At 28.1% G+C, this 134496-nt stretch overlaps 1 protein-coding gene and 2 long non-coding RNA genes across 3 annotated transcripts; 2 read left to right on the top strand and 1 right to left on the bottom strand.

The window, feature by feature from the left end:
* Positions 1-18499: 18499 nt before the first annotated feature.
* On the top strand, positions 18500-21061 carry LOC136078081 (uncharacterized). The gene is made up of 4 exons (XR_010637504.1): positions 18500-19472; positions 20127-20285; positions 20584-20646; positions 20732-21061. It is a non-coding gene; the product is annotated as an uncharacterized LOC136078081 (long non-coding RNA).
* A 25535-nt stretch (positions 21062-46596) lies between these two features.
* Positions 46597-110668, bottom strand: LOC136078080 (cathepsin O-like). Its single transcript, XM_065792917.1, has 11 exons — positions 110337-110668; positions 100197-100308; positions 97732-97849; positions 94997-95033; positions 87950-87963; positions 87387-87537; positions 87128-87201; positions 76526-76570; positions 75799-75893; positions 49758-49928; positions 46597-46887 (listed from the first exon to the last, which is right to left on the bottom strand). The coding sequence occupies exons 1-11, from the start codon at positions 110583-110585 to the stop codon at positions 46853-46855; spliced, it is 1101 nt and encodes a 366-aa protein (XP_065648989.1). The 5' UTR covers positions 110586-110668; the 3' UTR covers positions 46597-46852.
* On the top strand, positions 52738-55044 carry LOC136078079 (uncharacterized). The gene is made up of 2 exons (XR_010637503.1): positions 52738-54327; positions 54464-55044. It is a non-coding gene; the product is annotated as an uncharacterized LOC136078079 (long non-coding RNA).
* Positions 110669-134496: the final 23828 nt, after the last annotated feature.

The following is a 134496-nucleotide window of genomic DNA, read 5'->3' as shown; positions in this document are numbered from 1 at the left end:
ATTTTTGAAATGCGTTTACATAAGTCATTTAAAATGTCCAGATAAAATTAAAAATTTTGTTCATTATTTATCTTAGAATTGAACAATATATGTATAATAATATATATAATATAAAAATTCTTGTACAAACTATTTAAGTTTGGTGAGTCAAAACTACGTAGAGTTTTGACTGTAACAGCCGTTAAATATAAAATTTCGAAAATAAAATAAAAAAAAGTCCTTTAATAGAGTTTGGTATCAAAAGTTAAAAACTTTGTCTATTCTATTTTTGAACGTGTTTTTGTTTGCAGAATCGATTGCACCCTGTGACAGTTAATTCCAATCGTCGACCACTCTGTTAAATAATAATACCTGCATAGCTTCTTAGCATATTGTCGATGAAGTCTTTTATTATGACGATACCTGGACATGCTGTTATAAAAACTCAAAAGCTCTTCAAATCTAATATATTCAGTTGAATTTAATATTTTTAAAATTTCTTTTAAGTCGCCTCTTCTTTTCCTTTCTTGTAAATTTGATAAACCAAATATTTTTCTCCTATCTTCATAACAGAGACCTTTCAGTGATTCAATCCTTGTCGATCTACGCTGTACGTTTTCGAGTCTCTTAATATCTTTAGTACAAAATGGGCTTCATACAGATGCTGTATATTCAAGCTGTGGCCTAATAGTTGACTTGTATAACAACTTTAATATGGAAACATCAAGATATTTAAATCTGGGTTTTAAAAAACCCAGTGTTCGAATTGTCGTATTTGCTACACATTTTAACTTCTGTTTTTTGCAAAATGTGTTCACCTAATTTGTAACTAAAAGGATTCAAATTAACAATGTACATTGTTTTACACTTTTCTCCTTTGAATTTAATAGACCACATATTTGACCAGTCTAACTTATTTAAGTCTTCTTGATAAGCATTGTTGTTACTTTCATTATTAACTACTGACATTATTTTTTGTATCATCTGCAAATAATTCTAATTTATTTAGTACGGTTTATTTTTAACTCATTTATAAATATGATAAACAGGAGTGGACCAAGGACAAAACTTTGGGGAACTCAACTTGTGATTTTCTGACAATCTGAAACAAACTCATCCAGAACTACTTGTTGTTTTCTATTGCTGAGAAATGGTTTACACCATTGTAGGATATAGGACTGAAAACCATAACCATAAAGCTTTCAGCATAATTTCAATAAAGAAACTGAATCAAAGGCTTTTGCAAATTCTAAAAATATTATATCAATACTATTACCAGTTTCAATTTTGCTTGTTATAAAATCTAAAGTCTCTAATAAACTGGAGCAACAATTCTTACCATTAACAAATCCATGCTGTTCACTTGTTAATTAACTTATTTAAAGCCAAATGGTTCATAACATTGTGAATAATTTTCTCCATAACCTGGTATACTATTGATGTTATTAATATTGATCGATAATTATAAGGATCTAACTTATTTCTTTTCTTGAATAGTGGAGTTATGTTTGCAGTTAGCCATTCGTTTGGTATAATAAACACTATAAAATGACATTTTAAAGATCAGTGATAAAGGATGAGAAAGTTATTTTGAACATTCTTTGAAAACACGAGGATGAACTTTGTCAACACCGATTTTTTTATTAACATTAAGGTTTACTAACTGATTTTTAACATCAGTTTCATTAAAACTTGGATCGATACAATAAAAATTACATTTTGAAGGAAAAGTTACATGGTCTAATACCTCATTTTTTTAAAATACTGAAACAAAATTCTCATTTAAACAATTAAACAATATCTACTTTATTTGTTATAATTGAAACATCAAAGGTTTTGAGTGCTTTAATTGAATCTTTTATAACTATTTTACTATTTAAATATGCATAAACACTTTTAGGGTTGTTCTTTGAGTTTTAGCCAGATTTAATTCAAAAGCTCTTTTATCTTTATTTACCTTTTTTTTACATTTTTGTTCAATGTTTTATAGTTATTTAGCTTGTCAGTTTGTTTAAATCTTGAATAACTGCATTTGTACCATAACCTTTTCTTTAACGTAACCATTTTTTCGAAGTTCTTTAGTCATTAATAGAGCATATTTTTTACTTGTATCGTAACTAATAATTGGAATAAATTTACAATATCCAGTATGATATATATTTAGCCATTTTTTATAAGCTTGACTAACATTTAAATCTTTAAACTCATTTTCCCAATCAAAACTTATAAAATATTTTGAAAGTTCTTCATAATTTCCTTTAACATATAATAATTTTGTTTTTAATTTTGGTTTTTGATCAATATTGTTGTTTTTATAAAAATATTTGAAATTCAATATATGGTGTCCATGTTCAATTCCACATAGGTAGGGCTGTAAATCCTGGCTCGTGTTCGTGAACGGCTCAGTGATCGACTCGACAAGTTCATGTTCGGCTCGAATGGTAAACGAGCCGGGCTTGAACAAAAAATCAGGCTCGTTTATTAAACGAGCCGAGCTTGAACATCATAGGCTCGTTCATATAGGGGGTCGTCCATACAGTACGTACGCTCATAGGGGGAGGGGGCGGGTCTGCAAAATGCGTACGAAAGCGTATGGGAGGGGGGGGGGGAAGGGTTCAATTTAAAAGTACGTACTTCGATTTTCTAATTTATCACAATTAACCAGCTAATCAATAGAAAAGTTACATTCTGACTAAAGATTCTAGTTTGCCAACATAAAAAGATGTATGGTATATCGAATAGAGGGTATAGTTTTCCTCTATGCACACACATGTATGGGCGCCCTCAGAATTTTTTGATGTTCCAGATAGGACACTTTCACAGATCGTGCAAACTCCTAACTTAAGTTTGTTTATACCTATGCCAAATGAGGAGGCCTTGCAAAATATCGGGATGGCGGAGGCCTGTGAATAAAAAGCCTTAAAATGCTTACCCTCCCGACCCCCAAAATAAGAGGGATGTAAATTTTGCATGGTCATAACTTTTTCGTAATTTACAATATTTTTCTACAAAAATTAAAATCTGTCGATAAATTTAAGTTTAGTTTTAAATGTTAAAGTTAAAAATTTTGCTACATATTTCCCTCACGTTTGGGCAGGGAAGGGGGGAGGCAAACGCTTTAAGGCTTATTGTTCCCAGGCCTCCGCCATCCAAATTTTTTGCAAGGCCACCTCATTTGGCATATTAACAAACTTAAGTTTGCACGATGTGTGAAAGTCTTCTATCTGGAACATCGAAAAATTCTGAGGGGGCCCATGCACACATGCCACCCCTTATATACTGGCCCTGAGTAAGACCTGAGGGCCGTAATTGATGCGACGGAGTCTACCCCAACAAAAACGTGTCAATGGCGTCTCAAAATCTTCCAAATTTGACCGCTAGGTTTTGCTAAAATAAAAAGCTTCTTTAATTAGCAAAAGGGCACAAAATTTGCTGTTGCCCTCTCCCACTGGGTTTTACCCTTTGTTTTCAATATTACTGATCTCACCTTAGACTCGTTTTTTACTTACTAAAGAGGGGTGCCTGAAAAAAACGTCCACCTTAAGTATAGTTTATTTACATTTGATTCGTTATTAAAACAAAAAAAAGTTTTACATGGATTTCACCAGGAATCGAACCTGGATCTCCGACGACTATTGCCGCCGCATTAACCTCTGTAATTTGAACTATTAGAGTGCAGTGTTTAATAGGAATTTTTATGTTTCTGAGAGTTTACATTATGTTTGAACTTTGAACATTAAGTTTGAACATTGAACTATTAGTTTTAACTTTTATTTTGAACTATTAGATTTGTGGGATCTTATTTCATTATGTTGTTTATTTGCATGTTTAATAGACTGTAGGATTGTTTATGTTGTTTTTTGATTTGGACTTGCATTATTTACAAACGAGCCTTTAACGAACAATTATTTTTTACTAAACGAGCTTTAAACTAACAGGTTACAATAATTATTTCGAGTTTTAAACCAGTCGAGCTCAAGCAACATGTAAAACGAGCCGACCCCAAACAATACTAATCCTTAACGAGCCGAGCTCGAACAAAGAATCTCATGTTCGAAACGAGCTCGAACCGAGCCTGAACACTCTTAATATGTAAACGAGTCAAGCCGAGACTTGGCAAGCTTGGCTCATTCGGCTCGATTTACAGACCTACACCTAGGGAGGTAAGTGATTCAAAAAAAAAAAACTCGATTTTTATTTTCTTTGAGGACCAAGTCTAATAAATTTGTGTCAAACTCAAAGCTAACTTGAAGTTGGTAACAAGACATTTTGATATATGAAGCAATTGCTTAAAAATTCTATAAATTCTAAGACAATCAAATCTGAATCATTTTCAAGTTTACATGAACCATCATTGATCCATTTTATAGAATTAGAATTCCCGTGTATTTACTATTTTTCTAAACTTTATAAGCATGTCGAAGAGATTTGGTTATTTTCTGGTAACTTGATATATCACCAGCACCTGTTCTATATATACATCCACATAAGATATTTTTCAGACCAATCTCAACTGAACACCATACTTGTTTGATGGCATAATTTGATTTGATATTTTTAACATTATTTCTGATTCCAAATTGAAAGGGATTATTTAACTGACCTTTCGAATTTCCTTTTAAGATCAAGCTCTTTGTATTTTTGAAGTGATGGATTCTTTTTATTTTGTCAGAATTAGTTTTTATTTTAGAAAAAATATTTTTTAGAATATTTTCAATAATTTTTTTCTATTTCCAGCATTCGAATCAGTTGAATTTTGTATACCAAAAACAAAAATATTTTTATCTCTTTTACTTACATTTTTACTTAAATCTATAATACCTTGTGTTACCTTTATTTCTTCTGTTGATTTATCGTATTTTTTATTATTAAATAATTTACTCCAATCTAAAATGCTGTTTTTTTCTTCTTCTGATACTTTAACTCGTTCTGTTATTAATTCTTCTGTTTTTAATTCTATTATTCTGTTAATAAAACATTTTATCAATTTTCGGCTAGTTATACCTTTACGATGTTGTGATTCTATATAACTGATAGAAATTTACAATGTTTATAAAATATATAATGTTAAGAGAAAAAAAATAACAATCTCACAATTTTATAGAATACAAAAAAATATAACTACAGGCTATCATTAATATTAAAAGAACGCGGGAAACTTGCAGAAGACCAGATGGTCTTGTCATCAAGAAACCGCTTGTAACTAGTAATATTTTTTGTATTTTCGTTTTTCATGTTTCCAGTTTCACAAAATATAATAGTAGTTCATTTTATATTGGATTCACATACAATAAAAATAAATGCTAGATTTTGTACACGTAAATATATGATTAGGCATAAATAAAAATATTTTTGATTTATATATTTTTTATATTGATATTTGTTATTGAAGCTTTTTGGGATTTTCGTTTCAACGTTAATTTTGGTTCTAGTTTCAGTATTAGTTTAGTGTAAGTTCATATAATTATTTCTATTTAAAACGAATTTTTTTAGTAAGATTTTCAAACAATTTAGGTTATCTAATTTTGTAATTATGGCATTTCTGGATATCAGTTTGTTATAGAGATAGGGACCGCGATATGAAATTGTGAAACGCGATAGTTTTGTTTTTCTAAACGGTATATTAAAAGTTCCCTTCTCGAGTGTCATATATATTTCTATTGCTTTTAAGGAAATCGTTTGAGAAATGTGATGGGACAAGCCCGAGTTTATAATTCAGCATAAACAATAAGTTTTGATAAATGTTTATTCTATAAACATTTAGTGCATTAAGAAGTTTTAACAAAGGTTCAGCATGAGTGAATTTATCTTTTTTATAGACAATTCTAACGGCATGTTTTTGACGTCGATAAAGTGATTTCAAATTGGATTTATTGTTACTTGCCCATGCTATATAACCATACGTATAACAGGTCTGTATAAATGAGAAATAAAGATGTTTTAGATTTTCATGGAATAACATTGATCTAGCTTTGTAAAGCACGCCAATGTTTTTGGTTATTTTAGTATTTAAATAGTCAATGTGTGCTTTCCATGAAATATTTTCGTCAATAAGTAAACCCAGAAATTTAGTTGTTAAGGTTCTTTCAATATTTTTGTTTTCTATTTTTAGCAATTGTAATATATTTAGTTTTTTTTTCTTTTTTGATTGGGATGGAATAAGATGTAATTGGTTTTTTTCTCTGTTTAAAGATAATTTATTAGATTTTAGCCAGATATCAAGTTTTTCAAGTTCAATATTCGTTGTTTCTAAGAGTTTTTTAATAGACTGAGATGAATAAAATAAATTAGTATCATCTGCAAACATTATGACATCAAGTTTATTTAAGACTTTCGGAAGATCATTATTGTATATTAAAAACAATAAGGGAACTAGAATCGAACCTTGGGGAACGCCACATTTAAACTTAAGCATTTTTGAACAGAAGTTTTCATCAGTATTAACACATTGCTGTCTGTTCAGCAAAAAGTTTTTAAACCAGAGTAATGCAACATTTTTTTGCGCCATATTTTTCCAATTTTTTGAGCAGAATAGCATGATCAACAGTATTGAATGCTTTCGATAGATCTATAATGACTCCTAGAACAAGTTCTTTATTAACAAAAGAGTAATTGATGCTAAATACAAGATCTACGATTGGATGTTCGGTTGCATGTTGCTTTTGAAAGCCGAACTGTTTTGTATTTAAGATGTTGTTGTTTGTTATATATTTGTATAGTTTATTATAAATTATTCGTTCGAGGAGTTTTGAGAATACAGGAAGAATTGAGATTGGTCTATAATTGTTTAGTAAGTATGATTCTCCAGTTTTATATATTGGTACAATTTTTTCAACTTTTAATTTCTCTAGAACGGTTCCTATTGTAGTTGCTGGTTTAAATATTTTGAAGAGGGGTTTCTTTATTATCGGAAAGATACTCATTACTACATTGCTACAAATTTCATCAATTCTTGGTGCTTTGTTGATTTTTAAAGAGTTTTTTTACATTTTCGAGTTCTTCATAGCTTGATATGTTAAAAGTTAGTTCGCTATTTAGGTTAGTAAAATAATTTTCAAAGGAGTTATTTGAGGTTTGAATTTTAGACGCCATGTTAGGGTCAGTATTTGCAAAGAAATTGTTAAATAGTTCGGCAAAAGAGTTCTTATCGTTGTGTTCTGTTTTATTTATGATAATTCTATTTGATAAAGCTGTTTGTTTTTATATATTTTTTTCCGATTATTTCTTTAATGATGTTCCACCCAGTAGGCACGCAACGTTTTATTCACGTTTCAATCACGTGTATTTTAGGTGACTTCGTCCAGGTTACTATTTTACGTGAAAGTTACGTGCCAAAATATCGCGTCTTTCGGAACTTTTTTTAAGAAATGTTATTATTAAGAAATGTGAAATAATATTTTTTATTATATTAATTATTTTTTTATAGTATAGCTTTTGTATTTAATATAGTAGTTATAATTATTTACTGTTATGATAATATAATTAATTTTTATTGTAGTATTATCATAATTACAAAAAAAATAAAATTGGTCTATATAATATCTTATAACGCAATGCATTTAAAACAGAACAAAAAAGTACAATATATTTTAAGTTGTAATATCAAATTAAGTTAACTAAATTAGTACCAAACGTCCCTATTTGCCACACAAATAAGATTAAACTCAAATACAAGGTATGCTTTTTTTCTACTTTATGATATAATATTTTAGACTGGCGAATTTTTCCATTTTGCTTACTTAATTTAGTACAAAATAAGTTATGACAAATTTAATATCAAAAAATATAATTTGTCCATAAAGCTTATTTAATTATTAAATAAGCTACATGGACAAATTATAAGTTCTAGCATAACTTATTCTTGATTCTTGAGCAATAACAATGTCCCCAGAACTTCTGCATACATTATTGCTCAAGAGTCGTTTAGATAAAAACCAAAACTAAATTTTCTTTCTTCACTTGGTTTTTATCAACAAGGTTAAAGAATTTATCCAAGATAATGTCAAGAAATAAATGTGTTACGTTGTTAATAATTGATATATGTATATTTTATTATTAAATACTTTATTTTTTTGTAATATTAGGTACGCGTAAATCCGGATTTTACGGTAAGCAATATATAATAGAAGTCAAAAGTACGCCTCGATTTCAAATTATAAACGGTTGCCGTAATTATAGTTTGTGTACTTTTGACTTCTAAAACAGATTTTTTTTTTTCATAGAATTACTTCAGTATTAACAAGTTGTCATACAAGTTGTATGACAACTTGTTAACAAAACATAATGGATGCATTTTGATGGATGACGAAACATATGTTAAAATGAATTTTAAACTAATTCCTGGGCAGCGCTACTATGCTTCTAAAATAAGAGGAAATGTGAGTGATAAATACAAGTATGTAATGACTGATAAATTTTCAAAAAAATTGATGATTTGGTAGGCACTTTGCTCTTGCGGCAAAAAATCGCCAATTCATGTTTGTTTGGGCACAATGAAATCTTCGGAATACGGGAAATGTTGTCTTTCTCGTATAAAACGACTAATTAAAGCTCATAGAATTACTTCAGTATTGTTTTGGCCTGATTTAGCCACAATACATTACTCAAAAGATGCTCAAAAGTTTTACGATGATAATGGAGTGATGTTGGTTCCGAAAAAGATTAATCCTCCAAACTGCCCCGAATTACGTCCTATTGAAAAATATTGGGCCATCATAAAAAAGAAATTGAAATTAAGTGGAAAAACAGTAAAATCAGCTACAGATTTGAAGAAAAAATGGGATTACGCTGCTAAAACTTACAAAAATCACTCTGTCCAGAAACTTATGGGAGGCATCAAAAAGAAAGTCAGAATTTTCTGTAAAACTTAATTTTTTTTTGTTTTTTCCCTATTAATATGTAATTTTTACAGTCTTAATTTTTCAGAAATATATTGATTTAAATACATTTAAGCTTTCTTACATCCTTTTTTGATCAAGAAAGGTGGGCAGATTTTTCCGATAGCATGTCTTATATCAACAGTACAATCAAACGTGTAGTGTGAGTTAAATCTCTGACATGTACAACTATTAAAGTACAGCTATCAAAAGAGCAAACTATGCGATAGCCAAAAATACACTATCAAAAGTGCAAATCATGTAATAAAAGTCAAAAGTACATACAGCTATTAAAAATACAAATCATATAATAGAAACCAAAAGTACAGCTATTAAAAATACAAATCATATAATAAAAGTCAAAAGTACAGCTATTAAAAATACAAATCATATAATAGAAGTCAAAAGTACAGCTATTAAAAATACAAATCATATAATAGAAGTCAAAAGTACAGCTATTAAAAATACAAATATATAATAGAAGTCAAAAGTACAGCTATTAAAAATACAAATCATATAATAGAAGTCAAAAGTACAGCTATTAAAAATACAAATCATATAATAGAAGTCAAAAGTACAGGTAATAAAAATACAAATCATATAATAGAAGTCAAAAGTACAGCTATTAAAAATACAAATATATAATAGAAGTCAAAAGTACAGCTATTAAAAATACAAATCATATAATAGAAGTCAAAAGTACAGCTATTAAAAATACAAATCATATAATAGAAGTCAAAAGTACAGCTATTAAAAATACAAATCATATAATAGAAGTCAAAAGTACAGCTATTAAAAATACAAATCATATAATAGAAGTCAAAAGTACAGCTATTAAAAATACAAATCATATAATAGAAGTCAAAAGTACAGCTATTAAAAATACAAATCATATAATAAAGTCAAAAGTACAGCTATTAAAAATACAAATCATATAATAGAAGTCAAAAGTACAGCTATTAAAAATACAAAAAGTATAATAAAAGCCAAAAGTTCAACCATCAAAAGTACAAATCATATAATAGAAGCCATAAGTACAGTCATCAAAAGTACAAATCGTGTAATAGAAGTCAAAAGTACAGCTATTAAAAATACAAATCATAATAGAAGTCAAGTACAGCTATTAAAGTAAATTGCTTAACTTTACGTGAATAAAAATATGAACAAAACTGGTGAAGTTTTTATTAGTAAAGCTGACCAACTACTGAGTAAAAAGAGCAATTGCTCATTTTTATTCACCCAGCCTAATATGAAAAGCTGTAACGTGACGAATAGCATTAACTAGTTTTTTAATGTTTCCAAAAAACAAAAGTATTACCTTGTGTCGAATTTAAGTTCTTTTCCTAAACTGTTGGCTTATGATTAATAAAGTAAATTTGAAATCATCAAAATTTACTAAATTAAAATCATGTTTCCACAGTAAGGAAACTTTAACAAATTAGTCGAATGGCAGAACTAAATAAATAAACAAATAAATAAACAAAAAAACACAAACAATAAAAACAATAAAAATCTCTAAATCTTTAAAGGTTTTTAACCAAAGTTTTTAACTATAATAGTAATAAATATTTAAACATAAATAGTGATTTTTTTGTTTTGTTTTAAACGCGACTGAAGATTAAGGCTATAGATAATGATAACAATTAACAGAACATTCAAAAGATTGAGGGCACTTAGGAACAGACACAGTATAAGGACGAGACTTAATTAAATGACGAGGAACACAAGAATAAATTTTAGTAGATGGTAGAAAATTAGTAGAAATTAGAGGGCCAAGGATAGAACCATGAGTCAACCCTGACGTTACAGTAAAGGAAGAAGTCAAAGGTACAACATGAGTTTTATATCACTATTGAAATATTTAGCTGAATATATAGAATGTATGAAATAATTGAATAAATGAAATATAGCAATAAACTAGAACTTTAGAATATAACAATAAATAAGAACTTTTCTTGAAATCAATGTTTCAAAAAACGCACAAAGGAGCACTTTAATTAAAAAAGGGGTACTGTTAACATTAACATTAAGTTCAGTATTATTATATAGAGATATTCGTTAACAAATGGTAATGCATAAAATAATAACTGGACCCTAGTTGAATCATCAAATAGATAAATATTAATACTGAATCAATCCATGAAATGTAAAATTGAAATAAGCTTCTCACCACTCAAAAATAATCTTTGCAAATAGTACACCAAAATAACCATACCACAACTAAACAACGTACACCAAAATAACCATACCAGAACGATAATACAACGTATAGTTGGCTTATAAAATCTTTAAAGCATTGTTGATAAAAAATAATAGTCACATTACTAATTTCCATGAAGTATTTAAGTCATCTAAAAACTAAAAAAAAATCCTCTAAAATAAACTAATATTCAAAAATAATACTTTCACAGCTAAGAAGTCACTGTAATTAACCAACTTAAAAAGTTCTTGGATGCAATATGAATAAAAATATATTAAATATTTATAATAAAAGTAATTTAAGGTCATAAAAGTAATTTTAGAAAATTGTTAGTGTTCTTAAAAGGTTTGTAGTTTGATTTTAAAAATAAACCTGATCATATCAAACTATACCCATATATGTGGTGATTTGCTTATAATAATAAATTATAAAAAATCTGTTTGACGATTTACAAAAAAAAATATAAATCTGAAGAACGAAATAAATAATTATAAAATAAACTTCTAAAATACATACCTATAAAATTAACATGTCAAAATATTTTAACTGATGCAAATAGAAAATGTATTATTTATGCATATAACATACACAAATGAAAAACTTAAAGCTGATTATCTACAGGGTTAATAAAGTAAAGCAAATTTATTGCTAATAAGTATTTAATAAATTACCAATACTTAGAAATACTCTTATTGTTAACTGAAATTAAAAACATCTTACCTTTCGAAACAATTAGTTAAAAACTAAATGTTACAAAATTCTCAAACATAACAAACTAAAACATCTCAAAATTTTAGTCAAAATGCAGGATGGGGAAGGATTATTATTAAAAGTAAAATATACCCCACTTTATATTAGTTTGACATGTAAAACCATATGAAAAAACGCTACGATTTTTTAAATTATCATTGTTAAGATATTTACTACAATACTTAATTAAGTATTTATCAAACTGCTTGTCCACAGCAATAACAATACCATGGTGTTCTACGATTCTTTTTAGAAAAAACAAAATCTGGAATGTTTTCACACATTCTGTGGAACCACTGTGAACAGCAATTACACTGCGCCATTTGTTTCTCTTTCAGGTGATTTTCCGCAGGATTCCATGGCATTCTACAACTGCGAAAACGTTCTATACAGATACCCTTTTGAATGCATCTTTTGCTGTCTGCTAACAATTGAGGGAAAGAAGAAACTTTGTTAACCTGAATGCATTGCAACATATGTGCTCTCATCTCTGGTATAGAGAATGTTATAATGTCAGGGTTTGTTCTTGTGCTAACAATATGATAAATAAAAGAAATAGCAAAGACACCACAATCTGCTCCACTTGACTGCTGTTGAACTGGTAACACACGAATAGTTAACTTGTTATGCGTGCATTTCAAAATGACACATATCTGTCGCTTTGTATGATGTGCAACTTTACCATGAACTGGTAAAGACTGTCCATCAAGAAAACCTCATCAGGTTTACATCTATATGTTGAAATAGCAACCCAGTGACTATGACCATCGTGCAAAACCTGAACAAACGGTATATTATTTTAAGTATTGAAAGCAAGATTTTGTCCAAGAATAGTGTCTTGCAGACCATTGATATCTTTGAATTGGATTTTCATCATGTTTTGAAACATATTTATAACATTATCAGATAGCCATCTATTGTTTGATATATCTGACAAGTCATTTTGACAGAGACTTATTTTACTGTTTTTTATTTGTATTTTCATCAGAACCTGTATATTCATCATTACTGCAAACAATGTGCTTATCTTTAAACTCTAATAAGTTTTCATAGTCTAATAAATTATCATTTATTACTTCAGTTTCTACATGTTTTTTTTCTGGTTTAAATGTTACTTAGATTTTAGAAGCAGCCAATAGTTTTTCTTTTTTTTCTCCAACTTGTTAAACTTTTATTTTTTCTTTTTGGTGCTGGTAGCTTATGATACTTACCACAGCTTTTCTGCAAATGTGACGTTTTTTTATTATTTGGCAGAAGTGGCAAGCAACTTCCTTTAGGTACAGCATTTTTCACATTTTCAATGATGTTACTCAACTCCTTATATATCTTTTTCCATGCATATTTTCATCTTGTTTAATTAGAAAACTCAGACTTTGTAATTCACTCAAAAGGCTTCTTATTGATTTACAAGTAATTGATTGCTTTCCTGTATTTCTTCCTTTTTGAGCATATGCTTTCACTAACACTTCACTATTTTCATTTCTGTCAGTACTGGATTCTTTATGCTCATTGTTGGAAATGTCACTTGCATAAGTAGTTGCATTAAGTTTATCATTAGGTCCTTTGGTCTTTGCTTTATCAAATTCAAAACCAATATCTAAATTTAGATATGGAGACACTCTATATAAAGGAGAGATTTATTCCCAGTTCCAACCCGGACATTTTTTAAAAACAAAAAAAAAATGCTTGCAAGGATAACATGACCTTTTCCAATCAATGCAAATGCAGCTAGGCATTTTGCTTTCATCAACAAAATTTATTGCATAACTTCGCTCAGTGTTGTAATATTGCAGTGTTGTAAGAAAACTTTCCACACCCTTCAACTTGAATTCCTGTAAAGTAATACTCTCAGCTAGTGATTTCTTAACAAGACAATGTTTCACCATAGGTCGAGGGCGATCTATCATCCAACAATCAATAGCATCAGCATAACACATGTATTTAGAACTCATTAACTGATTGCTTTTAATATAGCTATAAAAAATTACTTTTGTTATGGAATATTTAGAAATTTATAAAAAAATAAATATTACTAAAATGTTAACATACCTCTCATACTTATCACAGAGAAAATCCTCAATTACAACAGTTAACATCCTAGTAAGATAACTATACCGGTGATTTGAAAGATATGATGATATGCTGTCACCCAACGCTGATTATAAAAAGAATTTTAAAAAAATGGGGTTTTCTTAACTGCAGTTACATGATCAGTCTTATAGAAGTAAAATAGTTTAAAAAAATGAAGTTATTTTTAGAAAAGTGGCAATGCATAACAGATGTTACGATATGTTGCAACTAAACAACACAAGTTCATTCCCATATTTGGCTAAAAACCTTTTCTGCCATGCATTTTGATTGTTAATAGTTGAATTACGAGGGAAAAATCTTTTATTTGAGATTTCTGGGAGAACGGAACCAGTTTTATTGAAATTGGGTCAATGCTCTGTGAAATACCAGAATCCTTATAGATGGACATTTGTAGATATAAATGTATTATCATTTAATTCAAAAAGAGACTTACACATAAGTAGAAGGTGTAATGTAAATGTGAAAAACAAAATCAAAAAATAAAAAGTTACAAATACCTTGGCAATTATGTGACCGTTGTGTGACAAAATATCTGGTAAAACAATACAAAACTTTCTTATTTGATTGATTTCCTAATTTGCTAATAATAATGCATACCGAAGTTCCTTTGATTTTACTTTCCTATTTCTGACAGTATATAAATATAAATATATATATATAAATATATATATATATATATATATATATATATATATATATATATATATATATATATATATATATATATATATATATATATGTATATGTATATATATATATATATATATATATATATATATATATATATATATATATATATATATATATATATATATATATATATCCAATTTTGCACTTCTTTAATCGCATTTGACTTTACATTTGATAAGAGCCAAAATATATATGGAATTTTTTGTTTTTGTTTACAATAAACATTCATACACATAAAAATATCCTACCTTATATTCTTGAAATTCTAAGTTTTCTGTAATACTAATTTGTGCTGGACAATCAAACTTCTTGCAATCTTGTATGTGAGTGTATTTTCTTTTGTAGTCATGATCAATGTTCTACTTTATTAATAATTATTTGGCAACATATTATAAACAAATAATATTGGTAAAAAAATCATAAAATATTGTTAATGGTAAATGCAATGGAATCGGTTGACCAATATACTTTGTGGTTTTTTTCCTTTAGATCTTAAGAAACAAACAATATGCTTTTAATACTTTTACATACTAGTTGATTTTACAATTATTTCTTAATATGGTAGTGTCACAGTTATTGGCATGACTCAATTATTGGCACTTTTCTTTTTTTTTTAAATTATATAGCTATTTCTAGTTAAAAAGTAAAAAATTATCACTGTATAAACAGAGTAACCTATCGTCTACTGTTTGAGCAAAATAATTTTTCTGGTTGTCAATTTTTTTATAAAATTTTTTAAGTAAGAAAAAAACGCAATAATTAGCCGAAAACGTTAACTTCGATACGGTTTTTGTTTCTGAAGAAGATGAGAACATTATTTTGATTCCATAATTTATTAATTATAATCAGAAGTCCAAAATGGCACCAAAGGTAATATGAAATGTTGTTTAAAAGTTAACACAGTAATCTTATTTTACAATAAAAATTTCCTGAGTTATTCTTTTTTTAAATTTGGGTGCCAATAATTGTGACAATAACTCAAACATTGGCATGGTAATATTTTTAATTGGATATGTTTATAACTTTTAAAATAAGCTTTTTTTCTAGCTTTTGTTTTCAATATTAATTATATTTAAGTTATTACTAAACAATACAAAAATCAAAGAATTCTATTTACAACAGACAAGTTAAGATAAAGCAGTATGACAGTAGAAGCATGGAGCGAGCGATTTACTTAAACAATTGGAGATGTCTATCAAATCAGCTGCAAAAAAATGTAATGTTCCTCGCAGTAATCTACAAACAAAACTATCTGGTTTAAGCAGTCATACCGATATCTAAAAAGGCACCCTAACTTGAAGTCTTAAACATCAGAGCATCACTCTTTAGGTTGGTCCAGTGTCACCAGGGGAAACTTTCCTTTATTATTTAAAAGAGTTATTTAAATGTTGGTATAGGAATAATACTAAAAGTTCCATTTCCAATAAACCTATAAATTAACGAAAGAAACGTCTAGTGTATGCTCTATCTACACAAGTGTATGGACAAACACTAATAAATAAAGTCAATATATCAATAGAAGATGAAAATTGGATTTGTAATTTTGGCAAGGCAAATTATGATGAAGAAATAAGATCAAAGTTGCGGGTGAACTGTGATACATGGGATTGTGCTGTGCACCTAAACTGTATATCTGAGGAGCACAAAAGGCTGACAAACATAAAAAAATTTATTAAAAGAAAGAACTTTCCTTTTGCGTGCCAAAAATATACTTAAATAAATAACTTTATTTCTGTAAATTCTCTTTAATTTTGCGGTTTTAATTGATAAAACACTTTTATTATATATATGTATTTAACATACGGTATACTTATAAGTTCTTGTACAAACAAAAACAAAAATTTAAAACGAAAAAAAATAATCGATGTTTAGGTTCTCTAGATCTGGATTCAAATTGATGCCAATAACTGAGTCGCGCGTGCCAATAATTGAGTAAAAGTGCCAATAACTTGGTACAACGAATCAACTTAATTATAATGAGAATATATACTAAATTTTTTGCAAATATTGTGCCAAATTTGAAAAAGTTTCATTCACTGGTACGATTTTTGTACAGAAATTAGTATCAAAAAAGCTGATTTGATAGACATCTCCCATTGTTTAAGTAAATCGCTCGCTCCATGCTTCTACTGTCATACTGCTTTATCTTAACTTGTCTGTTGTAAATAGAATTCTTTGATTTTTGTATTGTTTAGTAATAACTTAAATATAATTAATATTGAAAACAAAAGCTAGAAAAAAAGCTTATTTTAAAAGTTATAAACATATCCAATTAAAAATATTACCATGCCAATGTTTGAGTTATTGTCACAATTATTGGCACCCAAATTTAAAAAAAGAATAACTCAGGAAATTTTTATTGTAAAATAAGATTACTGTGTTAACTTTTAAACAACATTTCATATTACCTTTGGTGCCATTTTGGACTTCTGATTATAATTAATAAATTATGGAATCAAAATAATGTTCTCATCTTCTTCAGAAACAAAAACCGTATCGAAGTTAACGTTTTCGGCTAATTATTGCGTTTTTTTCTTACTTAAAAAATTTTATAAAAAAATTGACAACCAGAAAAATTATTTTGCTCAAACAGTAGACGATAGGTTACTCTGTTTATACAGTGATAATTTTTTACTTTTTAACTAGAAATAGCTATATAATTTAAAAAAAAAAGAAAAGTGCCAATAATTGAGTCATGCCAATAACTGTGACACTACCATATTAAGAAATAATTGTAAAATCAACTAGTATGTAAAAGTATTAAAAGCATATTGTTTGTTTCTTAAGATCTAAAGGAAAAAAACCACAAAGTATATTGGTCAACCGATTCCATTGCATTTACCATTAACAATATTTTATGATTTTTTTACCAATATTATTTGTTTATAATATGTTGCCAAATAATTATTAATAAAGTAGAACATTGATCATGACTACAAAAGAAAATACACTCACATACAAGATTGCAAGAAGTTTGATTGTCCAGCACAAATTAGTATTACAGAAAACTTAGAATTTCAAGAATATAAGGTAGGATATTTTTATGTGTATGAATGTTTATTGTAAACAAAAACAAAAAATTCCATATATATTTTGGCTCTTATCAAATGTAAAGTCAAATGCGATTAAAGAAGTGCAAAATTGGATATATATATATATATATATATATATATATATATATATATATATATATATATATATATATACATATATATATATATATATATATATATATATATATATATATATATATATATATATATTTATATATATATATTTATATTTATATACTGTCAGAAATAGGAAAGTAAAATCAAAGGAACTTCGGTATGCATTATTATTAGCAAATTAGGAAATCAATCAAATAAGAAAGTTTTGTATTGTTTTACCAGATATTTTGTCACACAACGGTCACATAATTGCCAAGGTATTTGTAACTTTTTATTTTTTGATTTTGTTTTTCACATTTACATTACACCTTCTACTTATGTGTAAGTCTCTTTTTGAATTAAATGATAATACATTTATATCTACAAATGTCCATCTATAAGGATTCTGGTATTTCACAGAGCATTGACCCAATTTCAATAAAACTGGTTCCGTTCTCCCAGAAATCTCAAATAAAAGATTTTTCCCTCGTAATTCAACTATTAACAATCAAAATGCATGGCAGAAAAGGTTTTTAGCCAAATATGGGAATGAACTTGTGTTGTTTAGTTGCATATATATATATATATATGAACATATATACATATATACATATATATATACATATATATATATATATATATAATATATATATACATATATATTATATATATATATATATATTTTATATATATATATATATATATATATATATATATATATATATATATATATATATATATATATATATATATATATATATATGAACATATGTAATATACCAGTATTTCCGAAGCCTTTGGCAGAGAAAGATGTACTAAACCGAACTGTATACTCAAGTTCATGGTCTTTAATAAAACTGTGTGCTTCTTCTAAACTTAATACAGTTTTAAAAAGCAGCATAATCAAAAAATGCGAATTACTAAAGATAATATACAATAAATAATACAATTACACTTTTCTTATACTATAATTACAATATTAAAATAGTTACAATATTGCTGTAATATTTATGTTATTATCGTACCATCATTATTTGAATTGTAGAATTTTGTTTCATAAGCTGTGTTATTATCTATTTATACTTGTATATATTATAAATTACAGTGTGACTATTAATATGGGGAACTATGGAACCAATTTAACATCCACTTTATAAGTTTATAAACAGAGTTATAAAAGAAATTTATAAACTCCTATAAGTTATAGGAGTTTATAAACTTCTTTTACATACACCTTAAAGTATATATTATTCCTCTATTTGTTTTTATGTTGTTTTAGTCATCATTCATACAAAAATTAAGAAAAGTTTTTAAAAAATTGAGAAACAACTTGGCTGAGTGCAAAATTAAGGGGAAAAGTATTCTGAATTTTTTCAGGACATTTTCCCGAAACAATTTTCCGGATTTTTTAAATATAATGATTATATGAAATATATAGTTTATATATTTATTATTGTAATTACTTTTTATTTTACTTTTATAATAATTTAATTATTTTGCATTGTAGTTTTATAATAATTAATAAAAAAAGTATCAGGGCGTAAGATATCTCATAACGTCGCAATGCATTTTTGACAAAAATAAAATAGTTTATCTAAACATATTATATTATCTTATATCTAAGTTTTATCAGTTTAGGTTTAATAAATATATTACAAAGCTTAGTTCAAATTTGTGTAACGTTATGGCAGATAATTCTCATATTGCAACACGCAAAAGATCAAACCCTTCTACAAGGTATACTTTTTTTTCTACCCTATCGTATATTATTTTAGACTGTCAAAATTGTCGATGTAATTAATTTTATAATAAATAAGTTATTATAACTTATTTAATATCAAATTTATTAAGCTACATGACAAATGATAAGTTCTGCATAAAATATTATTGACTAAAAAGACCCAATGGTATTGTTATGTTATTGGTTAGTAATATCATTCTGTAGTAAGACCCAATAATCTTTTAACTTTTAAAGTTTGAGAAATTTCACTTTTCCCTCTCTTCGTCTTCTTTTGTGATTGCACCCTGTAGCAAGAATTTAATTTAGTTCATATCTTGTTGGAGAGTGCAACTTGATTCTAAGTTGAATTTTCAGCACTCTGTATTTATTGGTGACCTAATTTGACAATACTTTATTATACATATTTTTAGTTTTATACTTAATATATTATATATAATTAGGGGTAGATGGAGCTCCTTAGCCGTGGTGAGTGTTTCCACAGCAAAAGGAGCCTCAAGGTGAAAATCTTACCATGGGTAAGGAAAATCATGATATAAAATCCCCACTATAATGTTGTGTGGTTATGTGGTAACTATTACATTTTTATAAATTGTTTTAATTTTTTTGTGTGCATTCTAAAATGACATTTAATGCTGTTCAAAACTTTGTAGATTACTCATTTAAAGCAACTTTGTGGGCTGTCACCTTTGCATCTAGTGAGTTAATGTATGAACAAGTTAATGCAGAAACAGATGCAAATATAAGAAGATGGAAAACAAAGAAAACAAATTATCACGTTATCACATAATACACAGATGTTATCACATAAGGTGAGAACAGGTCTTTTTCTAATCATGCCCATCAGTTATTACCATTATATATAGATATAGATATATTTATAGATAGATATTAGATATAGATATATATAGATAAATAATATTTTTATAAACTTGTATTTTTTATTTTGTAATTCTATTTTTTTAATCATCTGTCTTCTTTTTTGTTTATCTTTTTTTATTAAATTCTCATTTTTTAGCAATCAGAGTATAAAATTAGAAGGCAAATGACTTTTTTTATTTTTTTACACTGTACGTAGTAATGTTTTCTTAAAATTATTTAATGATTTAGATAAAAGAAAACAAATAACAACACTAGAAAGTCTTGTTGCCAAAAAAGTTGGCAACTCAACAAGTAAGATTTGTTTTAAAAGTTTTTGATTTAAGATAATTATTAAATAATCATATTATTATTTAAGATTTTATTCGTTTCTTTTCAGCTAAATCTGATTCATTTGATAAAGTTTGATGCGTGCTCTTATAGGAGAAAATATCGACTAATTCGTTAGATTATGTTTAAAGCGTGCTTTTATGGGAGAATATATCGACTGATTCGTTAGACTAAGTTTGAAGTGTGCTCTTTGTGGATTGAAGCGTGCTCTTCGTAAGTTGCAGATCTTCGACTTTGTACTTATTACTTATTGGATATAAGGAGGATATTTTAACAAAAGTGCAGCTTTTATTACAAATTAAAAATGTTTATGTCAAGATCTAATATACTGACTAATAAAACCATGTAATTTAATACGTATTAAATATTTCCTCGACGATGAGTTTTTTTTCTTTACACGAATCCAAACACTTCGTTTTTATAAAGCATAATTATTACTTAAATATTACGTGCCAAAATTAACGTAAAAAGCACGTCTTTTGGACAGTTCATGGGGACCAAAAAGTCACCTAAATATCACGTGCCAAAAGTAACGTGAAAAACACGTCCATAAATCACGTGAATTGGTCATTTCATGGGGACCAAAAAGTCACCTGATTGTCACGTGCCAAAATAACGTGAAATTCACGTTTTTGTCACGTCGCTGTGCCTACTGGGCATGTTCTTTTGGTATATTCATTTGTTTTTTGAAGTAATTTAGAATAATAAAATTTTTTAGAATGTTTTCTGATTTTTTCGAAAAGATTTTTATATTGTTTATAGGTTATCTTCATTTTTGTTTTTCGAATATTTAACATATAGTTTTTGTTTTGTTTTTGAAGATTTTTTGATTCCGCTGGTGATCCGTGGACAGCTCAAATATTTCACTTTTATTTCTTTTTCTTTGATTGGAAAATGATTATTATAGTGTTTTAGAAAAATATCTGTGAAAGTATTATATGTAATGTATTGTAAGTATTATAAAAAAAGTAAATATGTAATTATATGGGTTTATTAGTAATTGGTAAAATACAATGTTGAAACACGTTATCAAAAAATAATTTAGTAATCGGATACTCTTTGTATTTTAAACAATGTTTAAGTACCCGATACAGAACAATTTTTTTTGCTCTTTATTGATTTTGAGAAAAATTTCTTCTAGATAATTAGAACGTTTTTTAATATCACCTTCAGGTGGTCTATAACAGGTAGAGACTAAAATATCTTTAAACTTGGAGTTGATGATCTCTATTGTAAAGACCTCACTATCGGAATTAGAACTGGAATGATCTTTTATTACTTGATCATTCCAAACATAAGTTGCGATTCCTCCTCGTTTTTTGTATGCTTTCCTTTCAGAAGATAATGATTCATAATTGGGAATTTGAAAGTTGGAGTTATTTTGGATTGATTCATCAGAATACCAAGTTTCTGTTAGGCAAATCATACTGAATAATTGCAATCAATTAGGAAATGTTTAAGTTTGTCAAAACTTTTATTTATGCTTCTTATATTTATGTGAATTACCGTAAAATTTTTATATGCTTCAAGTTCAATTTTAAAAGTTTCTGTTTAAAAATATCGAGAATTAAAATTATTCGTTTGAAAAATTTGCGCATCAGCGTCGTTGTGTATATTATTCGCAGTTTCAAAGACATTAAAGCGCATCATTTCAAGATCTATTGTTTTATTTTTTATTGCCTTTAGTTTAGAATTTAGAACGCGTTTACTAAGTAAAACAAAAAGATGTAGCGCTATTTTTTAATAATATTTTTAATTATTTTATCGTATTTTAAAATGGCATTCTTCCTTCGCTTTTTAGTTTTTTAACTTCTTCCCATAGCATTCTTCGATGATATATTGTTTCTTGAGCGAAGTCTTCATTTATGTATAGGCCAGTTCCTTTAAGATACTTTACAGCATTGAGAATTTTGTTTTTGACTTGGAAGTTTAAAAGTTTTAAGACTAATGTTCTTGGTTTGTTGTCTTTGAATTGTCCAATACCATGAGCTCGTTCAACTACCACTTCGCTTTGTATTTTCAGTTTTGTTTTTGAAAATTTTTTTAACAGCTTTTTCGCAGTCTTCCCAACTTTCGCCTGGTGTTTCTTGTAGTCCATCTATTCTTAAGTTGTTTCTTCTCGATCGATTTTCTATATCTATGGATTTTTTTATAATGAATTGATTTCTGTCATAGTATTTCTTTATTTGTGATATTTTTTCCGAGATGTTATTTTCTTGAAAATTTATAGAAAAATATAGAAAAAGATTTAGGTGACATTAATGTCACCTAAATCTTTTTCTATATTTGATATTTTACATTTGTTGTTATTAATGTTTCTCTAGCTATTTTACATTTGTTGTTATTAATGTTTCTCTAGCATGTCTAATCTATCTGTAATAATTTTAAGATTTGCACTGATTATTGAGGTAAATGATTTTTCCTGGTCTTTTAACAAACGTTCCGTTTCTTTGAGAAGACTTTTTTAAGTTCCTCAAGCTTACTTGAAATAATTTTTTCGATGTTTTTCATCGTAATATCCATTTTTTTTTGTAAAAATTTCTCGATATTAAATAACACGTCTTTCTTCCGCAAGAGCGCAAAAAAATATTTATCTACCATCGTCACAATTAATTATTTAAAATATCAAATCTTATAATTTTTCAAAGTTTTTTTAGTAATTTTAAAATTAAAATATAATTTGTGCAATGGGCGATAACTTGTAAAAAACTTATTTCAACAGCAATTTAAGATTGCTGATATTGCTAAATGTGCTAAAACTTCCATAAAATTTGTCTAAAATATTGCTGATAAAATTAAATTGAATTTACCAATGAAAAATCGACCAGGTCAAAAACGTCATAAATGCACTAATTCTACAGAAGACCGCTATATAGTGACACTTGCTAAAAAAATCGTAAACGATCCAATATTTCTCTATATTAAATCAAATTCTAATGTTTTTTATCTAAAATTAGTATTATGTGATATGATTTTGACCATCTTATTTTTCTGTATTATTCCTAAATGAACTTTAAAACATTAGAGGTGTCACTCTAATGACTAATTTTTAACTATGCGAGTGACACCAAACCTAATTTTGTAAAATTATATATGTATATATATATATATATATATATATATATATATATATATATATATATATATATATATATATATATATATGTATATATATATATATATATATATATATATATATATATATATATATATATATATATATATATATATATATATATATATATATATATATATATATATATATATATATATATATATATATATTACGTCCGCGTTATGCTATTACGTCCGCGTTATGAAAAGTTTTTGAACGCATTGTCACCAAATTCATCGTTACTCAAACTAAGCACATCTGGGTCTCAAACAAACGGTTTGGTTTCCTTTCCGTAGTACAATGGACGCTATTATTCAAGTTATAGAGGATTGGAGTCATGCTGAAGATAATATTAAATCAATTTTTTGCAATATTCTTTGATTTTGCAAAAGTATTTGATCTTGTCGATCATGACAAGTTGCTACTAAAGTTGGTGAATATTCTACCTAACTGGCTCACATCTTGGATCGCAGTTTACTTATCTAATCGTTGCCAAAGAGTAAAAACAAGTAATCTCACCACTGACTGGAAATATATACAAGTACTTCAGGGTAGTGTTCTCGGGCATATCTTGGTCATCCTATTTATTTCCGATATAAATACCTACTTCCCATCTGAAACCATTCTCGAAAAGTATGCTGACGACATCCTGACCAACATTATCTATGATAAAGTTCCTGCCAATTTACCTCAATCCATTGCTGGTGTCGCACATTGGTCTGTCCCAGTGAAAAAGCGCACATGGGATACGCGTGGATTTTTTCCATATGTAACCCATGTGGGGATTATTATTTTGTCCCATGTGGGTTTCATATGGTAAATCCCACATGGATTCTATATGGTAAATCCCATATGGGATACGCGTGGGTTTTTACCATATGTAACCCATATGGGGATTATTATTTTGTCCCATGTGGGTTTCATATGGTAAATCCCACATGGGTTTTATGTGGTAAATCCTACATGGGATATAGGTGGAAAATACTACATGTTATAGATCTTAAATGCCACATATTTTAATCCAAATCGTATAAAAGTAGTCAATACTAGACAAATGAAAGTCCGAATGCTTCTATGATTTTTAAAAATCTTTTAATTTAAAAATAACTTAAATAGTAATTTAAAATTAATCATCGAAGCTTTCAGAGAGGCTTAACTTAATCTGGTATTTGCTACTTTATCCCATTTGGTATTCAAAATGTGCAGCATTTTTGATCTTTTACATGTGATGTTTTCCACCTATAACCTATGTGGGATTTACCTTAAACTATTATGACGAAATTTTATAAAATTAAAAAACGTGTTGCAAAATGAATTTATTTTAAAATAAATGCTATTAATCAATACATCCAAAATGAATATTAAAAATATTTTTTCTTTTGCGATTTACACGCCGTTTTTTGTCGATTGAATTAATTAAATCGCTTCGGCTTGCATAATACCAAGGTTTTTAGTATCTTCTAACTTTCTTCAAACATTTTCTAAAAAAAAAAATACAAATACAAATATATATAAATATATATATATATATATTTATATACATAGAGAGAGAGAGAGAGAGAGAGAGAGAGAGAGAGAGAGAGAGAGAGAGAGAGAGAGAGAGAGAGAGAGAGAGAGAGAGAGAGAAAGAGTATATATGTAATATTAAATAGTATTGATAATATTTAATATTACATAAATATTCAAATTTCATTAAGAATATTTATGTAATATTAAATAGTATCAATAACAAGCAGAACCATAACAAAGTATATATATATATTAGAAAGATAACTGTATCTTTAATTTTTTTTTCTAAAAATGGTAACAATAAAAATCACCAACATGCGCTATTGCATTGCTAGTATCTAGCGTAAGCTGTTTTTCACGCTTACCTGTAGGTTTCATAAAATTTGACAGTTCAACAATATCTCGTAGCAGTTGTAACTGTTGATCACCAACTGAGTGGATTTCTCCGCATAATTCATTTCTAAACCGAATGCCAGCACCAGGTGCTTTGACATTAACAACATTTGAAAAAAAATTATTTTTTCAATAAATACAGCAGTACCTTCAATTGCTATATTTTCAATCTCTGGATGCGTTCTTAATGCAGCTACTGTTTCTTCACAAAAAACAGACAAACAAAACTTTACAGATTTTCTCTCTATTGGTTTTGGATAAACTGATTTAGCTGTAAGTTTAGAGAGTTTAAAAAGACTATTATACTCAGTTTTATATAAAGTTTCTAAATCACTCCACTTAGCCAAAGCCAGTTCTTTATTGTTCAAAAATTGAAGTTCTTTTTTGTCAACCAATTGTTTTGTATAGATTTTAAGAGATGCACATAATCATACAATAAATATATACCTGATGTTGTTAACCATGGTTTACTATCAACTGTTTTAAACATTCCAAAAAATCTTTGATTTACACGGTTACCATCAATAATTATTACCAGTGTCTTACTATTTTCAATATTATTTATCATATTAACAATTTGTTGACATTGAGCAAACTGAAATTCAGAGGAAAGATTTGCAACAGGTTGAGCTCTACATATAAATTCTGGACCTCCAAAAAGACATTTAATCATAAATGGTAAAATTGTTTTAGCTAACTTTTCAGGGTAGTTTACTGCTTGACCAAACAAAGCACCTCTTTGGTAAAGTAATGAAGCTTTGACATAGACCTTATCAATTAGTAGTATGAAAGTTATTTTCAATGGATTTAAATTCATAAAAATACTATTTATGAAACTTAGGTCCTCCATTGAGCTTATTTTTGAAGTCAATCGTGTTAAAGTCCTTATACAAACAATCATCTAAACTTCGTCGCATAGCAAAATACTCATATGCTCTACATATAATATCTGAAGTATATAAAACTTCACCAACACTAACTTTTCTCATAGCATTAAGGTGTTCGAATAGAATATTTGACTAAAGCAAACTTTCTTTATTTTTTAAAAATCTAACTGCTTCAAATAAAGCTGATTTTGTTTTTATTAACTTTAATTTGTTTACAGCTAAAGATGAAATATTACAAGTTGTGCCATTATGGTTAGCTACAAATGAATAATCATTGAAAATTACTAAAATAAATAATGGAACACCAAGTTTGTACATTTTTGATTGTATGTGTAAACTTTTTTTATTAAGCTGAAAAACAATAACATTGTTATTACCACTTAATAAAGATTGAATATCGTCAAATATAAGTTCATCCTCTTTTAGAAAATCAATTAACTTATCTGGTAAAATTCTTCGAAAACCGCTTGAAGTTACAGTTTTTCTAACTTTACTTGCTGGTGTGGCTAAACAACTAGGCAGAATATTTTTAATAACAGATGGTGGGTTTAAAGGTCGTTGCTTCCCATATTTGCTTTCAAAAGTTGCTTCATTTGGCCAATGCAGTTGACATACTGCTGTATAGTCTGTAACAATAAAACCAGTTCTTGGGATAGCTTCACTACATCTTTTTCTCTCTAGATTCTTCGGGAATTTATAAATTGATATTTTTGTTGTGGTTGAGTATTGATAATTTTGTTGTAGTTGTAATTAATATTGTAGTTGTAGTTGTATAAATTGCATAAGAGATACACAGCATTTTAAAGGCATTTTAATTATTAAAAAAACTTATCGTTAGTTTGACAATATTATTACCTTACAATGTTAACGCCTTGAACCTAACAACGTAATCGTCTTGAAGTTGCGCTATCTACTTTATAAACCAATCAAATTTTAAAGATTTATTAAAAAAGTGTGAACACAAACTTTCGTCTAATGTTAAAAGATGAAAATGTAAACACAGTATTAGGAATTGGCCTTCAGTTTAACAACTTTGTTGTGCAATGTCAAGGCCTGTTATTATAGACCGCGGTCACACATAATATAATATTCTGAAACTAATAAACAAACATCTAAATTTCTATAAGTAAATTTATTCTTTGATGATTGCCTTTATATCCTATCTTATTTTCATATCATAATCTATTATGGTATTCTTTATATAACATGTCACAACAATATTATTAAATTTGTGATATTCAAATATCATATGAACATTCTCTAACATGTTCATATGATATTTGAATATAGTTCTTGAGTATATTATCTGCAAATAGGGAGGTTTCTGTCTAAATACTATATATATATATATATATATATATATATATATATATATATATATATATATATATATATATATATATATATATATATATATATATATATATATATATATATATATATATATATATATATATATATATATATATATATATATATATATATATATATATATATATATATACATATACATATATATAGTATTTAGGCTATGGGATCATCCATAAATGATGCCAGTAGATAGAAGGGCAGTGTGAGTTTAACAATAATTGACAATGGGGAGGGGATGTTAAAACCAAAATAATGTCAATTAAAAAATTGAATTAAAAAAAAAAGTAAAGTATTTTATTTAAAAAAAAAGTAAAACAATTTATGCCAGCTATGAGCAGGTTTTAGAGGTATTTACACCAATAGTGTGGTCTAAAAACTTTTTGCTTTTGTTGCTTAAAACTGTAGAGGATCATAGGAAAAACAATTTAAATTCAGAAATTAGCTTACTTATTTGAAAGAACAATTTATGTTTGTTTTTTTTACTTTTAGTACTGTTGAGAATAAATGTTTAATTGAACCAGAAAAAAATTGATGGTATATGCATTTTTTATATTATATTAACAATTCAGATACACCATCATAATATGATAACAAAAACTGACATCATTTTCAATGGGAGATGGCAAAAAATTGACTGAGTTTGATAAAGGGTGAGGGTGTTCAATAAACCGGGTCATCGTCTGACATCATTATGCATAGATGACCCTATGATTTAGGTAAAATAAGTAATTAATTTGCCATTTTTCTCTTTATAAAGTGTAAGAAAAAAGCATTGTTATGCTGAGAACCTACCTATTAAGCAAGCTTTGACCACCTATTTTATAAATTTGAGAGACAGAAGTGGAAGTGCGAATCGCAAAAGAACTAATAACAATGCTCTAAATTGATTTTAACTTTGTAGACTAACATTAATATAGTATTTAGAAATAATAAATGAAGTTTACTTGATTTTTATAATTTGTATTTATTTCCATTAATTATCAGTTATCAGTCTCTATTTTATAAAATGAATTAAAAAACAATTTATTTATAGTATAATAATAATACATAAATACTAGTTTCCTAATGCTATTATCATCACAATGTTAATGTTATTCGTTTAATGGTGAAATTTTGTATCGATTTTATTGTTTTAATATTATATATATATATATATATATATATATATATATATATATATATATATATATATATATATATATATATATATATATATATATATATATATATATATATATATATATATATATATATATATATATATATATATATATATATATATATATATATATATATATATATATATATATATATATATATATATATTTTCTTTTTACTTTATTTACAACACCATTTGATATACAACAAACCCTTACAAAGCTTACAATAATTCAGTTAAAATTCAATCTGAGTTATTGAAACGTAATAAATTTAACATCAATAGAAAAGTAAAGCTGTCATCATTTAAAATGTAAAGGTTGTTGTCAAAATATGTTGAAAGTAAAATTAAGTTACTAATAAAATCACGTTCAACAATGATTAATATTCTTACTGTAGTAAGAATTAGTACTAACTGATAAATTTGAACAAATAAATATAAAATTAACAAAAACAATGAACAAATAAGAACTTTAACTTGAACTTGAACTAAATCTTGAATTTGAATTAATTGGTACTAATTTGTTAAAGCATAACCTTAAAAAATAAGTTTTTATAACAATTTATATGTATAACTAGTTATACATATAGTTAACTATCAGGAGTTATATGTATAACTCTATGCATTTTAAAGCATATTATTTTATTTAAACATTACTTTAGATCAAATTACTTTGAAAACTGGACCCAGAGACTTTATTCCCAATTACACTGTGGTACTCCAGATTAAAAATTGAAAAGTTTCTGTAAATATCCTGTTTTTGTTCCTCAATGTACTTCGTAAGTCCCTTAAGTCTTAAGGACCTTATTATATCTAAAGTTAAAAGTTTTGGAGCATAAAAAAAGTTACAGAAACCCATCTCCATCCTATTTTTTTCTTTTTTTAATAAAGATAATTGGGAATTCTTTGACTTTCAAACCTGCATTTCTTTGTGCATTTCTTTATGCATGCAAGATTGGTTTTTGACAACATTGCAACTTGCATCAGTTAATTGTTTGCAAATAATTTACTCAAGATCTATATTCAAATAACTATTATATCATCCTAATAATACGTCTATTTGCACAAAACTTAATCTTATTTCTATAAAGAAACATAAACATTATTCGTGGTACTTACATACTTGCTTGCCATTCTCTATGTAATATAAAATATTTTCACACAATATAAACGTAACGCAATGCTATGTCGATTTAAAAATTTTTTTTAGTTTTTTTAAAAAAAGTTTTTTCTTTAGTTTCCGGCTTTTAAATTAATTCCCATGCAAATCCCACAGGAAACCCACGTGGGATTTCCCATGTGTGTAAATACCATATGGTTCCCACATGTAACCCATATGGGATTACCCACATGGGTTTAAGGTGACACATTTCCATACGGATATCACATGGGAAAATCCGTCCCACGTAAATCCCATCAATCCCACACGGAACCCACGCGTAACCCATGTGGGACGCGGTTTTATTTTTCACTGGGGTGGCCAATAGAATGAAACTCATGAGCTCAAAATGTTAAGTCATTAGAATCATATCTCGGTGCTCCAACACTCATGTTCTACTATCTCTCATACTCAATAAAACTGAACTTAAAAAATACAGCTATAAATACCTTGAAATCCTGCTCAATGAGAATCTTGATTGGAATGAACAATGGATAAAGTGCACAACACTATAAAATCAGCGACATTTCTACTCAAGCGCCTTAAACAAATCGGACACACTCAACCCAACTTTCTACAAGTCTACAGATCTTACGCTATTAGTCACATGATATATAGTGCCCCAGTTTTTACCTCTTGCAGTTTTACAGCAAAAAAAATAGATACAACATTTCCACAAAATGCCTTACACATCATCGGAGTTGATGCAACCAACTTGAGGCGTCTCAATATTTGTTTTAACATTGAATAATTACTTGACAAGACTTGTCAAGTAATTATTCAATGTTAAAACATCCCTAAAAAGATCCTTGCAGACACAAACCATCTGATAACCACTAAATTACCTCGCACCAATAGCAGAAACCCCAACAGATTCCCATTCACTCTAAATTACGCAATCACTACTACCTATCAGCAATCATTTATTCAAAAATACCTACGTATTCTTCCTGATGGTTTCAGTGACCTCTACCTCCCACGAATCGTTGGCAGCTCCGCGACTTTTTCAACACATAAATGATCAGTTCTTTTTCTTGTGTTCTTAGCTAACTTTTACTCATTATTTAACAATAGATAAAATTGTACAACTCATTATTTGTAATGCTGATCTATTTTAAATAAAGATTTATATATATATATATATATATATATATATATATATATATATATATATATATATATATATATATATATATATATATATATATATATATATATATATATATATATATATATATATATATATATATATATATATATATATATATATATATATATATATACATATATAGGGGAACCTGTTGTACCTTTGACCACGTTGTACCTTTGGTCACTCTACTCTGTTGGCTTACTATTATTATTTTAAAAAAAACGGGAAGTGTCATTTGAAATAGTAGTCCATGACAACTCTTCTTATCGTAAAACATTATACTTGGGATAGATGGTATTGATCCACAAGCAATTATAAGTTTTGACTCTTAAAAAGTAAATATTTGTGTTAATCTTATTCTGATTTTAAAACTGTGATAAATTGTTGTTTGATTCATCTACGACATTGTAAACATTACCCAACATCTTTTTTTTGTTATGGAAAATTTTGGATGATTATGTCTGACCGTAAATGGGGATTAAGACAATAACTGTTAAAGAAACCCATCTCGTGTACCTTTGACCAGTCAAGGACGTTGTACCTTTGACCAATAAAAACTGCTTCCTCGGTAATTTGCGGGCTTTAAGAGGGCAAGATTATAAAATTTATAATCTACCTTATTAGGCGTCGTCTGTGCTTTATTGCTTTTTAATGCAAAATTGTTTCTAGTATTATGATGATGAAATAATTCCATTGAATTTTAATGCAATTCACTATTTATTCTTGAACCACTACTACACTTAGAATAATCAATTTTGTTAATTTAGTTAGTTGGACAGCTGAAGCAATATTATTGTCAAGTTCATTTTATTACCTAGTTTCTGCTCAGCTATAGGGAATTAAATGTATCGAAATAGTTAATTAATTTTGTTAATATATTTTAGTTTTAAAATGCCGAGGAGCAAGATTGGTGTTTTTCGCAAAAAGATTTCCGAAATGGATATGCTAAATGCAGTGAATTTTGTGCTTTAACAAAAAATGAGTTTAAGTGAAGCTGCAAGACATTGCAACATTAAAAAGTCAACTTTAATATATCAGTTGAAGCAATTTAAAAAATCTGGTAGTTGCGAATATTTATATTCACATACCAAACCAAAAAAAGTATTCTCAACTGAAGAAGAATTAATTTTGGTAAACTACTTGGCAGATGCTGCAAATATGCATTATGGACTTACATTAAAGCAGATAAGATCCTTTGCATATGAGTATGCTTTAGCAAATCATAAAAAAATTGAAACTTCATGGATGAAAAATAAATGTGCAGGTGAACAATGGCTGCGAGATTTTCGCAAAAGATATAATAACAAGCTATCTCTACGTAAACCACAACCTACAAGTCTTGGTAGATCTTCTGCATTCAATAGAGAAACTGTAAGAATTGTATATAAAAATTACAAAAATGTTTTAGAACGTTATCATTTTGACCCATCAAATATTTGGAACTGTGATGAAACAGGAATTACCACAGTCCACGTACCACCAAAAATTCTAGCTCCAAAAGGTAAAAAACAAATAGGGAGCATAACTAGTGCTGAACGAGGCAACAATGCAACAATTATTGCAACCATTAATGCTACTGGAAATAGCATCCCACCATTACTTGTATTTCCACGTGCTAAATTCAAAGACTACATGTTAAATAATTGTCCTCCTGGAAGTGTAGGAGCAGCTAATAAGTCTGGATGGTCAAATGAAGTCATTTTTGTGCAATTTCTTGAACATTTTATTAGTAATGTGCGACCGTCAATTAAAAAACCTGTTCTTTTATTAATGGATAATCATGAGAGTCATGTAAACATTTCTGTTATTGAGTTAGCAAAAAAATCAGGCATAGTTTTAATGACATTTCATCCTCACACAACCCATAAAATGCAACCTCTTGATCGTGGTGTTTTTGGACCATTTAAAACTTTTTATAACAATGCCATGAATAACTGGATGATATCACCAGGCAATGCTGGTAAACCAGTCACAATTTATGATATATCTTACCTTGTTGGTCAAGCTTATCCTCATGCTTTTGTACCAAATAATATTATAAACAGTTTTAAATGTACTGGATTTTATCCATTTAATGAAAATATTTTTACTGATATTGACTTTTTAGCTGCAAATGTTACTGATAGGCCAATAGTGAATACTGAAGCTTGCCTTTCTAATGAGATTATTGATGTTAAAACTGCTCCATCCAGTGTACCATCAACGTCATCTATTGTTTTAGGGGAAATCCCTACTGTGAGTTTACCATCAAGATCAATTGTTTCACCTGAGATAATACGACCTCATCCTAAAGCCAAATTAAGAAAAACAAATACTTCAAAAAGACGTAATAGAAAATCATGTATTTTAACTGATACCCCTGAAAGTAAAGTTATTCTAGATTCAAAATCTAATAACCAACAATTTAAAAAGACCTCTTCAAGCAAAAGAAAAAAAATGGCAAAGCAGATTATTTTTAGTCAGTCTGACATATGTTTAAATGATGAAAGCTCTAATGAAATTGATTTTGGAGTAAATATACTTGATAATGAACGTGAAATTGTTTCTGGAGATTTTTTAATTGTCAAGTTGGCTGGAAAGAAATGCTCTAGATTTTATGTAGCAGAAGTTTTAGAAGTTGTTGGTATAGTTTACAAAATTAAGTATCTTAAGAAATCAGGAGACTTTTGTAACAAGTTTTTAAGAGAAGATGACAATCTTTATGATTTGGAACTTAAGGATATTGTTATGAAACTTCCACCACCAAGTATTGGTCATGGTTCATCTAAGCGTCAGTATCTAATGTTTGATGTTGATCTGACTATTTGCAATAGTTAATATATTTTACTCTTTTATCATTGTATTTTTTGTTGTCATCGTTAAGATATTTTTTATAAAAAGCATTATGATCATATGTAAATGAATATAGACCGCCAGCTAACATAAGTTTTCTTATCTAAAATAATAAAAATAACTGTATATATTAGAAAATATGTTTTGTACAATTAAATCGCGTTTAAAGTTTTGGACCTTAATCCTAATTATTTCATGTAAGTAGCATCTAACTAAAGAAAATATGTGACTTTATCTAAATAGTTATAATAACTGATTTTATTGAAAAAAATTAGTAATACTGAGTATCGTAACTTTAATACACAAGTCTTTGCAAGATTGTAAGGATTGATTTTTCTAGTTTTTTTTTAGACAATTAGGATTGATTACAAAATAATTAAATTTTTTTTATTGATATAAGATGGACCAAAAGTTTCTATATAATATATAACAATTAACAATAACAAAGAGAATATTATAAAGTTTGAATGGTTTGGATTTACTCAATAGGCTACGCAAAAAACGCCTTAAAGCAAAAAGTGGTCAAAGGTACAACAGGTTCCCCTATATATATATATATATATATATATATATATATATATATATATATATATATATATATATATATATATATATATATATATATATATATATATATATATATATATATATATATATATATACATATCAGCGATGTCCTATTTCATTATCTAGAGGAATTCTAAAGAAATTTCGAAAACTTTAAAACTAAAAATGTAAAGTTGAAAACTTGGTAAAATTGTGAAGTTCCACTGAATTGACAACAGCTGAAAAGTTTTTTAAAATGTTACATTTTCTACGCCATTCACATTAATTAGCAAATGGAGTTGTGATGGGAGCTCCGCTCATTTCACTTATAAACAGTAATTATAAACTCTGATTCTACTTATGTGTTTCTGACAGCCAAAATATTATTTAGCAAAATCCGCGGTCATTATCTACACTTTAATGCCGACCTATTAAGTTTATTTTTTCAAAAGAGACAAATGTGTTTACTACAGCAGAAACTAAGTTTTAAAAAGCTAAATCCAACAAATTTAAGATTTAGCGAACTGCAAATAACTGTTAAACATGAACTCTCAATGGGACGACTAAATAAGCGTGAATTTCATAAGTGCAAATTGGCATAAGTGCGAAGCAGTTAAAAAAACTGGTATAAATGCGAACTCTTTGCACATGCTAATTTGCGCTTATTCAGCCTCCCGCTCTCAATGATAGATGGAGAAGTGTGCAATCTCTTAACTAGCATTCGTTCTCAACAAAAAAAAGTTACATATGTTGTGGATTCCTAAAATGGTGAAATAAAAAACTTGTCATAAAAAAAATATTCGTTTTTATGAGTGCATATTACACATTAGCTATTGTTTAGATATAAAAAAGTGAAAAGTTAGAAGTGATGTAGACAAATCAAGTGTCCAACAACGTTCAGACGGTAAAACCAAATAATCACCTGTAATACCACCACATAGGTTGGCAACAAAATTATGCGTGGTAATAAAGATTAATTCGCATAGTTTTGTCGGATAGTGAATATAACAGTTATCCAACCAACGATGATTGTTTATAATATAATATTTTATTTAACCTCATCAGTATTATATTAAGTATAATACGAAATTTATTTACTATACGCAAAATTTTTGTTGCATAACCTATGAGGTATTAAAATGAGGTATAAACCTATGAGGTATGAACCTATGAGGTATAAACCTATGAGGTATGAACCTATGAATTATTTATTTTTATTACGTATCTCTTTAATAGTAAAGTTTCCTAAAGTTTTAAAATAATAAAAAAATGCATAACTAATCAATAAAACACCATAATAATATTTATATCATTCTTAGCAATCAAATCGCAGAACAAAATATTTTTGTGCACCTAACTTGTTGTAGACAATTCATTATGCATAGTAGAAAAAAAAATTGATGAAAAATAAATAAATTTAACAAGCACGAAGATAAAACAAACAAGTGACAATTAATACTAAATTAATAATAAAAAAAGTTATTGAATGATAAAATCATTCTGTATGAAAACAAGTAAGAGTTATTTTCAAATACTTTTCTTTATAGTTATTTTTAGCATTGATCTCTTAAATATAGTCTTTTTTTGATTTTAACAAAGGCATTATTTCTCAATTTTCTCAATTGTGCTCGTTTAAAACGATCTCTTTTTCCATCTTAACCACAAACTCAGCTGTGGTTGGTATAAAAAAAACTCATTTAAAATTATTAACATTGGAAAATAGTTACCTATTGAACCACACCATCCTTTTTTAGATTAATGTGAAACCAGCAAAAAAATCTATAATGTTTTCGATTGAGAAGTTCTTCCACAAAATAAAGCATTTCACCTTACCACTCAGACATACGCACCTTACCACTCAGACATATGCAGCATCACTGCCAATTAGAAAGAGATTAAGGTCTTTACCTCTTTCCATTAACCAGTTAAATAAATCAATAGAGCATTGCGTGGTTGGTTTAAATATTTCTGATTTAGGCTCTGGCGTAAGTCAATAGAGCATTGCGTGGTTGGTTTAAATATTTCTGATTTAGGCTCTGGCGTAAGATAAGAAAGGTGCCCGCGAAACAAAAGACGTAATCACAACGCAGTCGCGACGTCAAGAATTAGTCGTATTTACGTTACAGTGACACGTAACGTTATTATCACGTTTTTATAACGTTAATTAAATTTATTAAAAAAAGTAAAGATTTTTGTACGAATTTTGCAGATTTGTTCCAAAATTACCATATGCGTGGTTAATTACAGTAACTAACAACATGTCGTATATAAGTTTTTGGCCTCTATATTCAACTAATTAATACTATTTGTGTAATTTATTAATAAACAAAAATTCTGTAAGAACTAAATAACCAATTAAAGTTATATATATATATATATATATATATATATATATATATATATATATATATATATATATATATATATATATATATATATATATATATACATACAGTATTGGACAAAACATTTGCAACCAACATCGAACAATGCTAAAAAGTGTTCCTAATTTTACATGTCTTAAAAACGAAACGAACTATACTACCACAGCAAACAGTTCAGGAGTCTGGAGTCAGAGCATGCTATGACATGAGCAATCAGCTGACAGGTGACAGCACACAGGCAGAATTTCGTTGACAAGTGCAATTTTGCAGCGGAAAAAACAAGTGCAACTTTTTTGGTTTGTTTCATTTTCTTAAGTCTGGTCCGTGTCAACGTCACAGAAGTTTTTTAATAATTAAAGGAAGTATCCAGCAGTTTCCAGAAGCATGCAGAAGCTTCCAGAAGTTTCCAGAAGAAGCATCTGGAAGCATCCAGTAGCATGCAGAAATATCCAGAAACATTCAGAAGTATCCAGACGCATCCAGAAGCTTCCAGAAGCATCGAAAAGAAGCATCTAGAATCTTCCAGAACAGGTTCACACAGGTTCATTTTACTATATTAGAGACATGTAAATCGACATGTAACTCAGTCAGTATATGGAAGTCAATCAGTCAGTATTATCAAAACAGTTTATCGAAGTGAGTTTTATCAAAGTGTTTTATCGAAGAACATCAATACAAGAAGTGAAATACAACAAGTGTTTCATTACATCAATACAGTCCACATCTAACCAAGACGTTGTGTTCCACAGAGCATTATTGTATCATCACAAGGTAAATGAAACACGGTAAGCCTTGAGAAGCGTGATTATTTATTTTTATTATTTTTATGACTTCAAGTGCAAAAATGACTCCCGACAGTCTTGGATTGGAACTAAGAAAGATAATTATTGGCGATTACGTAAGTGGAATGTCACAAAAAAGTATTTGTGATAAATATCGCGTGAAAAAATGGACCGTATCAAGACTATGTTCCAAATATCGTTCTACGGGGAAGTTGGCAGCAGATAACAAAGGTGGAAGACCGCGTTCCACCACTTCTAGAGAGGACTCTATGATCGTCAGATCCGTCAAGAAGGATCCCTGGATATCATCAGTCGAGATACAAAAGCAATTAGAGCTGTCTGTATCGGACCGAACAATCAGACAACGTGCTGTTGAAGCCGAATTGTTTTCTCGACGCCCTGCAAAGAAACCGCTGATTTCAATAAAAAACCAGAAGAAAAGACTCCTGTTTGCTACATCTCATATTGACTGGAATTTGCAGAAATGGCGAACTGTCCTGTTCAGTGATGAATCGAAGTTCAACATCATTGGGAGCGATGGCATTTGCCGTGTACGTCGAACGGCCGGAAAACACCTCGATTTGCGTTACTGCCATAAGACCGTGAAGCTTGGTGGAGGCAATCTAATGGTCTGGGGGTGTTTTTCTGCTAACGGTCTAGATCCAATACATCGAAACGATGGAATAATGGACCGTTTCATGTATAAAAATATCCTGAAAAATATCCTGTTACCTCATGCTGAATGGAATATGTCAATAAAATGGGTTTTTCAACAAGACAACGATCCGAAACACACTGCAAAACGAGTCAAGCAATAGTTTCAAGACAACCACCTATCGGTGATGGATTAGCCGCCTCAATCTCCGGATCTCAACCCTATCGAGAACCTGTGGGAGATCGTCAACCGCAGAATTAATCGTGAAGGTGTTCGTAATAAGGATCAACTGTTTGAACAAATCCAAAAGGCCTAGGCAGCGATATATATATATATATATATATATATATATATATATATATATATATATATATATATATATATATATATATATATATATATATATATATATATATATATATATATATATATATATATATATATATATATATATTTATATACAGTAGGCAAAAAAATAAATGACACAAGCATTTTTTTTAAGTTTTTTTTTTTAATTTATCCGTTTTCTCATGTTTTTTCATATTACACTACTTACATCGTTAATACTCGATATTTTAATTCAGAATTTATGGGACGCTCCACTGCTGAGGATGTTTTAAATACATTTCTCAGTGGTGTATCCGAAATTGACAAAGCAAAGATTTTACAAGTGTCTTCCAATGGTCCCAATGTCAACTTGTTATTTCTCAAAAATTTCAGTGAACAAAGGCAAGAGGAAGAACTAAATCCTCTTATTGATATAGGAACATGTGGTCTTCACACCGTTCACGGAAGCTTGAAAGCTGGTGCAAAAGCAAGTGGCTGGAAAATAAATGATGCTTTGAAATCGATGTGGCAATTCTTACACGATTCGCCCACACGGCTAGAAACTTATGAAAATATTGCTGAAACACTAGAATATCCACTTCAATTTTGTGGACACAGGTGGTATGAAAATGAAAACTGTGCACAAAAAGCTTAATCTCTTCTTGATGGTTACAAAAAATTTGTAACATACATTAATAGTCTAAAAAAAAGCAAGCTACCTGATGTCAATAATAAAAGTTGTCAGAGACTAAAAGTTATGATACATGATCGAATTTTACCAGTAAAATAGAAATTCTTTGAAATGGTATCTGAGAAATTAAATGCCTTTCTAAATGGTTTTCAAAAAGATAAACCCATGGTATCAATAATGAGTGCTATTCTTGGTGATATTATCAAAGACTTATTGAGCTGATTTATTCTCAAAGATGTCTTAAAGAAATGTGATGGATTTTATCAGCTGCTTCAACTTGATATAAACAATAGAAATGTTCGAAAACCTCCAGCAGACATTGATATTGGATTTGCTTCTCGTTTAAAACTTGACCAAGCCAATCTAGCTTCTACCGATTACAGAGTAGTTGCATTTAAAAGTGAAGCTGGGGAGTTTTTAGCAGTTTTGTTGGCACATCTTTTCGACAAGTCCCCATTAAAGTTTTCCATTGTACGCTCTGCAATATCTGTAAATCCAATCCAAATGGCTAATGATAGCAAACGAAGTAACTGTGTCAAAAGTTTTTCTGTTCTTTTACAAAAACTAGTAAATTGCAATCGTCTGTCAACAAAGTCTGCAGAGCTTGCGAAAGAACAATACAAAAAACTATTTGAAATTGTTGACATCAACAAAAGCGCATTTCAAAATTTTGACCTTAAAAATGATAGACTTGACCAATTTTATTCAGACTTCATTTGGAAAAATACAGCTTATGAAGAAGTTTGGAAGGTTTTTAAATTGATCTTTGTGCTCTTGCATGGTCAGTCATCAATAGAACGTGGTTTTAGTGTAAATAAGCAACTTTTATTTCAAAACTTGAAGGATAAATCCCTTGTTGCTTTACGTATCATTGAAGACCACCTTTCATCTTCGGGAGAAACTCCTGAAAGCATCAAAATTACCAAAGAAATGCAGCAACATGCTAGAAAAGCAAGCAGCTCATACCATGAAGACTTGAGAAAGCAAAAATTAAAAAAAGTGACAATGTGGCGTTAAAGCGAAAGATTTGTTGATGATGAGTTAAAACGACGACTTCTTCAAAGTCAAATTGAGTTGTAATCTAACGAGTCGGACAAACTTGCCATTGACACAGAAAAGAAAAGTTTACGTTTTTAAAAAAGTCAAATAAACAAAAAAAGTTGTGTAAAGCGAAGAGGAAGGAAATTGAGGAGTTATATTTGATTAAAAAAAAGCTAAATAAAAACAAGACAGTATTTTCCATCTGGCATTATTCTTTGATAATATTTTATTATTATATCAAAAATGCCAATTACTATATATTTCATTTTTAGAATTTGAAAAAAGTCTTAATAATATTTCAATATTTCAATGTATATATATATATATATATATATATATATATATATATATATATATATATATATATATATATATATATATATATATATATATATATATATATATATTTGTAAAAATTTTAATAAAAATCACAATATTTTTTATTCTTGACATGTTTCGTAGTCTTACTACATTTTCAAAAGATTTAGAATTAAAACTCTGGTAAATAAATTTAAAAACTGAAGACAATACAGAGAAAAATTAATGGACAAATAAACTTGTTACAAACCAATTTAAAATTATATTACAAATTATGACAAAATAAACTTCCTAATATTAAAATATTAATAATAAGAATAATATAGTAAGTTATATAGATAAATTTATAATATAATGAGATGTTTGTTTATTTAAAGAAGGATTTTCCCATTTAATATGAAGTGCTTCTTTTATTTTTAATTTGTTAATGGTAGAGGCAGTATCTAAAATCTGAAAGCAATCATAATTAGTTAGTGTTTTACAATTAATGGTTGAATTTAAATGTTTAAAAATATGCGATTGCTTGTCACTCGTAAGGTGCTAGAGACTGGAATTACCGAAAAACGATTCCTTCGGTAAAATTCGGTTCCTAATTTGATAAGGAACCGATAACTTCGGTTCTTTTCGATTCCTTATTTTAGGCAAGATTCGAAATTTCGATTCCTTATTTTAAGAAAGAATCGAAATTACGGTAAATTTCGATTCCGATTCTGATAAAGAACCGATAACTTCGGTTCTTTTCGATTCCTAATTTTAAGCAATAATCGAAATTACCGTAAATTATGGTTCCAATTTCGGTTCTTAGCGGAAAATATCGCAAAAAATCGAAAATGCTACAAAGAATCGAAATTGTTACTAAGAATTGAAAAACTTGAATTTTTTTAATTTTTATTTTCAAAAATACAGTTGAAATACAGTTGATAAATACAGTTATTCTAAATCACTATCGGTGAGATCAGTGACACTGTCCTTGCTGCCCTTGCGACTACTACTAGCACTGCTATAAGCTACGCTAGTAGAACTATCAGTTCCATAGCTTCAGTATTAAATAAATCTTTAGATGCATCATATATAGGGTTTTTTTTCATTGGTGATTTTTTCATTGGTGATTCAAGTACAAGTTTCCTTTTTTTAGCTCTTTGTAGTAGACTTTGAGACTGTGATTCATTTGGTTTCAAAAAACTTTTCATTTTTGTCTGTTTGGTTGATTGGGTTGGTGTAGATGGAGATGGTTGAGGTTGAGTCTGAGAAGGTGATGGTAGAGGATGATCTTGAGAGGTGGATGGTAGAGGTTGATCTTGAGAGGTGGATGGTAGAGGTTGAGACTGATAGCCAATAATTCCGCGCAGCCCTTATAAAGTAAATTAGTTTAGTATCCGGACTTTGCTACATTTGTCGTTATTTTTATTCATGGTTATCGTTTATTTTAGACTACAATATTATAGAGAATTCCAAAATTAAGTTAGTTCTTAGGTTTCCTTTGACATTATTTTTCTCCCTTTCTTTATAGCAAATGTTTCTACAACTTCACCGATATTTATTTCATTCAAAATTTCACGCTCAATTGACATCAGTGATAGATTAATTAATCTATTATGTGTCATTGTTGATCTCAGTTCATTTTTAATTCTACTCAGTTTAGAAAAACTTCTTTCTCCTGTACAATTAGACACCATCAGACTCAAATAAATACGAAATGTAATTTCGGCATTAAGAAATGTTTCCTTCAGTCCATGGTCTATTAGGGCCGGATTTTTCAAAAGAAATGGCCTTTATAAACTAAATTGGAAATTCAAAAAAAAAAAAAAAAACGTTTAGAAGGGGGCAATAATACCTAACATGCAACCTATAAAGACCTATTTAGTTTCAGGTAAAGATATTGCATGTGGAATAATAACTTTTTGCATTGATAAGTTTGTCGAGAATGGGGATAATAGCGTTTCTTCTGAATTTGGTCTGATCCGAGTCCCCAGAGCATTCATCCTTGACTAATCCTTCGTTGAACTAAACTTTCCTTTTCTTCTTTCTGCTACTATCTTCTTTTTAAATCTTGATTTTAATCAACATCATGCCTTGCTCCTCAAATAGACTGAATTCTGTGCGGAGTGATTCTATAAAATCTTTCAAGGAATGCTATAGAAATGCAGGTGTATTTACATCCAGTGTTGAACTCTGCAGAAATTTGCTAGTTTTGTTTATTCTCTGAAGAATTGTATCCCAAAGCGCAGTTAAAATTCCAGCTTCTACCATATTAAACCGATTTAAAAAACTAACAGCTTCCTGCCTAGTAACAGCTTTCTCTTCATTATCTTTTGAAATTGCACTATGAGCAGAGCAAAAGTCCTTGTAGCTTTTTGAAAGTGCTCGTGTTGCATTAGCATGACTGGACCAACATGTATGAGAAAGTCGCTTTGGTACCGATACGTGTTTACTCAAATCGACAAGAAGAATATGCCAGCGATGTGTTGATGCACTCAAAAACGTGTATACATTTTGAACAAGATCAAAATATTTCACAGCAGCTGGACAACAATCAACAGCACTGCTTCCTACTAAATTTAATGAATGTGCAAAACACGGTATAAATATAGCGAGTGGATTCACCGTTTGAATATTTGCTCGAACTCGATTATATCGACCAGACATATTTGAGGCATTGTCATAGGTCTGATCACGACAGTTTTCGATATCTATACCATTATCATCTAAACAAGACAGCAGTACTTTTGCTAATTCTTGACAATTATGGGTTTGTAAAATAATAAATGTTAAGAAAATTTCTATAGGCACAGTTTTATTTACATACCGAACTGTAAAAGACAATTAGTCAACAGGTGTTGAGTCAATTGAAACATTGTAATATTTCGCTTCCTTCATTTCATTAACTATAAAAGTTAACACTGCTTGACTCTTCTCATGCATATCAATGGCGCGTTTGGCATTATTCCTATCATTGAACCTATGACATAAATCTATTTGAGTAGATGAGAACAGCTTACAAAAAAACAGTATATCTTTCCATTTGTTGGGGAATAACAAAGCCAGCACGGTTGGATTTTTCGTTAGTTAGAGGATATATCCGTGTGAATAATGCAGATCAACAATTACGAATCCAATTTGGATTATCATATACCCGTTTTGACTTTTCAAAATTATCAGTTATGTTTTGACTTTTAGCACTTCCGTTCCTGATGAAGTACTTTTGCATATCTTTAGAAACACTTTTCCGCGACCCTATATCGGTTTGATATGTATCCTGATGTTCTTCGTCGGTTTGATTATAAATTTGCTTGACAGCAACCATAGCATTAGTATGTAACAAAGTATCTATGTTGTTGTTTGCTTCTAAATAAGACTGCATTTCTACTAATGGAATCCATTATTCTTGACTTGAAAGTGAAAAAAGTATCAAGTTTGGTGGTCTTCTTTAATATATTTTCTTCTCTTTTACTTTTTTCTGAAGTTTTTTTTCGCTTTGCAGCACTGCTTTTATAAGTCCGACAGAAACCAGACATTATTTAGCCACCTAAAACGTGCAATAAAAAGAAATACTAACTGAAACCAAATACCGTCAAACCTAATTTTATCAATGTTACACAAATGACGTTTCAAACAAGTTTTTCGTGTAAAACAAAACTCATTGTATGATAGTAATGTTTTACTTCATAAAACTTTTGTAATTAACTAATTAAAATACTTACACACTTCTTTTGAATGAATTGAATCTTAAGAGAAAATGCTAACGACAGATTATTTTTGAGCGAAAAATTATTTTTTCTTTTGCATGATTTCCTTGAGAAGTGATAACCTTGTAAGGTAATAAACTCGTATAATTAGACAATTAGGCTTTTGTTTTTGAAGGTTGCAGAGAAATTGTATAAAGAAAATAATGTGTTCAGAAATTTTTTTCTTCTAAAAAATTAAATTTTGGGGCCCCTTAAATTGTGGAGCCTGAGGTCATGGCCTCATTTGTTTCAATGATAATCCGCTAGTGACTAACCGTATCAACATTCAGACTATTGTTCATTTCTGTTGGAACACCCATAATTTAGCAGTAAATGTGCAGCAGTTACCAATAACTTTAAATTTGCTTTCGAAGCTTCTTCTCGTTGTCAGTCGATTCTCGCGTAAGGTTTTGAGCCTAAGTTTGGCAGTTTCTTTAACATCTAGTCCAAAATCTTGCATAAATGAAATACTGTCATGTTATTCTCGCTGTTTTTTTATCCAAATAAGCTTTTTTTGAGAAATTCTTAAATTTAAGTCATACTTGCAAAAGCAATGAGCACGATCATCACAAGATTCTTTGCAAAGGGCATCACATTCACTGCAGTAAATAATTCTTCATTTGAAAAAAGCAATGTCTAAAAGTTTATCAAGTTTAGGTTCCCAGTGTTCTTTATTGGCCTTTTGTGCTTTGTACCGAGCTATCTTAGTATCAAGAATGCAGACTAACCTCTACCGAGTCATAGTTCTATAGCTTTAAAATTAAAAATAAATTATAGGCTGTTTAAACTCGTTGTTAGAAATAAACTTCTGCAATTTCATAAGTAATACTATAAAAAGTTTCTTACTAGGAGGATTTTTTACAATTTATCAAAAATTCAGTTTGGAGGAACTTTCTTGAACCTTTAAAAATTGGAAAATCAATTAACACTTGCTCAACTTAGTGTTAATGGATTTTCTGTTTTTTTTTTTTTTTTTTTTAATACCATCTAACAATGCCGTTTTACTTTTTTGAATAGATTATGAATCTGAAAGATAAAAATGCAGGAATAATAGCAACTAATTTGAAATTAAATCTATAATATTTATTATCATATTTATAAGGTATATTTGAGAGTTAAGTTATACTCATACACAAAATAGTATTATAAAAAACTATAAAAATTGTATCATACTAACGCATTGGGTTAAACAATATTATAGTAGTTATGTACATTTGTCACATAAAGAGTCAACATTTAGGGAAAAAAACAAAAAAAACTTTTATAAAAGTACATTTCCCTTGAGTTGTTTTTTCATCAAAAAATTTATACCATTTAATTCAGGCTTACATAGAAAAAGTGACATACTGAGTAAAAAAAGTAAAGTAAAAAAACTTAGTATGATTCCCCCACAATTTACCTTCCGTTAAACAAACCATTACAAAGGTCCCACAATTTACCTTTCATTGAACGAATCAATACAAAGGTCCCCACAACTTACTTTCTGTTGAACGAAAAAAAAAAAAAAAAAAAAAACGAGGATTTTTTTGATTCAATTATTTACTTACTGATAAAAAATATTGTATTCACATTCAAATATATCAAACTAAATTTAATATAATAATAACTTTGAAAAGTTAATACATTTAGTGTTATTTTATACAACTTTAATAAAGACAGGATCTATTTATTTAATAATGATTTTACTGATATAGGGCTATGCCTTGAAAAAAAATGAATAGTAAAAAATTTCTCAAAAAAACAACAACAAAAAAACCCGCAAAGTTGGCAATTATTGTATATCTTAAAAATAATTGATTTAAAGAATTTTCAAACAAATTTTTGAAGTTTACAATATTATTGGAAATATATTTTATTTATATTAAATTGATAAGATTACGCCACAAAAATTAGTTTTTACTTTTTTTTTGTTTTTTACGTCATTTAATTTTTTTTTTTACAATTTCTTTAATTTAATATATATATATATATATATATATATATATATATATATATATATATATATATATATATATATATATATATATATATATATATAACTTTTAAAACTTATAATACTGTAAGTGAAAAAGATCAAGCAACAATAAACGAAGGCTGCTTTGCAACACCTATATAAGGGAGAAACATCAAGCAACTATAAACGAAGGCTGCTCTGCAACACCTATATAAATAAGAACATAAAACATTTTATTAAATTATAATGTTAAACAAGCTGAGTGAGATCGCATCATCATAAGTAAATCAAAATTAAAATTAGGATTAAATTGATTAATTAAGTTTACTAAAATTTATTGTTAACCATTTTTAAATTGCAAATTAAATTTTAAATAATAACTTCCAAACCGCCAAAAGAAAATTCTATTATTACATACATATTAATGATCACTACATTTGATGTATCAAAGGAAAATAAGTATTACTTATTTAAATTAATTCAAAATATTTTTAATTAATTCTATTTAGAATATTAATTCTAATCAGAAATATTTAAACTCATTTTTAAAAATTATATTAGAGGTATAATACTTTTACAAACTCAATGAGCATGTCATAATCTGATGAGCTTTGTAAATAAATAAGAGAATTTAGTTTCATTATGTTTCTAGAAAAAAACTCACGCACTGACCCACTAGAAAGCCAAGCCAAAAGCTGTTAACCACATTACAAACACGCCTAGAAATTCTTTACTGGTAATTTGAAGTATAATGTTTTCCGCTTTGTCTTAAAATAATAAGTTATGTTCAAATATGTAATCGAGATATCACACAAATAAAACTATATTTATAAAATTAACAAAACATCAAAATGTTAAAAAAGGTTTGCATTTGCTTTAATCTTTATATGTTAATAAATAATCAAATAAAAAGTTAACAAAGACTTTTGATATCCTCTAAAACTTTTACTGCTCGTTCAGTACAAATGTTGGATCTTTCTGTCTAAAGGAATTAGTATGTAAGCAAGAACTTTTCTAAGGTTAATTTTAAAAATTTGGTAAACTTTTAAAATTAACCTTAGAAAAGTTCTTTTTATTCCAAAAGTATTTTACTACGTTAATCAGATGCTTTAAAAATTGCATGTCTTCTCTCCATTTCAGTTTATCCCCATAAATCATATTCATTCAAAAGTTCTCAAAGTCCTTCAAAAATTGCCTCTGACTTTCCATTCTTCAATACCATTGACTTTAGCCTAACCTCTTTTTTATTGTTCTTTATCACGACTACTTGATGTTTTACCCCAGCATTCTTTTTTCCACCAAAATGCAAACAATAATTTTCGACCTTCAGTTCTTTCCTCAATTTATCTCGTTACTTTTTACTTTCCCTGATGACTGCCATATAGATTGCTGGTTGAGTTGGCGCAGGAAGATACACACAAGCCATCTGAAGTTGTTGAAACACTGTGCCAGCTTTTCGTGTATTTAGCTTTGCTTGACAAACCAATTTAACAGCCTCGACTTTCCTCTGTTTAATTTTTAGTTTATAAATATTTATTGAAGGTTCATAATCACTGCCACTGTCACTTACTGAATCATTTCTATTTTCGTGTTCTTTTCTGTATTCATTCAGAATTGAAGTTAATGGCATTGATAAAACGTTTCCAATTTTAATTTTCTTTGAAGGATGTATTTTTTTAGGATCATCAGGCTTCATTGTAGTATACCCCACTCTACCAATCTCTAATTGCTTTAAATAAAGATTTTTATCTTCAGAATGCAACCAAAGTTCATCCTCTTTCGTTATATCTAATAAACCATCAAAACTATAAGTACATGGTTTTTTGATTTCAATTTGTCTCTTTTTAATCAATTTTTCTATTATTTTTGGCATTAATCTTTTGTCTATTGTTGGAAAATTCAAATTGGCCCATATTTCTAAACATCCATGTAAAATTTTCTTTATTCGTTCTTTAACATTTTTACAATCTGATGCCAAGCTGGTGTATTGTTAATTATTTGCCAATTTGTTGGCATTTTACATACTGTTTCAAATGATTTTTGAAATTTACTCTTACGTAATCTTTTATTCTTTTCGAAGTTAATCAAATTCTTTTTTGTCTCTTGATATTTTGGTTGCAATAGAATTTTTGTTTGACATATTGAATGGTTGTGTAATAAATGAGCTTGTAATGCCTTATACAATTTATTATTTGATTGGATTAAATTACGAACGCTAAATTTCACTAATAAGCAAAACAAAAATCTTTTCCGTCGAAGAGCATTAAGTTAAATTAAAAATCAAAATAGCGCGTTAAGTTTTATGAAAATCGCCGCGTAAAAGAGCTTAAAATCTCCTACTTCTGTTAAATAGATTTAGCGTTGTGTAATTTAGGAACCAAAATTCATTTGGTGCGTGAGTTTTTTAAAAAGATGTGCCTTAAAATTATTGTCATTTTTTTCAAAATATAAAAGCTCATAACTAGGTGACATGCTCATTTAAAAATCCTGAAATTCTTTTTTATTTTATACCCCTAATATACTTTTTATATCTATTCAGAAAATTCATTAAAAATCTGTTATATCTATTTATCTGTTATATGTATAGGGATCGTCCATAAATTACGCAACGCAAAACTTATTAAAAAAATAGAAAGGATAATAAAAAATAGAAAAAAATAAATAAAGTAGGAGATCATTTGCTCTCTTGTGTAGCGATTTTTACGGGCTATTTATATACTTGATTTAATTAAGGACTCTGAAAGGGAAAACAGTTGATCTTTTTTGTTTTGTCTAATAGTTAAATTTAGCTTTGCGTAATTTATGGACGATCACATATACAATAATTTGTGTATACATTTCTCTTTTTTTGAAACCAATTGAAAAATTCTGAAACAGCTTAATACATTTTATTGCTGATAAAATTTAGCACTTATCAAGCTTTTCGAAAATCTTCTCTTTCATTGATGGGCTCTCGTTTATGCTCTTAATAATTTAAACCCAATAACTAACTGTTTAATAGTTACTAAAGCAATTCATAACAATGTGAATAACTTCAATGTGATTTAAAGGTCATTCATTCAAAAGATTCGACTTACCACAGATATTACCGCCATATTTTATTCGAAGATAACCATCTTCACCAAATAACGGACCCCATTGATTGCGAACAACAAAATAAGGTACTAAACCATCATCCAAGTTGTACCCAATCAATTGTACTGCATGATTAATGTCTTTATTGGTACAATGATGTTGTATAATACCTCCTGAAAAAAAGCGATTCGCTAAACCTATCCTTATATTAAATAACATTTACAAAAAAATTTCATAAAATAATTTACCATAGGACATCTAATAAATCATCTTTTATAAATTATAAAACTGCAAGTATTGCACATCAAGGAAAAAGCAACATTACTATTTAAAATTTAAATTAAGTTGAATTTTAGTTAGTTAAGTTGTTTAAATTGAGTTATTTTAAAATTAAATTGTTTAAGTTACTTGAATGATATTTAGTAAACAACTCTACAGGTAGTGAGTGACGCGGGCCCTGATCCCAGCTAAATATGGGGCTTTTTACAAGCCCCATTAAGATTATAAGATTTAGCATGGGTTGGTAAAATTTAATATTAATTATATATAATAAGTTTATGCATATACATTTACTTTTTCATAAATACTGTCATGTTTTCTTTTCAAAACTCACTCCCAACAAGGAAGATTAGTTTTAAGAAGAAAGCATGACAGTAATTATTTGGCATTAATGCCTGTAATTATTTGCCATTAATGCCAATAATTATTTGCAATTAATGACAGTAATAATTGCAAGCAACACAGTTTAGAGTTACTAAAAAACAAAAAATAGTTTTAAAGAACAAGGCAGGAGTTGACAAAACACTTGAAAAGTTGAAGGTTGTACGGATAGATATATAAATTACTGGGTACAGCATAGGCAGAAAAAAATGAAGCTGGGCAAATTTTACCATGATGATATAGAGTGAGGCAAAAATAAAATAAACAAATTTAGTTAAAAAAAGCGTATATATTACTCAGATATTTACATTTATTATTTTAATTTTAAGTTATATTTTGCATTTCTTATTTTATAAAGTCATTTTGGAGGCATTTAAATTCATAAATAATTCTTAAACATTAAGTTTTAGTTAAACCGAATAAACTAACCCAAGACTCTACATAAAAAGATTCTTGGTGCAGAATTTTTTATTTCTCGTGGCTCTTTTGGGATTGCTATTTTAGGCGTAAACTTATTTTAAGCGTAAACTTATTTTATGCGTAGACTTATTTGTCAATTATGCTCAGAACTATTAGTCAATTTTGTTATTTATTTAAGTGTTGCAATCAAGTAACACTAGATAAAATTATTAAAAACAATCTAAGATTAAATAAATTTTTAATCAAATTTGTGTCTACCCGACACTTGAAAATAAACTGAAAAAATTGTCTAATTATTAAAGACTTGAACACGATAAACTGTTACAGTTTAAGTCAATATACTAATACAAAGTAATTAGTATATAGGTGTGATCGTATCAGGTTCACTATTTTTAGACAAGTCTTAGGTCTCCAATTTGGGTATTGAAAAAATTTGAAATATATATATACGTATATATATATATATATATATATATATATATATATATATATATATATATATATATATATATATATATATATATATATATCAGGCCTTGTTATGAGATTTCGCTGCGTAACGAAAACGCGTAAGCATTTCTAAGTAACTCTAATGCATTTCTAAGTAACTCAGCAAATATATTTTGCATCGTTAGAAGTTATATTGCTTCACTCGCGTCTTTTCAAGTACCCCATTGTAATTAAAGTTATTTTATAAACGCGTTAAAAATCATACAATTTGTTTTTTTCTCACTATAACAAAAGTTACAAATAAAATCTAAGTTGTTATTTAAAAAATCATTTTTATTATTTTTTTCAAATATGAACTAAATTTTATTTTGAAAAAAATATTTTTTTCATGAAACGTAAAATAATGTTTGTCTATTTTCATATGATTTTACAGTTGGTTTTTGGTTATTTTTTTAACTGTTAATAATTTTTTTCTTATTTAATTTGTGAACTCATTTCTTGTTTTTAAACAAGAGTTTTTTGTTGTTGTTTACCGATAACATATTCGTGATCGTAATTTATTTTCATAAATTAAACGTCATTAAAACTTTACGTTATTGAATTATCAATAAACAAATTATTTTATTAATATAAAATTTACATCAAAATACATCGTGCATTTTTTAAACTATTATGACTAAAAATAAACTTTATATTCAAAAGGAATTTATATATTTAATTCCTTAAGATAAAACTTAAAACACTTTATTTTTTTTAACTAATTTTTAACAACAACAAAAAAAAATTATGAAACAAACTGTTTCTTTAACAAAAAATCTATTAGTTTACAATTGCGGTTAAATGCTTTTACTTACGACTTTATTTCTTCTGAATAAACGTCATGTTAACGACATGTTAACGACAATCAAAAAATAATTTAAATATTCTAAAAGTTTATTGCGTATCGCAAAACTGCTGAACGCGTAGCACGGCTGTTTCACTCAATATAAAAACGAGCGTGACGTCATGAGTTTATCAAAAAAAAAAAGTATTTCTGCATAAAAAGTATAAAAATTCACAAACTTTAAATTAATAGTAACTTTTTTATATAAATGCTTTCATCTTGCAATTAAAAAAATATAAAAGATCTATCTTTCCTTGTTAAATAAATATTTACATTAATTGGTATAAAAATAAATATTGCCAAAATATTTTTAATAATTTAGAACCACTTTTCTAATTTTCGCATATATTCCGGAAAACATGAGTTGGGCCAACTAAGATTTCATAACACAGCTTTGTGCTTGATATTTGAAATTTGGAACACTTAACCCTAAATTCTAGAGAATTTTTTACAAAAAGACTGTTTTTAAAGCATTTATATTTTTTAATTGATCGTTTTTAAATGCAAAACGTAACTTTTTTGATGGATGACGTAATTTAATGAAATTTCAACCTTTTATACAAATGAAAATAAAAAAATTATTTTACGTGCCTTCAGCTATGTTATGAAATATGTTTTCAAAAATGTCATGTTTTACAACTAATCTTGTTAGTTTTAGGCGTACATTTGTGTTGACGTTTTTTTGCGATGAAGTAACCTTGATGCGTTACGTCCCAAACTATTTATTAACGAATATTCTCCAAACAACTGTTTCGGCGAGTCAATTTTTGAAGTATAAAAGTAAACAAAGTTACGCGGAATTTTTCTCTTTGGATTATCAAACTAATATCAGATAAGTTGTTAAATCCACTTTTATCTAGTGCATATATTTGTTAATTAATATTATTTTATTTGTTTTTATTATATTTATTAATAAGTCAATATTATTTTGATAACAATGTATTCAACTGAGAGGGAAATTCTAAAACAACATATTGGATGGAAAAATGGTTGGGAAGATAGGTGTAACTTTCCTTTTGTTAAGCGATTAATTAGGACAGATAAGATCAGTAACAATGTCATTTCCATTTTAATGACAGTCTTTAAAATAAGAGGTGATTTATTTAGTTTTATGAGTTTTCTTTTGCCAATTGATTTTGATATGCCTAGTAATGACGAGTTTGATAAAATATGCCTAAAGTTAACACGCCAAATAAAGAAATAAAAAAAAAATTTTAAAGCTATAAAAAACGAAGAATTTTTAAAAATGCAACTGTCGCAAGCTCCACCCAAAAAAAAAAAAAAAAAAGCAGATGCAGATGACTTCTTCACTTTAAATAACAGTCAGGAGCTACTGAATCAAATTGATCAATTAACTTCTGAAAATAAAACAAATATGGAGCAAATAGAAAAATTTAAAATGCAAGTATTTAAGTTAGAAGCTGAAATTACAGATTTAAATTCTAAAAATAGGGCTCTCAACACACATTGTAACTCATTAAGTTCTCAATTAGAGACTATGAGTATTAGGCTAATTACTGAGCTTCATCAATATATAAATTTATTTGCTATTGAGTTTCATGCTTGCTTTCCAAATAAAAGTATCACACGAAAAATGCATGAACTTATTTTTAATGTGCCACTATTTGTAAAATTCCATAAAACTATTGGGTTGCTAAGTGAAGAGGAGGGAGAGTGTTTGCATAATAGCGTAAATAAGGAATTAAGACAGTTGCATTCAGTAAGAAATCAGAAGCAGAAGCTGCATCTTGTTTTAAAACGCTTTGAATTGCACAGCAAAGCTGATAGGAAGCTTCAAGTCTCTAAGGTGAGAAAGTGTGTTGTGTGTTCTGAGCGTGGCGAAAATTCATTTTATAGACAAGGTCTTTGTCTTGTTTGTGGTCATCAAATTTAGTTAAAATATTTAAAAAATTAAAAACAACAACAACAAAAAAAACTATTTACAAGTAAGATAAATTATATGAGATCTTTAATTTATATATAAGATAATTTTATTCTGTTCTAATATTTGTGTAATGTTAGTTTAAAATATTATTTTTTAATATATTGATTTTATATATTAGGTAGGTGCCCATTCTGTTCATATCTTTAGAAGTTATTTATACCTATGCAATACCTTCGCTCAGGTTAAAGAATGGAATACTAGTCTTGCATCAAATGTATGTAAAAATCTAAATTTTATATATTAACTTGTGATCAGAGCAACTGTCATGTTGGTTGGGTATGATCTTGTATGTTTGTGTATTTAATTTAAAAAATGTATTGTCCGTCATTATATGTAACATTTTTTTATAGATATATTACATATCCATTCGATGTTTATCACCAGAAGTTAGTTCTACCTTTGCAGTACCTCTGCTCTGCATACCTCCTCACTGGTTAAAGAATGGAATATAAATCTCATATCAAGTTGGTGTAAAAATTTAGTTCAATAAATTAAGAATTTTTAAACGTTATCAAAACTTTGAGTGGAGCAATTGTTTTTCTGGTTTAGCATGAGTATGAATCTGATATCAATTGGATGTACAAAGATAGTTTACTACTTAAAGAACCAATCAGTAAACCAACTGATTATAAAACAGTTTTTAATGGGAATAAAAACAAATTTTCAAAAGATTTCAATTAGCTATTTGTATATTCAAACACTTTATTTACTGAGAGAAGAGACTATAGATTCAAGTGCTATAAAATAACTCTACTACCAAAAGCGAGGTTAATTCAAAAACTTAAACTCAAATTTGGTCATGAATTATTTTATTAGACTTGGTGAGTGTTTATTTATTAACAACTTAACACCATATTATTAGAACTGTATGCACAGAAAAAAATAAATGCTTAAGCTTTAAATGTTTTGACTAAATATTCCAAAATCGAAATCTGGCTTTATTTTGCAATGCAATGAATTTATTGGCTTAGGAAAATAAGTTTCTAAAACAAGAACTCCTAGGTTTAAAAATGTACTTTTTTAACAGCTAATCCCCCTTTTAACTACATTTTTCATAACTTTGAGAAAAGTGCGGTTTGCTTTCAGACCTCAATAAAGTCTGTTTTAGCTATCCTTAAACAATTACGTAAGGTTTTTTTGTTTTTATAATGGTCAAACAATGGGTATATTTGAGAATAACTATCAGAAATAAATTTTTCTGATTTTTTTTTTGATAAAAAGTAACATCAAATTACTAAAATTCAGCCAACTTCATCATTTGTCACGTTTTTTTTAAACTTAAAGAAGTTTTTTTACAAATGCATTAAATGTCGTAAGATGAAACATTTTATAGGTGTTTTTATTATTTTTACAAAACAAAATTATCTTTAATATTTTAAAAGTTATAGAAGTTTTAGTAACACCCCTTAAGTCAATATTTTCAAAAAATAACAAGAAGCCGTTAAGCTCGGTTTGAAACAGCCGTGGTAGGCAAATCACCTTTTTGCAGGCAAAATGCGAGCTGCGTAACGCTCCTTAACAAGGCCTGATATATAAATATATATATATATATATATATATATATATATATATATATATATATATATATATATATATATATATATAGATCTATAGTTTGTTGTCTTTGGGAAGAGCGGAAGGAAAAAAGTGATTCTTACGCCAACACATACGTCACTTTTAATTACTTTTGACTTTCGTCCAACATTTGCGTGTTGGACGAAAGTAAAAACCATTAATTTAATTATAAATAAATTGTTTTTAAAAAAACCCACAAAAACGCAAATTTAATTGACCAGAATGTTTTAAAAACATTCTGAATGTTTTTAACAATATAAACAATGTTTTTATTTTTATTATTTTTTAAAAAATGTTTTTATTTTTAATTTTTTTAATAAAATGTTTTTATTTTTATTTTTTTTACTGTAAATCATGCGCGGAGTGTTGCTACATCGACTCTCTTATAGCCTGACTCGCAAGGGAGTGCTGCTACATCGACTGACAAATAGCCTGACTTGCAAGGGAGTGCTGCTACATCTACTATCTTTTAGCCTGAGCTGCAAGAAAGTGTTGCTACATCGACTGAGGGTTTGGTTGGGGCAGGCAGTCTATCAGTTATTAAAAAAAATAATTCCGGTCTTGCATTTTAGTTTTTACTTTTTGTCAACAAAATGTGGAAAAAACTTTCGGACAACATCTACGGGTTGTCGGCTAAAGAAACTATGGAAGAGAGAAAGAAACTATGGGAAGAAGTGAAAAAACTGCGCAATCAAGGTAAATACGCAACGACTAAATATAACTAAATTAATTATCGCGAATTTAAAAAATAACTTAATTTTTTTTTTAAGCGTAAGAATTAATTACTCTTACATATGGCTAAACAAACAATAGATTTTTGAATGCAACACTTTAATTTTTTCGAAACTACAAATGTTTTACTTAATGACTTTTACGACCCAGATTTGCAATTTAATGAAAATAGTTTTAACTCACAGTTTTTTGACTTAAAAACTTTTAAAAAAGAAATCGAGGCAAAATAATTGCATTTGTATTTATTGATTACACCTAGTCGCACACAGAAACTTTCATTCTTTCTTTGTCAAGAAAAGTAAAATATTTTGAAATAAAAGTTTTAAAATCTATTATGTCACCATCAAAAAAAAGAATAAAGCTATCTGGTTCAGCTTTAAAAAAGTTAAAAAAGCAACGACTTGAAAGTGACAAAAAATTATAAAAGGTGTTTGCAAAATGGATTAAAAAAAGCAAAGATCAAACAGAACAACCAGGTAAAAATATTTTTATTGATGGATGTTCAAGTCAAAATCACAAATAAATTTAATTAAAAAACTTAGCAAACTAAGCCATGTCATTTGCAATATTACAATGGAAAAAATGTTGATATAGTTTATTTTTATTTTTACAGCGCAAAAAAGTCCAGTTTTTTTTCGATGTGATGATGAACAGTTACTGCAAAACAGTGAAGTCAACCAAAATGCAGTTACAACAAATCTGTTAGAATTCAAGTTTGATGATCCACCAACTTGGCCCAAAATTAATGACAGTCTAAGATGTTCTTTGGTTGAACATGGTGCTAAAAAAGACAAGAGAGAAGTCTATCCAACCACATCAACATCATCAGAAAACAGACATTTCAGTTCTAGTTGGTTTGAAAAAATCATCCTAATGGGGAAAAAGTTAATCGTCAATGGTTGTTATACAGTGCATCAAAAAATTCTTTGTTTTGCTTTCCATGTATCCTTTTTTCAAACACAAATACAAGCAAGTTTGCAGATACATCAAAAGTTTTTTCAGAATGGAAACAACTAAACCTTCGAATCCCTGAACACGAGAATAGCTGTGAACATAGAAAGTGTTTCACTTCATGGAAAGAAATGGAAAAAAATCTGAGAGAGGGAAGATCTTTAGACAAGGACATTCAAAATGCCATCCAAACTGAAAAAGAAAAGTGGCGAAATATTCCAAAAGTTGTTATAGATTCAATTATGTTCTGCGCTAAGAACAAATTGGCTTTTCGAGGCAGTTCCATTATTATTGGTGAGCCAAACAGTGGAATCTTTCTCAATACAATTGAACTTATAGCATGCTATCATCATCCTTTAGCAGAACACATAACAAATGTTAAACTTAAGCAGAAATCTGTTAGTTACTTCTCCCCACACATTTAGAATGAACTAATTGAACTTCTTGGCAGGAAGGTGAAAAGTGAGATAGTCACGAGAATTAAAAAAGCCAAATATTATTCAATTTTATTTGATTGCACTCCTGATCTCTCTCACAAAGAACAAATGTCAGAAATAATCCGATATGTTTGTGTCACTGATAGAGAATGGTCTATTGAAGAGAGTTTTCTAGATTTCATTGAGTCTCATCAAAAAACCGGAGTTGGTCTGGCTTCAGAAATATTATTCAGCTTAAATAAAGATGAATTAAACATTGAAGATTGCCGAGGTCAGGGTTATGACAATGGAGCCAACATGTCTGGAAAATATTCTGGTGTTCAAGCCCAAATAACTGCAAAAAATGATTTAGCACAGTATGTGCCTTGCGCAGCTCACACTCTAAATCTTGTAGGCGTCCATTCAGCAGAAGTTTCTCCATTTATGATTACATTTTTTGGAAAGGTTCAAAAAATATTCAATTTCTTCTCAAGTTCCACCACCAGATGGGACAAACTGATGAAAACACTTGAAGTCACCCTAAAAAGTCAAAGTAAAACACGCTGGTCTGCCGAAAAGGAGGCTATCCATTCACTAAATAATCAAATTACAAATGTTTGCAATGTTTTACAAGAAATTAGTAATGATTCTCTGCTAAATGCTGAAACAAGGTCCGGAGCTAGAGAGATTTTGATTCAAGTTGATTTTGAGTTTCTTTGCTGACTTTACCTTTGGAACATGATACTTACATTAATTGACAGAGAGAATCGCAGCTTACAATCAAAAAATATGACAATTGATATTGCACCAAAAAAAATTGCTGGTCTGATTGCTTCTATACAAAACCTTCGAGACAGGGGCACTCATAACAGCATGAAAAAAGCTGAAATAATATCAAAAGATCTTGACATTGAAGATAGCTTTCCAATCAAAAGAAAAAAAATGCAAAAAGGATGTTTGATGATGAAACAAGGGAAGAAAGTTCACACATACCTCTAGAAAAATATTTTGAAATTAATTGTAATATAGTCTTTGACAGTATAATTACACAATTACACTGGAGATTTGAAACAATGGCTGAGATTTCATCAGATTTTGAGTTTCTAAATGGTAACTCTCTTGCAAGTATGTCAGTTAAAGATCTGAAGAGATGTGAAGATAAACTTTGTCAAAAATATGTTCGTGATCTTAATGCTTATGAATTTCTATCTGAAATTAAAAGCTTTAAGTTTCAAGCCAGTGTCCTGATTCCAGATTTAAAAAACGCAAATCCATTGAAAATCTTGCAATTTATGCACACCTATTTTTTGACTGAGGCATACCCTTTCATTGAAGTTGCTCTTAGAATCTTTCTCACACTACCCATCACTGTGGCATCATGTGAACGAAGCTTTAGCAAACTTAAGCTTTTGAAAACTTATCTAAGATCCTCCATAGGTCAAGAACGTTTGACTAATCTTGCCATTTTGTCAATTGAAAATCTCCTGGCAAAATATCTGTGTTACAATGAAATTATTGATAACTTTGCATCATTGAAAGCTAGAAAAATAAATTTTGTTTGAATGTGTCTAATTTTAATATTTATTAAAAAAACTAATGCCTGGTAATTTTTTGAATGACTTTCAACCACAAAGCACGATTTAAAGTTGATTTTAAATGTGCTTTAAGTAGGTTTATCAAAATTTGAATCAAATTAAACATTAAAAAAATTATTGAATTTGAGGCGGCATTTTTTCTCCTTGCCTGAAAGGATTTTTGATCTCACTACGGCGCTGATCCTAACCTCAAATTTACTAAAGGGAAAGAAGTTTATTACAAATTAAATTTTCTTGATATAATGATTAATTCTGTAAATAATAAATTTTATACTTCAACGTTTTATAAAAAAACTTACACAGGTTTACTGACTAATTTTACCAGCTTCACTAATATTAATTATAAACTAGGACTCATTAAAACTCTGATTGACAGGGCCTTCAAAATCAACAGCAACTGGGTAAGTTTTCATGTAGATGTTGTAAAAATTAAACAAACTCTCCAAAAAAATTCTTTCCCTTTGAAGTTAATTGACAAAACCTTAAAAAATTTACTAAACAACCTTATCTCTCCTAAAGAAAACATGTCATCTTCAAAACCATCTGATATACATTACTTTAAACTCCCTTGTTGGACAAATTTCAAACACAATTCAACACCAATTAAATAAATATAATAAAAAATATTGTAAAGATAATATAAAGGCAAGACTAGTTTTTACACCTTTTAAAATAAGTAGAATGCTTTCATCAAAAGACCCCTTACCCTCAAACTTAAAATCCTTTGTTGTCTATAAATTTGCATGTTCCAGCTGTAATGCTGGATACATCAGTGAATCCACCAGACACTACACAACAAAGATTTCAGAACATTTAAATTCAGATAAGGCCTCCCTTACTTTTATTACTGTATCCATTAATATTTACAAACATCTCAATTCATCACAAAAATGCAAAAATTCAACAAATCTTGATTGCTTTTCCATTATTGACAGAGCTTCCTCCAAGTATGAGTTCAAAATTAAGGTATCCATATTGAAATGGAAAAACCTCTTCTTAATACACAACTCATACACTATTAATATAACAATATAATTTCTCAACTATTTTACTTTTTATTTCCTATTTTGTTTATTACTAATTACTTCACACCATTTGTGTAATCTTTTGTAAAATTTCAGGGTAATTATTTATTTTATAAAATGTAACTATGGTAAAAACTACTAATTTTTTAATGTAGCAAAAAAAATATTGTTTATATACAGATATTGTAACAAATTTTTTATACCTAATGATGTCAATTGATATTGATGAAACATGTCAAAAAGTTTTAAAAAAATTGTAAATTATTTGAAATATATACATATATATACATATTTCGAATTTTTTAATTGTTAATAGAGAGTTTATTAAAATTGCATATTAACAATATTATATATATACATATATATATATATATATATATATATATATATATATATATATATATATATATATAATGTATTCTTCAAAATAGAGTGCTCAATATTCTTAAAAGAACAGAGCAATTATAAATTAGTAGAAAATCACTTGACAAAATTTTTTTTTTGTTTAACTTTAATATACTTATTAAATTTAAATTTAATGTTGAATAAAAAAAAATTTTGTTAAGTGATTTTCTACTAACTTATATTATTAATAAACAATTTTATTATTGTACATTAGTATATATTAAACTTTATATTAACAATGAGTAATAGTAAATTACTCCACTTTACTTTAAGTACAGTACTTTATTTTATGGTTGATTAGCTATATACACACTAAACACAAGAAAAAGTCAAAAAGAAAACAATTGTCCAATTCCATGTCAAAAAAGAATACTATTGTTAATATTTTGATGGTTAACCTATTAACTTCAAGACTTTAGAAATCTTCTTGAACATTAAATTGCACGAATTTTCAAAAAATTCTGTAGTTATCTCTTGCAAACAGTCATAGCCAATTGTATTTTTAGGACCGTCAACTGTTGTTGCTAACCAGAATTGCATTACAAAGACAACTGTGGTTTTCACTAAGTACCACATAATTTCAATAGGATTTAAGTCTGGGGAATTTGTGAATATTAACGAATGCATAGGCATGTCTGGATTAATAATAAGAAAAAAAAAATTTCTAAATTTATTAATCCAGGTATGCCTATGCTCTATCTAGTAATTTATATACTTATGGTTGTATGAGTCAGGAAAAGATGGGCGAAAGTTTCAAAGAACTGATATGCAAAGAAAAATAGAGTCACTTTAGATGTAAGATTTTTTTGTCATGTCAGGAAGATAATTAATGTAGATAAGAAAAAATACAGAACCAAAGATAAATTATTACAATACACCTGAAGTTAATGAAAATGAAGAAGAGTGTTGGCCTTTAAGGATGTATTTAATACTGTGGCTAAAAAGAATTTACTTTATAATCTCAAAACTTTCCCAGATACACCATAAGCTTTCAATATCTCAAAAGAAATAACCCTTACATTTTTAGACAAAAGCCAGGAGAAGCCAACTCTGACTTAAAACAACCTCTCGGTTAAGTAACAGTTAGAATCTCTAACCTTTACTTAACCAAGAGCCCCTGCCTTGGGGCTTTTGAACAGCCTTGTACTCCCATCTTCAGCTATTAGGCTGGCATAAATGCATTTATAATACATTGTTTCCAGTTTAGTATGTTGAATGCTGGATCTTTTTGATGGATTCTTCAATGCATGGATTTTTTTTGTGTCTCTGTTTTTATGACTAGGCAACTCATTTTTTCAACTCTCTGTTTTTATGACTAGGCAACTCATTCAAGCCCAAAACTGTTTTAGTCTTGCAGGTGCTCTCCAGAGCTGTTGTCTACACCTTTTCAAAATGTAATTGAGAAATGTAAGATGTAATTTAGAACATGAAAGTTGTATATAAGAAATCGTAAGATGTAATTGAGAATATAATAGTTGTAATTAAGAAAAGTTTATAATGAATATGTGCATTTGCAATGCACGCAAATGTAAATTCATCATTTTTGATGCAGCACATGCACAATCACCTCCTATTACTGTATTTTTTGCCGCAGTATCAATTCTTTCTAAATACTGCATTGGTTGTTCCACAATTCCATCACCGAATAAAGATGGAATATAAATCTTATTTTTAACATTAATTTTAATTTTAGACCAAGTTGTTTCCAGTGGGTTTAACATTAGACTGTAGGGTCCTAAAAGTAAGAACTGAGCTGGAAAACACCCTTTTCAAACAAGCATGAAATAGAGCATTGTCTATTACATTATATCCTCTAAAAGATTCCCGGATATAACCCACTGGTGAAAGCATTAAACAATCTTCAGTGAGTTTCCATCATGATGACATTTGTTGTTGATATAGCTGCAATCAAATGTAAGTTTGCATCTTTTGAAGCAGGCATTTTCATTATTGCTCTTCTTTCCTGCACATCCTAGCGTTTTTCTACAAAAAAAGGTTAAAATTTGTTTCATCCAACCAAACTATCTGATGATCATTTGTGATTTGTTCCTTGATGTTCCATATTCATACACATATTCAGCTCTTTTTTGTTTGTTTTCATTACTGTTTTTTGTAGAAAGCACTTTTTTAACGAAAACATCCGTCTTCGAATTAACTAGAAGTCGTTGTTGTGCTGATGCTAAAATGCGGTTGTTGTTGTGCTGATAATAAAATGTCTAAATATTTTTGTTTTGAGAAATTGTCAAAATATTTTTGATTTGATCTTCAGTCAATTTTTTTGAATAATTTTTTTTAAATAAATAAATGTCATAAAAAACACTATAAACGACATATCTCACAATATAAAAAAGCTTTTTGTAATTTCAACTTTCATATTTAATTTTTAAAAAATACAGTTTTTATCCGGAATTCGGGGCCTATGTCACTATGTCACTCTGGATGCACATAAAACACAAAAAAACACACACAATTAATACTAACATTTAATTAAGTTAGTTTATTAACAAAATGAAATTGTTTTAATTAAAAAAGAAAATACATTATTTATTCATTCACATTCATTATAAATAAATTCCATAGTTGGATGATAATCAATAACACATGCAATGCATGACCAATGAGTACACGGCTCACATGCAAACCATTGGTTTAAACCATCTAAGCTATTTACCTAATGACTTTCACAAGAATAATAATGACGATCATCAGATACCAAAATGCTATTTGAAGTTTGAGGTAAATATGGGTCTTCTGAATGATTCTTTGGTTTTCAAACTTTTTTGCCTGGTAGTTTAGCCAACATGTTTCAACTTTTTTTTTCTTCAATTTGTATGCATTTTGAGTAGCAGTAGCAACCTTTTTTTTTTCTCTAGGCAATTTCTTTGCAACTTATTTGTCTAATTTTTGTATTTTTGTAGCTTGTTCAGCTTCATCAAAGTTATGGCATCCGCCGAAATCATATTGTAATTTAGAATCATTTGAAACTTTTATATTTAGAACTGGTGTCAATTGATCTCTGAGCATACTTAACACTGATTTGTTTATATCTTTTCCAACTTGTTGAACAGCATAATTCAAAGTATCAAAGCTTTTAAGCAAAACTTTGCAATTTGACATTCTTGACGGTGTCTGATGAATTAATATTGATCTAATGGACAAATGATAAGGATTTAAAGTTTGGTGATCACATTATAACTGTGCAAAAAAACTAATAGTAAGTGTCTTGCCCTTTTTCAAATAAGAGGTTTTATATCTTAAAAACATTATCTAATGCATATATTTTGTCTAATTTTTCGTACTGTTGTTTTGATTTTGATATTTTTCCCAAAATACAATGACAACTTTATTAATATCATTCATAAAAAAGCACTCCACATAGTCCATAAAAGATTTAATTTTGTATTTTGGATGAAAAACGAGTTACAAACCCAAGAATCCATCTTCAAAACTTTTCTAATGATTGAAGTATTTAAACCCCTAATGGTTTAAACCCTGAATTTATGAAGGGATTATTTATATAGAAAAATTTACCCTTTCAACTTAGATGTTGCAATAAATTGATTCTATCGCCTTAAGGCTCTAATCATAAAAATACAAACTTTATGTAAAGCCACCTTACTCTGGTATTCCCTTAAAAATAAAACCATGTGCTCAAAAAGTCTCCTGGTGTTCAAAAATATTATTTTACACTGGAATGGAGGAAAATGTTTTTGTAAAATTTGTAGACCCTCAATTTATTTATTACTATTACGAACCATGTCATTTTAATGAATTTATAAATTTATTTGTTCTTTTTACGGTATTTACAAAGATATTTTTTCTTTTTACAATATTTATGAAGTTATTTTGTCTTTTTATGCATAATATTTTATTTAAGTATGTTGTTATGTTAATTGTTATCAATTTTTCATGGTATTTTTTTATGATATTTGTGTTTGTTTGTATTCTCTATGCAGTTTATTGTGTTGATTTTAACTATTATTCCAATATTCTGATATTCCAATATCAGTATATTGAATATTACTCCGTGCATTTTCAGGTTTAAACCCACCATTTTAGATGAGATTTTTAAACATGGCCGGAACATGTAAATTTGTCAGGCTTCAAAAGTGATTTTTAGTCAAATAACTTTCAATTATTGGCTTCCATTCCCCTTTTACTGTTTTGAAAATGCCACTGCTCTAATAGTTTGCATTCCGCTTACTTAATTTATAAATAATCTAATTAATTTTTTTCATGCACATAAAATAACAAATACCGCTATCAGGATTGAAGTGTCAATTTTTTTTTAGCTGGTGGCTAACTTACTTTTTATTTTTTTCATGCACATAAAAAATAATTACATGTATCCAGATTTAAGGGTTTCTTTTTTTTTTAAATCAATAAAAATGATAATTTAATAACTTTTATTTTATTAAAATAATCAGCATAAAATAATGTTTTTACTTTTTCCTTTTTTTGTTAATTTAGTATGCAATATTTTATATAATTTTCATTTAATATTGTTCAATTTGTCTTGTTTAGATGTTCATTAATTAAAAAAAAAAATTAATAATTTTGCTAAAATAAGTAAGTTATGAAGCTTGTTACATCCGGATTTAGACAGTTTTACAGTATACAATTTTTTCTAAATTTAAACTTTTTTAAAAAATAGAGGAAGGAGGGGGGGGGGGGTATTCAAAAGAGTTCATACTTTTGAGGGGAAGGGAGGACTTAAAAGTATGCATGGCAACAGGGGGAGGAAGGGATTTCAAATATCTCAACTTTTGGCATACGTACTTAATGGACAACCTCTAATAATTTCTTTCAACTTGTTCAGTTGTATGTATTTCATGCCAACAAAATAGACAAGTTGGTTCTGGTTGTTCCAGAAGCAGATGTAAGCTAAATTTGGTGAAATGAATGCTGACACGGATTCAATTTGAACGCAGACTTTCCGGTCATAGTGTATTGACAAACAACACAACGATCTTTCAATTCCATTATTACTGCTTGTGCATACAAATGCCTAATTTAATATTACTAACTTAATGAAATTCATGTTTCAGAAAACCTGTTATAATGATCTATAAGTTTAAATTGTGAATTTGGGTCATTTCATGCCAAGTGGTGCAAATTTTAATGAGGTCCCTCATGGACCATCTCAGATTTTATTGAAATTTTTTGATTTTGTACATATATATGTTAAAAGCATGTTTTGAAAATTTTAGATCAATATCTAATATGGTTCTTGAGAAAACGCTGTTTAAGTAGTGGGCTATTTTGCATAAAACTTCACTCTACAAGAAAAAAGGGTTTTTTCATCATTTTTAACAGCCAATAACTTTTGAACAAGTTAGTTTTATACTTCAATTATTATAAGATAGCAAGTGTGCTGTGGATACTTTGAAAAAAGAAAAAAATATTATTTCTGGCATCTTAACTTTTTCCATAATGGCGGGCTAAAGTTGATATTTTTTGTTTTAAGAATAAGTTTTTTTGTGATTTTAAAGACCTTAATCTTAAAAACTAGTTACAAAGTTAATACAAATCAAATTGCCTGCTGATCTACATGTGGTGGATAAACATTTTTAAAAAAATCAGTTGATTAAAGAGCTGCATTCAAAAGTTATAGGTCTCCAAAATGAGTCAGATCGAGATTTTCGTAAAATTGATCTGTGATGCAAAGCATCTGTTACCTAAGATGGCACTTTTTTTTTTTTTATAAAATTTTTTATACGCATCAATTAAAGACTGTTAATTAATAAAAACCAAAAAAATTAATGGGCGCTTATTTATAACCCCCAAAAGGTAGTCTCTAAAAGTCAGGTAAATTTTCCATAAAAAATTATTTCTTTTTAAAAGTTTAGTTATTGTTTCATATAATTCTATATTACTAGTATGTCAATCTAAAAAGTACTAATAAAACCAAATAAATTGTTGTATTTTAGAACTAATTAATAATAAGTAATATGCCTGAGCTTTCTACTTGCTGTATTGGTAAAGCATTAAATGAACAGTGCTATCTATCTAATAAAAGTAAACGCTACCAAGAACTGTCTAAACTAAACCAAGAGCTTATTTCTTTGAGAAGCAAAATAAATCCCATAGATTTTTTTTGTAGCTATGACGAGAAAGTTTACTTGTCGAGGTATGAGAATGAACATCGCAGGTATTGTTGTAATCCGTTGAACAAGCACGCAAAAAATGTGAAAAGTAAGTTTCAATATTTAATATCTTAATTTAATAAAAATACCTTAATAACACTAAATAAATAAAAAAAAAATAATTTAATAATTATTTCCGTTATTTTTTAGATTCTCTTAGAGTTATCAGTCTTTCATATGCCAAAGATTTTGGTTTAATACCTGGTCAAAAAATTTGCACTAGTTGCAGAAAAGTTCTGAATTGCAAACATAATACAAAAGAAAATGAACTCCAAGAAAAAGAAATTTATGTTGACAACCATACATTAAAAGAAGATCTTAATTCAAGTATTGCAAGTTTTGGATGCTCACCTCTAAAACTTGTTTCAAAAAAAGATAGAGTTGCATATGGAAAGCGTAAAATTGATAGCGTAAGAGCTCATACACAAAAGGCTGTTGCCAATGTGCTAGGTTTAGAAATAGCTGCACTTTGTGGAATTGAATCACCCTCAAAAAAATGTTTGAAAAAAACAAACACAGATTTAGACAATATTATGACTCAAATTAAGTCAAAATTTGAAAAAACATTGTCAAATTTTGAAAAAATCACACTTCTTACACTCACTCCAGACAGTTGGTCAATAGAGAAAACTCAGAAGTTTTTTTTTACTTCAAAAAGATCTGTAGTACAAGCCAGAAAATTAAGTAAAAAAAGTGGAATACTATCAAAACCTTCTCCAAAATCGGGTAGAAAACTAAGCGAAGATGTAATTACAGAGGTTGTTCATTTCTACGAATGCGATGAATATTCAAGGGTTTGTCCAGGAAAAAAAGAGTTTGTTTCAGTTAAAGTAGATAGTAAAAAGCAACATATCCAAAAGCGCCTTCTACTAGTCAATATGAAAGAGCTACATATTGAGTTTAAAAAGAAATATGATTATCTTAAAGTTGGATTTTCAAAATTTTGTGAGCTAAGGCCCAAGTGGTGCATTCCTGTGGGTGGTGCTTCTGGTCTGCATGCAGTTTGTGTTTGCCAGTACCATCAAAATGTAAAGCTCCTTGTACAGAAAATTCCTGGAATTTCTGATTACAAAATCTTATTAAAATTAATGGTTTGTAGCATTGAAAATAGAGATTGTATGCTGCATAGCTGCGATAAATGTCCTGCTAAAAAGGTTTTGTTAGACTACATTGACACTTTGTTTACAGAAAAAGAAATTAGTAAAGTTAACTTTTATCAATGGCAAAAATCAAATTACCAATGTACTTTAGTACCAGCAACTCTACCTTTAGATGAATTTATTGAAATGGTTTATGAACAGTTAGATAGTTTACGAGTGCATCATTTTATATCAAAAAGTCAAGCCACCTACTACCAACATTTGAAAACTAATTTAAAAGAAAATCAAGCTTTGGTTCTTCTTGACTTTGCAGAAAACTATAGTTTTCTAATACAGGATGCAGTGCAAGGTTTTCACTGGAATAACAGCCAAGCAACTGTGCACCCCTTTGTTTATAAAAGATGGAAAACTTGATAGTCAAAGTTATTGTGTTATATCAGATCATCTGAAACATGGAACAGATGCTGTTCATTGCTTTATTGGTAATGTTATTGATAAACTTAAACAATTACAAGCATTTGAACACATTATCTATTTTAGTGATGGAGCTGCATCACAATATAAAAATTACAAAAATCTTATCAACTTATGCTACCATAAACACGATTTTGACATGACTGCAGAGTGGCACTTTTTTGCAACATCGCATGGTAAAAGCCCTTGCGATGGTGTTGGTGGAACAGTGAAACGTCTTGTTGCACGAGCCAGTCTACAATCACTAAATGATCCTATTGACACACCAAGCAAAATGTACAGCTGGTGTGTTTAACACGTCAAAGGAATATCTTTTTTTTTTGTTGACAAAGTTTCAATAGAAACACATACTACAAACTTCAATTTGGAAGAGAGATATCGTTCTTGTTCGACAATACCTGGGACACGAAACCACCACAGTTTTATCCCAATGTCACTTACCTCAATAAAAATAAGAAGAGTCTCATTTGATATTATTTGCACTAATGTGGATTTTTCTACTTGCAGAATTTATATTAATAAAATTTCCAGTTACTCACCAGGAGAATATGTGGCCTGCGTTTACGATGCTCAATGGTATTTAGGAAATATTCTCAGTATTTCAGAAGAGCATCAAGATCTTAATATGAAATTCATGAAAAAGTCTTTATGTAACAAGTTTACGTGGCCATGCAGAGATGATCTTTGTTGGGTACCTCTAATGCATATTTTGTGCAAAGTGCAATCTCTTAAAGTCCAGTCAAACAGTGGAAGATTTTATAATATTGACTTAAAAGAAATCAATGAGATTATTTTATTATTTGAGAAATTTAACTTTTTGTAAATTTTATTATTTTTGTTTATTTTCTTAAAAACATTTTGTTTGTTTTTCATTAAAAAAATTATTGTATTATAAATAGGGGAGGGGACTTTATCTATTGGGATTTAAAAGTTCTTTATCTAAAGGGATTAAAAGGCTTAAAGCATTGATATTTTTTAATTGATATTTCATAATAAATAACATTATATAATTCAATGCATTTATTTATTATGTCAATTTCAGAATTTTATGGAAAATTTACCTGACTTTTAGAGACTACCTTTTGGGGGTTATAAATAAGCGCCCATTAATTTTTTTGGTTTTTATTAATTAACAGTCTTTAATTGATGCGTATAAAAAATTTTATAAAAAAAAAAAAAGTGCCATCTTAGGTAACAGATGCTTTGCATCACAGATCAATTTTACGAAAATCTCGATCTGACTCATTTTGGAGACCTATAACTTTTGAATGCAGCTCTTTAATCAACTGATTTTTTTAAAAATGTTTATCCACCACATGTAGATCAGCAGGCAATTTGATTTGTATTAACTTTGTAACTAGTTTTTAAGATTAAGGTCTTTAAAATCACAAAAAAACTTATTCTTAAAACAAAAAATATCAACTTTAGCCCGCCATTATGGAAAAAGTTAAGATGCCAGAAATAATATTTTTTTCTTTTTTCAAAGTATCCACAGCACACTTGCTATCTTATAATAATTGAAGTATAAAACTAACTTGTTCAAAAGTTATTGGCTGTTAAAAATGATGAAAAAACCCTTTTTTCTTGTAGAGTGAAGTTTTATGCAAAATAGCCCACTACTTAAATAGCGTTTTCTCAAGAACCATATTAGATATTGATCTAAAATTTTCAAAACATGCTTTTAACATATATATGTACAAAATCAAAAAGTTTCAATAAAATCTGAGATGGTCCATAAGGGACCTTTCACCACTTGGCATGGAATGACCCATTTGCAATTACAATTTATATATTCTCATTTACATATTACGATTTCTTAATTAAAATTTATGTATTCTTAATTACTTAATACGATTTCTTGCTTACATGTTGTGTTTCTAAATTACATATTGGGATTTCTTAATTAGAACTTTTATGTTCTCAATTACATCTTTAAAAGATGTATACTTTCAAAATTATTTAACAAATGCTTATCAGAGACAAGTTTTCCAGCCTGCTGGTAAGCAGCATCTGTTATCCCTATTTTCAAAAATTCTGGAGAGCAATCTGACTCATTTAACTACCATCTCATTAGTCTACTTACTATCATAAGCAAGGTTTTTGAGTTTTTAATTAACAAACACTTAAACTCTTATCTTGAATCTAATAACTTACTTTCTGATCATCAATATGTGTTTCGATCTTCTCATTCTACTGCTGATTTGTCATCGGTAATAACCAATAAGTTTTATTGTGCATTAGACAGATATGGAGAGGTAAAGGTTATCGTTCTCAACATTTCTAAAGCCTTTGATAAAATTTGGCATGCTGGTCTTCTCCATAAGCTTTCTTCTTATGGTGTATCAGGTAAGATCTTTAAGATTATAGAATCCTTCCTTACCAATCGTAGTATAAAAAATATCCTCGTTAAACAATACTCTTCTTCATATCATGTAACTTTAAGGGTTCTTCAAGGTACTATCCTTGGTCTTATACTCTTTTTAATTTACATTAACGATCTCCCTGAAATTCTCACACCTAAGGTGGCATTGTTTGCTGATGATACTACCATTTATTCTTGTCTTGATAAGAAGCCAACACTATCTGATTGCTTGGAGGGGGCATTTGAGCTTGAAAAGGATCTAACCTCTGCTGCAGCATGGGGCTCTCAGTAAATGGTGAACTTTAACTCAGATAAAACTCAATTTTTCTCAGCTAACCGCTATCAAAATAATCTAGATCTTTCTATATTTATGAACGGTAATGTACTGGATAAGCCATCTAACCTTCATCTTCTAGGATTAACTTTTACTTCTGATCTTTCTTGGAAACCATATATCACATCAATTACAAAATTAGCATCTGTTAAGGTTACATCTCTTTATCGTGCTTGCCACTTTCTTACTCCGAACTCTATCTTTATTTATTTCTATCTATATTTATCTTTACAAGTCTCAAATCCGTCCTTGTATGGAATACTGTTGCCTTATCTGGGGCAGATCTTCCAATGATGGCCCTTCTCTTATTACTTCTCTTTCTATTTTTTATAAATACTAAAATTCATTCTTGTGTTACTTGTCATTCAATTAAGTCACACACTTAAACTGTGACTGTTCCTAAAAGTTCCAAAAATTCTTATTCATCTAGTGTTTTTTTCCTCGAACAGCAGTTCTTTGGAATTTGCTCCTTTCATCTTGTTTTCCAGATTCATATAATTTGATAATAAAAAAAAAAAATAATAAAATAATAAAAAGACATTTCATAAGAGAGTTGTTTTTGTGAAAAAGATTTTTAAAAATTATTAAATATATCAGCTGCACAAGAAGGTTTAAAACCATGGAGTGAAATGATGATGCTGATGCTGATGATGCTGGACTTGAAACCAATGATGTTGGACTTGAAACTGACAAAAAGAATCGCTGTATCATAGGGGTTGTATTAAAAGGGTCGCGGCAATGTAAAGGCTGAGAACCGCTGCAATAAACAGTTTATTTACATCATATTTAATTACATTTAATATTTGATATGTATATATATTTTTAAATTAACATTTAAAAATATTATATTTATTATATTTAATTACACTTAATATTTGATATGTATAGGGTAATATGAGCATCTTAAGCGAAAATTGGAATATTTTCGAAAATAATTATGCTGAATCCAAAAATTTTTCAATTTTATTAACTCAAACCTTTAAACGATAAAAACTCAGAATTTTTGAATTTAAATTACAGAAAAATATCCAGTATTGTTAAAATATTAAAATTGTTTACTATGTTTTGTTTTTATTCAAAAAGCAATTAAAGACACTATTATTAATATAGGAATGTTAAAAGTACAGTTTTTATTTAAAAATTACAAAACATGCTATTTTAGGACTTTAAACTTAGTAATTTCAATGAAAAACATTATGTAATTTTAGCATGCTCATACTACACGAAAAATCTTTTAATAAAGGTGCCATTCTTGTGTACTTTTCTATGCATTGTTTTTCAAACAAAAATGGATTTGATTTTTAGCTAACATATTTTTCTTTATGAAAAAATTAATTTCATTATTTTAGCACCAAAATTTGGCGCCACAGATTTATTCATGCGTAATAATATTATTTTAAAAACGCGAAATATTTAACTGCGTTTTAATTAGATAATAGCCGCTAGTTACTGCATATAAATTTACGCTAATTACTTGATTCCTGTTATCCTGTTAATTATTATTCCTGTTGATTACGCTAATTATATTGATTCCTGTTATCATCACATGAAGTCGATTCAAAAAATACAAAACAACTTTAACTTCACTGCTTACATCTAAGAAATCTTTAAATATGCTCATATTACCAAGGTGCTCAAGTTACTCCATTTTATTGTAGGCTTTTTGGCCTACAACAAAAAGGAGAAGGCGAGCTCGACTAAAATGAAAAAGTTTTAATAAAAAAATTTAGCCAATTTTTTTACATGATTGTCTTTAATATGAACACAACTTTTCTCGGAGGTTTGAGATCTCTTTGAATTTTGAAAAATTTTATTTCAGTTTTTCTGTTTCAGTTTCAGTTTAACTAGCAGTTGCTTAAAACTCAACAACTTACGTTGTTATGGTTTCTAATTAAAAGAAATAGATTGTGTGCAACTTTTAGCTTTTTAAAAACTGTAAACTCTATTTTGATCATATTATCATATATCAAACCACTTCGAGCCTTGTATATATATATATATATATATATATATATATATATATATATATATATATATATATATATATATATATATATATATATATATATATATATATATGTATATGTGTATATATATGTATATATATATATATACATATATATATATATATATATATATATATATATATATATATAAATATAAAATTAATTTCTAATAAAAATATATGTTTAGTATGTATCAATGTTTATTCAGCCCCGCTCACAAAACCGTCCCTGGACCCAGTCAAATATCAACCCATGTTGCTTATTATCTGTAAGAGCAATTTCCAGAAAGTCTAGTTAGTAACTATGCTAGACCACATCTAATCTGTTCTTGAAGTTATTACTTGATATTTCAAGTTTGGGCTCATGCTGACTATGTGATGCTTGCCTACAAATCAAAGCCAGAAGAAAAGATGAGCATTGATGAGCAAATGATTCCATATAAAGGGAAGAACAGTTTATGACGATATTTTCCTAAAAAACCAAAGAAATGGGGTTTTAAGGCTATTGCACAATGCAAAGTTAGCCGATTGACTTACGATTTTCTGTTGTACGATATTAGTTGTCCTTCAGTGTCAGAAAATTGTGGATATCAACTTGGTGACTTTGTCATAAAACTCTGTGAAACTCTTCGAGTAGACAAAAATTTCAAAGTCTACTTTGACAACTGGTTCACCTTCCTTGAATTACACACACAGCTGCAATAATCAGACATCTGGTCTGCTGGAACTATCCCATTAAATGGGACTAGAGGATGTCACTTCAAATCAGGGAAACAGTTCAAAAAAGAAGGACGCGAATCATCTGACTACCAAGTTGATGCCAACAATGGATTATGTTGTTTGCTAAATGGATAGTTTGGCTGTACAGTTGTCACCAACTCATGTTGGAATAGAGACAATGTCAAAAATGAATTGATGGGACAGAAAGAAAATGAAGTATGTTGAAATAGATTGTCCTGTTATTGTGAAAGAATATAATGAACATATGGGTGGGGTTGATCTTTTTGACATGTTGATGTCACTTTGTAAAACTTTACTTGATGTAAAGTTGTAAGTGGTATCGTCGCATTTTTTCTGGGTCCTTAATGTAGCTATCATAAATGGATGGATCTTGTATCATCTTCACCCAGAATGAAACTCCACGTAAGAACCAACTTGATTTTCTAAAGTTGAGCGTCAGTATCAGTGAAAGTCTTATATTCGAAGAAAAGCTACTGCCACTCCATGCTCGTAAGGGTCCAGATCTTTAAGATTTCCTCAACATGCCGGAAATGATGAAGAAGATAAAGACGAATATCAGAGTAAAGAATAGCATGCGTACACAAAGAAAAAAAGAAAACTAATTTTTTTCAACTTGTCAGGGCGGTATGACAACATTTGCTACTTTCCATGTTGCATTTCGCTATTTGGCTCTGTGCATGCAAAGCCGAAACAGCGATGTAAAGTGTGCAACACATACGTGAGACTGAAATGCATAAAGTGCAGTTCCCATTTATGTGTAACTAAGGACAAAAACTGTTTCATGATCTTTTATACAAAGTAGCGCATGCATAAAAAAAAAACCAGGTCATGATTTTGTTATACAAAGTAGTTATTTCTGAACAAAAGACAGAAAATATTTAAAATATTTTTTTGAAAAAAAAAAGCATTAGTTGTTTAATAATACTTGCTTTGTTATTTGCTTTTGAATTAACATATAATGTCGAGAAAATAATGTGAAGTTAAAAGACACATTTGCCATTATTTTTTGTTTCAGACCCATTGACTCCAAATGGAGTCATGGAAAAAAACCAACTAAGAATTGTGAAATTTTTTTTCTTCATGAAATGTATTTTTGAATAAATTTCATCAAAAAATTTTTATTTCACTTTTTATAATTCGAGATTTACAGGGTTAAGGTTCAATTTTTAAATAAAAAAGTTTTTTACAAATATACCATTCCATGGAGCTACTAAAGTCGAGGAGATCACTCTTTTTTTTTTTTTAAACTGCTGTTATAACCCTATAACTCTATTACTACCACTTACCCACAATAAAGATTGCAAACAACACTACATCACTACCATATACTGCAATAAAGATTGCAAATTACACTACATCACTACCATATACTGCAATAAAGATTGCAAATAACACTACATCACTACCAAATACTGCAATAAAGATTGCAAATAACACTACATCACTACTGCAAATTGCAAATAACACTACATCGCAACAAATAAAACTGAAAATTCTAAAATATTATATACTTTTAATTTACTTCAAAGATTATAGATCTTATATATATTTTCCAAAATTTTATGTTCAATCTATAAATCAAATTTAACTTAAAAATTAAACATTACACAATTAAACAGTTTATAGTAGCTTTTTTTAAACTTGAAGAAAAAACTATTTTTTTTTTTTCCTTTTTTTATTTATCGTTTGGCTTTTGATGATAGAAAACCCATATTAAATAATTCAAATGTTTTTATGCAATTTTTACATCTAAATTATATTTCAATACATTTCTTTAAGCTAATCATTAATTCTTGTTTAATCTAAAACAGAACAAATTCTAACCTATATAATCTTGCCATGATACAGCATCAACATTAACTGATAAAGGACCTTTCTGTGATAATACACGAATCATATTTTCTTCATTACCAACAAAACTAAAAAGAAAAGTTCACTCAATTGTTATAATAGCTTCAAGTTTCAGCAGAAATAAATTAAAATAAATCAGTAATAATGGAATTTAATACCACAAACAACAAAAAAAGTAGCTCAAATAAATAATGAAATCATATATTTTATTGTTCATTTGTTTTTATAATTTTTTAAAAGAAACTTATTTTCATGACTGCATTTAGAAATTAATTCAGATTTTTTATTCAGTAAATTTACTTGATCTAAATGAGTAATAATTTCAAATTTTTCTTGTAAACATATTATACATATTTTGGAAATGTTATTATTATAGGCAGGCGCAGTTTTTAGAATATACCAGTTTAATTTAAAATAATATTTTTTTCTATAAGTGGCAAAAAAAACAGATTCATTCAAATGAAAGCTGCTTTAATAGTTTTAATTTTTGCTAATTTTTAAATTTTGTGAAACATATATTTTATACTAATGTGAAACATATATTTTATACTAATGTGAGCCATGTTATGGCTAATCTTGTAAACAATTAAAATATATATTTGTTCAGAAAAATTAACAGAAAATTTTAATATAAAACTTAAGTTTAAAAATTAAAATAAATAAAAATCCAGAAAAAAAAACTTTGAAGAAAAACAAAAACCTTTGACAGCCACAGACAGCATATATTCTAGCATCTGAAGTTGTGCTAAAAATTTAAATAAAAATGTTTTTCAAAATTTGATAAAAAGCAAAAAGAAAGGAAGTTCTATGACATAAAAAAGAACATAACAACAACAGGAAAAAAAATACACCGATAAAGTGAATTTAAATTCACTTTAATTGAAGATTAAAAAAATCAAAAAACAAAGTTTATCTTAAAGCATAGTTAAGTAAAACCCTTATGCGCTAATATATATCGATCTGATTCGTTTAAACTACCGTTCCATAAGTCTTCTTCCTATCATAAGCAAGGTTTTTGAATCTTTAATTAACAAACACTTAATTTCTCATCTTGAATCTAATAACTTACTTTCTGACCATCAATATGGATTTCGATCTTCTCGTTCTACAGCTGATTTGCTAACAGTAATAACTGACAGGTTTTATCGTGCATTAGATGAAGGTGGAGAGGTTAAGGCCATCGCTCTTGACATTTCAAAAGCGTTTGATAAAGTTTGGCATGCTGGTCTTCTCCATAAGCTTTCTTCTTATGGTGTATCCGGCAACATCTTTAAGATCATTGAATCCTTCCTTTCCAATCGTAGCATAAAAGTTGTCCTCGATGGACAACACTCTTCTTCTTATTCTGTAACTTCAGGGGTTCCTCAAGGTTCTATCCTTGGCCCTATACTCTTTTTAATTTACATTAACGATCTTCCAGATATTCTCACATCTAAGGTGGCATTGTTTGCTGATGATACTACCATTTATTCTTGTCGTGATAAGAAACCAACACCCTCTGATTGCCTGGAGGGGGCATTTGAGCTTGAAAAGGATCTCACTTCTGCTACAGCATGGGGCTCACAGTGGCTGGTGAACTTTAATTCAGATAAAACTCAATTTTTTTCAGCCAATCGTTATCGCAATAATTTAGATCTTCCTATATTTATGAACGGTGATGTACTCGATGAGTCACCTACTCTTCATCTTCTAGGATTAACTCTTACTTCCAATCTTTCTTGGAAACCATATATCAAATCGGTTGCAAAATTAGCATCTGCTAAGGTTGCATCTCTTTATCGAGCTCGCCACTTTCTTACTCTGGATTCTATTCTCTACCTCTATAAATCTCAAATCCAGCCTTGTATGGAATACTGTTGCCATATCTGGGGCGGATCTTCTAATGATGCCCTTTCTCTTTTAGACAAGGTGCAAAAACGCATTGTAAACATAGTTGGACCTGCTCTTGCAGCCAACCTTCAACCATTATCACATCGTCGTAATGTTGCTTCTCTTTCTCTTTTCTACAAATACTATAATGGGCACTGCTCGAAAGAGCTAGCGTCTCTTGTGCCATCTACTAAAATTCATTTTCGTGTTACTCGTCATTCAATTAAGTCATCCTTTTTCTGTGAATGTTCCTAAGTGCTCCAAAAACGCTTATTTGTCTAGTTTTTTTCCTCGAACATCAGTTCTTTGGAATTCGTTTCCTTTATCTTGCTTTCCTGATTCATATAATTTGCAATCTTTTAAATCATCTGTCAATCGTTATCTTGCTCTACAATCTTCATCTTTTCTCTTACAGTAACTTCCAACTTTAATTAGTGGCTGCTTGCAGCCTTGTTGGAAGCGAAGATGTTTAAAAAAAAAATATATATATATATAAAAACTTTCAAGTGCTAATATATATAAAAACTTCATTAATTTTATAACAAAAATACAAAAAATCCTTTATATGTTTATTTTCATTATTTAGCAACAAAAAAAAAAAAAAATTTTTAAATTTAAATATTAAATTAAATTTAGTTTTGTAAGGCTGTCGACAAGCACCATCCGTTGGTTACTGCTTGGGTAGGATTACTAAATAACGGGTAACCGTCATTTGATAAGTTTAAAATTCATTTTTTTCATTTTTAAAGTTTAAAATCATTAATCGTAATATAAAAATTTAACATTATTAATTTGGTATGTGATAGAAGTCTTGAAGATTTAGTTGTTATAAATTATTTAAATTTTTTACCACTATCAGAATTTCTGAAAACACTCAATATAACATTCAGAAAACTTCTGTCTCAGATGCTTATTACTCCTCCTAACTATTATTATTGTGGCTGGATATGTGGTTTAATGTGGATAGCTCATTTAGTTAGAGCATTAAACAAAATGTTAAAAGCAAGACTGTTGTGCAATACAAGCTCAAATCTAGTCACCATCAACTAAATACTTGAATAGTATTTTAGTACGCAATAATGTTGATCAATAAAAGACACTACGCTATGCTTTATGACAATTTGTGGCTGTTCCTATATTAAGCCATCGATATCTTCAGATATAAGAGCATTGTATAGCAAAACATACCATGAAATTCAAATAAATAAAATAAAAAATAATATTTTTCCAATGTACACAGGCTTGATTGTAAGTGAGTGCAATTGCACTCTATAACTAACCACGCATATAATTTAGTTGCGACAAGTTGGTAACATTTGAGAACATTTCAAAAATGCACACAAAAAGAGTTAATTGACTGACAGTAGACAATTACAAAAAAAAAAAAACTCAACAAAAAAAAGAGAGTAAACTGACTGATAATAGATAATTACAAAAAAAAACTCAACTAAAAAAAAAGAGTAAATTGACTGACGATAAATAATTACAAAAAAAGCTCAACTAAAAAAAAAATAGTAAATTCACTGATGATAGATAATTACAAAAAAAACTTAACTAAAAAAAACGAGTAAATTTACTGACCGTAAATAATTACAAGAAAAAAACTCGATTAAAAAAAGAAAAGAACTCTTAACAAAAAAAAAAACTTATCATAAAGAAAATAAATTACATTTACAATTAATAATTACTAACAGCAGTCTATAATGATAAGTATCCAGACTAAGTATACATTTTATAACTTTATATTTTACTAAGTCCATTGGTTTAGTATACTATAATAAGTATTATAAATTATGTAATTACATTCTAAGTGATTTAATTTTGTATGTTGCAAAATAATAGCAAGTTTTTATTGCATCAAATTAATTGATAGCAAACTTTTATGGTTAAACTAAAAAAGTAAAAATAAATTATGAAGCTGATGATCATTAGTAATTAGGCTTTTTAATTAATAACTTTTAAGTCACTTTTTATATCTGTGTATTTGTGTTCTATCTGGACCTATGCCACGGTGCTGGATCACTCCAAAGTCACTTTATATATCTGTGTGTTTGTGTTCTGTCTTGATCTCTGGCACGGTGCTGGTTCACCCATCAGTCAATATATTTGTGTATTTGGGTTCTTTATGGACCTCTGGCATGGTACTGGTTTATCTGCAAGTCAATTTATATATTTGTATCTTTTGTTTTGATTGAACCTCTGGCGCAGTGTTCATCCACTTATAATTCACTGTGTATATATTAGGGTGTTTCATACTTTATCGATTTTTGAAATTGAACTTGCATCTTGATTTATAAATTGACTAATATTTAGATATGATTAAGGCAAAAAAGAAATAATTCTGCAGAATCTTCAAAAATTGATGAAAAAGTAAGATTTTTGCTCCAAAAAAAAGGTGTTTATTACTTGGTGACATGAAAAATGTCACCAAGTAATAAACACCTTTTTTTTGTATAGGCAGAGCCAAAACTACAATATTGATATTGGAGGTTGAGGCCCCTCCCCCTCCCCACCCCTCGCATACACACAATATCCAAGTTTTAAGGTTATTATTTTCAAAATTTTTGAAATTATTAGCCTTAAAATAACATTTCATTAGCCTTAAAATAACATAACATAAAAAAATAAAATATTTTGGGGCAGGGCCTTGCCCCAATTTTTGATCTTTGGACATTGAACTATGACTATCAAATTAAGTATTAATTGAACTTGATAAAGAGATTAATAATAATTTTTCATTTATTTTTATTCTTTTTAAGATAAATAAATTTAGAGAACTTAATGCAATGTGGTTGGGAGTATTGTTGTTATTTTTTGCCTCAAGATTTGGATGTATAAGGAAGATCTTCAACTTTAAATGATTCACATAGTATTGTTGTATAATTTTTTTTTTTTTTTAAATAAAAAAAAACCAATTGAAATGCTTAAGAATTACTAAGTATTAAAAAATTATATTTACAATTCAATATTTTGTCATCAAACAAATGGTATTTTTTTAAAATTATTTTATTTAAATTGCAATTGCTTCATATGCTAATTGTTAATCTTCCTTAGTCTTTGCTTCACAACAATCTTCCTGACAATCGTCTTCATTGTGAAAATTGTTTACAAAGCCTGATACAACTTTAGATCTTTCAAAAACTTTGTTACCCTCTGCAAGTTTAGCGACAAAAAAAGTTTTAAACTGGTCAACGTACACCCAAATTGTTGCCAGGCTGTTTAACCAAAGTTTATCATTCAGTTTAGTCAGGTTTAATAAACTAAATATGAACCAAAAGTTTTTCATCACTAATTGTGTACTACTTAGTGGTTTTTCTAGCCTAAAATTAAGAGCTTTTAACAAATTTAATTTTTCTGAATGCCTGAACAGTTCAGGAACTGGTTTTAAGAAGAGCATTTTTGCAACAACTCTCTGCAAAAGAAATTTCTTGATCTAAAAGAGTAAGTGGAACCGAGGTTTCATCAAGGTACCATGAATGTGATTCCATTGAAACCATCGTGGCATCAATTCCATTTAATATTGTTTCAAAATGCTGAACATATTGTTTTACGTATTCTCTATATTTTGTCATTTGCCAACAGGCTTTTAGATATTGGAATGGCGCAGCATATGGTAAAGAAGTTTTAAAAAACCAGACGGAATAAAAGATTGAAATAAATTCGGCCATTGTCTGCACTTCTTTTTTTTATTATTATTTGTCAATTCATAAGAAAGCTACAAACTCAATATCTGAATCTTTAGATAATAGATAGCCTTGGACATAAATGTGCATGAGACACACACCCTGGAGTGTGAATTTAAAAAACTCTTTCAGGGCATAAATACATAAGAGTCAGTTTCATTAGCTTTTTGTAATCTCCTACGAAGAAAATTTTTTTTTATTAAGAACCTTCTCACAAAATGTTACAGTTTTGAGTTTGGCAATTTCTAAGAAAGTGTTAGCATTAGATTGACATGTTAAACTTTGAAGAACCAATGCTACTTTTAATGTTTATTTGGAACCGTTTGAACATTACATTTTCTGGAGATTTAGTTTTTACAGCGGTAAGTTTTTCATTGTTTTTGTTTGAGATGTAATTCATAAATATGTCTCCTGCAAGCCACCTATAGTAAAATAAAGCTTTGTTCTTGACTAAACCTGAAATTGGTAACAGAAAATCTTCCTGTATTTGTAGCAGTGGTATCAAAATACAAACAGCATTGTATTGAACTTGTCTAGTACCACAATCAATTGCTGAAATGCCAAGCAGCTTTATATTTACCAAGATTGCAAATCTATCTCTTTTTGATTTTTTACCTGCTTTTTTACCCTGGAAAGCTGATAATCTTGAAAAATTGCTCAACAGAATAAAGTATTGCCTTTCTAAAATGGAAAAATATCTTACACAACGCCTTTCTGAGTCAACTCAGCGCCGATTAGACTTTCACCTACTTGAGATAATTGTTTAATATAAAAATATGTTAACTGTTTCTTTTCTTTATTTTTCAAGTTATACCTTTGTCTTTGTTCCCCAAGGTCATAAGACAACACCACAATAAATGCGTTGCTTCACAAGTGCAGAAATTAAAATTCCTACCTTAGAGATTTGACAGTGAGTAATCCATTTTTATAAACTTTGTCTAAGCAAGGTTTTTTCACTGCAAATAGAATACAGTCGTCAGGGCAATGTATAAGATCAGAGCATTTTGTGATTTTACTGGGTTCAACAGTACAACCAATGAACTTTTTGACGGAGATAACTTATCTCTAGATCTTTTAAATTGAAAGTTAAAAATCAATTTTTTATTTGTTACAAAAATTATTTGAGTTAAACTTTCTATCAGGTTTTTTTCTTCAAATAAATATGCCCTAGCTTTAAGTCTTGTAACTTTAGCCATTTTGAATGATAATTAAACTATTCTAAATATTTTAGAAGACTACTTGTTATTAGTATTCCAAATGCAGTTTTAAGTTTTTTTTTTTTTCTTTGTTTTAGCATTGGAAAGTAGTTGTTAATTTTTTAACAGATTGTTGGAGTAGTTGTTATTTTTAGACTTTTAAAGTTTTCTGACCAAATTTCCGGATTTTAAATTTATTGCGGTCTAATGTTTATTAAGTAGGGGTCAATAAGGTTAGTGTCAAAATGTGGTTACCCTGTCGTCCAAAGAGTTTTTTTAAGACCTCATTTGACAATATAATATAAAACTATCCAAGTTACAGATTGTTTTGTGTATGTAAACAGCTTATTTGGAAAATATTTTTCCATATGCCACCGAATAATAAATGCATTTTTTTCAGAAAAAACCTTACTTTTTCACCAATTTCTGAAGATTGTAAAGATTAATTTCTTCATTTTTACAACATGTTCCTTTTCTTTAAATAATATTCAATCCAATATATACCATTTACAAGAATAAAAAAAATTATAGAATAAATTTCAAGGTTTCCGTCAAGCATATAAAACACCCAACAAATATGGACCAAAATTAGGTTGGCTGGGACTCTAAAATTAACAAAAAAGAAAATTTTTTTTTGCTTAACTACATCTAAATATATATAGTCATTTTATAAATTAATGTGCAAGTTTAATTGCAGAAATCGATAAAATATGAAACACCCTAGTATATATGTATGTTTGTGTCGTCCTGTATCTTTATTTGATTATTAGTTTTATTAACTTTAATAATATTAAAAAAATTTAATTAAAAACGCAATTGTTGTTGAAAGTATTATTTGTATAAAAGCAATCATTCAAATAGTTTTAAAAGATTTACATTTATCATAAAAAATACCTACATTTTTAAATATTAAAAAATCAATCTATAGCTGTATATTTAGATAGATCAACGCTTATCCATGAGTCACGATACGCTAAATGATAGCAATGTGATATTAGGAAACCATGGAAGCTGGTCAAAAAAATAAATAATCCTCATAGAAAAGTGAGCAAAAGATATTTATTTGAATAAGAGACGATTACTTCAGGTTGATGATGACCCAGATGACTATACGACAACAACATCATTAATTTCATATCAAGTTCTCAATGACAACAATGAAATAGACAGTGCTGATGAAGATATGATTGACGAATAAGCATTCAGTTTCAAAAATGAAAAAGAAGAAAGACCACTGACAACAGTTGAGGGGAAAATCTGTTATTTAACTTACAAGTAATAGTTTTGAAGAAGAATTTTAAATATTATTCTTGTTTTATAATCTATTAATTTTTTGACGATAAAAAAAAGCGTTATTTAAATAAGAAATTATAAAAAAATATAATAATAATTATTAATTAATTTATGAAAACAATTAACTATTAAAAAAATATCAAGAATTATAAAAACTGTTAATTGTAAATATTAAGTTAACAGCATTTTAAATACATATCAAAACAACAAAAGCAAACAATTTTAGCCACGATTTTATTTTTCAACACTATTATAAGAACTTATTAGGCACTTGCGTTTTTGTTTGGTTGCGTTTTTTTTTACCATTACTAGTTTAAAAAAATAGCGATCTGGCGCAAATAAAAAACAAGAAGTTGGGAAATATAAAAAACTACATTGTTGAAGTAATATAAATGCGCTGTTGTAGATACTACTTCAAACATTGACAAATGAAAGTCGTATAACAATAGAAATAGAATAGAATAGAAAGTTTTTTATAAACACAGTCTTCCGCAATTTTCAAATTTCAAGATCACTCTTACCGCCCTGACCCTGAGCACGCATAATTGCGCTCGATAACAACATATTATAATTTTATGAGCGTGATATAACACACTTGGCGATTTTCTTCATCACAAACCCTGCTATATCTTGTTGTGCTTTTGATTGCTCAAGTAGGAAAAAAAAAAGAGATTGTTTAAGTTTTTACCGAATTCCATTGGGAACAGCAGAAAAAGAAAAAAAAAGGAATTTTTTCATTAACATTCTTAGATACTTAATTATGTAGGGGCAATATTTTTTTTTTCGGAAGCTAAAATTTATGTTTGCTAATGCTATGGGACTAACATGCTTTTTAGATCGATTCCATTCACATTGTAAACTTGTATAAGCAGTTTTATTGATTTCAAGTTTTATACAGGCTTCAACTTTAAAAAGTAGAACTGCAATATGACTGCAAGCTGATCCAAATCTAAAACATAAGCTATTAAAAACTTTTCATTATATTAATTATTTTCATTATATTAATTACTATTTCTAATTAATCATTATAAATTATTTTAATTAATATAATTCTAATATAATATAATCATAATATAATCCTTAATGATCTTAATAAAATTTTATGTTGTTAAAAAAACCAAACTTTATGAGTATGTTAACTTTAATTGTTAAAGTTAACATACCCATTTTATGTTACTAAAAAAATCAACCTTAATTGCTTAAGTAAACATACCCAGCAACACAACTGCTGTTTCCATTTAAAATATATCCTTTGGATTTATGAACATAAATCCAAACAACATAGATTGCTGTTTTTTTCTTTTGTCTTTGACTTGGTAAGACCTAAAATAACAACATTAATTTGGTTTAAAATTTATTGTAGTCATATATCTTAGTTATACTTTAGATTTCACTAAAATTTTTTACCTTTGTTTTTAAAGCACAAAACTCAGACTCTTTATTTAAATCAACATAAAAAACATCTTGCACATGTCCACAGACAAAATAGTTAAAAGCCTCAAGGGATTTATATGCTTTCATACTTTCTCGCTATATAAACTTTGTGATTCTACTAAATATGTGTATATATCACCATAACTGACTTCAGGAAACAGACTAACATTGTTTTTCCAAAATTTCTCTTCAATACCATAAGGATCTGGAAGTAAAACATTATTTTCTAATGTCAACTTCTTCAAATAAAACTCTTTGTCAGGATTAGCAAAAGAATTGAAGTAAGAAGAGAATTGAAGTAAGAAGAGAATTTAAGTAAGAAGACATGAAACTTTATTAAGTAGTCCTCTTGTTTATTTTATATTTTTGCCTACCAACTACAGCGCATGGGCTTAAATTGTAAACATTTGCAACTCGTCTATAAGTAAAAAAGAACAACTTTAAATAAATTACATAATTGAATAAAAAGTTTTTACTGTTTAAAAGAACAACTTTTTCATAAAGTATTGTTTTTTTAACTAGTTTTTGTTCAACCATTCAACAGGTACCCAGACAAGCATTTTCATGATTTTCGACAGCCTTACTGAGTAGTAGCACTATGATTTAAATAACTCATCTTAGATAAAATTATTTACAACTTTTATTGTTATTATTTTTTTTAATTTTATTATTAACTATTACAAAACATTTTGTTTATAAAAAAAACATGCAAACAAGTGTAAAAGTTTTATTTTTATTAAATAAATTTTCTTTTTATTTTTATTTTTATTATATTCGTGCGGAATTCGTGCATAGTTGAGCACTCCCTTCATAAGCAAGAAGTTCCTAGTTCAATCCCCACATTGTTCATAATAGTACCACACTTAATTTGTTTCTCTGGGCAGTGGCCTTGTTTGTCAAAGTTCTTGTTTTAGAGTTAAAGAGTTAAGAGAGGGTTGTAACCACAAAAATGTAGCCTCCTTGACAGTAGTGGCCTCCGGACCTTAGAGAGGTGAATAAAATTTTAAAAAACTCTTGTGTTAAATAACTTGTATTAAACTAAACAACTTTTAATTTTTCAGAATTAAAGTGTAACCAGGTGTCACTATAAAAATCACCATGACCCCACGTGCAGTCTGCAAAATTAAGGTTCGCATTTGGCAATGCCGACACAAAATTTGACCAATCCATGCTTTATGACAATTGCTGATCTAAATCTCTTTAAGTGTCAGCATGCAAAAATAAATATATATAAAAAATATGTAAAAACATTCGTTCATTATAAGTTCATGATTTATTGTAATTGCTTGTTTTTTTCAAGTTTGACAAGTTTTATTTTAAAATAAATTTATTAAATTTTTTTAAAAACATTTTTTGTTTTTTTTTCAAATTTATTCAAGCATAGCTATTCATTTAAAACTAATAAGAATTACTTTTTAAATATCTGTTGTTCTCACGCTTTTCACTCGAAATTTTAGCGAGTAAATCTTTTTATTATTTTATTTAGTTTTAAAATCTAATATTAATTTAATTTATTAGTTAAAACCGTTCATTTACATGTTTACAGTTATTTTATATTTATTATACATTTATATATAATAAATTATATATTATATATTTACACAGCTTTTAATATTATTTAAGATCAGATAGTCTATTAAGTTTAGTCTTGGTATATTTATGTTAAACAAGAGTGGAGAAGAAACATGTTAGTTAAAAACTGTAGTGGTCTTCATGGCCTTGGGATGGTGAATTTAAAAAAAAAAAAAAACTTGAATTAACTTGTATTAAATTAAACAACTTGAATTAACTTGTGCTAAATTAAATAACTTGTATTAAGTAAAATACCAATTAGAATAAAGACATTTTGATACTTTTTCTTCATAAGGGTATTCTTTTTCTGTTTTTAAACACGAGCGGGTCTAAAAACATTTTAAATAATAAAAAAGTATTTTAACAAGAATGCTTTATTATTTATATCTTTATAGTATATATTATGCATTATATATTATATAAATGTTATCATTATAAATAAACATATATATTTATATATTATATATATATATATATATATTTATGATTTTTACAAAGAAACTCTTATAAAAACCTGCTTCATCCAACTTAGTGCAGTACAAGTATTTCCACCATGGCAGCCCATAGATGGTGAACAAGATATTAACTCTTGAGGACTTAATTCAACAATTGGCTGACCAGCTATTGCAAGATATGTTTCCACTTGCTCACTTGCAACAAAAGCCCTAAAAAAAAGCTATATATGTACGCATACACCTCTATATATGTATGATTACTTTTTAAGTTGTTACAATAGAAATGATGTACATAATTTTAATCAAATTTATTTTATAAGTTACATTATTTGGTTTATTGTCATATACTATTTAAAAGACTCTTTTATTGGGATTTATGTTTTTGGATAATTGTGTTTAAAGATTTTAATTTGTTGTTCGGTATATTTTTAATTTGTTTTGATGTATATTTTTAATTTGTTGTGATATATGTTTTTAATTTGTTGTCCTGTATGTTTTTAATTTGTTTTAATGTATGTTTTTAATTTGTTTTGAAATAAATTTCTTTATGCAACAAAGTATTTTTAAATAGTTCTTTAAGTCTCTAGTTGGATACAAAAGAAATGCTATCTTAAATACATACCAGCAACTCCCACACTAAAAAAAAAATAAAACAAAGTAAATTGTTGAAAAATAAAATAATAATAATTAAAGTAACGCTAATAACATAACAATTAAAAACAAATAAAAGTAACACTAATAACATAATATACAATTATTTACATAATAATTATTGCTGTATTTTACAAATATTATAAAATGCAGCAACTGTCATATTTTTCGAATAAATTAATTTAAGCTTTAACTGCATATTTCTAGTTATTCTAAACGTAATTGTTAACATAATTTAACATAATTTGGTAAAATTTTCTTTTAGTTCTAATTAATTTTAGTTCTAATTCTAACTTTTAGTTCTAATTAGCTTTTGATGAAACTTTCACATATTTTTAAGCTTTGTTTTGTTTAGTTTCATTTTTTCAGGTTTTTTTTTGTTAAAGTTTCTTTCTGTTTTTAAGTCAAGCGTTTTTCATAAATTTTTGTTAACAACACATTTAGATAAGAATAACTTATGCTTTTTATTTTTAACTATTTCACTACCAATATAACGATCATACGCTAGACCTGACATGAGACCTAGACATGTTCATTTAGTTGGGAGATTAAACCTAGAAAACCAAAATTTTGGCAGGCTTGAGCTATACTTATGATAGCATTTATATATAAAGAAGTTGATTTACGAGTAGTCAGCCAAAAAATTGACATTTGTTTTGTTAATTTTATGATGATTTTATATGGTGATAATAAGAAAATATTACTTGTATACATAATATTTAAATTTGGATAAATGCAATTCTAACTTAGATTTACATATATCCAAACTTAAATATTATATATATTTATATATTACTATTATATCAATTATTTAACTTATAATATAATTTATATATGTAAATTTAAAAAAATATGATACATAAATGTTTACATAAAAATAAAAATGTAAAATGTAACTTTGTAAATATATATGTATGCAGGTATATAAATGAATGAAAAACAATAAATAAATATAAAATATTATAATATAGTAATATACTTTTGGTTTTTGCATTGTTTATTTCGATCTACCTAATAATGGTACAAAACTATATTAGCAAATCACAACATAGAAAACTGTCAGAGGAAACAATGTTATTTGACAGTGATACAAGTAACAAAATATAAAAGATCAATTAGAGCAGTTAGTAGAGAGTTTAACATACCACATAAAACTCTAGGAAGGTATTACATATCTAAAAGGTCGCTATCTACATCTTTGGTTCAATTTGAAGCTGAACTTGAATGCTAAGTGATTCCTTCAAATTCTAACAATAATAACATACCTGAGTTTGATGTTATTGCAACAGTATATAAGCCTAACACAGAGCATAAGCCTGATAACACAGCTACAGGGAAAGATTTACTATCGCCTAAATTAGATAAAAAACCTTGGCACAAGTTGGGCTATGTAAAAAGATTTTAGGTATTTCTATTTTCTCTAACTGTTTTAAATATAATTTAGTACTAAAACTTATTTAAACATTTAATATGACACTTCAATATAAAACATTGCTATGGTATATTTAAAAATTTGAAAGACTTTTTTTAGAGACTAGGACAGATACCTATTACGATTTGTAATATCTAATGGTAATACACATTTTATATTTCTTTAGGTATTTGAACCTGAGCAGGAAGTTTGGCTGAAAAATGAAATCAAGTGACATTTACTTTAGTTTTTCTCCTAAAGAAGTTCAACGGTTTGCGTATAAATATATGCTGTTGCATGCAGCAGAAAAATTCCCCACTCATAGACAAAACTTTAAACTGCTGGTAGTGATTGGTTCTCCGAGTTCTTGAAAAGACATTCAAAGCTTTCTATTCGCTCTCCTCAAACAAAAAGTTTAGCTCAGTACACAAGTTTTAATCAACGTAATGTTAACTTATTTTTTGAAAACTTAAAGTTAATGTTTTGACAAGGTTAAAACTAACTGCTTTAGATATTTGGAACATTGATGAAACTGGAATCACAACAGTGCAACAACTTCCTAATGCTATAACAACAGCACTTCCTAATACTATAACAACAAGGAACATAATTAGTGGTTTCCAAGCAACAGGTATTTATCCATTTAGCAGAGATATTTTTCAGAAAGTGATTTTTTTCCATCATATTTAACAGATAGACCAGACCCTAGAACTTAAGTGTCATCTGCGGATTTAGCATCACAAAAAAAAGGCTTAGACTTGAAGTTTTAGCGATGGATTGTAAATAAACACCTAGTAACAAAGTTTCAGCTGTGGATTGTAAACAAAAAAATCTCAATAAATTTAATTCAAACGAATCAATATCTAAGAAAAGAAATTTTCCAGATTTAAACAGCACACCAGGTACTAGTCCAAACCCTTCATTTATACCATCTTCTGAAAAAGTGAGGCTTTTTGAAAAAGCTCAACCTAGAAAAAATTCTTTAAATAAGCCCAGAAATCGGAAACAAAATTCTGCTATATTAACTGATACACCAGTTTAAAAAGTCTTGGAACAGGTACAGAAAGCAGCAAAAAAACAAAAATCAAAGGGTCTAAAATGAGCCAGATTTTTACCAGCCAACCTTTAAAAAAAAATGCAACAAGAAAAAAGATGATAGTGTTTAAGCTGTCAGCAGTGGGCACATGTGAATTGTGCAGAAAAAGATGCCAAGTGGTTAGATTATAATTGTTTGCACTGTTATTAAATAAAATGTACTTATATTTTGTTTTTACTTCTTTTTTGGAAAATTTTCTTTTTGTAATTCTTTTTGTAAAATGTTATTAAGTTGTTTTTGTTTCAATCTTATTTCATCAAGTTTATTTTGTGTAGTTCATTGTTATTAAGTAGTTTTTGCTTCATCAAGTTATGAAGTTGTTTTTGCTCAATGCACATTTTCCTCAGAGTTGCAAAAAAAAAAAACATGTTTTTTTTGGTTTAAACTCCTTTTTTAAATAAGCCTTGTTTAGTCAACTTTTTCAATAAAAAAAAGCATTAGTTGTTTTACTTGAGTAAATTATATTTTCTATTAACATTACTGCTTTAATTTATCAACCAATACATCATTATTTAATGAACAAGCCCAAAAGTCGAAAAAATTCTCTCAATTAGCAAAATTCTCTCAATTAGCACTAGAAGCTGGTGCCTCTAATAAAAATTCAATATCCATGATTATGTTGCAGTCCAAAGATTTTAGAGGTTTTAACCATTCTATTGTATTCTATTATGTTGCATTCTATTGTATTCTATTATGTATTATGTATTCTATTAACATTCTATTGTATTCTATTATGTTGCAGTCCAAAGATTTTAGAGGTTTTAACCATTCTATTGGTTAATTTTTTTACATTTTTAAATCAGATTTACTATACAAATAGCCTTTATCGAATGGAGCAGATTTGGCTTTCAGCTAGAATATTATTGGTACCAAGTTCTTAATTTCTTTATCTGTGAATGTCATTGCAGCTTCATTTTCATTTTCAGAAAGATTAGATCCAAAATATCTGGGATCTAGTGTGTTTGCAATGGAAATAAGCATCACTGACAGTCTAAGATATCTTATTTCCAATATTTTTTTTTTTTAGTTGATAAAAATGAAATCAGCTCTTAAGAATTTCAACAGTGTCACATTTTTGTTTGATCTCTTTGCAACTTATCCAATTGGTTTAAATATTTTCAATAAATATTCTGCATTATGTGTTAATCTGTATGTCACTTTGCTACTGATCTTGGATCTGAGTATTTTTTTAAACATTGTAAAAATGATACTCTAGTTTAGTAAGTTTTCCATATTAAAGGATACCAAATGAGGCGATGGATAGCAGACATTCCAGCGCAACATTTCTGATGGATATTTTGGAAATGTGTGTTCCACTTAAGGTCATTTTGTAAGGTCGCACCTTTTTTCATCTTTGATTAAATATGAGAATATAAATTAAATAAAAATAAATAAATTTTTAGCTGCAAAATGTTCAAGCTTCTAGTAGCATCCACCTTTATCCATATTTCTAGTAGCATCCACCTTTCTATTGAAAACTACAACATCTTTAGAACAATCATTAAGAATTAATAAAATTAATATATTTTAATGTTTAACTTTTTTTTTTAATAAAATTTCTTACAACAGAATTGATATTTCAAATGTTGTTTAATTAGAGTGGTTAAGTTTACTCAAGCAATAAGTTCAAACAAAAGAATGATTTACACTTATATTTTTAATTTTTAATTTATTGACAAGAAAATAAATAATTTATTCAATATTTAGAGTACGTTCTTTATTAGATAAAAATATTTAGCAATTAGGAATTAAAACAATTCTGACATAGCAAAAAGCTTGATTTACTAGTAAACAACAAAAATTTACCAGTTAAAAACTTGAACCAAATTTAGGTATTTACCGGTAAACCAATAACTGGTATTACAATTCCTATTGTATTACTCCCCATGTAAAATTGTATTTTGTGAATACTATTGACTCAATAGTATTTACAAAATACAACCTGATCACAAAACAGATTTTTTAAATACTTAAAAGCGTTGACTAAAAACTTTTTTTTTTTGGAAATGATTATACTTTAAATATTTTGATATACTGTTAACAAATCGTATCATATTCTCAACTACATACAACTATAATTGCATAAGATTTTATACTAATCTTAATTGATAATTAATAGTGGGTTTTATATTAGTATTCTGTTAGTTCTGATGAAAGTCTAAGCTGTTCAGCTTGAAATATAACAAATAAATTTATACTCTCACCTGCAAATTAAACAGAGTGGTCAGAAATTATAAGATCTATAAACCAGGGGAATCTTGATAAACGGGAGAGTCAGAATATTAAACATTTCAAAAAATAAAGAATCTGCAGCTCTTTTAAACAGGGAAAACAGTTGCTTCATAAGCTATTGGACAACGTTAGAGACTACTTTTAATGAAAATTTAATACATAATCATTTTTATTGACACCATCTTTGGATTATCTTTTAAATGGTTTTTAAAATGGTTTATGTTAAAAAATGGCTCTTAAATTAGCATTTTTTTAAGTCTGATGAAAGTCTGATGACAGCTATTCAGTTAAAAAAAAAAAAACTTAATACTCTCACCTGCCAAATAAATGGGGGGATCTTTATAAACAAGACGGTTAGAATTTAAAAAAAAGTGAACAATAAAAATGACTTTTGATGAGTGTATTTCCTCGATATTTAGAATGACTGCAAAAAATTTTCCATTAATTAAAATCAATCAGAAGCGATTCTAAATTAAAGATGGTGTAGCTCCTTAGATGTCACAAAGCCTACATTATGAGGTAGCATGACCATTTTTCCTATAATTATGTATTAAAAATTATACTTATTTATTGTTTTTATATTTTTTTTTAATTTGAGAAATCTTTTGTATGGTCTTTCCACACTTTGACAAACAGTGCAATGATGAAAAATATCCGCTAAAACATACAACTTCAACACAACAAGTTGTAGTCCAAGTGTATTAGTATAGTGTACATTGACTGAATGAAATAAATAGGGATAGGCGCAGTGAAGTAAACATATATCAATTGACGGTATATATACAAATAATGCTTGATGGCATTTTATAGGTTGGAAACTTACAAAAAGAAATGCCGCTGAAACAATTTTAATGTTTAAATACTCAATTTGAACCTTTTAAAATGTTTTAACTCAATTTAAATCTTTTTGAACTTTTAAACATTTTAAATGTTTAAACTTTTAAAAGTTTAAAATTTTTAAACGTTTTTAACATATTAAACTTTTAAAAATTTCAAAGTATTAATTCAATACTTTTAAACATTTTATAGATTGTGACAACTCAATATTATTTTTTTTTTTAAATGATTTTTTTTGCCAATGGCTTGAAAGTAACATTTTTAACTTTTATTTTGAATATTAAACTACTAATTTATTCGATAATTTTAGAAGAAAAATTAAAATTTTTTAAAATAATTATTTGTTTTGCATGAAATCATATAAAACGCAACTTTGATATCAAACTTTTAATATTTGCTTTTAATTAATATTTAAACATTTTATACTTTTAATTAATATTTAAATTGTTAACTTAAAAACAATGAAAATGTTTTTCATTACTTCCGCTGGTGGGAGGCAAAAATTCCGCTTCCGATTTCACAGCCACAGTCAGTTGGGAGGCAGAAGCTACTGGACAGGGCGCCCAAATCACTTTACCTCCTAAATTTCTTCTGGAGGCAGCTACCAATGGCTTCTGCCTCCTTACTACCGTTGATCTTCAAAATTTTTTGTCTCTAATAAAAAACTCTGACTGTGAACGCAAATTGAGAGGTTCAAGCCACTGGAGGCAGAAACCAAATTATTTTGATTCCAAACATTTTTAACGAGGCCACTGCCAATAGCCTCCGCCTTCCTAAAATGTTAGCCTTTTAACAGAATGTTACTTTACCACCAGGAGGCATTATCAAACCTGCATTATTATACCAATATGATGACAATTAACAAAATGTTACAAAAAAAAAAAGAAGATTTTTTTTTTTTGAAAAAACAATATTAAAGAAAAGTAAAAACTAAGTACTTAAGTTGATTTTCACAATAAGGAAGATTTACTCAACCAATATTCAGTAATACAAGTATCAAACAATTTAAATGAATTGTTAATAACATAAATAAAAAATCAATAATGATTTAAAAAACAATTCATTTAAATGTTAAAAAGCTAACTAAGAATAATAACAATATCAATGAAACACATTAAAATTAAGATAATTAAAATTCAAAAAGTAACTTTGACAATTTATTGGAATATAAAAAACCTTGCACTTTTTTGTTGTATCACAAAAGGTTATATCAAAGACTTTAAGGGTCATGTAAATCCCCACAAAACCTGTAATACCAGACACCATTAAGCATAAGCAAAACTGGTTTTAACACACTCCATAAATACAATGAATAACTTTAATAAAGCAATATTAAAAATTAAAAAATAGTATTTTACACAATAACCTTTATAATGCACTTTTTACTATAATCACCAATATAAAAAAATTATTAGTATAAAAATTAGTAGTAAAAAAATTACATTTTTCTGATCTTTAATCTTTGTTGACATTCCAATCCTGATTTAAAAAAATATACTTCAATAATTGCTTTTAAAATAATATTAAAAAATACACTTCAATAACTGCTTTTAAAATAATATAAAAATGTTCAAATAATAATAATGTTAACAAAAAAATGTTGTTTATTTTTAAATTGGCGAGGATGACTCATATAAACGCCAACCATGTGATTTGATGCTTTCAAAAAAGACTTAAAAGCTAGTAACTCAAAATCCCCTCCTTGACTACAGACAAGGTCTCTACTCTTTTTTTTTTTTTTTTTTTTGATGCGTCAATAAACCTCTAGAATTTTAACTCTGAAATACTAACCTTGGCAAACAAGATCATTGCACAGAGAAACATGTTAAGCACAGTACTTTCAAGGATGTGGTGACGATCAATTTAAAGTTTTAAGACAATTTTTATGTTCCATTACTATAGGTCGCACTTTCATAAACTCCCAGAGTTGCCTAACTTCCTTGGATTCAAATTTTTTTTCAAATGAAAGTTGATCTATCTCAATGTAAAATATGGTTTAGGCCTCTTGGGGCATGATGAAGATATGACATTTTAAACCTAAGGTTAAAAACTCCCTATCTGGACTCACGACATTCTCCATTATAGATTTTGTAGCAGTTATTTTAATTTTAAACCCTATATTATTATTTATAGCAAAAAAATTTTATGATAAATTTTAAACTCTATCTAAAGAAAACGAAAAAAAAAAGTTACCTAAATATTTTGTTGCTAAAATATAAAAATAAAAAAAATTAAGTTGCTAAATTCTGAAGATGGAATAAAAATTACTTAATTCAAAATTTTTGATGATCCTTTTTTGATTTTAAAATAAGCAAGACAAATTGTTTTGTTACTTTGGGTTATACTTTCATTTATTCCTAGAGACATTAAACTAAAATTAGTTTAAAATTTGCCAATAAATGTTGGAGAATGTTACAAGTTTAAAAAAATTATTTTAAATTAAATAGATTAAACAACAGACAAATTTTATCTTATGATAGCTTTATTAATATTTGTATAGATATTTAAAGAGTTAATTTTATTTTACTGACAGCCTTTGTAAAACAACTTGTGCACAGCAAAGTCCTATACAATAAAATAAAATTTTTAGTACTAGATAGAATACTTTGTCCACAATGCAGACATAAATTAACATCATGTCTGCAGCAGATGAACCAATGCAACAGTTGTCCTAGCATGCAAGTTGCCATAAATTACATGCAACACTATCTTACACAAAATAATAATTATGAAGAGTAATATAAAAGTGATGAAAGTAATCAAAATGAAGTTAACAGTTGCTTTTAAACAGTGGGCAACAATGGGTAGAACTGACCTTTGAAGCAAACAATAAGAAATAATTATGAACTATAACTAACAATGAAGCATTTTTTGTGTAAAAAGCTTGATAAATTTAATCCTTGTTCATTTATCACCAAATCATATCCAAGCAATTAAAATGATCTCAAGGAGATAATTATTCTTAATGAGACAACTATCTTGGCAAATTTTGCAGAGACATATTTTTAGTACAAGATGAAATACAGATTTACCATTGAAGCAGGTAGTGCTCCTTTTATCCAACTATGATTTACCATATTAAAAAGAAATTGGAGTCATCTTCTTCTTGCGCAATTTCAGAAGACTATGATGTTGGATTGGATAATGATGTTAGACTAACAATGATGTTGGATTGGACAATGCATCAAACCATTAATCATATCAAATAAATTTTTGTTGCATAATTATAAAGATTGATTATTTTTCTGTGTACAGGACATAATAAAAACTGCAAACATTTTAACAATTTATGTCACCATGCTGAAGATTTTTCTGTTCATTGCATCTGGATTTTTTTGCAACAAACCATGACAAACCAACATGTGATAAAAAAGATGGCACTGTGAAAAGATTTGTTGCTTGTTTACAAAGTTCGACAACAGGTCAAATACTGCATAATAAAAAAAATTTTGATTACTGTTAATAGATTTTCAATAGCAAACATTGTTAGTGGGACAAGAAGTCATATTGCACCTTTGTCTCATAGAAAAAATCTTTGTCAATCATAAAAACGAAAGGGGTATCTGATCTATGATGATTATCTGTGCAATAACCTTGGGCAAATTTATGTGGGTAATCCACTTTAAAAACTTTTTTTTTTACTAAGGGAAAATTGTCCATATTTAATTTTTATGAATTATTTACTTCACCTGAAATAGTTGGAGTAGTTAAACAATGAACAATATTTATTTTTTATGAGTTACTTATTTCACTTGAAGTATAATATTTAAAGTTTATAACTTAAGATTCAAAGTTTTTAAAAACTAAAAAGAATGAAATAAAAATTAAAAAAATTAAAAAAAAATTAAAAAATAAAAAATTTAATCTTAACTATTAATATACTATATTATTATACTATATATACTTATACTATATTAAACTAAATTAGTAAAAATTCTTATTATTGAACAACTCAAAAATATAAAATATTTATTCATACAACTCTGAAAAAATATAAAAATATAAAATATTTATTCATACACCTCTGAAATATTTATAATCATTTGCAGATTTTTATATTCTATTTCTAAATTTATCATAATTTAGGGTTTTTAAAAAAAGCTTTTATAAAAATGAAACTTTCTTAGACGTTTTATTTTACTTTTTTTTTTAAAGAATTTTTTATTTATTTCCTTACCAATCTTTTGAATTAGGATATGCTTTCTTTTGAATGGAACAAATTTCATTTTCATTGTTCAAATAAATCTTTTGAGTAGAAAAATCAGAAAACATTCCCAGATCTCTAGTAAGACGATCTAAATGATAGTCATTGTTAAAATATAACTTGATGATAAAATGTTTTTAAATAAAAATGTCCTTGCTTTAACTTAACTTTTAAGTATCTTCTTAAAAGAACTTGTTTTTAAGCAGCTTTTATTTGCTACCACCATTAATAGAACTTTTCATTTTTATTATGTTTTAGTTTTACTCATTTCCAAAAGAAGATAATATGTTCAAAAGACTAAATATTCAGATTCATTATGTTCAAAAGACTAAATATTCAGATTCATTATGTTCAAATAATTTTTATATATATTTGGGTGTCCCTAAATGACATAAATTTTTTTAGTTTTTAACTATTTTTAGATTTTCAATCAGTTTCATATGTATTTTTATCTACTAAAAGTAAAAAAAAAAAAAAATCGAAAAATTTTTATTTTTGACTTTTTTGGATGGTGGTTGGGGACTTTGCCAACCAAAGCCTATATCATGTTCACAGTTTTCTTTTATATTTTTCAGAATTGTTTCACCAATTTTAGTTTTATCACAATCAGATATCTTATCAGAAAATAATGAAAGAGGGGATATTTCTTCGGTTAAATATCAAAGATGCTGATTAAATGTTTCCAGGGCAGCAACAGCAACATCATTGTCAATTTTTTTATAAATAAGCATTTCTTTGCAGAATTCCAAGTCATTAAATGGGGCATCGACTGTGCTTGTGCACATAAGCCATATTTTCACATAAAATAGTAAAGTAAATTTACAAAACTGTGATAATTTCTCTATAACTTTTTCCATAATCTGCCAGGTCAGCAAAACAAACATTTTTGAGGTGAATGACAGGTACACATAAAATCTTTAAAAGAAGGGGGGGGGGGAAACTTCATAATTTTCCAATAATCTTCTTATTTTCACTTTTAATGGACAAAACTACACACAAAACTAAAGGAAAAAAAAATTTTTTTTTTTTTTTTGGGACACCCTAATATATATATATATATATATATATATATATATATATATATATATATATATATATATATATATATATATATATATATATATATATATATATATATATATACATATATATATATTAGGGTGTCCCAAAAAACAACATTTTTGAAAAATATATGCAGATACCCCCTTAATGTGTTCTATCTAATACAAAAACACTAGATTTAAAATTTTTTTGAATATTTTAAATCTAGTGTTTTTAAAGATTAAATATTTGAGAGTCTTGAGGGACCCCTTAAAAATATTTTAAGGGGACCAACAAGACTCTCGAATATTTAATGGATCCCTAATATTTTCAAAAAAAAAATTTTTCAAAAATATATCAACCTGGTACTCAAATGAAGCGAAATTATATAAAAATTTCAAAAATAATATAGATTTCAAATATAGAATTGTTATTTTTGGTTTTATTTTATGAATAATTACATTTTTTAACAAAAAACAAAAAAATGCATTTTTTATGTAATTTTATGACAATTTTAATAAATAAGTTAAAATTTTTCCAAATTAAATATTATTTTTGAAATTTTTATATAATTTTGCTTCATTTGAGTACCAGGTTGACATACTTTTAAAAAACTTTTTTTTTGAAAATATTAGGGACCCATTAAATATTCGAGGGTCTTGAGGGACCCCTTAAAATACTTTTTATCTAAAAAAATTTTAAATCTAGTGTTTTTGTATTAGATAGAACACATTAAGGGGGTCTCTGCATATATTTTTCAAAAATGTTGTTTTTTGGGACACCCTAATATATATATATATATATATATATATATATATATATATATATATATATATATATATATATATATATATATATATATATATATATATAATATGTGAATTAAGTTTTATATATATATATATATATATATAAAACTTAATTCACATATTAAATGATTAAATGTAAAAATAATACACAAAGATTTTTCTATTGTGAAAAAATTATCAAGATAAGGAATTCTCTACCTGATTATATTGTTTACTCGCCCACTTTGTTTTTGTTCAAATCAAATTTAAAAAAGTACAATTTTCATCACCATTGCACACTATTTTAACTAGTTGTTTTTTTTTAATTTTGGTTTTACATAAGAGTAATTTTAATATTACCTGTATTACCTTTTTTTATTTCGTATTTTTTTAAACGCAAATAAATCAGAAATAATACTATACAATTGTACATCTGTAATATTTATAAAATAGTATTAAATAATTTTTATATATTTTTTCTGTAAAATTCGAAAAAATATCTGCTCTCTAATTTCATTATAAAATAAAACAAAAACTGCATTTGCATTTAACAAATAACAAAAAAAGTTAAAAGTAAAACGTAACAATAGAAACAAAACAAAAAATTACAATTTTTGAACTCTTCAAGAGACCAATCTGAATATTGATTGATACCATATTTAGCTGTGCCATTATATAAAACTTCATAGTTATTCAACAATTGATGTCTTCCCAAGCTTTCCTATTTATTAAAAAAAGTAAATACTTAAACTTTTCGTGGATGTAATTTTGTATTTTTATCAAGACCAGTGGGTTTTTACCTGTGAAAAAGTGCAAGCAAAGCACTTAAAACACCATAGGGTGAATTCGGAGACCGCAAGGCACATGAGATGAGCAAGGCGAGATGAGAATCTTGTAAGTGTAAAAGCACAAAAATTCACAAGTGCCACTTATCTGAGCCATGTTTAGACTGGGATCATTTGCATTGTTGCAAATAAATTTATTTATTATGGAAGTCAATAATTTCCAACATCTATTTTGAAGTTAAATTTAGTGTGATGTCAGGGACTATTCTAGGAAAAAAACTTGGGCAGCGGTACCCCCGTCGCAGAAAAATTTAACGGAAATATTGTTGAATACCGTCGTTTTTTTCAACAAAAAAAAACAATATTTGTATCGCTGTCCAAAACGGTCCCTGAATGTATTTAATGGATAAGTACAACCCACTAATTTTTCCTATATTGCAAATCAAAACAACCATAAATTTAAATTCTAAACTTAACTAATAAATATACTTAATACGCTCAAAATTTACTTGCAAAAGTTAGCATTTGCAAAGTTTTTATTTATACCATATTTATTGTTAAAACTAAAAATTGTATTAAGAAGAAATTTTGAACAGATTATGGAAAAGGGAATACAATTTCTTTTTCATATTTTTATTTTATTTATAGTGATATCAAGATATTTATTAGGAATTCATTTTAAAAAGAAATCTATTTGAACAAGAGAAATTTAGTCTTCTAAAATTCTCTTGTTCAAATAATCTTGAATTTGAAATTTGAAATTTTAAAAAATTTTATAAAAATTTAAAACAATTTGCAAATAGGATTTTAGAAGACTAAAATTTCTTTTTGCAAATTTTTAATGTTCACTCAAAATAATTAGAAATTTAATTAAATGGAAACAGCAGTGACACCCATATAATAAAATTAAATAATAAACATTATAAAAATTAAAATTAATTAAAAACATTATCATCATAAAACATTAAGCTTAATAATGTTTGCAACATTATTAAGCTTAATGTTGTATGACGATAATGTTTTTTATCAATTCTAATTTAAATTTTTTTATAACTGTTTAAAGTAGTTTAAATATCGTAATATTTGCATTTTACTTTTTAAAGTATGTTAAGTATAATCAATTACTAAAAATATTATCTTAATAGTAATAAATATGTAGTAGCAATTACAAAATAAAGTAATTACAAAGACAAGTGGGGAAGGGGAATTTCAAATAAAGTGTTTAAATAATTTTCACTATTAGATTTTTTTGTATCGAGTCAAACCCAGCAGGTAGTAATAAACATTTTGCAAACAATTCAAGTTTGTAAATAGAACTCAGTTGCACTGTTCTGTTTCACAGAACATCGAATTTGGCATTCTTAATTTTAAAATTTTTACAGGTTTATGTTCTATCAATGGCCAACTTATCAACATGATGAAAGATGTAATAAATTGTTAATAACAGAGATATTTTTCAATTACCAAGACACTTAAAAAAGAGACAGCAAGTGCAAGGTTTCAAAATATATATAAAGTGAAGAAGTAATATGTTTACTAGAGCTAAAGGAAGATCTAGTGCAACATCTAATGCAACAATTTGTTAAATTTTATATATATATATATATATATATATATATATATATATATATATATATATATATATATATATGTATATATATATATATATATATATATATATATATATATATATATATATATATATATATATATATATATACACACACAACCCTCTGAATCAGGGTCGGCATTTGGCAATTGCTGACCTCATTTCTGTTTCATGTTAATCCCTTTGTGTCAGTTTTTTTTGCCGGCCTAATGCCAAGCTCTAACAGTTTGAGGTCAGCAATATATGGCTGACCTCATTTTTCCTAATTCCGAGAGTTGTATATATATAGACCAATAGATAAACAGGTACGCACAAATCGTAATTTACGGAACCAATTTTTATGCTAATAATATGATCAGTACTTTGCAAATTTATGAAAATTATTTGTATTGTTTTAATTTATTTTGACTTTTATTGACCACAGCTCTTTAGATAATTAAAAACGAGCTTAAAAACCAACAAAAGACTTAACAGGCTCAACTATAAAAAAAAAAAAGAAATCTTAACAAAAGAGAAATTAAAACCAATAACTCTAAAAATAAATCAACTAATATAAATCTGAAAAACTAAAACTCTAATAAAAAATTATTTTTAATTATTTATTTAATATTCAATGATAACTTATTTAATAGCATTTCAAAACTTTATTAAAAACCATTTACCTTAGTGTAAACAAATTTTATTAGAAAGTTTACATAAAAATAATAACTTTGTTATGTTTTCCACTATTAAATTTATGGACTCTCAAAAAAAGTTTATTAAAACAATCATTTTTGTTGTTGTTTATAAAATTGATTGTACAAATTGTTTTAAAAACATTTACATTCATCGTAAAATATTCACTTTTTAACAATATAATATCTTTCGATAATTTAAATAAATGTCTTTTATGGTATACAATCTTTAAAAGCAATTTCTCGTTTTATTACCTTATACTTTATTTAGTGTATTTTTAAAACATTTTCAAAAACCTAACAAGCAGTGGTTAAGTTGTTGCAAAATATAAATAAATGTGTATAGAGGAATAGAGTGTGATCGCACGCCTTTTCTGTCCACGACTGATTATAATGTTAACAATTGTTAACCATTTACAATATTTCATCGATTCACTTTTCCTAAATTAAATTATATTTTATGAACTGTTTTTACATACTTTTTAAAGAAATTTTTTAAGAAAAGGGTCCGAAAAACAAAAGTGGTGTGTTTCGTGGTGCAGTGAAGAATTATTTAGCTGTTAACTTCACTTTGCATGACAAAATAAACACATTCTGAATAAAAATTGACATGTAATCTTTTTATTTCTTACTAATAGTGAGTCAATTGTTAAAACTCCTAAACAAGTCAATGAGATATTTAACTTAAGCACTAATAAATATCAACTCGATAATGTTCTTAATGTTTCAAAAAAATGGGTTAGCAACTATGTATGAAGTTATTCAAAGTTCACTGAATTTTGTAATAAACCCTTTGTGAACCATTCAAAAAGTATCTCAATGACATAGTCAATGTACCTTAATCAATGTAATTCATCAATTCCTGTTTCTGAGTATTCTGTTTTATCAACCAATAAACAAATTGCTATTTTACCTTTCTTTAATAGCAAACCTTTCTCTTCTTTAAATACTACAAAAAATGAAACAAGAAAGCATGCATGAGAAGAACTCACCCCTATGAAAAAAAAAATCCTCAAAAAGTTATCATACTTATCTTCTCAGTTAGTAAGCTCAACCAAAGATCACTGGGAAAAAATAGCACAAGTAAAACCGAAATTAAATAGCATGTCATATAAGTTAAAAGTACTCAGGCAAAATATCAAAAGAAAAGAAAACATCTCAGCTTTAAAAGCAGAAGTTAGAACTAAAACAACAAATGAAATCAAATCATTACAAAAGGATAATTGGCAACCTTAAAGCAAAAACAAAGACATTAAAAGTAAAAGAAAAATTTAATGCAAATAAAAGTAAAACATAATACTGACATGAAGGCAAATAAAAGTTTATTGCTCAATTAAAAAATGATATGAACCAGATGAAAAAGGGGAAAATACCAAATGCTAATTTGTCAGAAGATAAAAAGACCTACCCTTTACAAATAAGGATGATAATTTATAGCATGTTATTAGCTTATGTTCCGAAAAGTAATATCGGATTCCTAAATCAAAAAATTGGGCAATATTTAGGCGTTAAATTTACTGATATTCTTCATCCTTATACTGTTGAGCAAATGACTCGTGAACTTGGAACTATAGCGGAACTGCAATCAGCAGAATGGGCTGTCTGTAATTCTTATCTTACCCATAGACTCAATGCAACAACACAAGAGGGTGTTCATATTAACACCGTTCACGTTACATCTATAAACAACTGTCAGGTCATTGCTCTAGACAAATTACCGGGTGGAACAGCAATTGGTTATAAAAGCCATATATGTAGTGCAGTTGATCATTTAGCTCTTACGTATTGAGATTTTTACTTGCTTCCCTACAATGAATGTTGTAGTTCAATAATCTCAAATATATCCAACACAATGTCTGACAGAGCGTCAGTAAACCATTTTACCATTACCAAAATATGTGATACCTGGGGCAAGAATCTGAACAAGCTAAACTGTCATTTGCACTGTCTAGACAATGCTATTTTATGTCATGAAGCCTTAAAGTGTTTAGAATTGGAACACTGCGAATTATTTGAAAATGATTGTATGGCAGTCAAAACTGTTTTAGTTGTGAACAAGATGAGATTTAAAGATGTAATAAAAACGCTGTATTATTCTAAGATATCGAAGAAACCCCCTTCACATTATTTACTTGTTTTATTTTTATGCAACATTATAAAGATTTACACTATTTGGAAAACTTCAATGGACCATGGATGACAAAATTTCATGTATCAGCTGAGGATGCAAGTTTTGATCATGTCATTGGTATCCAGGTAATAAAAGATGTTTTAAAAACAATTACTAATTGCAAATCTAATCCTGTTGCATTTTGTTTTATTTTGCAGAAGTACAGATTTTTTTAGGAAAAAACTGTTCCCAAATATTTTAAAACCAATTACAACTTTATGTTTCATTGATGACCAACTTATCAAAATGACTCTGCATGTTTAGTGATAACAAAGGAAGATGCCCAAATGCAATACTTTGTTATATATCAAGCAAATTAAGATCCAAAAAGAATAGGACTATAGATCTAGATAATCTATTGCATAAAATTGCATAGAGAAAAAGTAGTTAGGTGGTCAATTTACATGGGACAAAAAAAAGAATTAGAACAAGACTAGAACATAATACACTTTGAGTAGAGATATCTAAGAGACAGACATTTAAAAGCCAAAAAATGGATGAAAAACAAAAACGGAAGTTAGAACACGAGCTGTGTGTGTTAACTATCAGTGAAATGAAGAATTTATACAAACACTTATCTGGAAAAGCAACTTAAAAATTTAGATGATGTAATGTCTGAAAGGATTGTTATCAGAAAACTCTGTCACGAATGGTATGATACTGACTATTCTAAGTCGAGCGTGACGTCATGAGTTTATCAAAAAAGAAAAAAGTCTATGTTCAAAATTCAACTTCTAACACTGGCACTCCCAAGTTGGTCGATATTAGAAGTACAAAATAACTTTGCAGTTACAGAATAACAAGCAAAGAAAAATCTCTCCGTTGTATAAAGGTAAAGTCAAACACAAAGAAATAAAAGATTCTGTTAAATTGTGGAAAAAAAGATTATGTTAGCATTTAAAAGAAGGTCTATAAACAAAAAAAATTGCTTTTGTGTAATTTAAAGGAACTATATGTATTATACAAAGAAAAAAATCCAGAAATACAAATAAGTTACTCAAAATTTGCTTCACTTAGACCAAAGTGGTGCATTTTGCCAGGTGCAAGCGTTACACATTCAGTTTGTGTTTGTTCTTATCACCAAAATACCATATTGCTAGTAGATGCCTTAAATATTGCACTAAAGTATAAGAATTTACTTTCAAAAATTGTTTACTCAGTAGAAAAAAAAAACTGCATGCTTGCACAGCGTGATAATTGTCCTGGTAAAGAACCCCTCACTAAATATTTGCATGAGAATTTTGTAGAATACAAAGATGATTTTGAGAGACACTAAAAGCAATGGCAAACTACTGATCGTGCAACACTATTAAGTTAAACAGCAGATGTTCCAACGTTTGTTGAACTATTAGTATCTTGCTTTGAAAAGCTACAAGCTCATTCTTTTATTGCTCACTCTCAACCATAGTACCTTAACTAACTAAAATAAAATATGGATCAATCAAACATTATCATTATTGGCGACTTTGCTGAAAATTATGCTTTTGTAGTCTAAGATGAAATACAGAGCTATTATTGGAACCCCAACAATGTTCTTTACATTCATTAGTGATATACTGTTGAATAAAGGTGTATTGAAACATATTTCTTACTATTTTATATCAGATGACATTACACGTGTAACATATGTGTACAAAATATTATAACTAATCATACCAATATTATAAACAAAATTTTCCAATCTGTCCAAAAAATATTTTTATTCACTGATGGTTGCGCAGGACGGTACAGTTTTATGCCGTTTCTTTAATATAAACAATCTAGAGCATTTTTTTTTCTTAACTAAAGCTCATTCATACAATATGTAAGGCACTCTCTTCGAGTTTTTTTACTTCTACCACTACCATTTTCTACTGAAGCTGCTGCCTCTTTACATGTGATACCTAAATTACTTTATTCTTTTCTACCAAACGTTGTTCGATACAATGTTTTTTCAAATCTGTCTAAGATTATGCCTTCTTTTTTTGTCTTGCTTGAGTCACACCACACATCCATATGATTATTTTCTAATTCGGCAAATACAAATTCATATAAATACTAACATTTATATAACAATGAAAGGATATTGAATACCAGCATCTAAATAAATAGCAAACATATATGTTTATATTCATAATATGTATGCATCTTGGAAGCTTTTATTCCTTCTGGAATATAAGTTTGGAAGCTTTTATTACTTCTCTTCAATTTAAAGTCAAACCTCATTCTACTCCACAGTTTTCACCATCTTGAGCAGTTGCTTTATTAAACATTTATGATTTTTTTAATCTTTTTTACAAAAACATCTCTCTTAAGAACAAATTTCCTTTAATTATTGCAAAAAGCCAATTTAAAAAAGTTCTGCCTGATGTTAAGCTCTGTTATTCTCAGTTTACTAAACCTTGTACCTTATCTCAGATGTTAGGTTCTAGAGACTTTTGGTTAGTGTTCAATAGTGTCATTAACTAAAGTAAATCTAACATTTAATCTTTAATTCATGGGTCTGATCTTTTTACTTCTCCCTAGAATAAAGCAGAGTTATTTGCAAAGAAATCTTTCTCTAATTTGACTCTTTAATATAATGGCCATACTCTTCCTAACAGTTAAACAAACTTACCATTGTTAAACATCCAATTCTAATGCTAAAGTTAATTCTCAATTAAACACTTCTACAGTTTGTGCTCCAGAATAGATTTCCATCATAGTCTTAAAAAAGTGTTCTCTAGAACTCTCTTCAATTATTGCTAAACTTTTAAAAAGTGGTAAATAAGTGGTTCCAATTTTTCAAAACTCTAGAAAACACTTTGACCTCTTCAACTATCCTACAATTAGTTTTTACTCTGTTATTAGTTTCTTTATATAAAGATTTTGAGGTTGTTAAATTATTTCTTTTTAGCTGCAGTAGCAAAGTAATTCTTGAAGGCTTACCCTCTTCTTTATTTCAAGTAACTTTAAGGGTAGCAAAGGTTTTACCTTTGCTCTCGTATTGTTTTTTTTCTACAATAACAATCTTCATGAAATCTAAAGTGGCACTATTTACTGACGACTTAGTACTCTTCTCTTGACAAAAAGTCTTCACTTTTTGATTGCTTAGAACAAGCAGCAGATTTTTAATCTGATCTCTCTTCTGTAACAGCCTAAGGCTTGCAGTGGCTTTTGGATTTTAAGTCTGGATTTAAAGTCCACAATTTTTGTTAGACTACAAAACTCATTTATTAGCTGCAAAAAATATTGCAATATTGTTGGCATTCCTATATTGATGAATAACAACTCTCTTACTCTCAGACCAAGTCTAAAAGCACATTGTAAATGTAATTAGACCTGTTTTATCTGCCAAACTTGAGTCACTCTCCCATTGTTGTAAGGTTGCATTTCTTTCTTTTTTCTACAAATACAATCATGGTCTAAGCTCAAACGAGCTATCATCTCTATAATGATAAACCAAAACTCATTTTTGTTTGGTTTTTTTTTCAAGAAGTTGCATCCTTTTGCTATATCCTGTCCCTTCATGCTATAAAAACTTTTATTAATCTAGTTTTTTTGCTTGAACATCAAAAAAAACCTTATAACTCTTACCTATCTTAATGTTTATCTTTTTTATACAACTTACAGCTTTTTAAGTCTTCAGTTATACGTTTCCTAGTATTTTAACTTGTTTTCTATTTTAAAGTAACTCATAACTTAATAGTGGTTGCTTGCAATCTTGTTGAAAGTAAATTGTAGTTTAAAAATATATAAATGTATGCCCATATTTAATAAGTAGTAAATATAAGCATAAAATTATAATATATTAAGAATTATAAATTTTTTTCTAGACCCGGCTATCAATCCCTGCTAAATCCAATAAATTTGCCAGAGCTGGGTTTGGCGGTCCTGGCAAATTTATTGGATTAAGTCTCTTTTTTTTAGCCGGTGTCCTGGTCGCTTACTAGCAATTGGATTAGTGGTGCTGTAAAATGGTTAACAGGGCAAGAAAGTTTAAAACGATCATACAGAATCCAAATTCTCACATCAGATGCTATGTATGAATTTTGTATTAAGAAAATCAAGGTTGTTAACTTCATTTGCATAAAGAGATTGTAAGTCTACAATTGCAACGTGAAGAGCAAAAAGAAAGATCTACTGGCGTAACAACTCTACCTGGTATTTGTAGCTTTCATCAATTTATACATCTTGGAGAAATGCTGAAATAGAAGAAGTACAAGTAAAATGGCAATAATATTGTGAACTATTACAAATACAGTCAAAATAACTCAAATCTTCAATACCTTTGAAAATCTTGTATATTTAAGTAACTTTTTAAATTACGATTAACTTATTTCTATTTTAATTACAAATATTTTTTGGGGATTTCTTGAAAAAGTGATATATCTTTGAAGTTAATGTTCTATATGTTTCAGTTTTTTTTCCAGTTAGATTTTTGGTGCCTAGTAAGATTTTAAGCAGCTGAAAATATTATTAGCAAAAAAAAAAATTTGGCAGGGTGTTTTTAGATAATGGGCCCCAAAGTTGGTTTATAGAAACTAGTTGTTTTATTAACTTTTGAGTATGTTTCTTTAATATGTCAGCATTTTAAGTACATTTATCGAATTCAGCATCATAAAAACATTATATATGTTTATTTTCATATTTTTGTCATTTTTATTTCTTATTTTTTTAAGAAATTTTTTCAGAATCTTATCAAAACCGGGTCATTTTGGGAAACCAGGTCAATATTAAAACTGCAGTATCTTGAGTGGTTACTCAACATTTTTAGCTGAAATTTTGCATACAGTATTTTTTTATAAATAAGAATAATGTGTCAAAATATAACACAAAAAGAAGACACATGGTTCAATGGACTGATTTGATGTGGAATTACCCAAGAATGAAATTTTGATAGGGTGTGTTAAACTTTTCCCACAACCCAACACCCAACTTTAAGATAAACCTGTAATATTGGCTAGTGATGTGGAGTAAAATAATAACAACTTGTTATACATAAATATTACAAATTTCATTAAAAAAAACATTTTTTGATACCAAATTATAGATATTTGTATAAGAATTGACAAATTTATAACAATTTATGTAAAAAAAAAATTTTTTTTGACAGTTTTATCAAGAAATCCATATATTGAAAACTTGCTACTAAAAACGTCATAACTTTTTATAGAATTGTCTGATTTTCATAATTTTTTCACCCTTAAAATACTGTATTTGAGAACTTTTTAATGATAAATATCATATTAGTATTTAATCAATTTTAAAAAAATCAGTCCACGTACCTAAAATAAAGGAAGATAAATTGACTGATAAATACAGATACAATAAGATCAGAGAGTTCAAAAAACCAAATGCAAATGTTAAAAAATGGAAAAAAGAGAAAAAGAGAAAAAGAAAATTTTGAACAAGAGTCCTTTCAACAAATTTGAAGATTTATATAAACTGTCTACAAAGAAACTTGATGATTTAGAATATGTCAAATAGAATAGAGTTAATATCATCTAATCAAGCTTTAGATCTATTTACATAGAGTAAATATATATTTACCTTAAATATATTTAGTCTTTTCTTCCATTTTTTTGTATCAGAAGCATAAGGACGATTTAGCAATGTAACATATTTACTAAACAATAACGAATGAGCATCTTCGATGTTCTTCTTAGTTTTTAATTGACGTCCAGCTTCTTGCAAAACTTTGAGTTCTTTTTTTAAAATGTTGATTTCATTTTTTTCACCTAACAAATATTTAGTTAAGGTGCAGTCAAAAAATATAAATAACAAGCACAAGGACTTCATAGTTTTTTCAGATAAATTGGCTTATTATAGTTGACATAGACATTTTACGGTTTATTATGGACTTATTATTTTAGTAATGACAATTTCGCAGAAGACAAATTTTTAAAAATAAAGTTAATTCGCGGTAAGAAAAAAACCGTTTAACCCGAACTTTTGTTACCTCGAGCTTTTTTATTATGTTGCTAAATTTTTTTCAATGTTATCTTTTGAGCGTACAGCGTGATGCAGTAACTTCTTTAACTAAAACATTTTTCACGTTTTTGTTAGTATAATGGTGTATGTTTAAATTTTACACTTTAGCATTGAATAAAGAAAAGTTGACTTCACTCAAACTAATATCTCATAGCAGCCAAGGTTCTATTTAATCTAAAAGTCTAAAAGAGAAAGAGAATCATTAGAATCTGATCCCGCTTCTCTAAACGATCAAAAAGATAATACTTTTCCTCAAAACAGCAGTATAAAGTTGAGTTGTCAGCAAATAGAGCCACTTTATATGCAAGGTTGTTAGTAAGATCATTAATTTAGATGAGAATCAAAACAGAACCAAGGATAAAACCTTGAAAAGAACCCCAGAACCTACAGGAAATGAAGAACATTGGAAAATAGAACCCCAGAACTTACTGGAAATGAAGAAGAGTGGAAAATAGAACCCCAGAACTTACTGGAAATGAAGAAGAATGTTGGCCCTCGATGATGATTTTAAAATGAGGTTAGAAAGAAATGATTTGATAATCTCAAAAACTTTCCCAGATATACCAAATGAGCCAAAGATATAGAGAAGACTAGCATGCCAAACTTTATCGAAAGATTTAATTGTGTCAAAAACAATAACCCTTGACTCACTGGCTTTATATAATATATTGTAGAATTGTTTAGTCACAGCAGTTAGCGAGTCAGCCATTGAACAAGATAATCGAAAACCGTATTGGTTGTCTGAAAGAAAGTTATTTGACTCAAAATTGGATGTAAGAAATTTGTTGATCAAAGGCCTAAAGACCTTGCTAATGATAGAGAAAAGACTGATTGGACGATAGTTGGAGGGGTCAGAATGTACTCCAGAGTTGTTAAAAATTGGAACAGATGCCATTTTCCAGCAGAAATACAAGATTCAGTTAAACGCTAAAATAAGTTTAAGGTTCAGTTAAGCACTAAATAATTTTGAGAGATTTGAAGAAAGTTCTGGAGAGCTTGTTTGTAAGACGATGACAAGAATGTTGTCTAGATCACAAGCTGTAAAAGAGCTTAATTGAGACTTTAGCAACGGAAGCCAGAGTGATTTAAAATTTAAAAATTAAATCGGTTTAAAGTTAAACCGATTTAATTTTTGTCTGACAAAAATTAAATCGGTTTAACTGGAATGACAGGAATAGTATGGCCATAAATTCAATATTTGAATAAGAAGAAAAGTTCTATGCTAAAAGTTCTGTCTTATCCTTGAGAGAGGTAATAGTTAGACTTACCTTTTTTGCATTAATATCTTACAATTAAAAATTGACGTTTATTCCCAAGAGGGTTGTTCTTTAGAAAAATATTTTAAAAAATTACCATTAGATATAGCAGCTGCTCAAGAAAGTGAAAATTATAGAGTAAAATGAAGTTTTTCTTGAAACTGATGAAAAGGTATACAAAGTTTCCATACCTGACTGGATCCAGGAGGTTACAAAGGAGACGCGTTTATTAGCGGAGAAAGAACTTCCTAATCAAATGCTCATTCGTGGTGCTCTGTAATAAGACCGATAAGTATTCTGTGAGTACCTTAATAACAAAAAAAAAATAACAAAAAATATCCAGTAAGTGGAAGTGTTGTAGTGATTTTGCGTGCTGCTTTGATAATAGAAGAAGAAAGTTTTATTTCCTCTAAAGCTTACCAATTACTCGGCAGGTTATGAGCAAGTTTGTCAGATTTAAACTGTATTTTTGAATTTCATTTTATTCTATTCCCTTATTTTGGATAGACTCTTAAATATATTGCTAGATTTTTTTGCTCTTTCCATTCTTTTAAGGATTTTCATTTTGGGAGTTTTTCGCTTCTTCATTCGTACTGTCGGTACAAAAGATTCCGTCAATTGCTTATAATTTAAAAACTCAAACGTGTGAGAATTTGAGTGCTTTTGCACCAACCAAAGTTATTTTTTTGTGTGAGTGATTAATAAGTTAATTATATTTGTGTGTGCGTGCGTGTGTGTGTGTGTGTGTGTGTGTGTGTGTGTGTGTGTGTGTGTGTGTGTGTGTGTGTGTGTGTGAGTCTACACTTTTTGAGGAGCCGGTAACGCAGGGGTTAGCGCTCTAGACTCACAAGCTAGAGATCCATAGTATAACGTCACCTCTCGACAAGCTTTATAAAATCGGTAAAGAGGTATGAACTTCCTTTCAAATGGTCTTCCACGGTGCTCTGTGATAAGATTGTAAAGACTTCTTGGGGCACCTAAAAATAGTTTGAAAAAAAAATGAGGTGCTCCCTGAAGTCCTTACGGTCTTATCACAGAGCATCTTCATCAACTTATTGAATTTTTTTTTCATTTTTATTTCGGTGCCTCAAGAAGTCCTTACGGTCTAATCACAGAGCACCGCGGATGAACATTTAATTGGAAGTTCACGCCTCCTTCCTAACTGATGTCGCAAAACCTGCCCAGAGATAGGGTTTTGGAATTGAAATTTTTAATTTGAAATTGGAATAGAGAATAAATAAAACATTTTTTTTTTGCCAAATTTGAAAACATTTAAAACCATCTTACCAATCTCAGTTACTTTTACTGAAGTTTCACATTTTAAAATTTTAATCAAAGTAAACAAAGCCAAAAATATTAGTATATTAATTTTCATATTTTTTTAGAAGTTAAAAAAAAATTTTAATCTAAAAAATTAATCAAAAATAGTATTTGCTGTTCTTCGTAAAGAAAGCATTGGTAGCAGAAATCTGAAAAGACCACTGCACAAAAAAATAAATTACTCATCAAGGTTTTTCTTTTTTCCATATATTCTTTAAAGGTTTTAGCAAAAGTAGACTTTTAAAATCACCTTTGCTTAACTGTTTCTTTAACATCTGCAAGACATAGACAGAGTGATCTGACGTGAGTTCCTTTAAACTGAAAGTTTTGAGTTTTATTATTACTAAAATTTTAAGATTAAATCAATAAAATTTTAAAATCAAATCAATAATTTGATTTTAAAATTATTATTTTTATTAAATATTTTTGTTTAATAATGATAAAAGTTGAAGAAGTAATAAAGAGTTTCATACAGTTTTAAAACAAATTAAGTCAGTAAATTAAATTAATTTGTTGATTATTATATATAAGACATAAAAAGATTGGTCGAATTTTTAATGTGGTTGCACAACCGCATCAACCGCAAATCTATTTCAATTAATACAAACCAATGATATCTCAGTTTACTTAAGATGATACCACAGGGAAAAAGCCAATTTTAGTATCAAAAATCAAAATAATTTTATATTTAATGTTAATTGGTGCAAAACTTAATGCTTTTTTTAAAGTATTTTGCATTCTATTGCGGTTATTTATGAAAATGAGGAATTTTCAACGGTGCAAGAAAAAAAGTCGGAAGTAAAAGACTTGCGGGCTTCAGTACATACATTTACTGACTTAAGGAGAACTCACAAAAGAACGCTGTTATATTGACAGAAGGTTTAGGCTGGGGCAGTGGTGGAAATGGGAGAAATTTTCTGCTCTTTATTTCCGTATTTTACCCGGTAAATAAAAGTTTGTGAATAAATAAAGTCAAATAATTTTAAAGATAATGTAGAAACATTTAAAAAACCTACGAATCCACTAACTGAAAAGATCTTATCAATTTTAAGTATGGCGGTAACACTCTAACAAATAAAAAAAATTATGAAAGAAATGCTGGATGATTTTAAAAAGGAAATTGAAGTTATATTTCAAAACCAAGAAAAAACTGTAATTGCTATTGTTAGTGCAAACACAAAAATACTCATCGAAAGAATGGATAAACTTGAGACAAATATCATTACAAATGCAAATAAAATCAAAAAAAATTGAAAAAGAAGCTTGAAGAAATAAAAGAAAGTTTAAACTTCAACGAACACGTAACGAAACTTCAACGAACACGTAATTGATAAAAAGATTAAAAATAACATCAAACATTTATTTAACAAAATCGATAACAAACAATTAGAGAAAGAAAGAATTAATAATGAATTTTTAAACGAAAAAATCCGTAAGAGGTAATTTAAGAATTGATGGAATATGAGAAGACGAAGTCAAATCTTGGGAGGCAACCGAAGAAAAGGTTCATTCATTTTTTCTACGAAAACTGGGTTTAAAGGGCATTGAAATTGAACGTGCACATCGCAACTCGTCTCAGAAGAACAAACGTTTATGTAAATGAAGATTTTTCTCGCGAAACGGTTGCAATCAGAAGAAAATTGTTTGCGGAAGTGAAAGAAGGACGTTTAAGGTGGTTATCCAAGAAATAAATCTTGATTTTTATTTTTTTTAAAAAAAAAAAAACCTTTTTCATGAGCAGAATTTTATCCTCTTTAAAATGGTATATAGATCATATATGTTCAGTTTATATAAAGTTTTTTTTCTCATTTCTATATAGTGGTATATAATGTTTTTTTTCGCATTGTTGTTTTTCACGTTTTTCTTCATTTGTAACTTCAATTGAAATGTCAAATATCTTGGGTTTATCTCCTCAGATAATCCTCAACTCCGTATCGAACGTAATGTCTTGTAACGTTTCTTAGGTTTTATGGTTTTTAATAAACTTAAAGTCATCGGTTGAATGAATATCTTACGCTTTAAGCAACGTAAAATATATTATTTATTAGATTTTTATGAATGTATATTGAGGTGTAATGACTTATTTGTATTTTTTATTACTTCTAACTCTTTTAGACATAAATATATAGCAATGACCAATGGAAATAAGCAAACTAATGCAAGAAAAGTTAAAAGAAAGGCTCCTCCCAATCGGTTTAGGAAACAGGAAAAAATTGATCTTTCTGCCAAAACAAACAGTTTAAATACAATAAGCATGTGTTCTAGTGCAAAAAAATTATATATGGGTATTCAGATTCATTTGGAGTGTCGTGATATGTATGACTATAATATCCTTGTTAACTTTTCTGTTCTCAAAAATATTTTTTTGGAAATAGCTCGTCCAAAATGTCATATACTAACCATTGAGCTATTTGATAACACACAAAAAAGAATGGGATTTTCACATAATCTCGAGTTCAAATGTAGATCTTGTAGTCTTACTGTTTACTCATCTAAAGAATGTGTAAAGAATAGCAGTAATACCATTGGAAGAAATATATTTAAAGCAAATGCAAGAGTGGTGATTTCTTTTCGAGACACTGGTTGAGGTCATTCAAGTTTAAACACATTTACTCAATGCATGAACATGTATGGTTTAGCCAAAAACGCTTTTGATAACCTAAATTCAAATGAGATATATAATGCATATAATGATGCAGCTTTAAAAAGCATGAAAAAAGCTGCAGACGATCTTCAAGATTCTTCCGATGGTCAGACACAACAACGTATAAAAATAGACGGAGCCTGGCAGAAAAGAAGCCATTCATCTCTAATGGATTTGTTACTGATATCATCGAAGATAAAGTCGTACATGTACAAACTTTTTCCAAATATTGTAAGGGTTGCCTTATGTGGGAGAAACAATAAGGGTTATGAAAGATGGGAAGCAGAACATGTATGCAATATTAATCAAGTTAAGTCATCTGAAGCTATGGAGGAAGCTGGTGCTGTTAAAATCTTCGAACGTTCTGTGGAAAAGAACAACTTAATTTACAGAGAATACTTAGGAGATGGAGATTCTTTGTCTTTTAAAGAAGTCATAGCAGCAAACCCCTATAAAGACTTTGGTATAACACCTCTCAAATTGAAATGTATTGGGCATGTTCAGAAACGCTTAGGTACTAGTCTTAGAAACCTTATGAAATCACATAAAGGTACAAAGAATCCCATATAAAGAAATGGGAAGTTGACTGAAAAAACAATTAACTCTATGCAAACCTATTATGGAAAAGCTATAAGAAACAACTTAGACAATGTCTATGCTATAAAAAAAGCAATCGGCTCAATGTTGTTTCACTGTACTGCTTTACCGATGAGAACCAGCGGCATGGAATGTGTCCACGCGATGACACTTCATAGTGTAAATGGCAGTTAGATAAGACTAACAAGACAAAAACATTCAAAAACACCATAAGTTTACCAATGTCCATTCATTGCCTTTTAAAACCAATCTTTGTAAGTTTATCAGAAGATAAATAATTGAACAAATGCGTTCACGGCCAAACTCAAAACACTTATGAATCGTGTTTTGAAATATTGTATTTTTTTGTCTCGTTTTAGCGATAAAATAGAGTAATCGAGGCAAAAAAAAGTTTGGTGTCTTTAAAATATTTTTTTAGTCAAGGCCATTTATATATTCCAAAAATTGGTTATTTAAATTCACAGGGTCAAAAAAAAGTTGGTTTCTTGGGTTACCAACTTTTTTGAAAACAGTGAGAATGTTTCGGTTCGATACGATAAAATCATTTCTTTTAAAAATAATATTTTTAAAAACGCTCCTAACAAATAATCGAATTACTCATTCTTAAAAAGAAAGCTTACGTAACCTAATTTTAACAACCACGGCTTAATTAAATGATTTTGAATCCATTACTTTTAATTTTTTCGAAGTAAACCGCTTTTCCTCTGATGAAAACATAGACCCAGATAATAATTTTTTTTTGCGGATTTACGGATTGTGCTTATTTTTATCCGAAAGAATTTGAAGTTTTTCTTTTCAGAACACAAATAAAAAAAGTTCAAATCAAATTAGAATTCTCCACCTCAATATAAGTAGTTTAAATCGGAGTTTTGAAAAACTTTTAGATTTTTTAGAAGAAACAAAAAATCTCTTTAATATCATTTGTTTAACTGAAACATGGGTTACATTAAACGATTTTGACAATGATTTTAATATTCCTCATTTTAAAATAATCTCACAAGAAAAAAAAAGGAATAAACGGGGTTTAGGACTTCTAATTTATGTTCATCAAAATATCTTTTATAATATGAAATGATATATTAAAAATAACTAGATCTAGTCTAACTTCCGCGTATTTTTTGAAGCAAAAATCGGCCATTATGCAATTTAAAAAAATAGGAAATCACGGTTGTTTGGATCGGTTGTGTCTAGATCATATTCCACTCGCAACGATTATTTTTATATGGAGTATTTTGCCGAACAATATTTAAATTTTTTGCCGCAACAACACACGTGCATAATTTGATTTGTTATTTCAAGTGCATATCTACGTTGTCTTTTTTTCATTTAGTTTATTACATTCACATTGGGTTACTTTAGTCATTCATGGATGTAATATTTCTAAAAGGTAAATTTATGCTCATAATTTTTATTATGTATAAATTAGGCTCATAATTATATATAATAAATATATATATATATATATATATATATATATATATATATATATATATATATATATATTTATATACATATGTATCCATCTAATCCGCGTGACGTCACGCCAAATTGCGAAATAAATTAACCATCTTGAATGGAGGGAAAACAAACATAATTATCAAATAGCGTTACAACTGTTTTTTATGACAAAAAGATGCCAAGGAGTTGTTGTGTTGTAGGTTGCACAAATAATTGTAAAAAAAACAAAGAACTTAAATTTTATCGCATTCCTAAGAATGAAACGGTTAGAAGAAAATGGTTAAATGCGATAAATCGTGCTGCAGATAGCACTTCGTCGAGCAAACTGTGGTCTCCTAAATCTTCGAATGTTTATGTTTGTTCAGCACACTTTATTACTGGTAAACAGCATTTCTCAAACTTTTTGTTTTATACACTAAGTAAATTTCAATAAATACAACTTGTTTAAAAATTTTAGGTGAAAGAGAACTCTTTGAGAAACATCCGGTTGTTACTAATTCTCTCAAAATAAACATATTCCAAAAAATATCACATTTATTTAACACAGATTCGATAAAACTGCTGTCAGGTTCAATACGTAAAACTATAAACTCACTGTGTCCATACCATAAAATCACAATAACTAACTCCAGTAACTCTCATTTCAAGCTGAACCTGGAAAAAATATTTGTGCTGTTTTTGTAAAAAATATTTCCCATCTGTATTTACACCAACATAAAAAACATCTTTCATTATTTCTTCCTTCAAAGATTTATCTTTTAAAATATAAGGACATTTAATTTCCAAAACACCATCCCCACAACAAGTGCAATAAACAGAAGCATCAGGCTGCATACCATGGTTTTTCATAGTCTATACAAAGTCCTAATTTTTCAACTTTCAAATTTTGATGGACAGCAATCTCAGAAAGTGGCACAGATTTATGAGATTTATTGTAGTCTGAATAAATTTGTGCATATAAAGTCAATGCATTTTTTTCATTTTCTCGCCCCCAAACTATCGGAGGACTTTTTATTATTATATTCTTTTAAGAACAAATATTTAAAATTAATGATTTAGGTGGTGTTTCAACTCTAGCATGATAAACTTGATACAAAGTAGAACCAATTATTCGGCCTACTCGTACGCGATACCAAGAATCACACAATGATTGATTTCAAGTTGCTTCTTCAACATAGACGATGTTATCAGAATTGATTTTAAAACTTTTTTTCTCTTCATAATAGGAACTTAACTGCTCTTATTTCTTTCTCATCCTGGGAATTCTGTAAAGGAAAACTTCTAAAATGGTAAGTTTGCGTATATTATTAAACTATCAAAATATAACAAGGTGTTTTTTTTACAAAGATATGTTTTTACAAGGATATGTCTTTACAAGAATATGTCTTTACTTTTTTGATACTAAACATTATATTTTTTATATTTTTGTTTTTTTTGTTCTTAATGTTAAGTTATTTTATATTTAGTTTATTGTGGTACATTGAAAAAAATGTTATATACACAACTAGAATAGCCATTGATGAGCTGCTAAAGTTCTAAGAACCAGCTCGCACGAATGTATCAACCCCCTCTCATTTCCTGTGAATTTTAAAACTAATGACTATAAAAAATTTATTGTGTGCATAGGTAATGAAGATAAATTTTGTTTCTGTTCATGCTCAGATTATCGTCGACATAGAGTTATTTGTAAACAATTTTTTGCCGTTTTTAAATTTGGAATGTCTACATTTGAAAATCTTACTACCAAGTTTCTTAATCATAATTGGTCTGTTCTGGATCCTGGAATTTTTGCTCACGCAATTAAGAAAGACACTCAATGGAATGAAAATCTAGCAGAAAACAAAAACGAACAACATATAGACGAATCAATAAATAATATTTCTGAATACAACAATAGTTTTGAACTACCAATCAACAATTTTGATACTATTGAAAAGGGTAAGAAACTAATTGAAAAGCAATACCGAACGACTTTAAAACACGCATGTCGATTTCAAAATGTCATCAAGTTGACTCCCGCTCTGAATTAAAAAGACTAATGGATTTAACATATCTTGTGAAAGATGAAAAAGTTTTGAATCATATGAACACAGACCTAGATACCATTACAACTTTAGTAATACAAAATGTCAGTCAACCAACAGGGCTAATAAAAAGAAACTCTACTATAAAAAAATTGAAATCGAAAACCACTTTAACATCGAAAATTATTTTGAAATCAAAAAGTAATTTGTATTCTGAAACTTTATTCACCAGAAAAAGGAAACATCCATTTGGTGGAAAGTTTGGAAAGACAGCGGACACGATGAAGCAATGTTACAGAGCAAATCTAGAGCTTAATACTGACACCTCTGATCAAAAGGATATTACATTTGAACTTTGCGAAGAAGAAACACAACGGGCCAAAATTCAGGTAGAAACTGAAGAGAAAGATGTGACAATTACTCAAATAAAACAAGGGAGTTCAGAATCTAAGTTTTATCGATTTAATTCAAATTTCGACTCCAGCATGGAAAAAATAATACAAACAGGTGATTGGTTGACCTGTAGTGAAATAAACCATGCTCAACTTTTGCAACACAAACAATTTCTTTATGCGGAAGGCTTGGAAGATACTGGATTAGGTCCTTTGTTAAAAACGTAAAAACTAAAGTCGACCAAATTATCTATAACAACAACCATTAATATTTTACTATTTTCGGCTGAAACTTCCAGTAATATTAAACTCCTTATCGTGTAATCTTCTGCACCATACTGCAATTAAACAAATTTGTCATGTTGTGAACTGCAGTGAATCCACGCTACGTATTTTAGTCCAGCCTACACAACATAAAGAAAATGATTCAGATTGTGGTTTATAGCATATGCAACTGATATTCTTTTTGAAAAAAATCCAGTGAATTCAAATTATGACCTAAATAAAATGCGGGCACATCTAATTGATTGCTTTTGTCTAAGTTTAATGAGTCAGTTTCCACTGTTAAAAAAAATGGATTGAAGTATAAACTAAATATTTTACAATTTTAAATTCTCCCTAATTTCTGCAGAAATTTACTTTTTTGGATTTGCATGTTTGCCTACAAAAACTTTTTTTTTAGACAAACATGCACTTTATTTGTCATTTCAGAACACATTGTATGGAAGATAATCGAGTTAGTTGTTGTAAAAAAGTCGGGTTTAAGGACTAGTGTGTGCTAGGGCAATAGCCTTCTCCCCTTTGCACTATTTTTACAAAATAATCAATTTAATATACGTATAATATTCAATTATTATACGTATAATTCCGTATAATAATTGAATATTATACGGAATTATACGTATGTGCAATTTATAAAAATCGTTGTTTTGTTGTTTTAGTCAAGTTAACCCAAACACATCTGCACGAGTTATAATCACTTCACAATCATTATAGTAAAACAATTATGTACCAGAAAAAAAAAATCCTAACAGATGGTTATTTTACAATTATCTTTTCAGGCCAATACTTGTGTAATTAAAAAGCAAAATTATCAAAGTCAGCTCCATTATCAAAGTTACTGTAGGTACTTTAACATTTTTTTGAATAGAAGAATTAAACCCTTTCGCGACGCAGGGGTGTTTTTTCTCACTCACTCGCCAAGGCTAAATAACAATAATAACGGTAATATTCTAAAAATTTTTGAAAAAGCATGTACTCAAAAGGAGCACATTTTGTTAAAGACACAAATACACAAAAGACTTTCTATTTAAGAAAGACTCTTTTTATTTATTTCTATAACATCTTCGGTAATATTTGTCGATTAGATATTTTAACTAATTATTTAAAAAACTTTAATATTTCAAAATATAAATATAAAAAGTTTCCCAGCAAGCACAACTTTTCGGCTGCTTTTTTCTTTAGCCCAAATTGACCCCAGATTTCTCCCGGATGTGTTTAAAATAGATTTAATTTATAGATTTTTTTTTTTTTGATTTATTTATGATTTTTATTGTTTATAATTTATATTTTTTAGAGTTTGTTAACAAACTCTAAAATAATGTAAATTATAAACAATCATTATAAATAAGTATTGATATTTTAATGTTTGGTTCATTCTTAATAATTTAAATGACCATTTAAATTGTGGCAAAGTTATTATTTATATAAGTTGTAATGGAAAAATTTAAAACACAAGGACATACATAAGTATATACTTATGTATGTCCTTTTTTTTACATAAGTATATACTTATGTATGTCAGTTTTTCGTTTTTTTTTATTCTGCCCAAATGGTTCCCGTGTAGATCCCGCGGCCAAATCCCGTACGGTTCCCGTTTGACATCCCAGATCGTTCCCGTGTGGGTCCCGTATGGTTGTGCTTGCTGGGTTTATACTTGGGTTATTAACTATAAAACTAAAAAATCTTTTTTAAAAAAAAAGTTTTTTTATCCATTTCTATAATCGAAGTTCTCAAAGGTGAATTTTTTCGCTAACAGTAACTTATAAAGATTGAATATTGCTTTTATCTGGCTTGCTATTTTAATTTTTATCTCTCTTGCTTTTTAAAATGTAAAATAAAAATAGTCGTTGCGAGTGGGATATGATCTAGACACAACCGTTTGGATCAAATAATATTCAATATTTAATATTCAAAATTTATAAATTCTTGTGCTGCAGCTGGTTGCACAAATAGAGCAATGAAAAACGGCAACAGAGCATTTCATAAAACTCTGTAAAAAGTGGATTGTTGCTATAAAATGTGAAACATTTATTCCTACTGAGACTCGGTGAATTTTTTTTTTTCTTTTTGTCGCAACTTTTGTTTAAGAATTTTAATTTTTGCTTTTAATTTTGCTTTAGTTGGACTTGCATTTATCAATAATGCACTTTTGGAAATAATAGTATCATCATTAACAATTTTGTTACAGACTGTACTCAGTCTGAATACAGCCGCATATGTAGTGATCACTATTTACCTTCAGATTACAGTATACCTGATTTTAATAACAAGTCTAAATTAAAACCTTTTTCTGTGCCATCTATTATTATTGATTCAAAACCAAAAGTCAAAAGAAAGTTTAGTTCTATATCGCCACAAACAAATAAAAAGAGACTCATTAAAAAAGTTTCAGAAACAGGCATTCACCATCACATCGATTTCCATTCGGATATAAGTGATAACAATAATGTTGCTGCTAATAGTAACGAAATTTATATTAATAGTGTTATTTTAAAAACAACAGAGAGTATTGGTTGCCAGGTGGATATAAATAGTAGCTTTAATATTATCAAAAGTAGTAACAAAATTATTAGTGATGATACTATTATTTCCAAAAGTGCATTATTGATAAATGCAAGTCCAACTAAAGCAAAATTAAAAGCAAAAATTAAAATTTTTAAACAAAAGTTGCGACAAAAAGAAAAAAAAAGTTCAATAAAGGTTATGCTAAAAAATCTAAGCAAAAAAAAAATTGTTCCTGAAGATGCTGCTAATGTTCTTTGTAAAAACTTTAGTGGATTGACTTTTGATATTATAAAAAATCAGTTCAAAAACAATACCTCACTTCCAAAAAGGCATAGGTATACTGATGAAATTTAAAAATTTGCAATAACTCTGCATTTTTACTCACCTAAAGCATACAATTTTCTACTGCCTATACTCCATTTACCTGCTTCAAGCTCTTTAGCCAACTGGACTTATTCTGTAGATTGTGAAACTGGTTTTTTTGAAGATGTTTTAAGTTATATTAGTATAAAAGCAGAGACTGACATTAATTATAAAGATTGCGCATTAATTATAGATGCAATGCCAATCAAAACATCAGTTCTAAACAATAAAAAGACAGGTCGATTCATTGGCTTTACAGATTATGGAAAAGATATTGTTGCAATAGAACCAGATACACCAGCTACAGAAGCATCGGTATTTATGTTGGTAGGATTACGAGGTCATTGGAAAACACCTATTGGCTATATACTGTGTAGTAAAATAACGGCTGAAAACCTTTCAAGTCTTATTAAAAAAGCATTAACAATTTCTTCTAATAAAAAAATTAATGTACGTAGCATTACATTTGATGGTGTAATGTTAACTTTAATTTTGTTGCATCACTAGGATGTACATTTGGGAAAAGACTAGAAAAATTTAATGGAAGATTTACTTTTGAAGGCTGTAATCACTACTTGTATGTAATCCCTGACCCAAGTCATATGCTAAAATTAGCTAGAAATGCGTTATGTGATTTAGAGGACTTAAGGATTGTGATGGAAAATACATTAAATGGAGTTATATAAAAGCTTTATATGAAATACAAGAAGAAGAAGGATTGAAATTTGCAAATAAAATCTCAATAAAACATATTTAATTCCAGTATCACAAAATGAATGTTAAATTTGCTGCACAAACACTTAGAAGTTCAGTTGCAGATGCAATTGAATTTCTGATGTTTTCCAAACATCCAAATTTTAAGCATGCTGAAGGAACTATAAATTTTGTAAGGATCATTGACAAATTATTTGATATGCTGAACTCTAAAAATCTTTTTTCAAAATCATATAAGAAAGCTCTTTTTTTAAATGATTATCCTTTTGGATATAACTTTTGGAATTTTTGCATACAGTTACCTAATATGGTTAGAAAATACAAATGTCTAACTCATCGACAATCCTGGGAAGAAAATTCAATGAAAGCAGCTATTGAATAAGTAATAAAGAAGGAAATGGGGTATAAGAAGGCATCGTTAATGTTTTGTATCCCAACAACGACACTTCGAGACTAGAATAAAAAGACTTCAGCAAGGGTGTGTAGAACTAAGTAGTTGTGCAGTAAAAAAACTTGGGAATTTTAAATCAGTTTTTAACCTTAAGCATGAGTAAGAGATAGCTAAACACCTAATTTTTCCTGAGAGTTGCTTGTTTCCAGTTACAATTTTTACAAGATTTGAGAGAATTGGCATTTCAGCTAGCTGAAAAGAACAAGATGTCACATAGCTTTAACAAAAAAACAGGAATGGCAGGCTACCAGTGGGCAGAAAGCATTTTAAAATGCAATCCTGGTTTTTCTGTGCGTATGCTAGAGGGAACTTCTGGAGCTAGACCAATGGGATTTAACCAACCTGTTGTGAATAAAATTTTTGAACTATTGACTAAAAGCATAGATGAAAATAACATAACTCCAAATAATTTATATAATGTTAACGAGACAGGAATTTCTTCACTACCAAAAAAAGTGTCAAAAGTAATTGCGAAGATGGGTAAAAAACAAGTTGGAACTCTAACATCAGCTGAACAAGGGAAAATCATAACAATCGAAATGTGTATGAGTGCCTCTGGTATATACGTGCCCCCTGATTATTTTCCCCCATGTTAGAGCTCCCAAGAATGTTAATATTATCGAAAAAGCTCCTCCGGGTACTATTGCATCATATCACCCTAGTTGTTGGATGCAAACAAATATATTTTTGAAGTGGTTTGACCATTTTCTGTCCTTTGTAATGCCATCCAAAAAAAGGCCTGTACTGCTATTATTAGATGTTCATGCAACACATACAAAAAATATGGAGTTCATAATGAAAGCACGTGAAAATTGTGTTACTGTTATTTGTTTTCCACCACATTGTTCACACCATCTGCAGCCACTAGATGTCTCCTTCATGGCACGATTTAGTAGCAACTATTCAAGCGAAGTTTGTATTTGGCTGCTTACACATTATCCTAGAGTTGTGATCGAATATCACATTCCAGAACTATTTGAAATAGCTTATATGAAATCTGCTAACATGTTGACGGCTGTAAATTGTTTTAGAAAGACTGGAATAAGTCCACTTAATCATGGATTCAGCAATACCAAATCTAACTACCAAGTCTCAAACACAAACTATTTCACTGCAAGAATTATCCCTGACATCTTCCTCTGAATCAGAAACTTCGTCTTCGTCAACTATGGCTTCTTTCACAATTGCTTCACCTGCAGAAATTGTGAGTATTTCGAATGAGAAAACTCAGCAAACTCGCAAACAATGCCAAAAGGGCAAAACAGCTATACTCACCAGTTCACCATGTAAAGCGGAACTGGCAAAAAAGATGGTTATAAAAATTAAAAAAAGAAAAAACGCTCAAACAGTTGACAAGACTGTAGAAACAAAAAATGATACACCTGCAGAAATTGTACCACGAAAAGTATACCCCCAGCAATTTTTGTGATTTTTGTTTAATAACATTTTCAAAAACTGTTGCAATTCTTTCTAAATTTGCTAATATTAAAAGCTTTTTTTTGTTGTTGTTGTTTGTTGAAATACACTAATAAAAAAACACAGGTCTTTTTTATTTTCATATTTCATTAATCTAAACCTTACGGGGGCTGTTATGACCCCACTTCCCTATATATATATATATATATATATATATATATATATATATATATATATATATATATATATATATATATATATATATATATATATATATAAATGTATATATATATATATATATATATATATATATATATATATATATATATATATATATATATATAGATATATATAGATATATATAGATATATATAGATATATATAGATATTTTTTTTTAAACATCTTCGCTTCTAACAAGCCACTAATTAAAGTTGGAAATATATATATATATATATATATATATATATATATATATATATATATATATATATATATATATATATATATATATATATATATATATATATATATATATATATATATATATTTAGATTATTCACCTCCCCAAGGCCCGAGGGGAGCCACTACAGTCGAGGAGGCTGCTCATTTTTAGTGTTTTTTCGCGTTTTTTTTATTGTTTTTTTTAGTTATTATTCGTGGTACAACTCTCTCTCAACTCTTTTAACTCCGAAACACGAACCTTGCCGAGCAAGGCTGCTGCGCGGAGAAACTATGTTGAGCGCGGTACTTCCAGGGACGTGGTGGGAGTCGAACTCCGAACCACCACAGCATATACACTGCCGCTCACGGAAGTTAGGACAGAGGATATTTTTTCGAAAAAGCAAAATTAATATATAATTACGTTACAGAATTTTTAATTTATATTAATAAAAATTATATTTTTTTATACATTTTCAATATAAAATATATTATTAGTCAGTTTTATGAAGTACAAATGTACAAAAACCATTATAATAATTAAATTTTTTTTTCGTCACAAAAGCCACCCTTTGATTTAATAACTGCTTTAACTATTCTCGGCATTCTTTCAATTAGTTTTCTGATTGTTTTTTTTTGAATATTATTCCATTCCTGTTCTATAATGTTCCATAAATGAGATTTTGATGTTGGACATACAGTTCTAATTTTTCTATCTAGTTCATCCCATAGTAACTTAATGGGGTTTAGGTCTGGGCTTTGGGGAGGCCAGGTCATTACACGTAATACATTTTCAGCTTTTTTTGATTCTAAATAATTTCTACATAATAATGCAGTATGTTTAGGGTCATTATCATGCATCAGAATAATATTATATCCGATTAATCGAAGTCCCGAAGGGATTGCACTCGTTTCCAGGATATCTCTATAATGTTCTGCTCTCATTATACCATCGATTTTATGCAAATATCCCACTCTATCTAGAGAGAAACAACCCCAAACTATCACAGAGGCTTCACCATGTTTTACTGTTGGAACCAGACATAGAGTTAGTATTTTTTCTTCAGCAGATCTTCTAGCGTAAACTCTTCGCTTATTTCCGAAAACTTCAAATTTTGACTCATCGGTCCAGAGTACTTGTTTCCATTCATCCATCGTCCGATTTTTGTGGAGCTGTGCCCAACGGAATCTCTTCTTTCGATTAACTTTTCGTAGATATGGTTTTCGGATAGCAACACGACCATGCAAATTAGCTTTTTGCAATATTCGTTTGATTGTACTGACAGAAACTTTTTTTTCTCGATTACAGTTGAAAATAGCTGTTATTTGTGGAGCAGTTAACATTCGATTACGCTTACTGATGATTTTTATACGTCGGTCATCAGTTTTTGTTGTTATGCGAGAAGGACCTGGACGATTTCTGTCTTCCAAACTTCCAGATTCTCAATATGGATGAATCGTATAGCTAACTGTTGATTTACTCAGATTCAATTTTTCAGCTATTTTTCTAACTGTATAGCCTTCTTGAAGCAAAGTGATTATTGCTGTCCTTTTTTCAACACTTATTGGCTTACCTTTAGGCATATTTTTTTCAATATTTTGAATTTACACTAAAAAAATTAATTATTAATTTTACCTTTGAACTTCTGCACTTGAAATTTTTAAAACACTAACACAAAATACACAAAATATCTGCAAAAACACAGTAAACAATAGAAATACTTGTTAAATGACAAACTTAAAAGATTTGAGTTGATAATGTAAAATACAGGTTCATACGTGACCTTTAATATGTTTCTGCGTTCTCTGTTTATTTATTTAAAATGATAAGACTTTTACTTGTGAGCACAATTTATGTTATTTTAAATGTTAGTTATTTTAATATATTTACATTAAAATAACTTAATTTAGAATTTTTTTGATACAAATTTTATTTAACTTGATTTATTTTTATATAAACATAATTTTTACTAATATAAGTGAATAATTTTATAACGTAATTACTTTTTAATATTGTTCTTTTGAAAAAATATTTTTTGTCCTAACTTCCGTGAGCGGCAGTTAATATATATATATATATATATATATATATATATATATATATATATATATATATATATATATATATATATATATATATTTATATATTAGGGTGCGGTTGTGCCTCTCTATAGGGGCACAACCGTTTTTTTTTGTCAAGTCTAATTTTTGTGATATAACATTTTCAAAAACCGTTTTATTTTTTTCTTAATTGCAGCAATTTAGAGCTTAATGATGTGTTTATCGAAATACACTGTTAAAAAAACGCACGCCGTTTTATTTTCATACTCCATTATTCTAAACGTTACAGGAGCTGTTGTGCCCCCACTTCCCCTATATATATATATATATATATATATATATATATATATATATATATATATATATATATATATATATATATATATATATATATATATATATATATATATATATATGTATGTATATATGTATATATATATATATATATATATTTATATGTATATATATATATATATATATATATATATATATATATATATATATATATATATATATATATATATATATGGTGAAACTTCAAGTCGAAGATAAAAGTTAGATAAGTGTTTTTTACTAATTTATTATTGTTCTGTTCTTTAAGAACATTGAGCACTCTATTTGTAAAATACACTAACATAATTTACATATATATATATATATATATATATATATATATATATATATATATATATATATATATATATATATATATATATATATATATATATATATATATATCTATATATCTATATATATATATATATATATATATATATATATATATATATATATATATATATATATATATATATATATATATATATATATATATATATATATATATATTGCCACTATTAATATATGATATTATAATAGTAGAAATTTAAATTATAAATGTAATTTATATCCATATCAATAACTAATTAACAGATTTAAAAACAACACATTTTGAAAACATCAAGTTAAAACTTTTTTTGTAATTCGTATAAGTTGTTCCAAGGGAGTTAAAATATTATGGGGAGTTAATTTGTTTCGCCGACAGGGGTTAATTTATTTCAAGGGGAGTTAATCTATTTCGAAATAGAGGGGTTAATTTATTTCATGACAACGGCACCTTTTTTTTGATATATATAATTTTTTTGCTTTATATAAACATTTTTTTCCTCGTATTATTATATAATGTAAATAGTTCATTTTTAAATATTAAACATTCTCTGCAGATTGGAAAACATTACAGCGCTGCTTTTCAAAATTTGCTCGCGAAGAATTTAATTTATTTTCATCTTTTCTTAATTGCGTTCGTTTTTATGACGCCAAGTTCTTTGTTTTTCCGATTATAATCGGAAAAACAAAGAATTTTTTGAAAACGCGTATGGTTGTGAGATTAACAATTATTAATCTCACAACCATTCGCGTTTTTAAGAAATCTTATAAGAAATTCTATTGTTTCTGTGCAGTGTTTGTCCGAATATCGATCTCACAACACCTCACGCAACTTAAAAAAGATCTATTTTTAAAACAAAAACTTTACAACAGTATTTGCAACAGTAACTTTTATTGTATCGTTAATGAATTTCCTGTTATTAGCGTTTTAAATTCAAAGTTATAACCTAGTTTATATATTTAAATACTGATATTAAAATACCAATTAAACAAAATAACGCAAAGCTAATTATGAAAAAAATTACCAGTTTCTTCTCGGTGGATTCCCCTGTTCAGAAAAAAATCAAATTAAATGCAAAAGAAACAGAAGAAATCAAAATTACAACGTCAGATTTACCTTCTGCAGACAATGACACCAAATATAGCTGGCCAAGTTGCTGGACTTTAGAGCAAAAAACAGAGTTTTGTTCCAAAAACGAGTGGCTTTATTTTCGACAAAAAAAGCTCGGTTGCACTACCTGCCAAAAAGTGAAAACACTTGGCGTAGAAGCTAAGATGGGAATGAAAATATCTAAAGAATGGTTCAATAATGAAGTTTCTTATTATGGTGAAAATAGAAAGCAACAGTTAAGTTCGTTACGTAAGAAAATATTTGATCCCAAATATCTGTAGGACATCAAGCTGCATTAAAGATGGTAGAAGAAGCTAAAAAAGAGACTCTGTCAAACAATATTTTAAAATCTTTAACGTGTAAGAAAATTGTAACAGCAAACATTTTTCGAACTGCATATAAAGTTGCTAAAGGAAATCAGTCTTTTAATAATTTTGAAATGGAAATTGATCTTCAAAAATTAATGGAGTTGAAATGGGTCGTATTCTTCATTCTACAAACGCATGCATTAATATTGTCAATCATATAGGTAACAAAATGAGGAATTATTGCAGAAGTCATAAAGTCAAAGAGTAAGATTTCGATAATTATTGATGAATCAACCACTATAAGCCCAAAATCAACACTGATAGTGTACATTCGGTTCTGTGTAAAAGGCAGCGGAATGAATTCATCAATCAATTTATTTTTGGATTTAGTGGAGCTTGAAAGTGTTACGGCTAAAGGACTATTTGTTGCTTTACTTGAATGTCTTTATTCTTATGGGATGAAAGATGAATATTTGAAAAATTATTTAGTTTCTGTAGCATGTGATGGCGCAGCAGTGATGTTAGGATGCAAAAGTGGCGTTTTTAAATTATTCACTGAAAAGTTTCCTTTTGTTATAGTTTGGCATTGTGCTAATCATAAACTGGAACTATCAGTAGGCAATACTATTAGGGAGATCTCAAGTATTAACAGATTCAAATCATTTCTTGATAAGCTTTACTTCGTGTATCATGCTTGCGAAAAAAATAGCAGAGAGTTACGTTCATGCGCAGAATTACTTAATACTCAGCTGCTGAAAATTGGTCGAATTTTAAATACACGTTGAGTGTCATCTAGTTTCCGTTCAGTTTTTGCAGTATGGGAAAATTACGAAGCGCTTGTGAAACATTTTGAGGAAATGTTTGATCCTACAAGGGACAAAAACGAAAAATCCACTTATGCAGGTTTAAAAAAAAAATTACATCAACATAGTTTTTAATGGATCTAGGATTAATGTGTGATGCTCTCCAAGAATTATCAGAATTGAGTTAAGACCTACAAGAGCGCAATATTGATCTATACAAAGCAAATCAAAAAATTAAAGCTCTTGTTCAAGTATTCGAAGAAAGAAGAAATAACGGTAGTCCCTATTACAAATTTGTTTTAGTTTCAGCACAGAATCTCCGATTTCATGGAGTTTTACTTCACAATAAAAATTCCAAAAACAATTCAGCTATTAACCCTAACGCCTGTTATATAAAACTAAAAGAGTCAATTGAAAAAAGGTTGCTTGCTGACAAAGATGTTGAATTAGCTCAGATGGCTCGCATCTTAGATCAAAATCATTGGTCTGATAACATAAACAACCAAGTGACATTTGGAGAAACTGAAATCAGAAATCTGTCGTTAAGACTACTGTTAAATGAAAGAGAAATGATTCGTGGATTCCGTGAATACCTGGCAGAAAAAACATATCCTGAAAATTTAGTTCATTTGGTACACGCTCTACATACTATTCCCATTTCCTCAAGTGAATGCGAACGAGTGAATGCGAACGAGTGAATGCGAACGAGTAAATGCGAACGAGTGAATGCGAACGAGTGAATGCGAACGAGTGAATGCGAACGAGGGTTTTCACAGATGAATCTGATCATCACATCATCAAGGGCTTCATTAATGGCAAAAACAGTTTCAACGTTGTTATTCATTAAATTAGTGGGACCACCGCTAACAAGCTTCGATCCTTCAAAGTATGTTGATTCGTGGTTACTTAGCGGAGGGCATTCAGCAGTAGACACTAAGAGCAAGGAAAGGAGACGAGAGGATATGTCCAACGAAAATTTGCAAAAACTATGGGATTTGTTATAAAAGTTTATAGCTTTGTAAAGTTTGCATTTTATATACAGTGACTGACCCCTGCCCCACTCACCCCCTATACAAAAAAAAACATCTGTCATTATTTGAAAAAAAGCTTCTTTTATTGGAAAACGGTTTCTCATATTTGCTCCCGCCTTTATGGGTATGATGTACGGGGGAGCCTACCAACAGCTATACATATAAAAATTATTTATAAATTAAATTACTAATTTCTGCCTCATTTTTGAAATATAAAGAAAAATACAGGTGAGTTCCGGCACCTTTTTTTTAGAAAAAAAGTACTGTATATAAATATATATATATATATATATATATATATATATATATATATATATATATATATATATATATATATATATATATATATATATATATATATATATATATATATATATATATATATATATATATATATATATATATATATATATATATATATATATATATATATATATGAAAATATTATAAATAAAAATATTAAATTAAATTTCATTAACTGTTTACTGTTAACTGTAAATTTCATTACTTTTCTTGATTGTTTATATTGAAAGACTCGCTTTTCAAAGGAAAGATATTCTTTATATACCTGAATACCTATGGAGCTTTTTTTGTAGTTGAAAATCTTACTAGATTATAACATAACATTGAATTAAATTTATTTAACTATTGACGGTAAATCAATTATAGAAAAAAGTAATAATGATTTTTATGATAAGAAGAAGTGCTTAACCATAAATAAAATTCTAACATTTCTAGAAGGAACCTCTAAGTTGTGTCACACAGAGCTTAGTTAATAGTCAAAACAGTTTTATAAAATGTTTCATTACAAGTTTTAACTCTGTTTACCTTGCAGTTATGTTATAATACCTCCTAGCATTACTGCAGAGGGTAATTAATGACTAACAGGTGCATAAAACGTTAATAGATTATAGATTAAAATCCAACTAAATCTAAGATTTGAGTTAAATGTTAAATTTTAAAATCATACAACTTTAAATTTTAAAATCAAAAAAACATGAAATAAGTATGATTTTGAAATGTTTAACAAAAACAATGCATATTTTAAATGATTATTAAATTTTAAATCAAAATCAAAATAAAATCAACTTTTTCAGATATCTTTGTATCGATTTTTTATTGATTGCATTAAATTAAACAATCTTAAGCTTCGTACATTATGGGGGGGGGGGTCAAAATCTTTAAATATGTATGGAATTATTTAAAAATGTATACATAAATATACTCGCATAAATATTCTTAAATAAAAACGTATTGGTATTTACCTTGTTAATGGATAAAAATAATAAAATGGATAAAAATAAAAATACTGATAAAAACGAAATGCAATCAAATACAGAAGCTACAGAAATATCTGTGAAATTAGTTCGTGAAATATTCTCTGAGATGTTTAAGAAACAACAAAAAGACATTCTTAAACTTATAAGTGGAAATTTAAAAATTGCAAATGACAGAATCGATGGACTTTTGAAAGAAATTAAAGAAACGTGCAAAGCTTTGCAAGCTGAAAGTAATTTGAGGAAATTTGAAATGGGAAAAATAAATGACAGACTCTCAAAATTAGAACAGACTCAAAAAGATATTGAAAACAGTATCACTTTTACACAAGATACACAGGAAGAAAAAATTAATAAAATTGAAGAAAAAATTGTTACAAAAGTAGCATTTAATGCGGAAGAAAAAAATAAGCTGCGACAACTGGAAGATCGACTGAGAAGAAATAATTTGCGTCTCGAAGGAATAGCAGAAAGTGAAAATGAAAGTTGGAATGTATCTGAAGAAAAAGTTCTTAATATCTTTGAAAACAATCTAAATGTAAGTGGCGTAGTTATTGAAAGGGCACATAGAACCGGAAAAACTGGGCTAAGCAAACCAAGATCA

This window comes from Hydra vulgaris, chromosome 03 (assembly GCF_038396675.1).
Source record: "Hydra vulgaris chromosome 03, alternate assembly HydraT2T_AEP".
Lineage (NCBI taxonomy): Eukaryota > Metazoa > Cnidaria > Hydrozoa > Anthoathecata > Hydridae > Hydra > Hydra vulgaris.
This window is presented reverse-complemented; position numbering and strand designations above follow the sequence as displayed.

Coding starts and splice junctions, on each gene's coding strand:
- LOC136078080 (XM_065792917.1), bottom strand. CDS start 110,585: ATGAAGTCCTTGTGCTTGTTATTTATATTTTTTGACTGCACCTTAACT. Junction 97,850..100,196: donor TCTTGAAGAGTTCAAAAATT/GTAATTTTTTGT, acceptor ACTATCATTTAG/ATCGTCTTACTAGAGATCTG. Junction 87,202..87,386: donor CACTAAGTTGGATGAAGCAG/GTTTTTATAAGA, acceptor AAATGTTTTTAG/ACCCGCTCGTGTTTAAAAAC.